The sequence below is a fragment of the Lygodium microphyllum genome, unplaced genomic scaffold (genome assembly GCF_053477565.2).
Source record: "Lygodium microphyllum isolate KBCC unplaced genomic scaffold, Lygodium_microphyllum_v1.1.10 scaffold_106, whole genome shotgun sequence".
In the NCBI taxonomy this organism is placed as follows: domain Eukaryota; kingdom Viridiplantae; phylum Streptophyta; class Polypodiopsida; order Schizaeales; family Lygodiaceae; genus Lygodium; species Lygodium microphyllum.
In genome coordinates, this window is record NW_028229589.1 from 1 (window position 1) to 127,750 (window position 127,750).

Here is a 127,750-nt window from a genome sequence, read left to right on the forward strand (position 1 = left end):
CAAGATCTGCAAAACCACACATGGACAACTAGTAGACACTACAAAGGTAGAAAAATACTTATTGGTGTCATATTAAAACACAAACAATACAAACATTTCAAGTAAATTGTATAAAAACTTATGCAAACTAACATTCCCCTTACTCACTCGCCCCAATAAAGTGCATAACAGAGCTTCATCCATTGCATAGAATATACCAACTAGGAAGCTGGCTAGAGCCGCTAAACAATAATAATCCCTCGAGGCAAGAAATTACCACACTACTATCCTACTAGAAATATTGCTTCAGAAATAGCCTCACTAATAAGATCGTTACTTAACAAGGAACCCAAACAAGGCAAGCTAATACTATAACACCAAATATGACTCCTAGGGTTTAGCTGCTAACCCTCCATGTTCTACTAGAACAACCAGCCAATGATCCCTTGCTTCCAAGTGTCTTTTTCTTTGAATTTTAAGTTTTAATGGCATTCTTTTCAGTGTCAAAAGAGTATATACATTTATTCTCCTTCCAAAAGGTCCCAGCCCAAAGAGATGCAAGGCATCGGACGTAGGGCACCCGTCAAGGAAATCCCGACATCCTACCAAGACCTCAGAGGCGATGGTTATCTTCTTTTGGCCTTTTTTTTCTTTTCAAACCCTGCAGTCTCAAGGCGTTTTTTTTTTTCTTTCTTTCTTTCTTTCTTTCTTTCTTTTTTTCTTATTTTGAAAGAATAAATATATAGACTCTTCTGAACTTATAATATTTGGATTGGATTTTAAGTTTTTTTTTTAATTTTTAAGGATCAACTAGAAGGCTAAGAATACATAACTTAATTGAACAGTCAAACATTTCAGCTCAACAACTTTGCTCGAGGAATCTAATCTAGCATACAATACTAGTCACTCTGCCTGGGCAAATGATAAGCACATAATACTCACCAGTTCAGCATCTCTCTTCCACGCTACTCCTAGTCAAAATTTTGTGGAGAGAACCTTGTTGCATAGCTACCCTACAGATCGCTAGAAAAGTGACTAAAAGATAGGGGAAAACTCTATAGGATTCCTAATCATATATCCATACAATGGAATTCACTATGTTATACACACACATCACCCATGGTGGAGTAAGGCAAATGCAACAATATGGAGAAGAGACTCTAGGATTTATTCCTCAAAGTCACTACACAAGAAATCATTGGGCTAGAGCTACCACTGAAACGGTAGTGAAAATAGGGGAGCGTGAAACTCCTTGTGTTGCTTTACTTGACCATGGGTCTGAGATAAATGTCATTGAGCCGGGATTGTATGAAAATGGTGCATGGCCTATGGACACCGATCATGGTTGGCATATGAGGGCTGCAAATAATTCTTCAGGGGAGATCTATGCTGCATGTCCTAATGTAAAAGTGACAATTGGTGATATACAGAAAGAGCACCACTTCTTTGTGCAATATAATTCCTCATATGCAATGATTTTGGGACAGTCCTATATTATAGGTGTGTGTATGGAAACAAAGGTGCTTGATGATGGTTCTACTTATGCAAGAGTCAGAAGCAAGGATGGGAGAAAAGCAGTCCAATTTCTTATTGTTTGTGTTAATCATCCTAGAAATCGTGATACGCTTCGAGAGTCTCCTTTGGTTCCAAATGCAAGGGAATTCAAAGACATGGATCTTCATTAAGCACTGTTATAATGCAGGGCTACAGTAGTGCTGTTCAAAGGGTGTACTCACCTCTTGATAAAATGAAGCGTGTATTTACTATTGGTAATTCTCAGTTTACAGCAAACAATTTCTGTTGGTTTAAGCCTATGGAAGCTGTGTAGGACTGAACGCATATCTATGAAACGGGCTATTAAGAAACTGAGATCATTGGGACTGTTAGCTAAAAATGATGGCATTTCAGGCATCTTTTATTGATGCCAGGAGGCATATTCCACGGTGGATTCCGTGAGGTTTTACGGTGGATTCCGTAAACTTAGATGACCGGGGCTCATACGCAAAGAGGATTCTTTGTGCGAGAAGTTGATGGGGACGCCTGTCCTTTTCGGGCGTTTCATTAATTTAGTGTGTACATGGGTGATTCCATAGCGGGTGATTCCGCAAAATGCATATTAAATTAATAAACGTTTATGAGTTTAGAGTGCGCACTCGTAATAAATTAAGGTTAGGATTTATTTCTAACCAGTTGATTTATTTATGTAGCTGAAGACTGCTAGGTATTCACTTTTGTCGGTTTAATTGTGTTATTTTACTAACGATTGTGAATGCTTCAGTTGATGTGTAGAGATAGCAGCAGTGGTGGAGGAAAGCATTGGAGTCTAGCGGGTTTTCGACTATATTTTGATAGGCGCCACGCCTATATTTTGATTATGTCTATAGAGACATCGACTATTTATTATTATTTTGTATGCGCTTATGCGCCTGGATATGTTATTTTTATTTGGACATTGAGATTGGGCGTGCCAGACTCTTTGGGCACCGTCCATTAGCTTTATTTTCCTATTTTTGGTAGAAAGCAAACTCAAAAGCTAAAAGCTTGTCATATTTTTGTAATTGGGCTATTTTTGAGCAAAAAGATTGAAAATATATATTAAATACATGCTTTGTGAAGCGCTCACACAAGGCATGGGGGAGATTCAACCCAATTTGTCTCTTGTCTCATGTCGTGCTTGTTTTTACATTGGTCTTTGTGCTAAAAAGTAGAGTGCTTTGTTCTTGGGGACCTTTGGGAATTCACTACGTGAGCTACCTGCGTCCGATCTGCGCACCATTTATGGCCTGAATATTACTTACACTATGGCTGAAATTTCAGCAACTATACATGCAAAAAATGAGGCTGAAAACAGAGTGTTGTCAGTATGTTCTTTGGATATGTATGATGTTATAGCATTGTTTGGTCAGCAGGAAGGATTACAATGGGCCGAAGCACTTGTGGAGACAAAGTATAAGACAGTTGTCAAAAAGGTGAAACCAATTGCTATGCCACTTCCACTAGAGAGTGAGGGTATGTATGAAAAAGTGTCAAGGCATTCAAGCTTACGGGATCCTAAAGATATAGGTCATCAGTTTACATCTGAAACATTACAGGAATTGAAAGTTGGTGCAGAAGGGTTTCTTTTGCTTACTGAGAGAAATTGTTTTATGCAGATGTTGGCTAGACATGGGAAGGCATTTGCATTTCAACCAAGTGAAATAGGTTGTGTGAATCCAAATGTTGTCTCTCCTATGGTCATATTTAATGTGCCACATGTACCATGGAACTTGAGGCCTATTCCAATGCCTAAAGATTACTTTCCAAAGCTGATTGATTTGCTAAATGAAAAGATTCGCATGAAGATCTTGGAGGCTTCTTCAGCCCCATACTCAAATCATTGGTTTACTGTGCCCAAAAAGAATGGGGCTTTGAGATTTATTCAAGACATGCAACCGGTCAATAAAGTGACCATAAGAAACGTGGGTGCGGGTCCTATGGTTGATGAATTTGCAGAGGCTTTTGCAAGCAGAGTGATCGCGGATCATAAAAGGAGTTAGAAAAGGATTACTTGTTTACCTGATCAAACTCAACAAGTTAGATCAAAAGCAAGAGTCTCATGAGGGACCCTCTTGGCTAAAGGAATACGCTGACGTATTCCCTGAGGAATTGACTGAACTTCCACCTCCAAGAGAAGTTGATCATGAAATAAGGCTAGTGCCTGGAGCTGCGCCAATTGCAAAGAGACCTTATAGAATGTCCATACCAGAAGCTATTGAGTTGAAGGAACAACTCAAGCAACTGTTAGATCAGGGTTACATCCGGCCTAGCAACTCACCATGGGGAGCTCCAGTATTATTCCAGAAAAAGAAAGATGGGACACTTCGACTATGTATTGATTACCGTGGTTTGAATCAATCAACAGTCAAGAACAAGTATCCTATTCCTAGAATAGATGAACTTCTAGATCGCCTTCAAGGTGCAAAGATCTTCTCCAAAATTGATCTCAGATCAGGTTACTATCAAATAAGGATCAAGGAAGAAGATATTCCAAAAACGGCCTTCAATACAAGATATGGGCACTTTGAGTTCTTGGTTATGTCATTCAGGCTTACAAATGCACCTGCCACTTTCAATAGATTAATGCAGGATATTTTTAGACCATATCTTGATGATTTCGTGCTTGTCTTCTTCGATGACACTTTAGTCTATTCTAAACAGGAAGAAGATCATGAACCTCAACTACGGATTGTTCTTGAGACAATGAGGTCTCATAAGCTGTATGCTAAAATGAAGAAGTGTGCATTCTTCAAGCGTCAGATTGAATATCTAGGATTTATAGTATCATCAGAAGGAATATCAGTAGACCCAGCCAAAGTTAGGGATGTGCTTGAATGGCCAATACCAATATCCATTAAAGAAATACGTAGCTTCCTTGGCTTGACAGGATGGTATAGGGTCTTTATCAAAAACTATGCTTTGATTGCAGCACCTCTTACAAACTTACTAAAGAAGCAGACTTCTATTACATGGTCAACTCCCGAACAAAATAGCTTTGACCAATTGAAGCAATGTTTGGTATCAGCACCTATTCTAAAACTTCCTGACCTCAATAAGGAGTTCGAGGTAGTAACTGATGCCAGCATTCTTGCTTTGGGGTGTGTACTTATGCAGGAAGGTCATCCAGTAGCATACTCTTCAAGGAAATTGAAGAGTCATGAAAAGAATTATGCCACCCATGATCTGGAATTATTAGCTGTCATCCATGCTTTAAAGCTTTGGAGACACTACCTGTTGGGTAACAAGTTTACTCTAGTAACCGATCATAAGAGTCTCAAATGGATTTTTACCCAGAACGAGCTCAACATGAGGCAACGGCGGTGGATTGAAGTATTGGAGGAGTATGATTTTGAAATCAAGTACCGACCAGGGAAAGAGAATGTAGTTGCCGATGCACTCAGTCGCAAGGCATTCCTAAATTCCCTAATCTTACAGAATCCATCAACGGCCAGATCTCTGGCTACAAAGGTATCTATGCCAAGCAACCCTATACTCGAACTAGCTAGAGAGGAAGTATGCCATGATTTGGCCTACCAAACAATGATAAAAGAAATATCTACCAAGGATCAGAATCTGAAGTTACAGGCCAAGTATAAGGAATTTTCCATTGATAATGGACTTGTCTACTACAGAACAAGGCTGTGTATACCAACAAGTCAGTTACTTAAGCAGAAGATATTATGGGAAGCTCATGATTCCCCTTTCGCAGGACATCCTGGCTATACAAAAACTCTTAATGCAATTAGGAAGAGCTACCATTGGGAGAGGCTCAAAGGTGACGTTCTCAAATATGTCACTGAATGTTTGTCTTGCCAACGTATCAAGGCTGAACATGTCATGATGCCAGGAAAATTGCAACCACTTGACATTCCCCAAATGAAATGGGAATTCATCAGTATGGATTTTGTGGTGGGCTTACCCCAAGTCCAAGGAGGATACAATTCCATTATGGTTATAGTTGACATGCTTACTAAGGTTGTACACCTGATTCCAGTAAAGACAAACTATAAAGCCTCCGACATTGCAAGATTGTTTATCAAGGAGATATTCAAGCTACATGGGTTACCTAGAAGAATCATTAGCGATCGAGATTCTCTCTTCACTTCACACTTCTGGAGAGCTATCTTTGAAGCTATTGGGACTCAACTCTGTTTTAGCACCGCCTACCATCCCCAAACGGATGGACAAACAGAGCGAGTGAATCAAATCATTGAGGATATGCTTAGGGCTTACTGCTGTCGAGAGCCGAAGAGGTGGATTCAATACTTGCCGTTAGTAGAATTTGCCTACAATGCTTCTTACCAGCAGAGCATTCAAATGACCCCTTTCCAGGCATTGTATGGTCATGATTGTCGAAGTCCCCTAAACTTTTCTGATCCAACCCTAAGAGTTGAAGCTTCAAGACAAATGTTGGAGGACATGGATGACCAAATAAGGTCAATAAGACAAGACATACAAGCAGCCAAGGATAGACAAAAGGCATATGCAGATTTGAAACGTCAAGAGAGGGTCTTCGAAGAAGGAGACATGGTCTTCATTCGTGTACGCCCTAAAACGAGTTCTCTATCTCTAGGAGAATGCAAGAAGCTAAGTCCAAGGTATTGTGGGCCGTATAAAATCCTCAAATGCCTGGGACCCAATGCTTATAAATTGCAACTTCCTGATAACCTAAAAGTTCACAATGTATTCCATATTAGTCTCTTAAAAAAATATGTACCCAACCCTAATCATGTACTTGATGACCAACAAATTGTAATGCCTAGTCAAGGAGTCATTGAACTAAGACCGGATAAGATTTTAGATGTTAGGGAGAGACAGTTAAGATCTAGAACCTTGAAAGAATGCCTCGTCCAGTGGAAAGATTATCCCGAAGAGGATGCTACCTGGATAGATGAAAGCTCTCTCAACCATCAATATCCGCAGTTTATCTCGAGATGAGGACATCTCGATTTTTCTAAGGGGGAGAGAATGTAATATTCCCACTCGTGAATATTGATTTCCCCCACACTGCGTAAACCTCGTGCAAAGGTTATCTTTCATATTGGAATTACCGGCAGTGTAATCTGTAACCTGCACGCGAGAAATCGAGACCTCCGCATTGGCAAAGCAAGCCCGAGGGTTCAAATTCGCAATTCACACGTAAACACCCTCTTGGGAGGGGCAAAATGGATATTATTAAAGCAAATTTTTTTTTATATTTATCCCTTTCCCCTAGCCGATGCACGGCTGGAGGAGAGGGAGTGTGGGGGGGATGGGCTTGGTGGAGTTGTGGGCTGCATGAGGAGGGGGGGAAGCCATGCAGTGGCCACGTGGTGGAGCTCTCCTCTCCCCCCCCTTGTCCTATAAATACACCCTCTAAGGTGTTGGGAAGAAAGGAGGGACAATCGGCTGCTGCCATTGCCGTGCTGGGAGGGAAAAAAAGAAGATTGCGTGGAGAGTGAGAAGGGAGCTGCTGTCATCGACATCGTGGAGAGAGCACGCTGCCATCGCCCCCATCCTGCTCGGCGTGCTCAGAAGAGGAAGCACGTCCTCCATGACATGCTCCCCGGCCTCCAAGAACTCCCCCATCGCTAGTAGCATCGCACTGACATCGCCTCTATCCTGCTCGGTTGAAGGCGCCATCGCATTTCTGCTGTCGGCCGTGGCTCCACATGCCCAACAAGTCAATTTTCCCCCCATTCGACATCATCCTTCCTTTCCTAATTCCCCTCAATCATTTCCTTTGACCCCACGTGGTTTCGTGGGAAGCAAAAGCTTCCTAGAAGCTTTTGGAAGCTTCTAAAGTACAAGGCTTAAGACCTTGTGCACACAGGTTCCACCTCGGGGGTTAAAAACCTTCCCTTAAAGCCCATTTCCACAGCTTCTAAGGGATAAGGCTTTGGCCTTGTTCCTGCGGCCTTCTCGGGTTTAAGACCGAGCTCATTAAGCTCTATTCCCGTAGCTTCCTCGAAAAACTCCAATTCTCGTAAGTCCTTGTAAAGCCTCCATTTTCGCAGCTCCATCCATAAGAGCCCATTTCCGCAAACAAAGCTCAAATCCCATAAGCCCAATCCCACAAGCTCCCGGGTCTTCAAAGATCCGATCCTCGGTGAAGTAATCTCCTGCGTACAAGGGAGAAGGCACATCTCAAGGCTGTTCGGAGAAAAGCGTAGAAGCGAGGGTAATCCGCAGAGTCTGTGATCACGCCTACGATGGCCCCCAAGAAGTCGCAAGGCGTGCCTGCGGGAGGTTCTTCTCCTAGCATTCACGTGGACATCTCCCCGAGCCCACAAACCCAGGTTTTTTTTGTGATTCCATACAAAAGTAATGCATTAAGCATGACAACTTCATGGATTAGGAAGCACCCGTGCATGTTCAAATTCACCTAGCCTAGTTAAATGAAATTGGGAAAATTGGTATTTTCAATGCTATAAACGCAAATTGTCTATCCATCTTACAACCTTAATAGTATGTTGCCTTGTCGTGCTTTTCAAAGTGACGAGCCTAGAACACCTGTTGCCTATCATTATAAGGTTGGAATTGTTAAAGTGCACCGTTGACTAGACATGGAAAGATTAAGCGTATGTTGCATTTTTAGGCAACGTCTACCTTGTAATGAGTCATGAGGAAAAGTTAACACCCATAAGATGTTATCCGAAAAGAAATAGAAGAGTACGAAATTAATCTTATGGACTTGCAAGTAGCATGTAAAATGGAAAAAGTTAACACTAGCTTTAGTTTTGTATGAACTTCATTAACTTCATTGTAGCTAGGAGAAAGTTGCGTGTTGTATAGTCGTCATGCAAAAATCTCATTCATCAGGAGCCGTATTTAGGAAAGGTTGCATGGTTTAACAAAGCATGAGATTCTAAAGTGTAGATAACAAGGTAGTAGGCATGATTATTTGATGTAAGTCCTAGTAGGTCCTAGGAAAGTTAGTATCCAGATTATCATGTATTTTTACTTTACCAAGGAAAGATAGAGTTATTGTGAGCTATGTGATGCGTAGAAGCAATGAATCGCATGTTTACATGTATTGTGGTAGTTGCTATTTTTTCCCTTTAGATCTAGTTTATTATCTCTAGGAAAGGTTCATCCTTGTCGCAAGACAAGTATATTGAATTGTCTAAATCACCTAACCCACAAGGGATTCATATCGGCATGATTCAGTCGATATGATAAATATCCCAAGTGCTAACTAGGGTTTAGCGCGTTAAGGATTCGACCTAGTTTTGCACTTGTTGCCAAGTCAAAACCCTCAAACCCAAAGATCATACCCACATTCACGAAATGTTGAGTCAATTGGACGGGCTTGCAAGAAATGATCTAGGGTTTCTACCCTAAGGATCACTCGTTCAAAAGATGAAACTCGAATTGAGTTGGAACCCTTAGGACCAAACGTTGTCAATCTAGTGTAATTAGGAATGGGTTGGGTAAAAAGACACCCTAAACCCTGCTTCTCGTCTGCAGATAATTCCGATACCAGAAAACGCCGTTCAATGGGTGAAATGATCCCATGGAATAGATGCGACACTTGTGCAATAAGTTGCAACGTTGCATAGACTTTTTGTTTGTTCACAAGAGAGTTTTGCCATTTCTTGAAATAAGGTTGGTAAGTTCTTGCGCAAGTTTAACTTGCAAGAGAATGAGTAGTCATCCTGTTACATCACCTGTCTTGGGGAAAGACTGCCAAGTAAAGGGAAGTTAGGTATTTTCTTGGAAACAAATGATCAATCAATAAATTAAAGCGACATGGTCGCCAGGATTTACTGTTAATAAAACCTAAGGTATTGGTTAAGTTGGGTTAACAGGGTATGGCCCTAACCCAAGGACAAAAGGGTGAACAAATAAACCCTTGGGGAACTTGCCAAGTCGAAATTAAACCCGGATCAAACACTGGATGCATTCGGAAAGAAGGATTCACTCCTTGACAGTTGGCCAAATAAACGACCACTGGATTGATTGGCTTGTAACAGTTTAGGAAGCACTGTTTGCATTGTTTGCTCAAAGAACTAAAGGATGAAATGATATCTAATGCTTCAGGTTGAAGGCCTGAAGGGAGAGGCAGCTTCAGTTACCCCCAACTGCCTGCCTGACCCTAACCAAGGGGGTTGTTGACCGCACCAGGAACGTGGACCGAACCCGCCGCGAGAGGTCTTTCCGTTGAGTTCTACTTGGAGCAGGAGGACGCTTGGGTGCCAGGGGGGCTCTGGCTGTAAATCCCTCGCCTTCTGGGTCCTGCACAAGAGGCTAACGTGACTCGGGATTGGATCTCGAGGCCCGCATACTAGTTTACGGGCGGAAGCTTGGAATAGTGATCCTTGTGGATTACTGGATAGCCTTCGGGCGGATTATGGACAAGCCTACGGGCGGAACTCCTTGCATTTCAAAGATAAAATGATGAAATGATAATAAAGAAGTTGTTTGATATTGTTTTTCTATGTCACGTGATAAGATTACGTGAAGGAACCAGTGCTTAACAGGGTAAATTAAAGAAGCTGATTGTTATATATCAAATTAATGTGTTAGATAATTACATAACTAAAACAAACCGAGGAAAGTGCGGAGGATGGACCATGGGTCCGTCCTACGGATGGGTGGTCCCGGTTAGCCGGGAACTTTTTTCAAAAATCTCGAAGAACAGTGGGATGATCATCATTATCAAAGAAAATAACCTAGAGTTACCCGATTTACGCTGTTTTAGGGGAACAGAATGGGACTATGCCTTATGGCAGAGAGGTTGAACCTTGTATCCCTCTCGTTTCCCATTCTCCTTGAACCAAGTGCAGCGTGAATCCGCTTCGGACCTGGCGTTTCTGCGTAAAGTAGTTCGCTCGGGTCTGACGCTAGTTGCTGTTAGCTAATGACCAAACAGGAAAACCCTAGTTCCGGTCGATCCTAAGTGGGAAACGGCCAGGATACTTCCGCTACGTGGCAGACGCGGGAAGACCTAGATTGCAAAACCCGTAACATTCCATGGGAGTGCCGGGCGGAGTTTTCTAGACATCCTTTCCGATGGACTGCCAAGACGTGTCCTAGATGATTCTAGTGGACACGTTACAGTTGGTATCAGAGCCGACCAACAACGGAATTGTTTTTATGAGATCTCAATAAAAGGAAGTAAAGAAATTATTGCTATCCAAACATTTCCTCATCTTCATTACTGTCTTGCAGAACTATGAAGCGTGGAACAAGTTTTTGGTGTTCCGGGTCATGTTTATGACTGCAATGCATTCTCCGCATTATAGACAAAGAATTGGAATGATGAACATCCTGGAGCAGATTTATAATCCATCACCTTTATATATAGAACGAAGATGGACTGGGTCTTCAGGAATCTACTACATAGCTGCCCACCGGTTCGCTTATCTACAGACCAACCTGAAGAGGATCAAGTGGTTGGAAGACTTGAAAGTCGTGAAGCTGTTCATTTTTGTGGAAGCTCACGTAAATTCGACTTTGCATATTCAAGGTCGGAGGGTTGAATTGAACTCATATGTATATGAGGAAGTAACCCGTGTAATCCCAGCCGACAGGATTAAGGTGTTGGGCCGCCATGAGAAGCATGGATTCCAGCGAGAAGGATATCCTGAACTTCCAATGAATTATCGATTCCTAAAGATCCATGACCCAAAACCCTACTATTACACAGTTCTTGTAGACAAATGCAATACAACGTTGTTCTCCCCAAACTGAATGTAATGATTGGATCATCATCACACGAGATGTTATATAAGGCTACGCCCATGTAAATATAGATAAGGACTTCATTTATTAATATCCGACTGTGCATCAGAGTTATTAAAAAAAGTTGAGTAGCTGCATGATTTACGAGATAGCTGAACTAAAGATAAGCTAACGTCAATTATCATGTAATAATGTTAAGAAAACTTTTATCCAGGCACAAACCCAGGCACAACCCCAGGTACAGGTTCCAAACTCGCCCCCTACATCAAGTACTGCTGTGATCCAGGAGAAGAAGTTCCTCCTCAAGCAGATAAAGCCACCCGAGTTTAACGGGAGAGGCAGATTCGTCCAGTCTGATGCTGAAATTTGGATTGAGTCTATGGAGGATTACTTTGAAGCAGCTGGTACTGCGCCTACCAATCAGGCCATGCTCGCCAAATTAAAACTCACCGGCGAAGCTAGACTATGGTGGAAACAATGGTGCAGGGATCAAGGAACTTCAGAGGGGTCCGTCACCTGGGAGAAGTTAAAGAAAGCCGTGCAAGGGAGATATTTGCCACCTGCATATCGTACACAAAAAATGAATGAATTCTACGAGCTAAAACAGCTAGGACTCACCCTTGACGCATACTACTCTAAATTTGTCTCACTCTTAAAGTATGCGCCACAGATGGACATGGCGCAGCAGGTGTCCAAATTTTGCGCAGGCTTAAATCCACCCGTAAATACTCATCTCGAATCTATGCGTCCGTCAGATCTTCAGGATGCACTCATTCGAGCGGCACCTATAGTTCAGGAAGTGCAAGCTAGACCAAGGGGTAACAAAAATTGGTCCTATAGCGACCCGAACAGAGGAACATTCAGACCCCAAGTGAAGAGAGTCCAAGGTCACAATCAGGGACAAAGGAAGAAAGCAAGGACAAATAACATCAACAACTTTGTTCCTACTCAAAGTAATGGCCGAAACCTCCGATGTTTCCACTGCAACGAACTCGGTCACTTCAAAAGGCAATGTCCCAAGCTCAGCGAGGGACATCGTCAAGGTGTAGGCCGCGGTCAAGGAGCCGCCACCCGTGGAAGAGGAAGAACTGCCTGCATTACCAATAGGCAAAGATGCGAAGCAGAAGAAGAGGAAGATCCGACTATGGAGGCAGAATTTGAAAGAGCGACAGTCCATGCCGCTTTACACAAGAAGGGGCCGAATCGTCAGTTCTCGGTGATTCAAACACCGTCGGACTATCGAGGTAAAGGGTTCAAAACCTTGATTGATTGTGGCAGTACACATTCCTTTATCTCACCAGCATGTGCAAAAAGATTAGGAATAGCCACAGTAGAAGCACCTACCTTACTTGTGGAATTGGCAAACGGTCGTGAGGTAACTTGTACCAGGCAAACTGCTACGGAAGAATTCTTTCTGGGAGGAAAGAAAACCTCAGTCAAATTCAGAGTCATGAATTTAGGTATCCATGAGTGTCTACTCAGGATGGATTGGCTTAAGCCTAATGACGCCCACATCCACTGTGGAAAGGGTCAAGTTTCCTTTCGAAACTCTGAAAGGGAGTTGGTTACAACTCAAGGTGAGGCAGGAGTGCCAAAAATCCAGTTAGCCAAAGTATCGCGGATCATAAAAGGAGTTAGAAAAGGATTACCTGTTTACCTGATCAAACTCAACAAGTTAGATCAAAAGCAAGAGTCTCATGAGGGACCCTCTTGGCTAAAGGAATACGCTGACGTATTCCCTGAGGAATTGACTGAACTTCCGCCTCCAAGAGAAGTTGATCATGAAATAAGGCTAGTGCCTGGAGCTGCGCCAATTGCAAAGAGACCTTATAGAATGTCCATACCAGAAGCTATTGAGTTGAAGGAACAACTCAAGCAACTGTTAGATCAGGGTTACATCCGGCCTAGCAACTCACCATGGGGAGCTCCAGTATTATTCCAGAAAAAGAAAGATGGGACACTTCGACTATGCATTGATTATCGTGGTTTGAATCAATCAACAGTCAAGAACAAGTATCCTATTCCTAGAATAGATGAACTTCTGGATCGCCTTCAAGGTGCAAAGATCTTCTCCAAAATTGATCTCAGATCAGGTTACTATCAAATAAGGATCAAGGAAGAAGATATTCCAAAAACGGCCTTCAATACAAGATATGGGCACTTTGAGTTCTTGGTTATGTCATTCAGGCTTACAAATGCACCTGCCACTTTCAATAGATTAATGCAGGATATTTTTAGACCATATCTTGATGATTTCGTGCTTGTCTTCTTCGATGACACTTTAGTCTATTCTAAACAGGAAGAAGATCATGAACCTCAACTACGGATTGTTCTTGAGACAATGAGGTCTCATAAGCTGTATGCTAAAATGAAGAAGTGTGCATTCTTCAAGCGTCAGATTGAATATCTAGGATTTATAGTATCATCAGAAGGAATATCAGTAGACCCAGCCAAAGTTAGGGATGTGCTTGAATGGCCAATACCAATATCCATTAAAGAAATACGTAGCTTCCTTGGCTTGACAGGATGGTATAGGGTCTTTATCAAAAACTATGCTTTGATTGCAGCACCTCTTACAAACTTACTAAAGAAGCAGACTTCTATTACATGGTCAACTCCCGAACAAAATAGCTTCGACCAATTGAAGCAATGTTTGGTATCAGCACCTATTCTAAAACTTCCTGACCTCAATAAGGAGTTCGAGGTAGTAACTGATGCCAGCATTCTTGCTTTGGGGTGTGTACTTATGCAGGAAGGTCATCCAGTAGCATACTCTTCAAGGAAATTGAAGAGTCATGAAAAGAATTATGCCACCCATGATCTGGAATTATTAGCTGTCATCCATGCTTTAAAGCTTTGGAGACACTACCTGTTGGGTAACAAGTTTACTCTAGTAACCGATCATAAGAGTCTCAAATGGATTTTTACCCAGAACGAGCTCAACATGAGGCAACGGCGGTGGATTGAAGTATTGGAGGAGTATGATTTTGAAATCAAGTACCGACCAGGGAAAGAGAATGTAGTTGCCGATGCACTCAGTCGCAAGGCATTCCTAAATTCCCTAATCTTACAGAATCCATCAACGGCCAGATCTCTGGCTACAAAGGTATCTATGCCAAGCAACCCTATACTCGAACTAGCTAGAGAGGAAGTATGCCATGATTTGGCCTACCAAACAATGATAAAAGAAATATCTACCAAGGATCAGAATCTGAAGTTACAGGCCAAGTATCAGGAATTTTCCATTGATAATGGACTTGTCTACTACAGAACAAGGCTGTGTATACCAACAAGTCAGTTACTTAAGCAGAAGATATTATGGGAAGCTCATGATTCCCCTTTCGCAGGACATCCTGGCTATACAAAAACTCTTAATGCAATTAGGAAGAGCTACCATTGGGAGAGGCTCAAAGGTGACGTTCTCAAATATGTCACTGAATGTTTGTCTTGCCAACGTATCAAGGCTGAACATGTCATGATGCCAGGAAAATTGCAACCACTTGACATTCCCCAAATGAAATGGGAATTCATCAGTATGGATTTTGTGGTGGGCTTACCCCAAGTCCAAGGAGGATACAATTCCATTATGGTTATAGTTGACATGCTTACTAAGGTTGTACACCTGATTCCAGTAAAGACAAACTATAAAGCCTCCGACATTGCAAGATTGTTTATCAAGGAGATATTCAAGCTACATGGGTTACCTAGAAGAATCATTAGCGATCGAGATTCTCTCTTCACTTCACACTTCTGGAGAGCTATCTTTGAAGCTATTGGGACTCAACTCTGTTTTAGCACCGCCTACCATCCCCAAACGGATGGACAAACAGAGCGAGTGAATCAAATCATTGAGGATATGCTTAGGGCTTACTGCTGTCGAGAGCCGAAGAGGTGGATTCAATACTTGCCGTTAGTAGAATTTGCCTACAATGCTTCTTACCAGCAGAGCATTCAAATGACCCCTTTCCAGGCATTGTATGGTCATGATTGTCGAAGTCCCCTAAACTTTTCTGATCCAACCCTAAGAATTGAAGCTTCAAGACAAATGTTGGAGGACATGGATGACCAAATAAGGTCAATAAGACAAGACATACAAGCAGCCAAGGATAGACAAAAGGCATATGCAGATTTGAAACGTCAAGAGAGGGTCTTCGAAGAAGGAGACATGGTCTTCATTCGTGTACGCCCTAAAACGAGTTCTCTATCTCTAGGAGAATGCAAGAAGCTAAGTCCAAGGTATTGTGGGCCGTATAAAATCCTCAAATGCCTGGGACCCAATGCTTATAAATTGCAACTTCCTGATAACCTAAAAGTTCACAATGTATTCCATATTAGTCTCTTAAAAAAATATGTACCCAACCCTAATCATGTACTTGATGACCAACAAATTGTAATGCCTAGTCAAGGAGTCATTGAACTAAGACCGGATAAGATTTTAGATGTTAGGGAGAGACAGTTAAGATCTAGAACCTTGAAAGAATGCCTCGTCCAGTGGAAAGATTATCCCGAAGAGGATGCTACCTGGATAGATGAAAGCTCTCTCAACCATCAATATCCACAGTTTATCTCGAGATGAGGACATCTCGATTCTTCTAAGGGGGAGAGAATGTAATATTCCCACTCGTGAATATTGATTTCCCCCACACTGCGTAAACCTCGTGCAAAGGTTATCTTTCATATTGGAATTACCGGCAGTGTAATCTGTAACCTGCACGCGAGAAATCGAGACCTCCGCATTGGCAAAGCAAGCCCGAGGGTTCAAATTCGCAATTCACACGTAAACACCCTCTTGGGAGGGGCAAAATGGATATTATTAAAGCAAATTTTTTTTTATATTTATCCCTTTCCCCCAGCCGATGCACGGCTGGAGGAGAGGGAGTGTGGGGGGGATGGGCTTGGTGGAGTTGTGGGCTGCATGAGGAGGGGGGGAAGCCATGCAGTGGCCACGTGGTGGAGCTCTCCTCTCCCCCCCCTTGTCCTATAAATACACCCTCTAAGGTGTTGGGAAGAAAGGAGGGACAATCGGCTGCTGCCATCGCCGTGCTGGGAGGGAAAAAAAGAAGATTGCGTGGAGAGTGAGAAGGGAGCTGCTGTCATCGACATCGTGGAGAGAGCACGCTGCCATCGCCCCCATCCTGCTCGGCGTGCTCAGAAGAGGAAGCACGTCCTCCATGACATGCTCCCCGGCCTCCAAGAACTCCCCCATCGCTAGTAGCATCGCACTGACATCGCCTCTATCCTGCTCGGTTGAAGGCGCCATCGCATTTCTGCTGTCGGCCGTGGCTCCACATGCCCAACAAGTCAATTTTCCCCCCATTCGACATCATCCTTCCTTTCCTAATTCCCCTCAATCATTTCCTTTGACCCCACGTGGTTTCGTGGGAAGCAAAAGCTTCCTAGAAGCTTTTGGAAGCTTCTAAAGTACAAGGCTTAAGACCTTGTGCACACAGGTTCCACCTCGGGGGTTAAAAACCTTCCCTTAAAGCCCATTTCCACAGCTTCTAAGGGATAAGGCTTTGGCCTTGTTCCTGCGGCCTTCTCGGGTTTAAGACCGAGCTCATTAAGCTCTATTCCCGTAGCTTCCTCGAAAAACTCCAATTCTCGTAAGTCCTTGTAAAGCCTCCATTTTCGCAGCTCCATCCATAAGAGCCCATTTCCGCAAACAAAGCTCAAATCCCATAAGCCCAATCCCACAAGCTCCCGGGTCTTCAAAGATCCGATCCTCGGTGAAGTAATCTCCTGCGTACAAGGGAGAAGGCACATCTCAAGGCTGTTCGGAGAAAAGCGTAGAAGCGAGGGTAATCCGCAGAGTCTGTGATCACGCCTACGATGGCCCCCAAGAAGTCGCAAGGCGTGCCTGCGGGAGGTTCTTCTCCTAGCATTCACGTGGACATCTCCCCGAGCCCACAAACCCAGGTTTTTTTTGTGATTCCATACAAAAGTAATGCATTAAGCATGACAACTTCATGGATTAGGAAGCACCCGTGCATGTTCAAATTCACCTAGCCTAGTTAAATGAAATTGGGAAAATTGGTATTTTCAATGCTATAAACGCAAATTGTCTATCCATCTTACAACCTTAATAGTATGTTGCCTTGTCGTGCTTTTCAAAGTGACGAGCCTAGAACACCTGTTGCCTATCATTATAAGGTTGGAATTGTTAAAGTGCACCGTTGACTAGACATGGAAAGATTAAGCGTATGTTGCATTTTTAGGCAACGTCTACCTTGTAATGAGTCATGAGGAAAAGTTAACACCCATAAGATGTTATCCGAAAAGAAATAGAAGAGTACGAAATTAATCTTATGGACTTGCAAGTAGCATGTAAAATGGAAAAAGTTAACACTAGCTTTAGTTTTGTATGAACTTCATTAACTTCATTGTAGCTAGGAGAAAGTTGCGTGTTGTATAGTCGTCATGCAAAAATCTCATTCATCAGGAGCCGTATTTAGGAAAGGTTGCATGGTTTAACAAAGCATGAGATTCTAAAGTGTAGATAACAAGGTAGTAGGCATGATTATTTGATGTAAGTCCTAGTAGGTCCTAGGAAAGTTAGTATCCAGATTATCATGTATTTTTACTTTACCAAGGAAAGATAGAGTTATTGTGAGCTATGTGATGCGTAGAAGCAATGAATCGCATGTTTACATGTATTGTGGTAGTTGCAACTATTTTTTCCCTTTAGATCTAGTTTATTATCTCTAGGAAAGGTTCATCCTTGTCGCAAGACAAGTATATTGAATTGTCTAAATCACCTAACCCACAAGGGATTCATATCGGCATGATTCAGTCGATATGATAAATATCCCAAGTGCTAACTAGGGTTTAGCGCGTTAAGGATTCGACCTAGTTTTGCACTTGTTGCCAAGTCAAAACCCTCAAACCCAAAGATCATACCCACATTCACGAAATGTTGAGTCAATTGGACGGGCTTGCAAGAAATGATCTAGGGTTTCTACCCTAAGGATCACTCGTTCAAAAGATGAAACTCGAATTGAGTTGGAACCCTTAGGACCAAACGTTGTCAATCTAGTGTAATTAGGAATGGGTTGGGTAAAAAGACACCCTAAACCCTGCTTCTCGTCTGCAGATAATTCCGATACCAGAAAACGCCGTTCAATGGGTGAAATGATCCCATGGAATAGATGCGACACTTGTGCAATAAGTTGCAACGTTGCATAGACTTTTTGTTTGTTCACAAGAGAGTTTTGCCATTTCTTGAAATAAGGTTGGTAAGTTCTTGCGCAAGTTTAACTTGCAAGAGAATGAGTAGTCATCCTGTTACATCACCTGTCTTGGGGAAAGACTGCCAAGTAAAGGGAAGTTAGGTATTTTCTTGGAAACAAATGATCAATCAATAAATTAAAGCGACATGGTCGCCAGGATTTACTGTTAATAAAACCTAAGGTATTGGTTAAGTTGGGTTAACAGGGTATGGCCCTAACCCAAGGACAAAAGGGTGAACAAATAAACCCTTGGGGAACTTGCCAAGTCGAAATTAAACCCGGATCAAACACTGGATGCATTCGGAAAGAAGGATTCACTCCTTGACAGTTGGCCAAATAAACGACCACTGGATTGATTGGCTTGTAACAGTTTAGGAAGCACTGTTTGCATTGTTTGCTCAAAGAACTAAAGGATGAAATGATATCTAATGCTTCAGGTTGAAGGCCTGAAGGGAGAGGCAGCTTCAGTTACCCCCAACTGCCTGCCTGACCCTAACCAAGGGGGTTGTTGACCGCACCAGGAACGTGGACCGAACCCGCCGCGAGAGGTCTTTCCGTTGAGTTCTACTTGGAGCAGGAGGACGCTTGGGTGCCAGGGGGGCTCTGGCTGTAAATCCCTCGCCTTCTGGGTCCTGCACAAGAGGCTAACGTGACTCGGGATTGGATCTCGAGGCCCGCATACTAGTTTACGGGCGGAAGCTTGGAATAGTGATCCTTGTGGATTACTGGATAGCCTTCGGGCGGATTATGGACAAGCCTACGGGCGGAACTCCTTGCATTTCAAAGATAAAATGATGAAATGATAATAAAGAAGTTGTTTGATATTGTTTTTCTATGTCACGTGATAAGATTACGTGAAGGAACCAGTGCTTAACAGGGTAAATTAAAGAAGCTGATTGTTATATATCAAATTAATGTGTTAGATAATTACATAACTAAAACAAACCGAGGAAAGTGCGGAGGATGGACCATGGGTCCGTCCTACGGATGGGTGGTCCCGGTTAGCCGGGAACTTTTTTCAAAAATCTCGAAGAACAGTGGGATGATCATCATTATCAAAGAAAATAACCTAGAGTTACCCGATTTACGCTGTTTTAGGGGAACAGAATGGGACTATGCCTTATGGCAGAGAGGTTGAACCTTGTATCCCTCTCGTTTCCCATTCTCCTTGAACCAAGTGCAGCGTGAATCCGCTTCGGACCTGGCGTTTCTGCGTAAAGTAGTTCGCTCGGGTCTGACGCTAGTTGCTGTTAGCTAATGACCAAACAGGAAAACCCTAGTTCCGGTCGATCCTAAGTGGGAAACGGCCAGGATACTTCCGCTACGTGGCAGACGCGGGAAGACCTAGATTGCAAAACCCGTAACATTCCATGGGAGTGCCGGGCGGAGTTTTCTAGACATCCTTTCCGATGGACTGCCAAGACGTGTCCTAGATGATTCTAGTGGACACGTTACAGTTGGTATCAGAGCCGACCAACAACGGAATTGTTTTTATGAGATCTCAATAAAAGGAAGTAAAGAAATTATTGCTATCCAAACATTTCCTCATCTTCATTACTGTCTTGCAGAACTATGAAGCGTGGAACAAGTTTTTGGTGTTCCGGGTCATGTTTATGACTGCAATGCATTCTCCGCATTATAGACAAAGAATTGGAATGATGAACATCCTGGAGCAGATTTATAATCCATCACCTTTATATATAGAACGAAGATGGACTGGGTCTTCAGGAATCTACTACATAGCTGCCCACCGGTTCGCTTATCTACAGACCAACCTGAAGAGGATCAAGTGGTTGGAAGACTTGAAAGTCGTGAAGCTGTTCATTTTTGTGGAAGCTCACGTAAATTCGACTTTGCATATTCAAGGTCGGAGGGTTGAATTGAACTCATATGTATATGAGGAAGTAACCCGTGTAATCCCAGCCGACAGGATTAAGGTGTTGGGCCGCCATGAGAAGCATGGATTCCAGCGAGAAGGATATCCTGAACTTCCAATGAATTATCGATTCCTAAAGATCCATGACCCAAAACCCTACTATTACACAGTTCTTGTAGACAAATGCAATACAACGTTGTTCTCCCCAAACTGAATGTAATGATTGGATCATCATCACACGAGATGTTATATAAGGCTACGCCCATGTAAATATAGATAAGGACTTCATTTATTAATATCCGACTGTGCATCAGAGTTATTAAAAAAAGTTGAGTAGCTGCATGATTTACGAGATAGCTGAACTAAAGATAAGCTAACGTCAATTATCATGTAATAATGTTAAGAAAACTTTTATCCAGGCACAAACCCAGGCACAACCCCAGGTACAGGTTCCAAACTCGCCCCCTACATCAAGTACTGCTGTGATCCAGGAGAAGAAGTTCCTCCTCAAGCAGATAAAGCCACCCGAGTTTGACGGGAGAGGCAGATTCGTCCAGTCTGATGCTGAAATTTGGATTGAGTCTATGGAGGATTACTTTGAAGCAGCTGGTACTGCGCCTACCAATCAGGCCATGCTCGCCAAATTAAAACTCACCGGCGAAGCTAGACTATGGTGGAAACAATGGTGCAGGGATCAAGGAACTTCAGAGGGGTCCGTCACCTGGGAGAAGTTAAAGAAAGCCGTGCAAGGGAGATATTTGCCACCTGCATATCGTACACAAAAAATGAATGAATTCTACGAGCTAAAACAGCTAGGACTCACCCTTGACGCATACTACTCTAAATTTGTCTCACTCTTAAAGTATGCGCCACAGATGGACATGGCGCAGCAGGTGTCCAAATTTTGCGCAGGCTTAAATCCACCCGTAAATACTCATCTCGAATCTATGCGTCCGTCAGATCTTCAGGATGCACTCATTCGAGCGGCACCTATAGTTCAAGAAGTGCAAGCTAGACCAAGGGGTAACAAAAATTGGTCCTATAGCGACCCGAACAGAGGAACATTCAGACCCCAAGTGAAGAGAGTCCAAGGTCACAATCAGGGACAAAGGAAGAAAGCAAGGACAAATAACATCAACAACTTTGTTCCTACTCAAAGTAATGGCCGAAACCTCCGATGTTTCCACTGCAACGAACTCGGTCACTTCAAAAGGCAATGTCCCAAGCTCAGCGAGGGACATCGTCAAGGTGTAGGCCGCGGTCAAGGAGCCGCCACCCGTGGAAGAGGAAGAACTGCCTGCATTACCAATAGGCAAAGATGCGAAGCAGAAGAAGAGGAAGATCCGACTATGGAGGCAGAATTTGAAAGAGCGACAGTCCATGCCGCTTTACACAAGAAGGGGCCGAATCGTCAGTTCTCGGTGATTCAAACACCGTCGGACTATCGAGGTAAAGGGTTCAAAACCTTGATTGATTGTGGCAGTACACATTCCTTTATCTCACCAGCATGTGCAAAAAGATTAGGAATAGCCACAGTAGAAGCACCTACCTTACTTGTGGAATTGGCAAACGGTCGTGAGGTAACTTGTACCAGGCAAACTGCTACGGAAGAATTCTTTCTGGGAGGAAAGAAAACCTCAGTCAAATTCAGAGTCATGAATTTAGGTATCCATGAGTGTCTACTCAGGATGGATTGGCTTAAGCCTAATGACGCCCACATCCACTGTGGAAAGGGTCAAGTTTCCTTTCGAAACTCTGAAAGGGAGTTGGTTACAACTCAAGGTGAGGCAGGAGTGCCAAAAATCCAGTTAGCCAAAGTATCGCGGATCATAAAAGGAGTTAGAAAAGGATTACCTGTTTACCTGATCAAACTCAACAAGTTAGATCAAAAGCAAGAGTCTCATGAGGGACCCTCTTGGCTAAAGGAATACGCTGACGTATTCCCTGAGGAATTGACTGAACTTCCGCCTCCAAGAGAAGTTGATCATGAAATAAGGCTAGTGCCTGGAGCTGCGCCAATTGCAAAGAGACCTTATAGAATGTCCATACCAGAAGCTATTGAGTTGAAGGAACAACTCAAGCAACTGTTAGATCAGGGTTACATCCGGCCTAGCAACTCACCATGGGGAGCTCCAGTATTATTCCAGAAAAAGAAAGATGGGACACTTCGACTATGCATTGATTATCGTGGTTTGAATCAATCAACAGTCAAGAACAAGTATCCTATTCCTAGAATAGATGAACTTCTGGATCGCCTTCAAGGTGCAAAGATCTTCTCCAAAATTGATCTCAGATCAGGTTACTATCAAATAAGGATCAAGGAAGAAGATATTCCAAAAACGGCCTTCAATACAAGATATGGGCACTTTGAGTTCTTGGTTATGTCATTCAGGCTTACAAATGCACCTGCCACTTTCAATAGATTAATGCAGGATATTTTTAGACCATATCTTGATGATTTCGTGCTTGTCTTCTTCGATGACACTTTAGTCTATTCTAAACAGGAAGAAGATCATGAACCTCAACTACGGATTGTTCTTGAGACAATGAGGTCTCATAAGCTGTATGCTAAAATGAAGAAGTGTGCATTCTTCAAGCGTCAGATTGAATATCTAGGATTTATAGTATCATCAGAAGGAATATCAGTAGACCCAGCCAAAGTTAGGGATGTGCTTGAATGGCCAATACCAATATCCATTAAAGAAATACGTAGCTTCCTTGGCTTGACAGGATGGTATAGGGTCTTTATCAAAAACTATGCTTTGATTGCAGCACCTCTTACAAACTTACTAAAGAAGCAGACTTCTATTACATGGTCAACTCCCGAACAAAATAGCTTCGACCAATTGAAGCAATGTTTGGTATCAGCACCTATTCTAAAACTTCCTGACCTCAATAAGGAGTTCGAGGTAGTAACTGATGCCAGCATTCTTGCTTTGGGGTGTGTACTTATGCAGGAAGGTCATCCAGTAGCATACTCTTCAAGGAAATTGAAGAGTCATGAAAAGAATTATGCCACACATGATCTGGAATTATTAGCTGTCATCCATGCTTTAAAGCTTTGGAGACACTACCTGTTGGGTAACAAGTTTACTCTAGTAACCGATCATAAGAGTCTCAAATGGATTTTTACCCAGAACGAGCTCAACATGAGGCAACGGCGGTGGATTGAAGTATTGGAGGAGTATGATTTTGAAATCAAGTACCGACCAGGGAAAGAGAATGTAGTTGCCGATGCACTCAGTCGCAAGGCATTCCTAAATTCCCTAATCTTACAGAATCCATCAACGGCCAGATCTCTGGCTACAAAGGTATCTATGCCAAGCAACCCTATACTCGAACTAGCTAGAGAGGAAGTATGCCATGATTTGGCCTACCAAACAATGATAAAAGAAATATCTACCAAGGATCAGAATCTGAAGTTACAGGCCAAGTATCAGGAATTTTCCATTGATAATGGACTTGTCTACTACAGAACAAGGCTGTGTATACCAACAAGTCAGTTACTTAAGCAGAAGATATTATGGGAAGCTCATGATTCCCCTTTCGCAGGACATCCTGGCTATACAAAAACTCTTAATGCAATTAGGAAGAGCTACCATTGGGAGAGGCTCAAAGGTGACGTTCTCAAATATGTCACTGAATGTTTGTCTTGCCAACATATCAAGGCTGAACATGTCATGATGCCAGGAAAATTGCAACCACTTGACATTCCCCAAATGAAATGGGAATTCATCAGTATGGATTTTGTGGTGGGCTTACCCCAAGTCCAAGGAGGATACAATTCCATTATGGTTATAGTTGACATGCTTACTAAGGTTGTACACCTGATTCCAGTAAAGACAAACTATAAAGCCTCCGACATTGCAAGATTGTTTATCAAGGAGATATTCAAGCTACATGGGTTACCTAGAAGAATCATTAGCGATCGAGATTCTCTCTTCACTTCACACTTCTGGAGAGCTATCTTTGAAGCTATTGGGACTCAACTCTGTTTTAGCACCGCCTACCATCCCCAAACGGATGGACAAACAGAGCGAGTGAATCAAATCATTGAGGATATGCTTAGGGCTTACTGCTGTCGAGAGCCGAAGAGGTGGATTCAATACTTGCCGTTAGTAGAATTTGCCTACAATGCTTCTTACCAGCAGAGCATTCAAATGACCCCTTTCCAGGCATTGTATGGTCATGATTGTCGAAGTCCCCTAAACTTTTCTGATCCAACCCTAAGAGTTGAAGCTTCAAGACAAATGTTGGAGGACATGGATGACCAAATAAGGTCAATAAGACAAGACATACAAGCAGCCAAGGATAGACAAAAGGCATATGCAGATTTGAAACGTCAAGAGAGGGTCTTCGAAGAAGGAGACATGGTCTTCATTCGTGTACGCCCTAAAACGAGTTCTCTATCTCTAGGAGAATGCAAGAAGCTAAGTCCAAGGTATTGTGGGCCGTATAAAATCCTCAAATGCCTGGGACCCAATGCTTATAAATTGCAACTTCCTGATAACCTAAAAGTTCACAATGTATTCCATATTAGTCTCTTAAAAAAATATGTACCCAACCCTAATCATGTACTTGATGACCAACAAATTGTAATGCCTAGTCAAGGAGTCCTTGAACTAAGACCGGATAAGATTTTAGATGTTAGGGAGAGACAGTTAAGATCTAGAACCTTGAAAGAATGCCTCGTCCAGTGGAAAGATTATCCCGAAGAGGATGCTACCTGGATAGATGAAAGCTCTCTCAACCATCAATATCCCCAGTTTATCTCGAGATGAGGACATCTCGATTCTTCTAAGGGGGAGAGAATGTAATATTCCCACTCGTGAATATTGATTTCCCCCACACTGCGTAAACCTCGTGCAAAGGTTATCTTTCATATTGGAATTACCGGCAGTGTAATCTGTAACCTGCACGCGAGAAATCGAGACCTCCGCATTGGCAAAGCAAGCCCGAGGGTTCAAATTCGCAATTCACACGTAAACACCCTCTTGGGAGGGGCAAAATGGATATTATTAAAGCAATTTTTTTTTTATATTTATCCCTTTCCCCCAGCCGATGCACGGCTGGAGGAGAGGGAGTGTGGGGGGGATGGGCTTGGTGGAGTTGTGGGCTGCATGAGGAGGGGGGGAAGCCATGCAGTGGCCACGTGGTGGAGCTCTCCTCTCCCCCCCCTTGTCCTATAAATACACCCTCTTAGGTGTTGGGAAGAAAGGAGGGACAATCGGCTGCTGCCATCGCCGTGCTGGGAGGGAAAAAAAGAAGATTGCGTGGAGAGTGAGAAGGGAGCTGCTGTCATCGACATCGTGGAGAGAGCACGCTGCCATCGCCCCCATCCTGCTCGGCGTGCTCAGAAGAGGAAGCACGTCCTCCACGACATGCTCGCCGGCCTCCAAGAACTCCCCCATCGCTGGTAGCATCGCACTGACATCGCCTCTATCCTGCTCGGTTGAAGGCGCCATCGCATTTCTGCTGTCGGCCGTGGCTCCACATGCCCAATAAGTCAATTTTCCCCCCATTCGACATCATCCTTCCTTTCCTAATTCCCCTCAATCATTTTCTTTGACCCCACGTGGTTTCGTGGGAAGCAAAAGCTTCCTAGAAGCTTTTGGAAGCTTCTAAAGTACAAGGCTTAAGGCCTTGTGCACACAGGTTCCACCTCGGGGGTTAAAAACCTTCCCTTAAAGCCCATTTCCACAGCTTCTAAGGGATAAGGCTTTGGCTTGTTCCTGCGGCCTTCTCGGGTTTAAGACCGAGCTCATTAAGCTCTATTCCCGTAGCTTCCTCCAAAAACTCCAATTCTCGTAAGTCCTTGTAAAGCCTCCATTTTCGCAGCTCCATCCATAAGAGCCCATTTCCGCAAACAAAGCTCAAATCCCATAAGCCCAATCCCACAAGCTCCCGGGTCTTCAAAGATCCGATCCTCGGTGAAGTTATCTCCTGCATACAAGGGAGAAGGCACATCTCAAGGCTGTTCGGAGAAAAGCGTCGCAAGGCGTGCCTGCGGGAGGTTCTTCTCCTAGAATTCATGTGGACATCTCCCCGAGCCCACAAACCCAGGTTTTTTTTGTGATTCCATACAAAAGTAATGCATTAAGCATGATAACTTCATGGATTAGGAAGCACCCGTGCATGTTCAAATTCACCTAGCCTAGTTAAATGAAATTGGGAAAATTTGTATTTTCAATGCTATAAACGCAAATTGTCTATCCATCTTACAACCTTAATAGTATGTTGCCTTGTCGTGCTTTTCAAAGTGACGAGCCTAGAACACCTGTTGCCTATCATTATAAGGTTGGAATTGTTAAAGTGCACCGTTGACTAGACATGGAAAGATTAAGCGTATGTTGCATTTTTAGGCAACATCTTCCTTGTAATGAGTCATGAGGAAAAGTTAACACCCATAAGATGTTATCCGAAAAGAAATAGAAGAGTACGAAATTAATCTTATGGACTTGCAAGTAGCATGTAAAATGGAAAAAGTTAACACTAGCTTTAGTTTTGTATGAACTTCATTAACTTCATTGTAGCTAGGAGAAAGTTGCGTGTTGTATAGTCGTCATGCAAAAATCTCATTCATCAGGAGCCGTATTTAGGAAAGGTTGCATGGTTTAACAAAGCATGAGATTCTAAAGTGTAGATAACAAGGTAGTAGGCATGATTATTTGATGTAAGTCCTAGTAGGTCCTAGGAAAGTTAGTATCCAGATTATCATGTATTTTTACTTTACCAAGGAAAGATAGAGTTATTGTGAGCTATGTGATGCGTAGAAGCAATGAATCGCATGTTTACATGTATTGTGGTAGTTGCAACTATTTTTTCCCTTTAGATCTAGTTTATTATCTCTAGGAAAGGTTCATCCTTGTCGCAAGACAAGTATATTGAATTGTCTAAATCACCTAACCCACAAGGGATTCATATCGGCATGATTCAGTCGATATGATAAATATCCCAAGTGCTAACTAGGGTTTAGCGCGTTAAGGATTCGACCTAGTTTTGCACTTGTTGCCAAGTCAAAACCCTCAAACCCAAAGATCATACCCACATTCACGAAATGTTGAGTCAATTGGACGGGCTTGCAAGAAACGATCTAGGGTTTCTACCCTAAGGATCACTCGTTCAAAAGATGAAACTCGAATTGAGTTGGAACCCTTAGGACAAACGTTGTCAATCTAGTGTAATTAGGAATGGGTTGGGTAAAAAGACACCCTAAACCCTGCTTCTCGTCTGCAGATAATTCCGATACCAGAAAACGCCGTTCAATGGGTGAAATGATCCCATGGAATAGATGCGACACTTGTGCAATAAGTTGCAACGTTGCATAGACTTTTTGTTTGTTCACAAGAGAGTTTTGCCATTTCTTGAAATAAGGTTGGTAAGTTCTTGCGCAAGTTTAACTTGCAAGAGAATGAGTAGTCATCCTGTTACATCACGTGTCTTGGGGAAAGACTGCCAAGTAAAGGGAAGTTAGGTATTTGCTTGGAAACAAATGATCAATCAATAAATTAAAGCGACATGGTCGCCAGGATTTACTGTTAATAAAACCTAAGGTATTGGTTAAGTTGGGTTAACAGGGTATGGCCCTAACCCAAGGACAAAAGGGTGAACAAATAAACCCTTGGGGATCTTGCCAAGTCGAAATTAAACCCGGATCGAACACTGGATGCATTCGGAAAGAAGGATTCACTCCTTGACAGTTGGCCAAATAAACGACCACTGGATTGATTGGCTTGTAACAGTTTAGGAAGCATTGTTTGCATTGTTTGCTCAAAGAACTAAAGGATGAAATGATATCTAATGCTTCAGGTTGAAGGCCTGAAGGGAGAGGCAGCTTCAGTTACCCCCGACTGCCTGCCTGACCCTAACCAAGGGGGTTGTTGACCGCACCGGGAACGTGGACCGAACCCGCCGCGAGAGGTCTTTCCGTTGAGTTCTACTTGGAGCAGGAGGACGCTTGGGTGCCAGGGGGGCTCTGGCTGTAAATCCCTCGCCTTCTGGGTCCTGCACAAGAGGCTAACGTGACTCGGGTTTGGATCTCGAGGCCCGCATACTAGTTTACGGGCGGAAGCTTGGAATAGTGATCCCTGTGGATTACTGGATAGCCTTCGGGCGGATTATGGACAAGCCTACGGGCGGAACTCCTTGCATTTCAAAGATAAAATGATGAAATGATAATAAAGAAGTTGTTTGATATTGTTTTTCTATGTCACGTGATAAGATTACGTGAAGGAACCAGTGCTTAACAGGGTAAATTAAAGAAGCTGATTGTTATATGTCAAATTAATGTGTTAGATAATTACATAACTAAAACAAACCGAGGAAAGTGCGGAGGATGGACCATGGGTCCGTCCTACGGATGGGTGGTCCCGGTTAGCCGGGAACTTTTCTCAAAAATCTCGAAGAACAGCGGGATGATCATCATTATCAAAGCAAATAACCTAGAGTTACCCGATTTACGCTATTTTAGGGGAACGGAATGGGACTATGCCTTATGGTAGAGAGGTTGAACCTTGCATCCCTCTCGTTTCCCATTCTCCTTGAACCAAGTGCAGCGTGAATCCGCTTCGGACCTGGCGTTTCTGCGTAAAGTAGTTCACTCGGGTCTGACGCTAGTTGCTGTTAGCTAATGACCAAACAGGAAAACCCTAGTTTCGGTCGATCCTAAGTGGGAAACGGCCAGGATACTTCCGCTACGTGGCAGACGCGGGAAGACCTAGATTGCAAAACCCGTAACATTCCATGGGAGTGCCGGGCGGAGTTTTCTAGACATCCTTTCCGATGGACTGCCAAGACGTGTCCTAGATGATTCTAGTGGACACGTTACAGCCTACAGGTATTTGGCAAATGAGGTATCTTGTGCTTGCTCATGAATACTGGACTAATCAAGTGGAAGGAAGAGCTCTACATACTAAGATGACAAATGCCGTATGTACTTTTCTCTTAGAAGAGATCTTTTGTTGATATGGATGTGTGGGAAAAATTACAGCAGATAGGGGTGAGTTGGATGCAGATGAAGCTCATGATTTCTTTGCACGATTGGGGATAAAGCTTGCTTTAACTTCAGCCTATAACCCTAAAGGAAATGGCAAAAGTGGAAGAGGTCATCCACCTATTGTGGAGGCATTGGCAAAAGCATATGGAGAGAAGATAAAAGAGTGGCCATGATTTCTCCCTTATGCTTTGTGGGCTGACAGAACAACTCATAGTTCTGTTACAGGATATATGCATGCAGAATTGATGTATGGTCAAAAACCTATCATGCCGATAGAAGAGATGGCACTCACATGGAGTGTGTTACCTTGGGAGGAGGAGTTGAATCGAGAGGAGTTGTTGGCCTTACGCATTAGATAGTTGGAAAGAAAGTCAGAAGACATAGAGGCAACAACTACAAAGTTAAGGACAACAAGGATATAGAACAAGAAATGGTTTGACAAAAGACATAGACTGAGATCAAGAACCATACAAGATGGGGATTGGGTATTGGTTTATGATAGCAGTTTAGATAACCAGCATACTGCCATGCGTAAAGTTTCCAAAAGATGGTTTGGACCCTATGTGGTAAGACAAGTGTTTGATAATGCTACTTATGCATTAAATGAGCTGGATGGGATAGCCATAAAAATTCTGGTAGTAGGGAAAATAATCAAATTATTCAAAAGGCGGGAATCTACTGCCTATGGGTTGCCAAAATTGGAAGAAAATAGTGGCCATGATACAGGGGCTAGCCAGGAAGATATGGAAGAAGAAGAAGTGAAGGATATGGTTGCAGAGGATGAGGAGGACTCAGAATCCGGTGACAACTAGGATTTTGGCACATACCGGAGAATGTGCAAGTTCAGAGGGGGTGGATGTTGTGATGTTATGAGGACACAGTGTGAAAAAGTATAGAATGCATCATCATCCGACTTCTCTATTAATCTAGAGAGTCAATGTGATCTGAGTCATTAGTACTAGTGTGAGTTGCATGGATTATCCGAAAATACTAGATTTTTGGATAATTTGAGTCTATTTTTGATATTATTTATTGTAAAAATACAAAAAAGTTAGGAAAAGCCTCTAGATTAGGATGGCATGCAAAAAGCTAGTTGCTTTTTCAGCCAATTAGGAGATTTTTCATAAAAAGGACAGATTGACGAAATTGTGCGCGTCGCGATCGCAGTAAACAGGCTGAAAACTACAGATTGAACTGAAAGAAGAAGGAGTGATCTGGGAGATTCATGATTAGGCATCCTGGGGTTTTACCCCCCTTTCGGAGCCAACGGAGCCATCAGATTTGGGTTCCGGGCAGTAGAGAAAGAGTTTATTTTTCTAATCCACGTTTTTGGTCTACGAAGGAGATCCAGGAGAACTAATGCCTGGACGTTGCTTCTGAGTAGTGCAAAGATTCCAGGTTCTTTCAATACATATTATTTCAATTCATTGTGATTTGTTTTTGTAGTGTTTGCCACTTGGATATTCTCTATCTTCTCTTCCATCTCCTATCTCTACTTCCTTCTACATCTGATCCCCGGTGGATTTGACCTTTCGACAAAAACCCCTCAGACAGTGGCCACAAAGGTGAAGATGATGGCATGCTAACAAGGAGACGACACAAGGGAAAAGTGGGAAAAAGAGCCAAACAAAGTAAGTTCATTGGAGGCTCATACATTGGAGAGGAGAGAGAAGTGTATGGGGATTGTTTTTAAATTTTAAAAAAACAAGGGAAGACAATACAAAAAGCTTTCCTTGAAGATATTCATCTGTTACAAGGTCTTTGAGGTGATTTTCCACTTGATTCTTAGTCCTGAACATCAAGGGAGCCTTCCTTAATCATTAAAGAGGAGTTTTGATAGATTTATGCTCTTCATGTGGACCATTTTGGGCTATGAATAATAGTCAAGTATAGGATAGCAAGCTAAAAATGGAGATTTGATGCTCAAACAAGTTTTCTCTTGAGTTCTGTCGTTTTATTTTTTCTCTACCTTTGGTACTAGATATAGTATAGACTACAATGATAGAATTTCTATTAGATTTGGAATATCATCTTTTGGGCAATATCTATATCATGTTTTGATATTGTAATAAAATTGTAATTAGAGGATTGAAGTGCTTCTACAAGGTCTGAAGAGGGTATTTACAAGGATTTATGCATTCCTATTCGTATGTCTTGTCTACAAAGATTCCACCTATCATCTTCCATAAGTAGATTGATCAATGATTGAGATTTTGAGATATTACGTATAGCTTTAGGATTATGTTCAGTAGAGATTATTCATGTATTAGTATGCATACTGAGCCATAGTCTTAGTTTGTGTTGGGCTATCCTCCCAAGTGTGTGCATGCACCTTTGGCTTGGACATATCTATAAGATCTATTAGATGTATTGTAGATTGATTGCTATGCTAAGTTGTATGAAATGAAGTCACTTGGTTTCACCTATATATCACAAGGAACTTTAAACACTTTTCCATATAGTAAAAAAAGAGAGATTTTCTAGATACTTATCAAAGTATCTAGAAAAAGTCTCGACTAGTAAAAGTGGAACACTTTACAAGTTAGTGATCTAGTAAAATATTTCTATATAGAAAATTTTTAAAATTCTTAGTTGATGATCTAGTAAAATATTCCTAGATAAGAAAACTAGTTGAAACCATAGATATAGTAAAATTTTCCTATACAAGAAAACTAGTCGAAACCATTAATACAAGCCATTATCACACTAATGTATCATGTTAAGAAAACTAATCACAATTTTTTCACAATGTTGTATTGTTAGCAATAGAATTGTGATTGAATCCACTAAAAAAGTTATCTTGAACACTACATTCTCTCTGCTTCACCATGTTCTAGAGCACCTAAGGTAGGTCTAGAGTTGTCATCCTCTTCCGATCTGCTCAACCGTTAATAAAATTAAGTCTTGTTAGCTCTTCCTAAGCCTCCCTTCCTTTTTTTTGAAATGTAGATCCTTGCTGCTTCACCCACAATGTTGTCCCTAGATGCATTTTGTGTTTACAATTACCAAGGATATCAAAAGGCTCAAACATTTACATAGTGAAAAAAGCTCAAAGAAACAAGAGAAGACCTACCATTTTTAGTAAACTTCCTTTCCTTGATCCGAAAAGCACTGCAATCTCCCATAGCTCCACAACATAGATCTACACTACTGGTTGTATGCTTCAAACCCTGTAGTCCTATCCACAACAAGACAAATAATGAAATGATATTTAAATTATTTGCTCATGGAACCATATTGTATCATATTACTAATGGGGATAAATGTAATGCCTATCCAAATCAATGCATACTCTCGTGGGAATATGCATTGTGGGAATATGCATTGTGGGAATATGCAAAGCTATCTAAACTCTCAAACAATAAGATTGACCAAACACATATGCTAGTGTTGAGTTTTCCCACAAGATAGGAATCCAATATATTGAAGTATCATATGAAGTCAAATTTATTTAGCTTACCACTACATGCAAATAGGATATCAAATCCCTCAAGTTACATTCTTCATTTTCAATGTTTCAGCAAGTTGTTTAGATAGGTGGATGAAACATACAGATCCATCAAGCTCAAATTCAACCAATCTAACCTTTTATTGGGCTTGCTACAACCAAAGTAGCAAGAGGTGCATCTAATATAAGAGCACCAAAGTAGCAATAGATGTATCTTCTATGGATTTCCTTCATAAGGATACATACCTTGTGGTGGTAGTCCAGGGTTTGATATGCTTCCCTCCTCCAAGCACCTTGTTGGCATTGCCCGTGTGTCTAGAAGATATTCTACCATGACCACTCTAACTCCATAGGCAAAAACTGCTAGATAGAACAAGCCTCTCAGTAGTGAGGTTTCAAGTGCGCATAGGCTTCATCTAAAATATTAGACAAATATTCACAAGAAATAAGCCTTGATTTGCTCAAATGCTAGCTAAGCATTGATACTCTTATTAGAAATGATGATGCCGATGAAAAATATCCTACAAGCAAGCCATATTCCACAAGAAGCTAGATTGGTCTTAGAAATTGAATATCCAAGGTGAACTAAAGTACCAATCCATAGATGGTCTCAAGAGAACTCAAGTACCAATCCATAGGGGGTGCTTCAAAGGAGAAAGGCATGCACTGTGTTGTTAATTACTGTCCTAAACAAAGTTTTGATAGTGATTGTGCATCAAATTTAAGATTTTTGTTGGTGAAAATTGGTACCTGAGCAATGTAGGGATCAATAATTTCAAATGATGTGTTGCTGCTCCCTCAGCCATAACCTGTTTGAAGAGTTAAAATTAGCACCATGTAAAGTTGTAGCTTGCGATCCTTCACATGATGACTGCAAATTTTGGAGTTAGTATACTAATAGCATTATAAAGAAACCAAATTCATTGTTTATACACTCATACATACAAAGCTTTTAGTTGATTACACCTTAACACCACCTAATACTACAAAATCATAGAAAAACCTATCAATATTGTTTTACAAAATCATAAGGTAGCCCCTCTCAGCTTGACGTGCCCATCCTTACTTATCCTCGGCCTGACCCACCCCTCTCCTTTCTAGTGTATAGCTTTCTGTACATGATATATCAGCTCCCTGCCCTGTTATTCCTTCCCGAGCTTTGTCTTAGACTTTCCTGCCCATCACTTCAGCCTTTTCTAGAAAAATAAAGTGTGGCTAATTGTATTATTAACAACCATTAAAGAACTACCAAGGGCTCAACAACATAGTTGGAGCTGAAAGCTAACATCACACATCATGAATACAAGGCCTCCTAAGGCCATTTGGGGGGATTGGGAAAGAGAAGCCAAGGAGCTAGGCAAACCAGGTATGAAGGAACAACTGTCTAAGCTCTGTTGATGCAAAGTGTTTCCTTGAAGCTGCTCGCAACCCACAAGCTCCAAAATAGTGGGAAAAGACCCTACCAACATGTAGCCAACAAATCATACTCTACACAACATAAAAGATTTCTCAAACCACTTCATAAACTATTTGAAGTTTACCACCTAGTATTGAGAGAGGAAAGATATGCTCTAAATTTTCAAACACAATTCAATGCATGATTGGAGCAAACATACTCACTAAAAAAATTCATTAGACCACCCCTAAGCAGGAAAGTTCCTGGCAATCCCAACCTAGTTACAAATTGTCTTCATTTGCAATTGCAAGCTAAATGTCTTCTCTCTTCTTTCAAGTAGTTGTGATTTGCCTTCATAAATGGAGCCAATGACCTCTTTCTTTACCTCTTTCAAGTAGACCAACAAAACCACCACTTTTGATGCATGTAGACATTTGACTATAAAACTTGTCCTTGTAAGAATCAACTCAATTTTGCATCTCTTTAAATTTGATCCACTTATACTAAAAAAGCCATGTTGAAGAAAAGGACAATAAAATTTCTTAAAACTCTCACCTGAGCATTTGTGGTTACTTCCTTTGTGTCATGATCCTTTGGCATTTCATATTTGATCATCTTAAGGTAGCATCTCATAGACATCTTGCAAGCTAGAAACCAAAATTGACCAATAATTAGTACATGTGCTTAAACATTACTGATGATGCCTCTAATGAAAGCCATGCCATGGTGCTTGATGTTGCTTGATGTAGCATTGTACCTTGAACTCATACTATCAAAAGCCTACCTAGATACGTTTAATGCATGTGCTGAAGTCATTATAGATCATCTCTGGTTTTAACCCTTCATGCTGATAGTCAATAGAAGAGTATGATCTAGTCTCCACCAAACGGTCTTGTTCTTGGGCATGATAGCACCATTGTTTTGTGCATCAATGATGCTATCACATAATTTGAGGTTGTGTTTATCTCATCTGATGAAGACCAAGAATATTTTGACAACTACTTCAATGACATGCCATGGCTTGCTATGCCATACAGTGATTCGAAAATGAAAAAAGTACTTAGTCAGTGGTTTGAAGGAAGGTATACCTTATTCTAATCAATTTTCTTTCATTCGATGGTCAAATACTCCACCTCAAATCTAACGTGCTTCTGACGGGAAGGGAAAGAACTTTTAGAATTGACAATTAGAGAAGCAGCTCTATCTAAAATCTATTCTATATCAACATAGTTCAACTAATCCTGCACATCAAATGATGCAAAGAGGTGCTTGGATTTTAGTAGCTGTATATCCAACATGCATTTGCTCTTATTGATTATTCTTCCCATCCATGAGAGAAGTTCAAGTTCTAGACCTTGCAATCCAATAAAAAGATGCGTCAAAAGTAGGATAAGCTTCCTCCTTTCCCTATCATATCTTTTTTTAATGTTTTGTATAACAACCCTCAACCCATAACCCAGAAAGATTTTTACTAAAAGAACAAGAAACCTCCATTCCACTTACCTCGGAGCCTTCAAATTTGCTGAGTTATCAACTTGAACATGTCTAGCAACAGAAGATACCAAATTGAAGTTATCCTACAAATTATGCAGATCATCATCACCAATCATGCCTCTTGATCCACCCATGTTGTTGATCTGCAGCACATGATCTTGACCAGTGCTGCCTAGGCTTGATCTGCTAAGTAGCATGAATGTCCATGGCCAATTTAAGGATATGCTAATCATACCACTTGACCTTGAAATATCAGCTTGATTCACTTGATTCATGATATGGCCAGGTTGATCAGATGGATCAGAATCCTTCGCGACATGTTGGCCTTAATCTCGAGGAGGTTGCTGTTGTTCAAGATATCTTGGCCAAATTCGCCATGATTATCGCATGAAGTGACCAAATTCTTCATGATCTCTCTATTTCTACAGCCCACAAATCAAATGTCAAGATGGAATATAGTCAATCATCACAAGAAGTTTTTTTGAAATAATTTTCCCATGTGGAAAAGGGGACTGTTTTCCCTTGGTTTCCCCTAATAGTGTTCAATAACATGAGCTTCTGCTTGGGAGCCACCGCATATCTAACTAGTTGCCACTAGTTGCCATCAAGGGTAAGGAGCTCCTGGCCCCCACCTTGGGCTGGTAGCCAAATATGCTCCTCTCTCAGCCAACCATCACAACCTGCTTCAGGGGCTGCGGCATCCTATTCATTGCCCTCCACCTGCTGATAATAGTCTAGATGTGGTTCTATCTACTAGTTTTTCTCCTAATTCATCATCCTCACCTCAGCTATTACTGTTTGAGATCTTTCAAGTCAACTACAACCAACATGACCTGTTGAGGTGCTGCATTTCCACTCCAGGCCTGCTGACCACTTATTGCAGACTGCCATGTAGCATCTCAATTGCTGCATTTTAGATCTGCCCTGCTTCATCTGCAAATTACATCACTTCATGATTTGTGTTTTGCTGTTTCAATACTTCATCATCACTCTCGTAGCATAGCTTTACAATGTGCAGATGCTGTTGTATCAGTATTATTTCTAGCTTGAGCAAAATCAAGTTTCATTTGCCAACTATAGAATTCCTTACTTGAGGCACTCCATCACACCATTCAATAATCCCACGAGCAATCACATTTCCCTACATGCAGAAAAATCAGCCGATTAGCAACATCCTAATAGTGATAAGACATTTACAATTTATTGATCTGACCTATGCTTAAAAGCCACAGACCCAGATGGAAATAACATGAAGTATAGCAAGGGTAGCATTGTATGATTCTGCTAACCTATATGGGAGAGGCAAACTATATTGTACCCATCCTTAAGCTCTGGAAGGGCCTTGACCTACACAGCAACAACGATTGTCAGATGTGTTTCAATCTTTCACCCAACCTTCATGATGAGCATTAGGCATCCCGCTTTAACTTCAGCATCTCTTAATTTTGAACTGAAGGCGTTCCAACTACCCTATTTACCTCCCATTCTATTAATAAAGCTAGAGCATGTTCTATTGATTTCATACACTCCCAATTACATCTCACATATTAGATAGTGGCTCTGATAAGGAGGGATGACATCTGTCAAGTGCTCTCACTAAACATGTTACCAAATCCACATTGTAATATAGTGGCGGTTAGAATTTTAATATTTCATGAGATCCAGACACAACCAATAGACCCAATTGGAGCAACTTGGACAATCAATAGTTTTGACATCCATTGACTTGGCTTCTAGCAATCAACAAATACTTTTAAAGCTCAGTAATGCTCACAAGACATCTACACACCTTAACGGCTGCATAAATTTTTAGTGATGCTATTTAAATTTTTCAATCCTTCAAACACTTTCCACTAGCAACACAATTTTTCATCATTTAATACAAAAAAACTCTTACTCGTTTGGCTTGATGGTATATTGATTCGCTCCAAGACTTGGAATGAGCATCTTCAAGCACTTCATGATGTTCTTCATCCTCTTCTAGAAAAAAAACCTATGAATCCAGTTCAAAAAATATTAACAAAACATCATTAAAGATCCTATGTTGCATGTAGAAATTCAAATATGCCCAAAAACATCATCAGCAATCCAAGAGAATATCGTGCTATGGGAGAGACATCTCTTCAAATGATGCATCAAAGCTCTCTTCCATGAGCAAGCACTCTTGAAGCATTATTTATGTTGTAATGGTCAAACAATAGCAGAAACCCATAGCAACTTTGACTTAGTTCTACCACAATATGTCAAATACAAGTAAGATGCTTCTCTACAACTTCACGGATTTGACTGAGTCCTACAACAACATGACAAGTGCAAGTAAGATGCTTCTCTACAACTTAGGGCCATTATGTTCCTTGTTCTATTGATTGATTCTATGAAGATGTTGAAGATTGTGGTTGATTCTATCAAATCCGTGGGAGATATCTACTATGATGCTGTGTGAAGATTTGTTGTTTCCCTTGTTTTGGTCATCAAAAGAATGAAATAAAATATTGTTGATGTTACAATATACATTTTCTTGCAGTAGAATCCCATTTTCCTTGGTGTCTCTCTTGGGGCTCCATGTTTTTGGTGTGCAGCCAGGGAAACTTACCATCAACAAGCATTAGAAGAGGCTAAAAAGGAAAGAAATGGCATTGCCAAGAAAAAAAGAATTCAATGGATTCTTGCAAAGTTCCTTCTTCCACTGAAGAGTTGGAGATTCTCATCATCAAAGCCACTTTCCACAATAAGTTCATCCCACAATGGCAAAAACATATTACCATCATGATGCAAGCTCTATGTGGTGGACTATTTCCTCTTCCTGTTGAAGCAACAGAAACTTGCATCTTGGTGGCAAATTGTTTGGGAATAAATTGAAGGATAGAAAAAGAGAGAATGACTATCCATGGAAGATTTGGCATTCATTGAGAAGTTTCCAGACATCATTAAGTGGGAGATCGTGAAGAAGCTTCAGGAGTTGTGGTCTATGGAGGTTCACAAAAACAAGAGGGAAAAGAGTTGGAATTTATTCATGGATGCTCAATAGCAAGATACATGGGATGCTTGGTGCACTGACAATCTTCTATTTGTCCAATTAGAAACCCATTGGAAGTTGGTAGATAGAGTGTTTTTCACAACATACACTGTTGAAACCCTCAGAATCTGGCATTATAATGATGGCACAACAACGATCCTAAGAAGAATGAGTTTTGATACTTTAAAAACAGAATATCTCCCCCTCTGTAGTGGTTTGAAAGCTGAATTCAGAGATGTTGTATTGGCAAGGAAATTAACGTTCAAAATTTTGACATCATGGCTCATCAAGGGTCCTATTATGTCGATGTGTTTGGCGAGGAGCTATTGTGGATAAGAAGGATAAGAAAAGAGAAAACGTCATGGAAGGCGAACAATGAGCGAACAATCGTTAGCACCTTTGTGCAAAGTTTCCCCACCTCTAACTCCAGATTATTGTTCTCTCACTTGCTCACTAGAGTTGACTCGTGTTGTTGTGTGTTTAAAATGAGAAGAGACACTCTCTTTTTATGAGTTTTTGGAATGAGGAAACTAATTTTATTTTATTATAAAAGGATTTATTTTTGTTTTGTATGAAAAAGGGAACCTTAATTAGTTCATGTCAATTTTGTTTTGTTCTTTATGGCTCTAGGATAAGGGGTTTTACATTTTTCTTAGGAAAGTCTAAGAAGGTAGGGGGAGAGGGGGGAGGGGAGGGAGGGGACACAGAGTACACAATGCACCATGCTTTGGCATCGGCCTTATTCCTCTCTCCTTAAGCCCCCTCTTCTTAAAATATATACATATATTTTAGGGATTTTCAAGTAGAAAAATAACCAAAAAGTGTCTATGAATCAATTAAATTCCTAAACATTCATTAAAAGTTGAAAATAATTATAAAAATTAAATAAAATTATAAAAAGTTATAATAAATCCTTGAAATTTTTGAATTATTTTTTAATTTTAAAAGTGAAAAATATCTTGATTAATTTGTTAAAATTTTGTTTTGGTCTCGAAAAATATTAATTGACTTAATTTAGTCCTTTTAAAATAGTGATTAAGTATTTTCCTCATAAATAAATTTTGAGTATGTTATACAGCTCGAGAAGGACCAAGGGGTTTTTCATCATTACTTACCATACCATTAGTGTCATCTACAAATAGGTTAAGAATCATTCACTTACTACCATTCAATAATGTGATTCCTTCGAGGTTACCCAAATCTTTTTTTTAAAAAACTAGTAACCTAGGGCATTTGTGGCAAGAAGCTAAGGGGCATCCATGTTGGATGGACTTATGAAGGGGAAAAGGATATGTAAGAGATCCATTAACTGCAACTCTTAACGGATGCATTCCCGAAAAGGGTCATTAGATATCTGATAAAAGATTTACCAAATCTCATGTTGTGAAGAGATTGGAAAATAAATTCCCATTCCAACCTATGATATGGTTTGCTAAAGTCTTTTGAAGAAAATGAAATCATCTTTGGTTTCTTGAGCATAATCCATGCCTTTTCAATGTGCAATAATTAAGTCAAGGATGTAGGTGCTCTTGATGAATCCTTTTTGCTTGTATGGATCCATTGTTCAAGGTGCCCATATATATTTTTTGCTAGTAAAAAATTTATATGCTGAGGTTAGATTTAGGGGGGGGTTCACTTTATATATATTCTCTATATAATGTACGTTCATGACTTATTTATAAATATTTTAATTTGTGCTTTTTTTAAAATAAAACACAATCCTTTTTTATTCAATCTATAAATAACCCTTTTATATTATATCTTTCTATATATAAAAAATATATAAAAATAATATTTTTAAAACCCTTATTTTGAACTCACTTTATATCAATTGGAATTTGGACGTTGGGAGAGAAGTTTCTCTCGAGGACTCTCAGAAATTAAAATCTGAATCCTGATGTGGCCTTTTTTCGTTTTCTGGAGCAACATGACAGAGCGCGTTTGTCGTATTCACTGCGTACTTGTGCACAATTGGGCGGTTCTACTTCTGGAAAGGACACACGAGCGCAAATGGGAGAAAAAAGGTCCACTATATCACACGATTCAAAGCAAAGTAAAAGATAACGATCGGCTCGTGACTCTAGTCTCTCGTATTATGGATCAGTCGTCAGGGGGTTCAGGCACCAGACAGAATACGCGCCACTGGATTTGTGCGTTGTGATCTAAAGCCTTAGGGCCCAGGAGCAGCTGCATGCGGGGAGTGGGACTCGGCACAGAGAGAGAGAGAGAGAGAGAGAGAGAGAGCGAGAGAGAGCGCATTTACGAAAAAAAAGAGAGAGAGAGCGCAGGTATATGCAGTCATATTAGGGTTAATGGGGCGCGGGAAGGTGGAGCTTCGGAGGATCGAGAATAAGACGACCCGGAACGTGACCTTCAACAAGCGCAGGGCCGGTCTCTTCAAGAAGGCCCAGGAACTGGCTGTGCTTTGCGACGTCGACATAGCCCTGATCGTCCTCTCCGACACCGCCAAGATCTCCACCTTCTTCAACAACCGCCCGGGCAGCACTAGGTACCATACATTAGTACCACAAACACAGCAAACTAATTCTACTCTGAACGCTTTTATCAATATATTAAACCAACCCCAGGACAGTCTATTCCAGCTCCTGTTATCATTATCAATTGTCATAGAATCTGAACAAGTATACGGGCATTTAGGTGCATTCGCTCTATGCTGGACGCCTACTTGAGCCAGTACAGCATCAGCAACGGCAGCTTCAGATTGACGGACACTCATCACAGTAGAAATGTAGCTGCGGTCGATCATGAGAGCTTGAGTACTCCTTATACTAGCTGTGGAGCAGACGGCTCCGCCTCTGCCGACGGTCTTCTACGTGCCACTGTGCGTACCCCTTACCTTCGTCTTTTTCATTATTCCTTGGCAGTCACTATTAGCGAGTCTGATCTGTTGTAAGAGCTCTCTCTCTCTCTCTCTCTCTCTCTCTCTATCAGATGGGAGACATTTTAGTGCACCTTCTGAAAGAGTTTTCCTGTTAATCTCATTTCAGAGAAGAAAAATGTGTGCATATTTCACGCAAGAGGTCGTCATATCCTACGTTAGCTTTCAACAGTGTCAAAGATCACGCAGTTTCTGCAAACGGAGCGCAAATCATTATTTTAAGCTGAGCTTGCATCACATTTTGACCACGGTGGGAGAAATACCCGACCACCAGCTCTCCGGGCGTACTCGTGAGCTTGTAGAATGTCACCAATCCCTATTGTGTTGGACGAACCTTGTTTCAAATGGCATCATCAACTTTAGTCCCATTAAAGAGATGGGTGACCAGTGGGAAACTAATTCACACGCAAATTGAATCTTGATGAGCCTAGTCTACACGAGTTAGGCATACTTCCCGCTTCGCAATAAATGTTGCATATGCACGATTGTGAAGATAACAACATCGTGTGAATATTGCAGCATAGCGTCTTTCGAAAGACCATCCATACTAAGGGATTTCCCCATGTCTCATAACTTTCGAAAGACCATCCATATTGCAGCATAGCGTATTTCGAAAGAGCATCCATACTAAGGGATTTCCCCCTGTCTTATCATCTTTCGAAAGACCAACCATACTAAAGGATTTACCCATTTCTTCTATCTTCAAAAGCATGATCCATTTCCTACAATGACAAGGGGATCTCTAGACCAACCATACTAAAGGATTTACCCATTTCTTCTATCTTCAAAAGCATGATCCATTTCCTACAATGACAAGGGGATCTCTAGACCAACCATACTAAAGGATTTATCCATTTCTTCTATCTTCAAAAGCATAATCCATTTCCTACAATGACAAGGGGATCTCTAGAACAACTCTTTGGTTGTTTGAGTTAGCAAGATCCATACATGCTAACAACTCAATATTCGTAGCAACAACCTCGAAATATCTCAAGCCATTATATGATGTTGTGCCTCAAAACATGCACTATAAAGCTACTTATCTGAAATTGGTTTGTAGGATGATATCCCTCTACATTCTTGATTCTTACAACATTGCATCCTCTATGTAAATGGGCCTAATGTCTTCCAAATTAGCTCAATAAGAACATCTACTAAAATCAAGCAAATGGATAGATTATCAAAAAATGACAAGCTTTCATGTGGCATATAATTGCTAACCATTCTCCATTCAAAGAGGTATGGGCAAAGTTGTTGATTGTAGCCAAACAGGATTTGTCATTCAGCTTGTCAGAAGTGTATATCCTACCATTGAAACCCACCAAGACAGGCACAATGTTTGCAAGTTGATACAAGTCCATTAAGTATTTTCACATTCTTGGATGTTTCTTTCAATTTAGGGGAAGAATATTATCATATGATTTGTTAGACTAGCAAAGAATTACATTATAGGGGACTACAATTTGGTAACAAATATATCCCCACTATCCTAGACTCATAAACTTATAAATTTTTCAATAGTTCAATTGTTTGTTAAAGGCATTAATGTTGAGATATCGAGCTCCACTCGTGATATGCCAGGGTGACCGTTGTGCATTTATGTCATCGACTTGTTAGCTACAGATGCGTTCGGTACACCGCCCATGAATAATAGCTAGATGACAGCTATCCTTATCTACTCTAGTTCATGGCTCAGTTAGTATGCCACCTTAGTTAGTTGAGTTTGGTTTGAGACCCATATATAGGGTTCTTCTATTTCTCTGTACTAGAGTTCTTTTGGTTTACACAACTAAGAAGAGAAAAACTGTTTTCAGCTTCCACCTTTGTGTGTATTCCCCCATTGTGTAAGTGAGAAAGCTACAAGTGAGACTCCTTTCTTCTCTCCCACAATCTTGACATGGTATCAGAGCCTGGTTCGTGGTAAGGAGCTCAAGAAAGCAAACCAAGTTTGCGGCGTTCTAGTAAGAGGACCAGTGTTGCTTTCATTTTTCGAGTTTGGGAGCAAGTCTCTGCAAGTAGCACAACCGAAAAGTGAAAGAGTGCATTGTCTCAGATTGAGATGCCCTTCACGGTGTAGCAAGAGCAGAAGTTTTCCGCACGCACTCAGAAAAAGGCCCTGTTTTTTGCTGTGCGACCACTGTTCTACAAGTCGGTGAAAAGTTACCGTAGAAATTGCATTGTATGCCTGTGCGCAGAGACATTGAGAGTTACAGAATCATCCTTGTTGCCTGTGATGCAAAATCGTCACTAGGAAGTGACTGTGTGGTCAAATACCACTTTCGTCAGTTTTGCAGATTTACCCTTGTGAGGCTGAAGCTCTGTTTTTTGTAGTGACACAATTTTTTGCAGTGTTTTGTAATGGCGTCTGATTCTCTTTCACAGATTGTCATTGAAAAGCTTGACAAGAACAACTTCCAAGCATGGAAGTTTAGAATGACGAATTTCCTTATGGAAAAAGGATATTGGAAATTCGTTGCTGGAGACGAAGAAGAACCAGTTCTTCTTGATGTTTCCAATCAACAACAAATGCAGGCATTTAAAGGATGGCATAAGAGAGCCAGAAAAGTTATATACTAGCTGTCTATCAGTATTTCAGACTCTATGATTGTGCATATTCAGGATGCAAGTATGCCAAAGGAGGCATGGGATACTTTGTCAAAAATGTATAGCATAAATATGCAAGCTAGGAAAATGCAGCTCAAGTAAGAGTTGCACAATGTGCAAAGAGAAAGTATGAGCATCAATGACTACCACATGAAGGTGAAGAAGATTGTAGATGCATTTGCTTCCATTGGGTCGCCAGTGGAAGATGATGATTTAATTTCTGTGACCTTGAATGGTCTAGGAAAGGATTATGCACAGTTCCGAACATCGATTTTCGTCCTGAAAGATTTCATGATTTTGAGGAGTTGATTGCTCTTCTAATTTTTGAGGAGTAGAGAAATGGTGGTGCATCTTCTTCAGGAGGAATTTCAAAAGAAGCTGTCTTCTACTCAAATGCTGGAAGAGGTAGAGGCAGAGGCAGAGGAGGCCGATCTGGAGGCCGTGGTAGAAATCAGAATATGCAGCACACTCAAGAAAACCAGTCCTATGGAGGAGGACATGGTAACTCTAGAGGCAGGGGGAGCCAAAGAGGTCGTGGTGGATGGCAAAGAGACCAAAATGCAAACAGCAATGTTGAATGCTACTACTGTGGTAAAATGGGTCATATGGCTAAAGACTGCTATAAAAAGCAGAATGACATCATGAATGAAAAATTGCAACAAGGAAAATATGCATCTTCTAGTAGACATGGTGATGATAGAAAATGAGCATTTGTTTATGGTGCAGCACATGACCAATTTTGTGACAAGTGCAGAAGAAAGCAACGATGTGTGGTATATTGACTCAGGTGCATAAAACCACACGACAGGTCATGCAGAATGGATGCAGGATGCAAGGAAAATGGAAAAACCAGGATTTGTGGAGACTGGTGATGATACTGCACATCCTATTGTGCAGATTGAAAATATTCATTTGTCTATGCAGGATGGGAAAAAAGAAACACCTGTCGGATGTATTTCATGTCCTGAATATCACCAAGAACCTGGTTTCTGTTGGTCAAATGGTTGAGCAGGGCTTGCAGGTCAAATTTAATTCTCATGGATGCTTTGTTGAGGATATGAAAAATAAAGGTCGTTTGATAGCAAAAGGAAAGAAGAAGGGCAGAATGTTTACGTTGGATGCAAACATGCCTGAATTGAGTGCAGCAATGTTTGCACATGGGACTGGTGTAGTTGCAGATATTGATATCTAGCATAAACGCATTGGTCATGTTAATGTACAATGACTTAAATCAATGCAAGCCCAAAATATTGTTGTAGGATTACCTAAATTCAAGGTTGTAGAAATGCATAAGGTATGTGAAGCCTGTCAATTAGGAAAACAAGCAAGAAAATCATTTCCTAAATATGTTCAAGAGAGTAAGAAGCCATTGGAATTAATCCACTCTGATGTGTGGACTATTAAAGCTGCATCTATTGGAGGCTGTCATTATTTTGTCACTTTTATTGATGACTATAATAGAAAAGTTTGGGTGTATTTTATGAAAAAGAAAAGTGAAGTGTTTGGGCATTTCAAAACTCTTAAAGCTATGATTGAAAAAGAAACATGCCTGCAAATAAAATGCCTAAGGTCAGATGGAGAGGGAGAGTACCTCTCAAATCAGTTTGCAAGGTCCCTGCAAGAGCATGGCATAAAGCAGCAATATTCATGCAGTCATACCCCACAACAAAATGGAATTGCAGAAAGGAAAAACAGGCATATTGGAGAGGTATCTCGTACCATGCTCAACGAAAAAGACTTGCCAGATTTTTACTGGGCTGAAGCAGTTGCTACAGCAGTCTACATAATGAACAGGACTCCCACTGCAACAATACATGGGATGACTCCAGAGGAGAGGTATACTAGTAGGAAACTAGATATTTCTCATTTGAAGATTTTTTGTTGCATTGCCTATGTTCATGTGCTAGATGAGTTGAGATCCAAGTTGGATCCAAAAGCTGAGAAGTGCATCTTTATTGATTACTCTCTACAGTAGAAAGGGTATAGATACTATAACCCTTCTACTTGTAAGTTTACAGTGAGCAGAGATGTTGTTTCTGATGAGATGAGTAGCTGGTATAAACCAGTAAATGTGATTGATGATGTAGATGCACAAAATGGTAATGCTGCACAGAATTCACAGCAGCAGTCACAAAATATTAGTGGACCTGGAGTGTCCTCTAGCAGTGGTTCACATTCTTCGCCATGGACAGGCAGATTGAGATCATGAGAATCTTCTCAAAACAATGTAGATAGTGGTATGCAGGTTTCACGAAGAGGAAAAGAGAAGGTAGATCAGCCCATGTTTGATGTGAATGCAGGTCACTCTTATGTGGATGGTGAATCCAGTGGCTTAGAACAGAGCATTGATGATGAGTTGGGTATTCCTTCTATTGTTACACCTAGAGTAAGGAAGACCAGGGATGTTTTGAGAGCACCTAGGAGTGAACCTACTTTGTGTAGGTCTACCAGAGCTAGGTATCTTGTGGATAGGCTGAAATATGATGGATTTACAGCCATTCACTATACCTATATGGTCAAAATGATACAGAAACTAGAACCCACTTCTTTTGAGCAAGCAATGGGAAAAGAAAAATGGGAGAAAGCCATGGATGAAGACATGGATGCCTTGGAAGCAAATGCTACATGGGAATTGGTACCTTTGCCTAAAGATAAGAATGCAATTGGTTGTAAGTGTTAGCAATCATGTTTGTCATGCCTTGTCATCTCCTGTCTATGAGCCTCAGTCTGAGTCAAACGAGGACTTTGGGAGCTCTGACTTGTCTATCACTTGTTTTGACGGAGGAGGTAGCTCATTCTAGAGCACTCAGTTTATTGCATTTCAGTGCATTTTCTCCTCTAGTCAGGATTTTATGTGCATTTCTCGGGGCAGTTTTTGCATTCTTCAGCTTGCCTCACCTGCCGGACATTGTCCACTCTTTCCGGGATTTTTTGAGCATTCCTGGCATTTTTACCAGCATTAAATGCTGGTCGAACATATTTATGGCCTCAAATTTCAGGTCGGCCAGTTTTTGGGTTTTTTGGCTATTTATAGCCATTTTCCACTTGGCAGTCAGTTGTATTATCATCTTCCCTCCTTCTTTGGCAGATGCACACTCCGACTCCGTCATCTTCCTCCATCTTCGGTGCTGCCGTCATCATCAGCCTGATCTGGTGCCCTCACTGACGCTTTGGGCTGCGTGCAGGGGCTGATCAGTCCAGAGTTTTGTATTCAGCATTCATTACAGTCAGTGCAAATTTTCTTCCTTCATTTTCTGTTGTCTCTCTCTCCTCCTCTGTGTTCGTGTTTTTCTTCCGTTGCGCACTCTCACATGGTATCATCGCCTGACTGAGAGCACGGAGGACCTAACCTTGTGGAGAGATACCTCACCCCTCTTCTGCTGCTGTCGCCTCATCTCCAACTGCCCAGGCGGCCCCTCCAGGTGGCCATTCTTCTTGCGTTTGCTGCAGACGACTCCTCCCAAGGCTGCCACATCATCCATCGACCCCTCCTGCTTGCGTTTTCCATCAGGCAGCCCCCTCCTTCAGCTAGGCGGCACATCATTAGGCTGCGTTTTGCAGATCTGATGGTCGTTTCCACTCCTGGCGGCTCATCTCCTGCTGGCGACCCACTTTCAGGCTGCGTTTTGGTGCTGGCCACTTCTTTTCTGGTGATCTTCAGCATTTATCTTTGCGTTTTGCAGATCCAGGTGTTTGTAGGCTATCACAGCCTGTGTCTTGGTGGTTGGTGACCATACTGCTAGTCATACTTCGGCTTCGGCACAGTTTTCTTTGGTGTTTGGTATTTTGCAGATTTGAAGATGTCTTCTCATCAGTTTACAGGCTTTGATGACTTAGATGACGAGCTTTTGTCTCGACACTCATCTGAACGGAGGCGTGATTTTTATCACGAGGACCATCGTCCGGAGTCTATTCCTCTTTCCCGTCCCCCTTCTATTCATGTATCTCGGCGATCCCCTTCCAGTGGGCCGAAGATGCAGCCTTTGATACCCCCTGTACAGGTACCCGTACTTCCTCAGCTGCCCAAAGAGGACCGGTTGGATGGCTCCAACTTTTCTCTATGGTCCTGCAAGGTGGAGTGTATCTTGGACTCCTTCGATCTTTGGGAGCTTGTTTCTGTTCCTCTTCCCCGGTCTAAGGTGGATCCCGCAGATGGGACATCTATGGATCGTGCAGCCTTATGGGATCGGCTTAATTCTAGAGCCAGATCTTTCCTCTTTCTGAGTTTGCAGGATTCTATCCTTGTTCATGTTCACAGGTTGAAGACTGCAACAGACGTGTGGAGAAAGCTTGTGTCTCTCTATCAACAGAAGACGCTTGCCCACCGGATATCTCTCGAAAAGAAGTTGCGGATGCTCCCTATTGATGATAGTCCTTCCATGAAGGACCACATCAACAGATTACAGGATATGAGGGATGAGCTTGCATCCCTCGATCAGACGATATCTTCTGAAGACATGGCTATGATTCTTTTGACTCAGCTGCCATTGCCTCGGTTTGATGTCTTCTACACCAGCCTTCTTACATCAAGGACCCGTGAGAAGTTTCTATGGGAGGAGCTATCCCCGCTTGTCTTGGAGCATGACGAGCGACTCAGAGAGGTCAGTGTTAGTGGATCCGACTCCACTAGAGCCTTTGTTGCAGGTTCGGGAGGACAGAAGAAGAAGAAGAAGTCAAAGACTAAGAAGAAGGACAGTTCTTCAGGCTCTGACTCAGATTCAGAGAGACTGAAGTGCCCACACTGTGGGAAAGGGACACATCTTGAGGAGAAATGCTAGAAGAAGTACCCTCACCTTCGTCCGAGAGCGAAGGGTGGATCTACATCGGAGCCTTCTTCTACCTCTACGCCAGCTGTTACCCATGAGTCAGTGTTCCTTCAGATCCATGCTTTGGAGGAGGATCCTTCTTCCGTGGCTGCAGTGTTTTCTGCGCAGCCTTGGTTAGTGGACAGTGGTGCTTCGAGTCATATGACTCCCCGAGGTGATTTGTTACAGGATCTCTGTCCATCAGAGGGTTCAGTCACTCTTGGTGACATTTTATCAGTGCCTATTAGTGGTGTTGGCACATTGCCTTTGTTTTCCGACCGACCTTCGAGCTCCTTTTCACAGGCCCTACATGTTCCAGATTTGGGCCTTCCCCTCCCCTCAGTTTATGGCCTTACGAGGCTTGGCACACGCGTGATCTTCATCGAGCATGCCGTTGTTATTGAGGATTCTTTTACAGGAGCTGTCTTATCTACAGGTTAGCAGGAGAGCGGTCTTTACAGGCTCCATTCCCCTTCTTTGATGCAGGGTCCTCCGCGGCAGTCTATTGCTACACCCGTTCCTGCTTATGCACCTTCTATTCCACAGGTTCCTTCCCATCCCCCACCCTCTCCTCCGGTGGTTCCCTCATATCTCCCATCCCTTTCAGAGGGGGACAATCTCGGTGATGCGGCTGTGGATTCCCTGGCCCTTAGTATTTTAGAGGGGGCTTCCCAAGATCTCGAGGAGTTTCTTCAGCAGCAATCTACATCGACGGACTTCATTGACCTTGGCATTCCTCTTGCTACCCCAGGATCCATTTCTCCCTTGGCCTTCCGCCACATCCAGGATCTGAGAGGGGGTGTTAGCACGAGGACTTTAGGAGCTCTGACTTGTATATCACTTGTTTTGACAGAGGAGGTAGCTCATTCTAGAGCACTCAGTTTATTGCATTTCAGTGCATTTTCTCCTCTAGTGGAGATTTTATGTGCATTTTCTGGGGTAATTTTTGCATTCTTCAGCTTGCCTCACCTACCGGACATTGTCCACCCTTTCCGGAATTTTTTTAGCATTCCTGGCATTTTTACCAACATTAAATGCTGGTCGGACATATTTATGGCCTCAAATTTCAAGCCGGCCAGTTTTTGGATTTTTTGGCTATTTATAGCCATTTCCCACTTGGCAGTCAGTTGTATTATCATCTTCCCTCCTTCTTTGGCAGGTGCACGCTCTGACTCCGTCATCTTCCTCCATCTTCGGTGATGCTGTCATATCAGCCTGATCTGGTGCCCTCACTGACGCTTTGGGCTGCGTGCAGGGGCTGATCAGTCCACAGTTTTGTATTCAGCATTCATTACAGTCAGTGCAGATTTTCTTCCTTCATTTTCTGCTGTCTCTCTCTCCTCCTCTGTGTTCGTGTTCTTCTTTTGTTGCGCACTCTCACAGTAAGTGGGTTTATAAGGTGAAACACAATGCAGATGGTTCTGTGAATAGATACAAGGCAAGATTAGTAGTCAAGGGATATGCACAAACATATGGCATTGATTATGAAGAAACATTCAGTTTGATTGCAAGGATGGCAACCGTAAGAGCAGTCATTGCTATGGCTGCATCAAAGGGATGGTCTTTACATCAGATGGATGTAAAGAATGCCTTCTTGCATGGTGATTTGCAAGAAGAGGTCTATATGGAGCAGCCACCAGGTTATGTGCATACTATTCATCCTGAGTTTGTTTGCAGGTTGAAGAAAGCCTTGTATGGCTTGAAGCAAGCACCTAGAGCATGGTTTGACAAGATAGGATAGTATCTTGTCACTATTGGCTTTCATATTTCCAAGGTAGATTTCTCACTTTATGTAAGAAAAACATAGAAATGTATTATGCTACTTGTCATTTATATTGATGGTTTGATTATGACAGGTGATAATGATGAAGATATCCTTCATGTGAAAATGCTATTGAAGCAAAAGTTTGAGATGAAGGATTTGGGAGAGCTGCGTTATTTCTTGGGCATTGAGGTGATTAGATCACTAAGTGGGATACGGCTCTTACAGAGGCAGTATGGATTGGACATGCTATCCAAATATGGGATGACAGGCTGTAAGCCTATTTCAATTCCTTTGGAGCAGAATGTGAAGCTGAGCGTAGATGCAGGTGAGCTTCAGGAAGACCCTACTATGTACAGACGCATAGTAGGAAGTTTGATTTATATGACTATTACGAGGCTAGATTTGAGCTATGCTGTTGGATTGGTAAGTCAGTTTATGTAGGCTCCAAGGAAACCGCATTTGGATGCGGCTAGACGCATACTCAGGTATGTGAAGTCCACATTGTAGTATGGACTATTTTATGAGACTAGGGTTCAGATACAGTTGCATGGATACACTGATGCTAATTGGGCTGGTAGTATTTATGATAGACGATCTACCAGTGGATATGTGTTCTCTTTTGGGAGTGCTGCAGTCACTTGGAGCAGCAAGAAACAGCCTACAGTTGCCTTGTCGAGCACAGAGGCTGAGTACAGGGGTGCAGCAATGGCTGCATGTGAGGTAGCTTGGTTGCATAAGCTACTTTATGATATGCATCAGCCTACAGATGGGCCAGTTGTCATTTATTGTGACAACATGAGCAGTATACACTTGGCAAATAACCCAGTCTATCATGCTAGAACAAAGCACATTGAGGTGCATTATCACTATGTGCGGGGGAGGGTTTTACTAGGTCTTATTGATCTAGTTTATGTTAGCACAGAGGATCAAGTAGCTAACATATTCACGAAGGCATTGGGCGTAGAGAAGTTGTGCAAGTTCAGAGACCTGCTTGGTGTACAGGAATTGGGATTGAGCTTGAGGGGGAGTGTTGAGATATCGAGCTCCACTCGTGATATGCTAGGGTGACCATTGTGCATTTATGTCACCGACTTGTTAGCTACAGATGCGGTTGATGCACCGCCCATGAATAATAGCTAGATGACAGCTATCCTTATCTACTCTAGTTCGTGCCTCAGTTTGTATGCCACCTTAGTTAGTTGAGTTTGGTTTGAGACCCATATATCTTCTATTTCTCTGTACTAGAGTTCTTTTGGCTTACACAACTAAGAAGAGGAAAACTGTTTTCAGCCTCCACCTTTGTGTGTATTCCCCCATTGTGTAAGTGAGAAAGCTACAAGTGAGATTCCTTCCTTCTCTCCCACAATCTTGACAATTAATCTAGTATAAACCTACTATGTCACCCCTTATGTGTATCTCATTTTCATCTTACAAGTCCATAGAGGCCATTTCCATCATCATTACTACCCCCACCTTGTTTCTCCTCTTCTTATTTTGAAGCAACTACATGACTCTCCTCAACATGCAAATTGATCTTGTTCATAGTCTTGGGCCTTTTGTTTCTCCAAGTTATCAATGTATTTTAGTTGTTAATAACTTCTTGCTCATTTGCTTTAATCCATGTTTGATGTATTATCTCTTCCTTCTTGTAAGTATATTCAACAGCTCACAATGAGTAATCCTTGTTGTTGATTAAGACTAGGGGACTAAGACTAGTCCATCACAAAACTAACTCTAAGTCACATGAGAGCTAGTTATGTTCCTTAAGCCATATTTTAACATTCATTGAATACATTGGCAAAATCACCAAGACTTTACCAATGTGTTACTTTAGAAATAATGTGGGAATTTTTAAAATTGAAAATTCACCATCTAGAAACCTTGATATTAAGTGCACTTATATAGATCTATAGTGCACTCATGACGACTACCTAAATCCAAAAATTTGATTGCTTTATTCCAATTACAAGCATTTTGATTGAAATGCATGGGTTACATTTAGGATATATTTCATTGATTTTCTATGCACTCCTAAGATATCTTGAGGTGTCTTTGGTCATGCATTAAAAATTTCTTGCTTGTTGCCAAAATGGTCTCTGTCATGCTCATGCGAATTTTCAACTTATTTTGGTCTATCTACTATATTTTTTTCAAATACTATATTGTATTGATCACATATTTGTGAATAGTTTCTTTATAATTTGGCATTGAACTAGAGAAATGGACTTTTTTGCAACACAATACATTTTCACGATATTGAACAACATATGGTTCTTTTGTAGATGGGTCTCTAAATTAACATACAATAGCTTTTTCTACCGCAATTTAACTACCAATTGATTGATTCATAGTTGCTAGAACTTTATGCAGTAAATTCTTTCATGCATCTCCCCTTGTTGATTAGTATGCAACTTTTGATACCTTCAAACCACCCATTCATATAGTATCGTGTGTGGAGAAATGTTTGATGGAGAGGGGTTGATATCATGGCTAAACTCTATTTTGGGTAATTATATATATGTTTTCTCTACTCTTGGAGTAGTAAGAGTGTTTAACATGATACAATATAAGAAGGTTAAATATGTAGCTATCCAAGTGATAGCATGGCCAAGGGTATTGCATAAGAATGTAAATGTTCCACATAGAGTTCAAGTATGCTTTTGCAAGACAACCAAAGTTATTTAGTCATTACTAAGAATGTAGTGTTCGAACATGGTCAAGGGTATTGCATATAAATGTTAGTTTTCCACATAGTGTTCAAGTATGCTTGCATGGGACAACTAGAGTTATTTAGTCATTGTTAAGAATGTAGTGCTCCATGTTGCAAGAATCATGCACAAACCTAATATCATTGGTTTACACATGAGCATGAGATTATCTATAAGAGCATTAGGATAATGTCAAGGAGATTGACTCATAGGAGCACGAGGTTATCTATTATAGAGTAAGGATGATATTGTGATAGATACATTCATAGAGTGATGAAATTTCTATACTTTTAGAATGCCATATTATAATATTCATTTAGATTTTTAAAAGATGGGCAGAATGATCAATCCTATCAAGATTTATGAAAGTATATATTTGTTCCTTTGGCCCTTAGTCATTGTTTATATACTTCATTCATTTATTTGTTCCTTTGGCCCCCAATTGCATAACTATAGTCTTTTGCCATGGCAATAGAAAATCTTCATTGTATTATATGTTGTAGCTCAACCACTTCATTATACACTATGTTGCAACACTACCTTGATTCCTTGTACTTGGAATAAGCCTCCTTAAGATTTGACCATAGATTAGCCTCACTTGCTCAACAAGTATGGCATTTTGACATGGAGACGTTTATGGATACATATAAATGCATGAGGGGGAATGTATAAGTATGCTACAAAGGGTGTCATTAATTCTCAGTTTATTCAAATAAGAGTAAAAGTTATAGAGACCCAATAATACCATGATCATCTCTTACATTGGGTCATGTGGATAGGATACTTATATATAGACGCTTCCATGCATATGATATAAGCATTTCCTTAGTAATATAAACAACCCTAAGGAGATGGGGAACTTTGACGTGGAACCTCAATATGCATCCTTGATCTAGTCCTTATTTCTCCTTCTTACGCAACACCTTCTCTAGGTCTCCCTTAGTCACAGTGGAAGCTCAAAATGCATCCATGATCTAGTCCTTCTTTCTCCTTCTTATGCAACACCTTCTCTAGGTCTCCCCTTTAGTCAAACATCTTGATGAATAGTGATGGCATTATGAGAGTGAGAATAATAGATAAAATTTGTACTATGGGTTAGATATTTTTTGGGAATGAAAGCTTAATTCAAGATAACAAGACTCTTCTTGAAGAAATTTTAAAGGAAACACCAAAGAGGGAGGTTCTTACATAGATTTATGCATAAGCAAGACATTTCAAAAATTATGCCTCAGTTTATGACATCATATCTAAGGTGCATCTGATGCTACAACACAAGCCCATATCCTTGCAATTACTCATCATTTCCAAATTGGAAGCAATTTTGCTAAAACCCAATCATGCAAGAAAGTCTTTAGGTGTGAAATGATTGCCAACACCCATTCCATTAATTTTTCTCATAAGAAAGTCATTGATGGTAAGTGAATAACACACCATGCTTTAAATGATATTAGGGCCAAAAGTGAATATGGAAAAGTGCATAATTTATTCATTAAACCTCGCCTAGCTAAAAAAGTAGGTAATTTCAAGCTATGTTATTAGATATTTAGAGGTGTAGAGGGCATTGAAGTTCATTGGATCTCATTTTTATATTTTCTCATAAACTTACCAATCATAACTATCTTCTCTCTTTGCTAGAAACTGGGAGGGTATTGATATCAATTTGAGGTCCCAAAATTTTAAACTTTTGAACATGCCGTCAAACTTCCTCACCTTCACTTTTGTTTCTTGCTCATACTATGCAAGACACTAAGTCATAGATACACAAGTCGCAGAAAATACACAAGGACCCAAAGGCCGGAAGAGATCCTTAATTCTGTAGAGGGGCTTCTCACGGGTCCTTTTTGAAAACGGCAAATGCAGAGAGCCATAGCTTCTCCGTGCAAGCAAGAGAAATAATCTTAAAGCTAAGAGAAGAGAAGACGTCCACACAGGCAACGTCCGTGCAAGCAAGACAAGGGATCTTAAAGGTCAGAAAAGAGAAAATGTCCACACAGTTAACCTGCTCACGAAGAGCTGTATAGCTCTCCGTGCAAGCAAAGGAATGGATCTTAAAGGTAAAGAGAAGAGAAGATTGTCCACGCAGGCAGCCTGCTCACGAAGAGAGAGATGTATGTGGTTACCTGCTATAGGCTGTGAAAGGCCTTATGGATCAGCGTAAGTTTTGTAACTCTTGCACTTTTGCAACAGTTACAGAACTCGCAAAACAGGGCCTGTGCGTTTTGGATATTTCCTTATGTTGGTCTCTACGTGTTTAGAAAAGGGCCTGTGAGAAGCCCCTCTTAGTAACAACAATTAAGAGAGATTTCTACAAGTATGGCTTCAGGAGCCCAAGCCATTTGATATCCAAAAAACTCTCACATTCTGTCTGCAGAGCACATCCCCAGCCAATCTAGGATAGTCGCAGTTAGCCACAACTAGTTTTCACCCGATCTCGTGCAACCGCAATCACTCTAGTCTGCCCTCCTGAATTATATTCTTACTCACTCTTGTCGTCGCGCACTCGCGAGCTCGCCGGAGACTCACCAAGAGAAGATCAAGAATAGCTCTACTTCATGACCTTGTTGAAGAGAATAGAAGACGATGCAGCCACCACGACCCATTCGCTCTCTCTAAACGACGATCAAGATCAAAACGACCATAATCCTTGATGATCCAAATCTCCACGACATGATCTTTGATGGCGAATTGCGATTCCACGTTGCCGTAAATAGGCACCCTAAAGTATAGGGTTTTCCGACTGCTCGCGTGCACCTGCAAGTCTTTCAATCAATCGGTCCAGTAGCCATGGTATCAATTGATGTCTCACATATCATCGCCACGTCATAGGTGCGCTACATCCTCCCCTCCTAGAACTACAGTTGTCCTCAGCTGGTGTTGCATGAACACGCAACCAACCTCTTTGAAGAGTGCCACCAGTCTCTGGCCCAGTAGCCATGGTATCAAGTGATGTCCCACCATAAATCGCACCAAGTCTCTGCCTCATAGAAACAAGTACCTAAACCTCTCACCCTTGCCTTGTTGCTTGCCGTGTCCTCATTTTTTAGTGCATGTGAGTGCCAGCACAAGTAACCACAATGACCAAAATACCAATCATAGTGCCCTATCACTCCTAGTTATCAACTCCCATGCTTGCATTCGTTCAAATAACATGAGAAGTCACCCATTAAGTGGGTCCTCATATCTCTCTAACCAAGAAGGAACATGCAGTGATGGCGAAGCAATTGATCATTCTGGAGTTCAACAGCAAACAAGATCGGAAGCATGTATATACATTGTGAAGGAGGAAGATAGCATTCTTCCATTTATGTAGCGAATAGAGGGATTTAAGATTCTACATGTTCAAAGGAGTATTTAATACATAACAACTAATATGAGAGAGTTGTACCTTAGGACCCATGGACTAACCACTTGGGTTGAGAATCAAATTATCAACACTTTATTAGATGGACTACAAGTTGCAATAGAAATAAAAAAGTGGGAATCCTTTCGATAAAAGTATGAGGAGGATGTGATTAGCTACTTCACATGCTTTACCAAATTCCTACTCATGCATCATTATTCTCTATCCAATGGCGAGGTTGCTTACAAATATATAGATTGCTTGTTTAACTCTTTTTCAAAATATGTAAAGGCACATTAGTGTTCAGTTTCCTTTGAGAAAGCCATGCTATTGGCTACTATCTTTGAGAGATGGGAGAAATATAAGAACACTAGATAGTCTAACAAGTCTAATGTTGCAAATTTCAAAGAAAATGGCAAGTCCAAGAGAAGTGAAAGAGACTTGTCCATAGAGACAAATACTTGTGATGTGACATAGTGGTTGCAAAAGGACAACAAACATCGTGTGTATTGTTGGTAGAGGTAATCACACATGGGTTTGACATATCAATTATTTCACAGTAATGATAGTGAGTCAGCATCAAATTCTTGTAGCGACCATGATGATGCAACACACAACATTTCAATATCCATGGGTTGGAGAATAACGATTGTGGTATCATTATGGTTTTGGTCAATATTGTGATTGCCACATTTCAAGAGAATAAACCAAGAGCTTTAGTCATGGATGTGTCTTCTTTGCATTAGTACCAACAAGATGCGGGTGAAGAATAGAGTGTGGATGACATGGGGCTGAAAGTATTGCAACATATCTCTTATTTGATAGGAATTGCCCTGGAGATGGATTTAATGTGTGGTAATTAGCTTGTTCAAATGGATTATAATATTTGCATGGATATACATAGAGAATTGGCATATCTTGCAAATAAACATGTGGTTGATGATATTGCTCCTCTGAAGGAAATTGTGGTTAGCCTTAGGGGCAAGACAACTAGGATTGGGTTGTACCAACCTTATAAGAGTGTCAATAGAAGGATTGCGTGTGTGCCTTGGAGGTAAGATTCTCTAGTCCATAGATGTGGGTATCTATTGAGAACATACCTCGATAGAATATAGAGGTGGTTTTGGCAATTAGATTCCATTTTGAGCTTCAAAAGTTTTCCATTAAGGGGATGATATGCAAGTCAAGTTGGCTGAATATGAACAGTTACTTGCCAAGTTTGCCACTACCACCTTCCCAAAGTCAATGATCAATTCACATTCTTCTTGAACAAGTTGTTCAATAGATACTTCCATTTTATCCAACACATTATCTCACTTCCTAGATTGCGAACCTTCTACAAGTTTGAATGCCAATTATTGCATTATGCAAGGCTGTATGATCAATTACAAAAGAAGTCTTCCACACACATCCATTTAGAGGGGGCAAGGGTTGGTTGCCTCTTCATTAGGAGGGAAAATGAGCAATGGCAAGAACTCATAAGATACAAAAGCAAGGCATCAAAGGGTGACACCCCCTCCCTGGAAACAAAGAAACAAGACCCCTTTGGTAGTAAATTCCTAAGAAAAATAGGGTTTACACACAACAGAGATTGATCCATGTGAACGAGGAGTGTCATATCAAGACCCAGAGTCTTCCACTTGGAAAACTACAGCAAACTGCTATGACCTAGCCAATCCAATGGGGCTATTCCTCCCACTCTTAGACCATATGCTCCATCTCAGTGGCTACTGGACATGTGCCACATAGAGAGTCTCAACAACCTATGTTCTTTGCTACTCTTGAAGGATTAGCTGATTGGTTTGCTAGTGGCTCACCTATTGTACTTTACACATCCATTCCTAAGGTATCCATTGGACCTTCTAGGACCACTTTCCCACCTCGCCATACATGATGGTTGCCATACACTTAGCTTCTTCCTTTTTAGTCTTTTGTTGCAAACTTACATACTCATTGCATTGCACTTAGCTTTGCTTTCCTTTTTTGAATCAGTTTTGTTTTTTGGAGCATCTCACTACTCGCCTCTATGCTTGCAAATTTTGGTCTACTTTGCATGGTTTTGTATTTCAGTGTAGGGCTAACATGCAAGTTTGCACTAGTCATTCTTTCTAAGGTGGGGACAAGAGCTGTGCACCATTCCTTTCAAGGTTTCATGTACTTGGATTTTTACTCTTCTACTAGCATGGAGGCTTTCCCTCCCATGCTGGATCATGTAGTATCTCTCTTGATGCTATCATGGTGGTGATTTCTATCCTTGCTATTCCAGTAGGGCTGCTTGATCATCTTCATCTACATGGTTCTTGCCACCACATGAAGACCAAAATTATCCGGCTCCTCTTTCTTCTTCAGCATCAACATCTAGGTTGAGATAGGGTTCCTACCCTTCTTGGTATTCTACAGGCTTTGACATTTCCCTTCAACGTTGGCCTTCCTCCCTATTGCACCTTCCCCTATGCATTGTATGATTTCATTATCTTTGTACTAGGGCGCTTGGGCAAGTGAATAACTTTTCCACAAGGGATACTATAAAAGTGGCACCTCCTGCATGAGCATTCCTTAGCAAGTAGCATACTATGCATCCTTGGATCCAAAGTTATTTCCACTAGTAGATTACACCACCATTCTTCTTTAGATGATCCTTCATCACATTCCCCTCGCCATCAACACCCTCAAGTGGATGGATAAGCTTGTACTATTTTGTGATGTATTGGATGTACAATCTCTAGTCACATCTTTTAGGTCATTGTTATTTAATCGGTCCACCCATAAAATTAACTTTTCTCCAAAAAGACTTAGCATGTTTTATTTAATTATTCAATGCTCATCATTTATCATCAATTAGCAATCATGTTTGTCATGGCTTGTCATCTTGTGCCTGTGAGCCTTAGTCTAAGTCAGATGAGGATCTTAGGAGCTCCAACATGTCTATCACTTGTTTGATGGAGGAGGTAGCTCATTTTAGAGCACTCACTTTATTGCATTTCAATGCATTTTCTCCTCCACTCAGGATTTTATGTGCATTCCCTAGGGCAGTTTGTACATTTAGTTAGGAATTTATGCGCATTTCCCAAGGCAGTTTGTTCATTCTTCAACCTATCTCGCCTACCAGATATTGTCCATCCTTTTCAAAAAAAATTGGGCATTTTTACCACTATTAAATGCTGGTCGGCCATATTTTTGGCCCCAAATTTCAATCGGATAGTTTTGGGATTTTTGGCTATTTATAGCCACTCCTTCTATATTGAGCATTTGTTCTTTGTCCAATATAGGTTTCTTTTCTTCTTCTCGTGTAGATTGTCTCTCTCTTTCTTCGTGTTCAAGTTTCTTCTTTCGTTGCACACTCACATGGTATCAAAGCATAGCATCTAAGAGCGACACAGATTTCATGAGGCCATCCACTTCTGCATTTACTAAAAATGCAAGCTCCTAGTAGTTGGCAACTACATCTGGCACTTAGGCATCATCATCTAAAGCCTATTGGGTAGAGGTGACTATTTATTGGCCAAGTGACTATCTTCTGCAATCAAATGCAACCTTTTAGGAGTAAGTGAAAACATTCACATCAGTGTTTTCGTGCTTCTACATCCTTCATGAGCTGTCGATAATATTTTCTCCCTGAAGGCTGACCTTCTACATTGAGATCTCTATGGAAATGTGCGGGATCTAGAGCATGGTAGATGCGGAAGCTATGGAGGTTGAAAGAGAAAAAAGAAACTCATGAAGACATTGAACTTGACAAGGATAAATTGTTAAACAAGTGAATTGGGTTCCAAGATTGAGACTTGGACTCATAAACAAAATCTTGTGTATTGATATTGACATGAAATTTTACTGGAAAGAAAAGAATACTATCATTGCCTTAGAAAAAGAGTGCAAGTACAATGCTTTATAGGATTTGAGTGGTAGTACTTTCTCCTACTACGTATATGGGATTCTAGTCCTGAGCCCTCACTGCTCCTCACAAAGGGACTGAATTAGGTGTGTGATTGCAAATATCTCAACACCCCTCCTTAATCACAACCAAAAGTACAAAGTGTGTAGAGGCTTTAGTGAAAGCAACACTTGCAAAGTGTGGGCACACCATAAATATGGCAAAACACTAGAGGCTGTCGCACAAAAAGCTAAGTGTGGGTACCACAAACATGATGGACATCTAGAGGCTGTAGCAGGGGCCTCACAAAGTGTACAGAGGCTGTAGTACAAGGATAACTGAGGAGTTTACAAGTTTATGCCTGAGGTATTGGGGCTAGGAAATACAACACTAAAAAAGTCTATCTGAATAGAAGGACTGATGAGGTTTTTCCTTCTGTTGGTGGCCTTCTTCTTCTTCTTCTTTGACTGCAACTAGATAAGCCTTTTGGGACCTCTTCCTGGCATGGCAGAACTTTTCGGTGTGTCCAATCCTTTTGCAGAAGTCACATAAGAGCTAATCCTTCTTGCCTTTGTACCTATTGCCAACATATAATGCATGTTCATCTCTAGAGGTGTTTGGTTCTTCCTTAGTTTTTAGCTTTTTTTCCTCCTCTAGCAGTGATGCCTGGATATCAACAAGTTTGGGATTTGGCATGTTGATTAAAGTTGTTGATACATTATTATGTTCAGGAGGAAAACTCTTAAGTAGAACAGCGATGCAAACATCTTCTTCCATTTTAATGTTGATTCTTGCAAGTTTGGTTAGAAGTCCTTCCATTTATCATGTGAGGTCTAATTGTTATCCACATGGTGGATATAGCTGTCATCTAGCTCTAGTTTGATAATGGCCTGAGCCTTATCATCGTTCTTTTTCCAAGTGATAGCAAGATCCACATCACGAGGCTTCTTCTCTGTTCCAATGGTAATGGCCCAGAGGCCCTTCTTCATCAGGATGAGTTTAATGCGGGTCTGCCAGGTATGAAACCCGACTCCTTTGAAATGAGCAGTTGGAAAATCTTTGCCCATGTTCAACTTGTGGGAACAACAGCAAATCAGCTTCAGAGTTATCAGATTTAAGTAGCAACAAACACAGATTTTATCAATGGAAGGGCATATTACAGTGTGTCAAGAGACACAAGTAATGACAGTGTGAAAAAACACACTATGTGACAACTCTGTTTGAAACTCCAATCTTCAAGGTCGTTGCTCTTCCATCTTGATCGAGGTATCCAAGTTCTTCTTCTCCTTGATTTGATGCTAGGACAGTAGATTGGAGTGGCAGTGGTTTGTTCCAAGTGATAGGAGAGAGAAAATGATGAAAATTTTGAGCTTCAATGAGGTTTGGATATGGCTTCTGAATTAGGGTTTTTGACCTAGGCCTAGTTTTTTTCAGATATCAGGAGCTATACTTGATCATTTTTTAAACTTTTTTAAAATAGAAATGAAGCTCTTTTCATGCTCTATAAAAGCCCTATGATAATCATCCAAATCAATGCACACTCGTCCATGCGCAGAGCGAACGAATGCAGGCAAGTGCAATCTCGGACAGTAATGACGAAATTTCAAAATGTCGAAGTAGAGAGTGACCAATGTTGTGGTTGTTGGTGCTGGGATGAAGCGCCTTGACCAGAGAAATGATCCTTTAGAAGAGAGCAAGAGGAGATATGCTTTGTATTGGGAGATCCAGGGACTCCAATCAAGGCATGCCTTGCAGGTCACAAATTTAGGCTATGGCAGTGATTGAGAGTTTGAGCGACGTTGGAGCTATTGGCTACCAATGTTAGGCACTAAGGTGCCATAGAGAAGCTTTATGAGTAGGAGAAGAAGTTCATAGAAGGAATCGCAGCGAGATATGACCTGTGGAGAGAGATCCAGGAGTTCAAAGTAGAGAGGGTGCAGACTGGCTATGGCTACCACAAGGTACACTAAACATGAATTTAAAGAACTGAAGTCATACATTGATCTTGAGTTGGATGTGAGTTGGGCAGAGACTAGGCTCTGATACCATGTGGAAATGTGCGGGATCTAGAGCATGGTAGATGTGGAAGCTATGGAGGTTGAAAGAGAAAAAAGAAACTCATGAACACATTGAACTTGACAAGGATAAATTGTTACACAAGTGAATTAGGTTCCAAGATTGAGACTTGGACTCATAAACACAATCTTGTGTATTGACAGTGACATGACACATTACTGGAAAGAAAAGAGTACTATCATTGCCTTAGAAAAAGAGTGCAAGTACAATGGATTATAGGATTTGAGTGGTGGTACTTTCTCCTACTGTGCATATGGGATTCTAGTCTTGAGCCCTCAGTGCTCCTCAGAAAGGGATTGAAGTAGGTGTGATTGCAAATATCTCAACAATCTCTATATCCTATAGCCGATTCCTCTTGTCTTGAAGCTATCCATAGCCAAATGCAACTTTTTTTTGTGTTTTGTAGATATATATGAAGATCTCTTATCATGATTTCTTTGCTAACTCAGAGGATGAGGTCTCTATACCTTCCTCTGAGAGATAGAGAGATTTTCATGCTAGTTCATGCGATGATCAAAGGTCATCTAGCCCATTTGTTTGAGATCCCTCTTCTCCCCATTCTATCCATGTTTCACAAAATGCTTGTTCTATTGGCCTTCATATGTTGTCCATAGAACCCTCTATATAGGTGCTCGTACTCCCTTCTTTGCCCAAAGAAGACCCGCTTAATGGTTCCAACTACTCGCTTTGGTCATATAAGGTGAAATATATCCTTGATACCTTTGATCTTTGGGACGTTGTTACCCACCCTATTTCCTATCCAATTGGATCATCGATGGATCATGCAACCTTATGAGATCGGCTCAGTTCATGAGCTCGATCTTTCCCCTTTATGAGCTTATAGGATCCTACCCTAGTGCATGTGTGCAGGCTGCAAAAAGTATCGGTAGTGTGGACAAAGCTTGCTTCTTTGTATCATCAGAAGACAATTTCCCATTAGATTACTCTCGAGAAGAAATCAGAGATGCTAGCAATTGATGATTCTTCTTCCATGAAGGATCATATCAATAGATTGGAGGACCTGAGGGATACGCTTGCGTCCCTTGGTAGGATGATCTTTTTAGAGGATATGGCTATGATTCTTTTGACTCAGTTGCCATCTCCTTGGTTTGATGTCTCTACACCAGCCTTTTTACATCGAGGACTCATGAGAAGACTCTATGACAGGAGCTTGTCTCACTTGTTTTCGAGCATGAAGAGCATGCCAAAGAGGTATTTAGTGGATCTTGTCAAAGTGCAGTGAGATGTGAAAGAGTGGGACCAAGACTGAGAGAGTAGGGTGAACACAGAGAGGGGAGAGAGAGAGAGAGAGAGAGAGAAAGTGACAAAAGAATAAGAAGATATATTGTATGAAGTATGCTAAATACAAAAGGAATGTAGATATGTACATGGGTGTAGTCCGTATGTATGTGTATCTCAACCTTGACAATGTCTCCCTATTGGACACCTCGAAGTCTCCTGGAATCTCCCCGATCTTTGCCCTTAAATCTGCAACTGCAAGTTTTTCAGAGTGTGCTTGTGTCATGCTATTTATAGCCTAAAGGAAAAGCCAAAAAACTATCAAGTCGGGTGCATTAAATGTAGCCGTTTGTACTGCAAAACCGATTGATTGTACTGTAGTTCGACTGGATTGCTATCTGATAGTCTGAGAGCAATCTGCGTGTCTACCTACTGATGTGGCACTATTGACATGGCACTAACATATGAAAAAATTTTCTTTCCACAATGAAACACTCTCAAATGATTGTGTGGGTGGAAAATGTACATAGCCTAATTGAGAAAAATGCTTGTCAAAGGGTATGGCAATCTCTAATACCCCCTCTTAGATCATGGACGAGGCATAAGATTGAGGGATCTACAATGTCATCGAAGTAGAGACTAGGGAAGTACCTTCGTAAATAGATCAGCAAGATTGGTGTAAAATGTACACATCCTAATCGAGAAAAATGCTTGTCAAGGGGATGACAATATCTAACACCCCCTCTCAGATCCTAGATGAGGCATAAGGCTGAGGGATCTAGAATTTCCTCAAAGTAGATCCTAGGGAAGTGCCTTCGTAAACAGATCAACAAGATTTTCCTTTGTCTTGCAGTACTCCATATCTATGGTCTCATCTAGAAGCTTCTCCGTGATGAAGTGGTACTAGATCCCTATGTGCTTCGTCCCGGCATGGAATATGGGATTCTAAGCCAAGGTAGTGCAACTCTCATTGTCACACCATAGAATAGTAGGACGAGTCTAGGGGTAGCCAAGCTCCTCCAACAATCTCTGAAGCCACATAATCTCACATGTGGAAGAAGACATGGGCTAATATAGCACATCCTCAATCGAAGATAGGGCTATCGTGGGTTGTTTCTTGCTACTCCAAGAGATAACAAAACAATAGCATGTAGTAGATGGTCGGTGGTCCACATCGCCAGCCCAATCTTAATCACTCCAATCGGCAAGGACAAGTTTGGAAGAACCTGTACCTGTGGGATAATAAATTCCTAGATTGAAGGTCCCCCTCAGAAATCATAGTATCCTCTGAGTAGCCTACCAATGCACCTGCTTAGGTTCACTCATGAACCTAGGTAAGAGACCTATAGGAAAACATACACAGGTAGAGGAGCCAAATCAACAATCTAATCAGTTGACAGTATTGAGAATCATGGACCTTACAACTAGATGAGCTATGGTGGACACAAATCAAACACACGATACATGATGAGAATGAGAAATTGTAACTCAAGTGAATTAGGTTCCAAGATAGATTACTTGGACTGATAAACACAATCTTGAGTGACTCAAATTGATTGTACCATTTTTCTTGAAATGAGTGTCAGGTACAACCTATATAGCTTTTTGAATAGCACCACTTTTCCTCTCTATGCTTGTGGGATTTTGGACATCTCTTCCTAGAGCTTCTAGAGCTTACATCTTTGTCATATCTCTCCATCAAAGCCACTTATGGGAAAACCTCTTTTGGGCACACATCTAGCCTCTATGGACATACATATCAAGCATCATTTGCTATTCTCAACACCCCCCCTCAAATGATGAGTTCCTACACTTGCTGGCTTTTGCTCCCCCTACATGATGACATGGCTCGGGAGACTAGCTCATAGGAAACCTAGTCAAGTTAAAGCTTGAAACTTTACATCTTTGGTAAGGGTTTTTATAATATCCATTAGGGGAAAAAAATTTCAAGACTTTTGTTTGTTTGTAGTAGTAGAACATTTCTTTTTTATTTTCTTCATGCTTCTTTGGCATTCTTGGTAACATCCTTGTTCTTCTTGGTGTCTTTGATCTTCTTGGCTCCTTCTTGGTCGTCATGCTCTTTTTCTTTGTTTTGATCCTTGTCCCCTTTGTCGATGTGTGGTACTTCTCTTTTTTCTTTAGTCTTCTTGACATGATCTTTATGCTTGCATGGCTTTGGCTTGACAAGCTATTTTTGGCATTCATGACATAATTCATGGGATACAAAGCTTTGGGATACATGATTTTTGGGAATTTATTTGGCTCAATAGACAGACAAGCATTTATAGGATTTGATCTAACATAGGATTTGACATCGAGCTCTTGTGCATAGTGCAAGCAAATCATTTCTGATGTAGAAATGTCTTACCGATTGGCATTTTCCGCTCAATGAGTTTTTGCAAGTGTTTTTTAAAAGCACTTTTTATGTATGTGCAAACAAGATTTAAAGCGATGTCAATGAGCCATTGAATGATTAAATCAAGAAGTGTACACACAAGAGAAAATCAATTTGAGTGTGTATGAAAGCAAAGCTTAGTGTGAGAAATGATTGGTGTGAAGAGGCTTTAGTGAGAAAGGATTTTCAAACCTTAGATTAAATTAAAGAAAAGGATAAGGAGAGTAAACATGATGAACAAAGATGGCCACCAATAAAAATGGCACAAATTCAAACAAGTCGAGATTCTGGCAGCGACTATGGAGAGGGCCCCTCTAGCACCAAGCGATGATCTTTAGAGCTTCAGATTCTCTCTTCTTTGTCTCCTCTTTGACTCTTCTTCTCTTCTTTGTCTTTGTTGCAGACAGAAGCATACCCCCTGCTTCTTGGACAAGCAACCCCCTTGCTTATAGAGTGCTGCAATAGCGACATGAAGTGCTCCTCCAAGCTGGACAAGCATGTTATCTTAATAGGCCCCCTTGGATGTGGTAAAGGAACCCAATTTTCTATCCTAAAAGAGGATTACTGTTTGCATGTGTCATCTAGCAACATGTGACATGCTTTGGTCCACTATTACAGCAAAGACTCCTTTGGGGTTAAAAGCTAAGGAGGCTATGGACAAGGATGAGCTTGTTTCTGACGAGTTGGTGGTGGGTATAATAGATGAGGCTATGAAAAAGCCATCTTGTGAGAAAGGATTTATTCTAGATGGTTTCCCAAGGACCGTTGTTCAAGCTGAAAAGCTCGATGTTACTAGAGAGCCATTGATTCAATGTAAGGATGACAATGCTGAAGTCCTAAAAAACCGGTTAGAGCTTGGAGCTTCAAGCTCTTCTTCTACCACTCCACCACCCAAGGTAGCAACAAACCTATTTCTTCCCTTCAAGGTTAAGACCAAACCAAGTTTCTTGATTGCCTTGAGCAGCACCTTCTTCCTTGAGCTCTTCTAGCAGCAGTACCTCCTTCCTTGGGCTTCTTCACCCTCGTACACACAATGGATATTGGATGGCTTGAAAGATTGGGAGTGGCTCGGATGCCTGTTGGCTAATTTGGATGTTTGATAGACATCTGCCACCACCATCTTCAATGAAAGTCAAAGTACATTGGCAATTGCACAAAGTCCAGTATTCCATGCACAACTGAGCAAGAGATACTAGCTTGGCCTATGTGCCAACACAAGTCAACCTTGTAGATAATTTCACAAAGGCTTTGCTTGGTGTGTATTGTGCAAACATACATATCATTTGATGGTCACTTGTTAGCAATCATTGCATTTTCTTAGCATAGACTCAAATATTCTCATGAGGTTCTTGATGTGTTACATTGAGAACATGTAGCCAATACTAGCCTCCTTTTCTAGGGGCAAACTCTCTTTGGAAGGTCACAGAAAGTAGATCAATCGTAGTTATTCTTCCAGCTTCTAGGCCATGATACCATATTACAGCTCATCCTTTCAGGGTCATACTAAAGAACATCATCAAATGTCCTTCATCTGGGATTCGATAGCTCGATATTAACTTTTGGAACTCATTAATATAAAGCTCTACATCTTCCTCTGCTAACCCATTAAAAATGGCTAGAGGAAATATTAAGGAGCCAGCAAGTCTGGCATCCCTGCTAGCATTAAAAGAATGAAATGAGGCTAGAATGAGGGGTGGTGCAATAACAATGAGAGTTTTGATATCAAAAGACAACACTTTGGGAAATTTGAAGTTTTGGTGAAAATGTAGCTTTTGAATTATGATAGTGATAAAGTGTACTGTGTGCATCTTGGGGTTCCAAAACACCTTTATTTAGTATAAGCTTAGTGGTTCCTATACTAGACTAAGCAGGTTATTTCTTTTACAAAAGTATATGAAAACAAGACAAACTAATAGAGAGTCAAATATCACATTTTAACACATATGGCATATTTTCATTCTTCCATCATTAATCCACAAGCCTAATCAAGATGTATATATGTACTATAGGCACTTGAATTTGATTAAAAGTAGTTGTTGTAAGTTTTTTCTACATTTTGGATGTCAATCTCCTAATAAATATGTATTATAAGCACAAATTTGATTAAAATGAGTTAACTTAAGATTTTTCTACATTTTGGGTAGAGAACCTCCTAGTATCAATTGATTTTTTATTAATTTATTAAAATATGTGCTTTCAAAACAACATCATAAGCTAATCGATTTTGAGGGAAAGGAGTGTTTTTATGATTTTCCTTTCTTTATGACCACAATGCCTCCCAATCCCATTTCTTAGCTAGAAGATATTTAACCAAACCAATATGGGGATGTTTTTGTGGCATGATAGGCTAAAATCTAAATACATATAGAGACATCACAATGAAATATGCTTTTCTCCACTAGGCACAAAAATGTTTATAGTAATATTTATCCTCTATTTAACAAATCATGGCTTCAACAACCAACTATGTATAAGGATATCCACCCATCTCATAGGGTCAAGTATCCAATAGATTTTATACTAATCCATCTCATAGGGTTAGGTGTTCAATAGGCCAACCCATAGCTCATCCATCAATTACAATGTAAATACATATTATAGGAGAAAAATAGACAAAGGATTAAGTTATGTCATATAAAGGTACTAATGATGAGCACATATACAACCGATGTCCTATCTATATATTGGCTTGAGTTAGGTATGCAATAGACCAACAATTGATAGCTCATCCATCAATTACAATGGAGATACATATATAGGAGCAACGTAGACAATGCCTCAAGTTATGTCATGTCTGAGGAGTGCATATACAACTAATGCACTATCTATATTGGTATTAGATGAAGATTTCATAGCTTATTTGCTAATGTGATACTCCCAATACATGTATTTCTAATATTAGAGTTGGTTTGAGATAGACATAAGAGACATTATAAATAGATAATACATCAATAGTGCATACTAGAGGAGGGCTAGAGAAACCAAGTAAGAGTCCTTCTTGAGCATTAGTATACTACTGCGTACAAAATGACCCACATAGAGGTCTCTATAATTTCTTCCAAATTAGCACCAAAGAAGATTATTCACTTACATCTTCTAGTTCTCAAGCTCATATCTAACCTTGGGCAATAAGTAGTTAGCCTAGATAGGGCTATTGAGCTATGTAGATCTCAACATCCTAAAAATTGAGGATATTTGTACTACTCAATCCATATCAAGGTAACGTAGAACCACTTAATTGATCCATGTATATATACTTCTTTATGGTATGATATATAATCACTTGTATCGAATAGTAAATGACATTCCTACTTATCAATAGCTCACAATATGAATGTTGCATGGGTTAACTCATTCGAAAGCATGCATATGTCAAAATTGATCATAGAAGAAGGATCTCATGTACACCTTAGATCTAGTATAGTGACTTCCATATTGGATTCTACTATGAGAAATCCTTTTGGAGAATTTAGCATTGAATTTTAGTTTTCTTTTTTCACCTTCTAAGATTTGTGATCATTATGTTGAAACTAGACAATGGGACTAAAATTTCAAAGTATTATTGTCTTTGATAAGTATTGGAATTGTCTATGTGTTTTTCCCATGCCTTTGTGGCATTACAATGATGAATTATTGAAGGTCTATGAAGGGTATACATTTCTAGTTTAAACAAATATGCATATTGACAGTTGGATGCTATGTTTGGAAGATACTTCATTAGGGTACAAAATAAGAGCCCCCCATTTTTGTTGATGAAAGGTGAAAAGTTTAGAAAACTATTACTTAAATCCATAAAGTTGGTAGTTTTGGGGTTAAACTTTTGCCAAAATATCTAGATTTTTATATAAAAGGGCCATAAAAACCCTTCCTAATAAAACCATTGGGTCAAAATGCACCTTCGACTTTTCCTTAGCTATCATGTACCATTGGTCATCACAATGGTGGCTGCGACAAAAAGGCCACATGTTTGACAACATGTAGCACCCCTAAAATTTCATGTCTTTTTTGTATGTGGTATTGTAAATGATGCTATCATTTTTCATATATATGAGTGCCAAGTATGACAACATCACCATATTCACCACTTGCTAGCATGTTGTCCCAATTTCCATGAGTCCAACTAACAACATATGTGTTTCCTTGTTCATGAGTGAAGTATACTATTCTTCACCCTATCTCATGGGAATTAGATGCGCAATTAGTCAATTGCACACTTCACGCTAACTAGAGATTGAGACTTGGACCATATACATCCACACCCCTTGAGGAGTGCATATGCTAGGTTTGTGACCAAGAGTCATAGACAAAGGAGTAATACAACTTGGTCTACTAGGAGATTCATAGGTGCTTCCATTGGTTGTAATTCAAAGATGATTTTGGGCCATTATCTTGAGTCGTGGACTATATTAATCAATGTCTTGGTCCCTTTCTCCTTGAGATAGTATAACTTAGTGAAAAATTTTCAAGGGTAGATCACCAATACAGTAGGGGCCTATCCAAAGGAAACTTGCATATTTCTTTATGAAGAGTACCCAAGAAGATTTCTTTGTACCCAAGGAGCCTCAAAGAGATCTCAATTAACATCTAAAAGGAGTACTTAGGAGTCCCCTAGATGGCCTAAACTTGTATCTACCCAAGGAATATTGATTGATTGAGCACTTTAGCTTTGTCGAGCCATATGTCCTCAATCTAGATCCATTGATGAACATGCTTAGTAGGATACATGAGATTATTGCTCCAAGTGGAGCTAGGCCTCCCAAGTTATTTTCTACATGGGATGAGATTAAGTCTATGTAATAGCAACCAATGAGGGATTTCCTTGAGATAGTATATATCCTTGTGGCATCTCTTTGGATTCCTTAGGTCCACTTCATATACTTTTGATTTTGGCTTTAGTCTTTGGATAGCTAAGTACATGTATCACTAGTGATAGTACTAGTTTTAGGATTTGCTATCAACTTTTAGGTGTAATTTTCTTTTTCTTTCCCAAATAGTTGTATCATTTTATTGACAACTATAACTTACAGTCGTGTAGGTCATGTTTCTCTTTCACACTTTGTTTTATTCCATCTCCCTATTAGGTTATGGCTATGGTGGAATGCTAAAGGAGAAGAAGATAAGAGTATGGAATCTCAAGTTTGTATACCCAAACGTGAGATATATATTTTTTACACATTGTTTCTACATCCTCAACCTATGTCACTTACAATATCCAATATTTAGACTACAGACCTCTATTTTCTACACATTATTTGGGCCTCAACCCTTGTCCATTTAAAATACCTAATCTTTAGACTATAGACCTTCATGGGCTTTCCTATAAGATTATAGAATGCATAGACATAATCCTTATTTTAGCATCTGGGATATTCTAACATGAATATGCTTTGGAACATCCTTACTTTACTCATGGGATTATACCATTTCCATAAGAGTTAGCTTGATGCTCAAATTTTGCATTAAGCATATTTTGTATATTGAAAGTTTTCAAAAATAACTCGACAATTTTGTGGATAGTCATGGGACTAAAAATATAAATTGAGATGAGATTTAAAGAGATACCAAAGCCTTAAATGTCTTCAAAAATAATTCTATTAGTTTTTTAGCTCCTATCTTAGTCTCTTTTTGTCATTACCAACTATTCATCATCATTGGCTACTCTTAGTTGTTACCATTTTTTATAGCTTCTAAAAATGGTATATACTTGCCTCCAAATAAATAGTTTTCTCAACAAAGCCATTGTAAGTTTGGTTTTAAGTTGAATATTGTATGTGAATATATTATTTTTGCTAAAGCACCAAGTAAACAATGGATTATTAGTGTTACATGCAGACATTATGTATGCAGATCAAATTGTAAGCTTTTCTAGTGAAGGTAGGATTTTTGTATAGATGTAGTTTCCTCAAGAGAAGGTATATATGGACGTATTAAGGATTTACCATTGCCAAGCCTTGTATCCTTGAATTGGGAGAATCCTGATCAAGTAATGATAAAAAGCTTCAAACACAAAATAGCCGAAGACATTCAAAATACCATGACTCTCTTGAAAGGATCTTGGGAAGAATATGCTTGTTATGATTTGTACCCTTACACATTTTTGTAGCTTGTTTTAAAAAAACAAATTTAAAGAGGATAAAGGTTTTATGGCTAAGTGGAAAGTTTACAGAGGAGGATTTGGATAATGTTCTAGGACTATCTAGGAAATTTGGGGAATGTGACCACAAGGGTGTATAAAGGGTGATTTTATACAATGTAATGCATATCTTGAGTCTTTGGCTATATCTTATAGAATTTCTCAATAGTCTTATTATGGATTTTGATTATAGGATGTACAAACTTAGATATGGTACTTGGGTTCCCTAAGATCCTAATGTTCATTGTATTCCATTTAAATTGGAAGTATGAGTAATTAGAGAAGAAGCAAAGGAGGTTAATATAACTTCTAACTGGGATGTAAATAATATAAGAGATACCTTGGAGTTTCTATACAATAAAACTCTTGGGTATAAGTTCAAGATCAATGGCATTACAATTGAAAGAAGACCTTAATGCTCTTTCTCTTGTATGAGGTGTTTGCCTCCTAACATTTTGAAATTTGAACTATGAATATGTAAACAAATTTGAATTTGTTATTGCTCACAAACATTCTTGCCAAAGATATTCTTCAATAGACACTCATAAGCATTGCAAAGAATTTCTATGAGCAAGAGCCAAAAAATTTATTATATGTGGGTTAAAAAAGTGAAGTACAAATATACAAAGGCAAACCGTAATGCAAATGTACAAGGGGATAAATGCAATGCTAGTAGTCCTTGGCTTTCTAATATTTAGTTTTCCCTTCCTTTAAACTTTTCTTATTCTTTGGCACACATTCACCTTCATCACTTTCATTTGTCATCACTAGTTTTCTTACTGTAGACTATTCCTTTTGTTTCTAAAATAATTTGACTTTCATGAGCACTCTCTTCTATTGAGGCTTCAAAGGAGATGAGTCAAACTTATACCTTTATTTATAGAGGCAGTAGAAGTCTTCTTCATGGTTGACTTCTTACCCATATCTTTCTTTGTAGAGGCAACAAAAGTATTTTTGGTGGCTTACTTGGCAATGCCCTTATCCTTCTTATAGCTTTCACTTGTCTCTTGGCTTTGCCCTTGCAAGATTTAGGAGGAATAGGGGAGTCATGATCCATCAATGTTATTGCCCACTCCAAAATTTTCTCAATATACCTCTCTCTTAGCCACCACATATACAACTTAGGGTAATCTTTGCAAACAAAGCATACAACAACTCAGCTTCTCAGAATACAAGAGAATATTAACTTTTAAAAAAAAGATAAAAGACTTACATTCACCCCATCCACATTCAACAAATTTGAATCTATAGCCATGCAAACATTCAAGATAGCTCTCCATCTACAATTATGTGCATCACTTTGCAATGGAAACTCTTGAAGGAAAAACTTGAAAGGTCACTAAGAGCCAGCAATGTCTTCAAAACTAGCATCCAAGTGGGTAGTAAAAAGTCTAGCAGCACTGCAAATGAAGACTTGTTAGGCAATAGTAAAGACAATACCTACAACAAATCTGGAAAATAAGAGAAAACCATTGATGATACATTCTTGAAACAGAATTCATAAGGATGATATATCAAGCAAGAATATCCAAGTAGATCTAACTCCAATATCCTCTATAGTAAAAGCTTTTGTCAATAAAAAAAATGAAAATAAATTACCAAAAGTAACTACCTATAAGGGGTTTACCTTTCAACATACGAAAAAACGATACGACAATGTGTGGCACTATCAAAAAATTTAGAAAATCTTGTAATATTTGAAGCAAAAGATATGGGAGTGTGCGGAACTTTGAAAAAGTCAATGAAACTAAAGATAGGCCTCACCTAAAAACAATAATAAACAACATAATCTAATAGAGCTGATTATAGTTCTTCTCTAACATACACTTGTCTTTCGAATATATACTAAGATAATCCTCTTTATTTGCATCCAAAGAAACATTTACAACCATTTGGTCAAGTACTTCACCCATCCTCTCATAATTAACTGGACTAAGAAAATCAATCCTTCTCTTACAAATCACATCCTCACTTTCAACCTCCTCTTTGATTTTCTCCTCCATGATGGCAGTCTCTCTCTAAGCTACAGTTCTTATGGAACATAAGTGAGTAACATCTCTAATGTCGAGCTCTTTTACTTTTTCTCAATTTTGAGGGAATATTAAGGATATCAAAGGATTTATGATCAGTAGAGGATAAGGACTTCAATATTTTGTCAAACATATACCTAAGCCAGCTCACTATACTAAAGTCCTTGTTCATCAGTGTGACCTTGTGTGCACAAATAGTAGCAATTTAAGCATCATTCATGAAATAAATGATGAAGTTCTCTATAGCCTATTGTAACCAAAGTATAGCTAAAAGTTGACATTCATTGTAGCAACCCTGGATAATCTATTTGAGATATCCTTGACCACTCTAATAAATGTGGCCTTTGGGATAAGATGGTTTGTTTTCTTCCAAGTTTTCATGATTTCTCTAAAGCACCTCTGCATGTATGTAACGTGTCCGCTCATCCACTTGTGGGACACATCCTAGCAGCCCATCGGGAAGATAGTCTAGAAAGCGCTACCTGGAACTCGCAAGGAATGCCACAGGGTTTGCGATCTAGGTCTTCCTGAGTCTGCCCCGAGCGGAAATATCTGGCCGTTCCCACTTAGGACCGACCTGAAGTCAGGGTTTCTTTCCTATCAACAAAGTCTCTAGGAAGTAGCTAGCGTCAAGCTCGAGATGAACCACTTTGCGTAGGAACAACAGAGTCGAAGCGAATTTACATTGCACTTGGTTCATGGAGAATGGTAAATGAGAGGGATGCGAAGCTCAACCTCTTTGTCCATAAGGCATAGTCCCATTTCGTAATTAGGATTTTAACTCTACTAACACTAGGTCTTCATAGTCTTGTTATCACGTCTTTTGAGAAAAGTTCCCAGCTAACCGGGACCACCCTTCCGTAGGACGGACCCAAGTCTCGTCCACCGCACTTTCCTCGGTTTGCTTAGTTATCTAATTACCTACCACATTATAGCTCCATCCTCTCTCTCTCCCATGATCTCTACTGTCAAAATGGATCTTATACCTTAAGCCTCCGTGCTTTAAGCTTCCCATTGAGTATTCAAATGTCTTATTAGCCACCTCTTGATCAAATTCCTAGAGTAGCTATCTAATATCACAGGTCACCAAGTCTCTCTCTCTCCCATGATCTCTACTGTCAAAATGGACCTTATACCTTAAGCCTCCATGCTCTAAGCTTCCCATTGAGTACTCAAATGTCTTATTAGCCACCTCTTGATCAATTCCTAGAGTAGCTATCTAATTCCTAGAGTAGCTATCTAATATCACAGGTTACCAAGTGCTAACCCATATTGCTAGTACATCACCAAGAGTACATTAACGAGATTCCAACCTGATTAGCCATAGGTTATCCAATCTTCATCTATCGGCTAGAGTTCGGACAAGGATCTCTAAACGGAATTTCTTTTAGAACTACTGTTCTAACAATGTTTATTGTGCAATCTCATTGTGTGTGTGAGTTAACATATATCGACATGTGTATGATCTAACTGTTACTTTAATGTACCCTATCATCCTTGCGCATGAAAAACTGGTTTGCAATCTTAGGATGCTATTGCATTTTTTTGATAAGGGAGTATTTTTATCTCTTTTGATGCGAGGCTCCAATCGTTTCCATGAAAATAAAGCAAATTAAGGTAATCCATTCAGTGTATAATACAAAAATATCTTCTATTATTAATCAGTAGAATGTTCTTCATGCAAGTGTTTGTGTTAGGCATTCCGGCATCTTATAATGTGTTTTCCTTAATCAATTTTACCTATCATTTCATTCACCATAAACATGAAGTATCTTATGATTATTACAACTATCGTAACTAGATTCATGCCTAGGTTCTTTACCTATCAAACCATGCAATATGAATTTTATTACGATCCCCTATCCTCATGAGATAAGCAAGACATTGAAGCAGTACCTGATTGTGGGGAGAAACTTTAGTGTTTACCGTTGGCAGTGTGTTTGCATGGGTGGTGGCATCTTGACCCGAATCTCCATCCATGGTGTGGGATTCCCATTCACTTGGGAAGATCTCCGCTTCGGGGCCATCCTCAATTATGAGACTCTCTGAATCGTGGGGAGAAAGTCCGTAAGAACCTTGGCCAAGAGACAATGTACAAATAGGGAGCACCTATTGGGAGCCCTGTATCTCATACACGAACTTCGGTAGAGAGCTTTAATGGGATGCGTCTTCTTGTGCAGGGATTGCAGAACTCTAGCACTCCAATGCCACCTAAGCATATCCTGATGATGAAGATATACTCCCAAAGGCACAAAAAGGGAGCCCAGGTGTGAATTGGGCTTGCGGGGGAAGGTTGGAAAAGTTTTGGAACCTTCTCTTCTTCCCACTCTCTCTCTCTCCTTCCCTTTCCCTCCTTCTTCTTTTCCTCTTCTTCTCCTTCCCTCTCTCCATATCCTTCTCTTCTTCTTCTTCTTCTTTTTCTCTTCTCTCTCTCTCTCTCTCTCTCCACTTCCTCTTCTACTTCCTTCTCTCTTGTCTCACTTCTCCTCTTCTTCTTCTCCTTCTCTCTTCTCTCACTTCTTCTCCTCTCTTCTTTTCCTTCTTCTCTTCTCTCAGTTCTTCTCTTCTCTTCTTCTACTTCTTTTCTTCTTCTTCCCCCTCTCTCTTCTCTCTCTCCTTCTCTTCTTCTCTCCCTCTCCTCTTCTTTTTCTACTTATCTTCTTCTCTCCCTCTCCTCTTCCTCTTCTACCTCTTCTTCTTCTTCTTCTCTCTTCTCACCTTCTCCTTCTCTCTTCTCTCTCTCCTTCTCTTCTTCTATCCCTCCTTCTCTTCCTCTTATCTCTCTCCTCTTCTTCTCTCCTTCTCCTCTCTTCTACCTCTTTTTCTCCTCTTCTCCTTCTCTTCTTCTTCTCCTTCTCCCTTCTCCCTCTTCTTCTCCTTCTTCTTCTCCTTCTCTTCTCTCCCTCCTTCTTCCCCTTCTTCTTCTCTTACTGCTCACGAGGGCGTAGCTGCCTAGCGATGGGGGGGGGAGTTTGTGTTGGACAGCCTAGGGCCGCTGCTGTCACACGGGGGGAGGGGGGAGGCACTGTCAAGCTGGAGGGGAGGGCTGTAATCGCCAGTAAGGGGGGCACACTATCTGTAGACGAGGGAGGGGCAAGAGCCTTTTATGGCGGAGGGGGAGATGGCTTATGGAGAGAAAGGAGATGGCGCTCCCTACCATCTGGGGGGCAGCATGCCCCCCATCACATAGCTCACTCCCTCTCTCTCTCTCCCCGTCATGCTCACGGTAGGGGGAGAGAGAGGGGGTAAAAAAAAATTTAAAAAAATTTAAAAATTTGTTTTGGGAGGGGGGGTTCTTATGGGAACATTACATCCTCTCCCCCTTAGAGGAATCGAGATGTCCTCATCTCGAGAAGAAACTGGGGGAGACAAGCACTAATTGGCTTATGACCTGTGGGTTAAGACCCACCATGCATCCGCTACACTACTCTTAATGTTTAGGTAGTGCACTCATGTTATTCGAATTAACCATAGGTACAAGACTAGGATTTATTCTTAATTGTGTTACATGAAACCTAACCTTCTAGGAATTTTAGTCCTCCTAATAAGGTTTAGTGGGCTCTAGATCTTCGTCTTCATCTGATCCGTCTATATATCCATAGACTGCACCTGTATAGCTTCGTTTTCTTGGAGGCTCAAAGTCTTCTGGACTTAGATCAGGGCAGTCTGCTTGGATGTGTCCTAGCTCCTTACAATGGAAGCATTGACAATAGGGATATCTTCTACGGATGTGCCCTATCTCTCCGCACGTATGGCATCTCTTGTCCTGATCTCCATAGTTATCTTTGCTACAATTGCCCGATTTAAGTTCTTGGATGATTGGATTCACTCGGAGTAATGTGTCTTCCAAGTCCGTTGGGTGCATCGATTCCAATCGAGTGTTTATGGGTGGATTCAACCCAACACAGAATTTTGACACATGTTGTGTTATATCCATTGGGGATGCATACTTTAGGAGTGAAACGAACTTCGAATAATATGCTTCAAGGGATAATCCTAGCTGCTTCAAGTCGTAGAATTCATTCATCTTTTGTGTGCGGTAGGCAAGTGGTAGATACGTCTCTCGCACAGCTTCCTTAACCTCATCCCAAGTGACTATCCCCTCCGAGATCGCTTGATCTCTGCACCACTATTTCCACCAAAGTCTCGCTTTGCCTATAAGCTTAAGTTTGGCAAGCATGGCTTGGTTAGCAGGTGCAATTCCTGCTGCCTCAAAATAGTCCTCCATGGACTCAATCCAGATCTCGGCGTCAGCTTGAACATTCCTTCCCTTGCCATCAAACTCTGGTGGCTTAATTTGTTTGAGAAGGAACTTCTTCTCTTGCATGTCAGCATTCGTGGGTGCAAAAGGTACCTCACAATCAAGCCATACCACTTAGGTTATTTCTATTTAGGATATGTCCATGAACCAAACATTAATCAATCATGTATCATTAAGAAGTTTTGCTCTGATACCAACTGTAACGTGCCCGCTCCTCAAATCACGGGACATGTCTTAGCAGTCCATTGAGAGATATATCTAGAAGACCCTGCATGGCACTCCCAAGGAATGACACGGGGTTTGCCAAGTAGGGTCTCTCGAGTCTGCCCCACAATGGAACTTATCCGACCATTCCCACTAGGATCGACCTGAAGTTCGGGTTCTTTGTAACAGGATCTTCCTGTTAGCTATATATAGTCTGTCTATATATAGTGCCCCAGGTCCCCTCTATATATTCCTATCATGTGTGCTCAATTTACACACTTTTGGGGTTCCACTTTCGGTGTCTCATGTCTCTCTCTTCTCCTCTCTTTTCCTCCGTTCCTCGTCTCCCTTGTGCACTGTTCAACATGGTATCAGAGCAGGCATAGGTCGGTAAGCGGAGAGTATCTTGCCTTGTTGTACCTGCTGTCGGCCATGGTAACCTAGTCCCCCTCCATCTCTCCCATTATGTTCGTCACCAGGAGGCTCATCTGCCTCTACCATCACCAGCATAAGGCTTTAAGGCCGCCATGCCTTGCCTCCCAGAGATGGCCGTCGGAGAATCGAAGACAGCAGACCAGGGCCGAGTTGTTGTTCTCATCAGCAAAAAGCCAAGCCTCCCAGAGATGGCCGTCCGAGAATCGAAGACAACAAACCAGGGCCGAGCTACTGTTCTCATCAGCAAAAAGCCAGGCCTCTCCACTAGAGAGACATCGGCTCAACATCCCCTGCCACGCCTGCCGCCGTTAATGAGCACGGAGGCTCCCCTGCCTTGACGTGGAAGAGCTACATAGGTAAAAATGGTAGCAGTAATGATAGCAGTAGTAGTAATAACCAAATAGAGCCCGTGAAGAGCAGCAGGTCTGCTCCTGACCACAAGGGTAAGCTCGTCATCAACCTCTGTGGTGTCCCGCACTCCCTGGCAACATCAGAGGCTGCTCCTAAGGGCTCCTGCTTGAATCAATCATTCAATACGGACACAGCGCCCTCTCTCATCCAATCATGGCTTCACTAGCGATGGATCTGACGTATTCGCTGCTGGAGCTGCTGTGCCGACGGTCGCCAGTCGGTACGCCGTCTTGGGGGTGGAGAAGGACGTGAGCATGTCCAGCATCAAGAGTACCTACCGCCGGCTAGCCCTGCGTTACCATCCAGACATGGCCAGGCGGCCTCTCTGGCAGGGGCCTTCGTTTGCGGAGGAGAAATTAGGGGCTCTCTTGTCGAGTCCAGGCAATGCTGCTATATCCAGCCCACGTGCTCTGACCCTACGTTACCATCAGGACATGGCCGGGCGCCCTCTCTGGCAGGGGCCTTCATTTGCAGAGGAGAAATTAGGGGCTCTCTTGTCGAGTCTAGGCAATGCTGCTATATCCAGCCCACATCCTTTCTGGCAGGGGCCTTCGTTTGCAAAGCCTGGCCCCCAGGCCCATCCACACATCAGTGTAAGAATAACAGAGATTATCTCACTTTGCCACACGGTGTGATGCGTGTAGAGCACCTCCTGCACGGCTTTGGCAGTATGCGGTGTCAAAATTTAGAGTTTCTTGGAAGTCAGTGGGGCTGAGCAGTTAGGCTTTTCTCCTTCATGGAATGATGCCAACACGTATAAGGTTTTGGGACCTCTATTGAAAGGAAAAGACCACTTTAGTGGCACAAAGTCATCTCATAGTGGAACCACGTCCTACTATGGAATGATTGTTAGGGCTTTGAGTTTTTCGTGTACTCGCTCATATGCTTGTCTTGGAGTAATGGCATTGATATTTGGTATCATCAATAGGCTCATATGTGAAGCTCAAGGCACTACCTCATCTTACAGCCAATCAGCAGGCCTTGCAACACTAGAGATGATGGGACTGTTTGCAAGGACAATATTTCTGCTGATAATATTTACACCTGCAGTGTTAAGTGCTCCTTTTGCGAATGCTTTTGGAGATAGATTCTAGCATTCTTAGATGCAGCTTGTGCATCATACTCTAGAGTTTGCAGGTGCGGCATTCATCAAATGGGGGCAGTGGGCCGCAACTAGACTAGATCTCTTTCCATGGGATTTATGCATTGAGTTGTTCCAGCTGTTGAGTTGTTCCAGCTGATGTTTCATTCCTTATTCATTGTTTCCAGTTGTTGTTCGTCTATTCCAGCTGATGTTTCGATGTTCCCAATGAAAGATGTCCTATCAAGGAAATGGAGAATTCCTGTGATAGGAGAATTTCTATGATAAGATAGATTCTACATTGTTTCGTTTATATTCTTTCCAGCTGATGATCGTCTATATTCCAGATGATGATAAATTGTTTTATTTATATTCTGTTCATGGGGCCCCACATGTGTTATGTTGTCTATAGAGCGGCATCGCGAACCGTCTCTATAGACCTCGTGTTGTTCTAATGTCACTATAACGTTTTTCTTTGAGTTTTGATGTGACAGATATACTGCTTACATCCCAAGTTCAGTTGAAGAAATTCTTGGAGATTTTATCTTTTGCAGTGATATCGCTTATCCTTATTTTACATGTTGTATATTAAGGAATGATAAAGCTCTTTTGATGCCTCTGAATAGGCTGTTGTAATTCAGGAGTGATGTAGCTCCTTCTCCGTTGATGTTGTAATTCACGAGTGATGTAGCTCCTTTGATGCCTATGAATAGGCTCTTGTAAGTTCAACTTTGTAATTTTATATTTTGAATATTAATATAACAGTAGGCCTATATAAAGCTATGGGTTTTTCCCTTGAGCCCCCAAGGGTTTTTTCATCCATAGTAAGGGACCTTTATTTGAGCGGGGGTGTTAGCTATATATAGTCTATCTATATATAGTGCCCCAGGTCCCCTCTATATATTCCTATCATGTGTGCTCAATTTACACACTTTTGGGGTTCCACTTTCGGTGTCTCATGTCTCTCTCTTCTCCTCTCTTTTCCTCTGTTCCTCATCTCCCTTGCGCACTGTTCAACACTTCCTAACAGCCTTCTAGCATCGATCTACAACTACTCCACTTTGTGCAGATACAACTGGACCAAAGCAGACTCATACCGCACTTGGTTCAAAGAGAATGGGAAATGAGAGGGATGCTTCGCTCGACCTTTGTGCCCATAGAGCAAAGTCCCATTCCGGTCCCCTAAAAAGGTATGAATCAGGATTCTAACCAACATTGTCTAAGGTCATTGTCCGACTTTTCCTAACATTTCTCGTTAATATTTTCTTCGAAAAAACCTCTCGGCTAACCGAGACCACCCTTCCATAGATAGACCTATTGGTCACATCCACCACGCTTCCCTCGGGGGTTGTTTTAGTTATCTAATTACCTACCACATTATGTTTGATATATAAAGGCAACTTCCTTAATTAACCCGTTAATCACAGGTTCCTTTACGTAATTTAGGGCATAGACATGAAGACAAGATAAAACAAGATCAAACACTTCCTTAACTTATCTTTAGATTAATGTTTGTCTCGTGCCCATACAGGAGAATTAAGTGTCCCTTTCTGCCTCCACAGAAAAATCCTTCCGTCTTCCCGCAATAAAACCCGAAGGTTTATCCTACCAAGATTCCACATTCTAACTAGTATCAATGCCTCGAGATCCCATCTCGAGTCACGTGGAGGTCTTGTCTAGGGTCCGAAGGCATTGGGATTTACAGCCAGAGCCCCCACTGGCACCCAAGCGTCCTCCTACGCCAAGTAGTTTCCACAAAGAGACCTCTTGCGACATTTGCGGCATGGATTCATAACCCCCTTGGTTAGGGTTTGGTGGTTCGCCGGGGGTAGCGCCATCCTTCCTTAATTATCCCTTAAGGAAAACAACCACAGCTGAAGCAACAAGCTTAATAACATCTACAAGTGAAAACATCCCTTTTGTTTCCATGGCAATCAGTCATCTCAGACCCAGCCATGAAATCATCAACCACACCCCACTTGGGTTAACATCCAAAACCACATTAGCAAACAGTTGAATGCACAACATCTTGCTTCAAGGCATCACAATCCCATTGCATGCACAACCAGAACCTAACTTGGATGTATCAAAACACTTTTACAACTTTTTCAAACAACCAAGCATAACTTGGGTCAACAATCCATTTTTAACAAGATCAACCTTCGTTAAAACCATTTCAAGAGTTCCAAGCAACCTGCTTAGCATGAATCAACTACCCTAAAGTTCGCTCTCCCCCTTGGGTTAGGGCTTCGCAAGGTCGATTTAACAAGTTCCTTCTAGATTCTTTAAATGAACTAAGTGATTTCATCTTGACCTTTATTAATCCTGGCTACCTATTTAGGATAGAAGATCAACCCAATTCCTAGTGACCAAGTGCTAACCCATATTGCTAGTACATCACAAAGAGTACATTAACCAGATTCCAGCCTGATTAGCCATAGGTTATTCAATCTTCATCTATCAGCTAGAATTTTGACAAGGATCTCTAAAAGAAATTTCTTTTAGAACTTCCATTCTAACAATGTTTATTGTGCAATCCCATTGTGTGTGCCAGTTAACATTACATCGATACCACCTGTAACGTGCTCGCTCCTCAAATCGCGGGACACATCTTAGCAGTCCATCGAGAGATATATCTAGAAGACGCCGGCCAACACTCCCAAGGAATGACACGGGGCTTGCCAACTAGGGTCTCTCGAGTCTGCCCCGCAACGGAACTTATCTCGCTGTTCCCACTAGGATTGACCTAAAGTCCGGGTTCCTTGTAATCGGGTCTTCCTAACAGCCTTCTAGCATCGGTCTACAAGTGCTCCACTTTGCACAGATACAACTGGACCAAAGCAGACTCATACCGCACTTGGTTCAAAGAGAATGGGAAACGAGAGTGATGCTTCGCTCGACCTCTCTACCCGTATGTAGGGTAAAGTCCCATTCAGGTCCCCTAAAACAGTATGACTCAGGGTTCTAACCAACATTGTCTAAGGTCATCGTCCGAATTTTCCTAACGTTTCTCGTTAATATTTCCTTTGATAAAAGCTCTCCACTAACCGACACCACCCTTCCGTAGAATAGACATATTGGTCACATCCACCACGCGTCCCTCGGGGGTTGTTTTAGTTATCGAATTACCTACCACATTATGTTTGACATATAAAGGCAGCTTTCTTAATTAACCTGTTAATCATAGGTTCCTTTACGTAATTTAGGGCACAGACATGAAGTCAAGATAAAACAAGATCAAACACTTCCTTAACTTATCTTCAAATTAATGTTTGTCTCCTACCCAATTAAGTGTTCATTTTTGCCTCCACAGAAAAATCATTTTGTCTTTCGGCAATAAAACCCGAAGGTTTATTCTACCAAGATTTTGCCTTGTAACTAGTATCAAGGCCTCGAGATCCCATCTCGAGTCACGTGGAGCTCTTGTCCAGGGTCCGGAGGCATTGTGATTTACGGCCAGAGCCCCCACTAGCACCCAAGCGTCCTCCTACGCCAAGTAGTTTTCACGGAGAGACCTCTCGTGGCGGGTTCGGTCCACATTCCCGGCACGGATTCATAACCCCCTTGGCTAGGGTTTGGGGATTCACGGGGGGTAGCTAGCGCCATGCTTCCTTAATTATCCCTTAATTATCGCGGGGGGTAGCCAACTTAATAACATTTACAAGGGAAAACATCTCTTTTGTTTCCATGGCAATCAGTAATCTCAGACCCGGCCATGAAATCATCAACTACACCCCACTTGGGTTAACATCCAAAACCACATTAGCAAACAGTTGAATGCACAACATCTTGCTTCAAGGCATCACAATCCCATTGCATGCACAACCAGAACCTAACTTGGATGTATCAAAAACACTTTTACAACTTTTTCAAACAACCAAGCATAACTTGGGTCAACAATCCATTTTTAACAAGATCAACCTTCGTTAAAACCATTTCAAGAGTTCCAAGCAACATGCTTAGCATGAATCAACTACCCTAAAGTTCGCTCTCCCCCTTGGGTTAGGGCTTCGCAAGGTCGATTTAACAAGTTCCTTCTAGATTCTTTAAATGAACTAAGTGATTTCATCTTGACCTTTATTAATCCTGGCTACCTATTTAGGATAGAAGATCAACCCAATTCCTAGAGTAGCTATCTAATATCACAGGTCACCAAGTGCTAACCCATATTGCTAGTACATCACAAAGAGTACATTAACCAGATTCCAGCCTGATTAGCCATAGGTTATTCAATCTTCATCTATCAGCTAGAATTTTGACAAGGATCTCTAAAAGAAATTTCTTTTAGAACTTCCATTCTAACAATGTTTATTGTGCAATCCCATTGTGTGTGCCAGTTAACATTACATCGATACCACCTGTAACGTGCTCGCTTCTCAAATCGCGGGACACGTCTTAGCACTCCATCAAGAGATATATCTAGAAGACTCCGCCTGGCACTCCCAAGGAATGACATGGGGTTTGCCAACTAGGGTCTCACCAGTCTGCCCCGCAACGGAACTTATCCGGTCGTTCCCATGAGGATCGACTTGAAGTTTGGGTTCCTTGTAATCGGGTCTTCCTAACATCCTTATAGCATCGGTCTACAACTGCTCCACTTTGTGCAGATACAACTGGACCAAAGCAGACTCATAATGCACTTGATTCAAAGAGAATGGAAAACGAGAGGGATGTGTCGCTCGACCTCTTTGCCTGTAGGGAAAAGTCCCATTCTGGTCCCCTAAAACGGTATGAATCAGGGTTCTGACCAACATTGTCTAAGGTCATCGTCTGACTTTTCCTAACGTTTCTTGTTAACATTTCCTTGGAGGAAAGCTCTCGGCTAACTGAGACCACCCTTCTATAGGATAGACCTATTGGTCACATCCACCACGCTTCCCTCCGGGGTTGTTTTAGTTATCTAATTACCTACCACATTATGTTTGACATATAAAGGCGGCTTCCTTAATTAACCCGTTAATCACAGGTTCCTTTACGTAATTTAGGGGACAGACATGAAGACAAGATAAAACAAGCTCAAACACTTCCTTAATGTATCTTCAGATTAATGTTTGTCTCTTGCCCATACTGGAGAATTAAGTGTTCCTATCTGCCTCCCTAGAAAAATCCTTCCGTCTTCCGGCAATAAAGCCTGAAGGTTTATCCTATCAAGATTTCGCCTTGTAACTCCTCGAGATCCCATCTCGAGTTACATGGAGCTCTTGTATAGGGTCCGAAGGCATTGGGATTTACGGCCAGAGCCCCCACTAGCACCCAAGTGTTCTCCTACTCCAAGTAGTTTCCACGGAGAGACCTCTCGCGACGGGTTCGGTCCACAATCCCAGCACGGATTCATAACCCCCTTGGTTAGGGTTTGGCGGTTCGCGGGGGGTAGCTAGCGCCTCCTTCCTTAATTAGTCCTTAAGAAAAACAACCACAGTTGAAGCAACTAGCTTAATAACATTTACAAGGGAAAACATCCCTTTTGTTTCCATGGCAATCAGTCATCTCAGACCGGGCCATGAAATCATCAATCACACCCCACTTGGGTTAACATCCAAAACCACATTAACAAACAGTTGAATGCACAACGTCTTACTTCAAGGCATCGCAATCCCATTGCATTCACAACCAAAATTTAACTTGGATGTATCAAAACACTTTTACAACCTTTTCAAACAACCAAGCATAACTTGGGTCAACAATCCATCTTTAACAAGATCAACCTTCGTTAAAACCATTTCAACAGTTCCAAGCAACATGCTTAGCATGAATCAACTACCCTAAAGTTCGCTCTCCCCCTTGGGTTAGGGCTTCGCAAGGTCGATTTAATAAGTTCCTTCTAGATCCTTTAAATGAACTAAGTGATTTCATCTTGACCTTTATAAATCATGGCTACGTATTTAGGATAGAAGATCAACCCAATTCCTAGAGTAGCTATCTAATATCAAAGGTCACCAAGTGCTAACCCAGATTGCTAGTACATCACAAAGAGTATATTAAGGAGATTCCAACCTGATTATCCATAGGTTATCCAATCTTCATCTATCGGCTAGAATTCCGACAAGGATCTCTAAAAGGAATTTCTTTTAGAACTACCATTCTAACATTGTTTATCGTGCAATCCCATCGTGTATGCGAGTTAACATTACATCGATACCACCTATAACGTGATCGCTTCTCAAATCGCGGGACACATCTTAGCAGTCCATCGAGAGATATATCTAGAAGATGCCGCCTAGCACTCCCAAGGAATGACACGGGGTTTGCCAACTAGGGTCTCTCGAGTTTGCCCCGCAACAGAACTTATCCGGCGTTCCCACTAGGATTGACCTGAAGTTCGGGTTCCTTGTAATCGGGTCTTCCTAACAACCTTCTAGCATCGGTCTACAACTCCTCCACTTTACGCAGATACAACTAGACCAAAGCAAACTCATACTGCACTTGGTTCAAAGAGAATGGGAAACGAGAGGGATGCTTCGCTCGACCTCTCTGCCCGTAGGGCAAAGTCCCATTCCAATCCCCTAAAACGGTATGAATCAGGGTTCTAAACAACATTGTCTAAGGTTATCGTCCGACTTTTCCTAACGTTTCTCGTTAACATTTCCTTTGAGGAAAGCTCTCGGCTAACTGAGACCACCCTTCCGTAGGATAGACCTATTGGTCACATCCACCACGCTTCCCTCAGGGGTTGTTTTAGTTATCCAATTACCTACCACATTATGTTTGACATATAAAGGCAGCTTCCTTAATTAACCCCTTAATCACAGGTCCCTTTATGTAATTTAGGGGACAGACATGAAGACAAGATAAAACAAGATCAAACACTTCCTTAACTTATCTTCAGATTAATGTTTGTCTCCTGCCCATATAGGAGAATTAAGTGTTCCTTTCTACCTCCGTAGAAAAATCCTTATGTCTTCCGGCAATAAAGCCCAAAGGTTTATCCTACCAAGATTTTGCCTTGTAACTAGTATCAAGCCTCGAGATCCCATCTCGAGTCATGTGGAGCTCTTGTGTAGGGCGAGTTTGGTCAACATTCCCGGCGCGGATTCATAACCCCTTGGTTAGGGTTTGGCGATTGGCACGAGGTAGCTAGCGCCATCCTTCCTTAATTATCCCTTAAGGAAAACAACCACAGCTAAAGCAACAAGCTTAATAATATTTACTAGGGAAAACATCCCTTTTGTTTCCATGGCAACCACTCATCTCAGACCCGGCCATGAAATCATCAACCACACCCCACTTGGGTTAACATCCCAAACCACATTAACAAATAGTTGAATGCACAACCTCTTGCTTCAAGGCATTGTAATCCCATTACATGCATAACTAGAATTTAACTTGGATGTATCAAAACACTTTTACAACCTGTTCAAACAACCAAGCATAACTTGGGTCAACAATCCATCTCTAACAAGATCAACCTTCGTTAAAACCATTTCAACAGTTCCAAGCAACATGCTTAGCATGAATCAACTACCCTAAAGTTCGCTCTCCCCCTTGGGTTAGAGCTTCGCAAGGTCGATTTAACAAGTTTCTTCTAGATCCTTTAAATGAACTAAGTGATTTCATCTTGACCTTTATTAATCTTGGCTACCTATTTAGGATAGAAGATCAACCCAATTCCTAGAGTAGCTATCTAATATCGCAGGTCACCAAGTGCTAACCCATATTGCTAGTACATCACCAAGAGTACATTAACGAGATTCCAACCTGATTAGCCATAGGTTATCCAATCTTCATCTATTGGCTAGAGTTCCGACAAGGATCTCTAAACGGAATTTCTTTTAGAACTACTGTTCTAACAATGTTTATCGTGCAATCCCATTATGTGTGCGAATTAACATACATCGACATGTGCATGATTTAACTGTTACTTTAATGTACCCTATCATCCTTGCACATGAAAAACTGGTTTGCAATCTTAGGATGCTATTGCATTTTTTTGATAAGGGAGTATTTTTATCTCTTTCAATGCGAGGCTCCAATCCTTTTCATGAAAATAATGCAAACGAAGGTAATCCATTCAGTGTATAATACAAAAATATCTTCTATTATTAATTAGTAGAATGTTCTTCATGCAAGTGTTTGTGTCAGGCATTCCGGCATCTTATAATGCATTTTCCTTAATCAATTTGACCTATCATTTCATTCACCATAAACATGAAGTATCTTATGATTATTACAACTATCGTAACTAGATTCATGCCTTGGTTCTTTACCTATCAAACCATACAATATGAATTTTATTATGATCCCCTATCCTCATGAGATAAGCAAGACATCGAAGCAGTACCTGATTGTGGGGAGAAACTTTAGTGTTTACCCTTGGCAATGTGTTTGCATGGGTGGTGGCATCTTGACCCGAATCTCCATCCATGATTGTGGGATTGGCATTCACTTGGGAAGAACTCCGCTTCGGGGCCATCCTCAATTATGAGACTCTCTGAGTCGTGGGGAGAAAGTCCGTAAGAACCTTGGCCAAGAGACAATGTACGAATAGGGAGCGCCTATTGGGAGCCATGTATCTCATACATGAACTTCAGTAGAGAGCTTTAATGGGATGCATCTTCTTGTGCAGGGATTGCAGAACTCTAGCACTCCAATGCCACCTGAGCATATCCTGATGATGAAGATATACTCCCAAAGGCACAAAAAGGGAGCCCGAGCGTGAGTTGGGCTTAGGGGGGGGAAGGTTGGAAAAGTTCTGGAACCTTCTCTTCTTCCCTCTCTCTCTCTCTCCTTCCCCTTCCCTCCTTCTTCTTTTCCTCTTCTTCTTCTTCCCTCTCTCCCTCTCCTTCTCTTCTTCTTCTTCTTCTTTTTCTCTTCTTCTCTCTCTCTCTCCACTTCTTCTTCTACTTCTTTTTCTCTTCTCTCACTTCTTCTCCTCTTCTTCTTATCCTTTTCTCTTCTCTCACTTCTTCTCCTCTCTTTTTTTCCTTCTTCTCTTCTCTCACTTCTTCTCTTCTCTTCTTCTCCTTCTTCTCTTCTTCTTCTCCCTCTCTCTTCTCTCTCTCCTTCTCTTCTTCTCTCCCTCTCCTCTTCTTCTTCTACTTCTTCTCTTCCTCTCCTCTTCCTCTTCTACCTCTTCTTCTTCTTCTTCTCCTTCTCTCTTCTCACCTTCTCCTTCTCTCTTCTCTCTCTCCTTCTCTTCTTCTCTCCCTCCTTCTCTTTCTCTTCTCTCTCTCCTTCTCTTCTTCTCTCTCTCTCCTCTCTTCTACCTCTTTTTCTCCTCTTCTCGTTCTTCTCTTCTTCTTCTCCTTCTCCCTTCTCCCTCTTCTTCTCCTTCTTCTTCTCCTTCTTCTTCTCCTTCTCTTCTCTCCCTCCTTCTTCCCCTTCTTCTTTTCTTATTGCTCAAGGGGGCGCAGCTGCCTAGCGATGGAGGGGGGGGCTATCGAGCTGGAGGGGAGCGCTGTAATCGCCAGTAGGGGGGTGCACTATCCGTAGACGAGGGAGGGGGAGGAGCCCTGTATGGCGGAGGGGGAGATGGCTTATGGAGAGGGAGGAGATGGCGCTCCCTGCCATCTGTGGGGCCGCATGCCCCCCATCACACAGCTCACTCCCTCTCTCTCTCTCCCCGCCATGCTCATGGCAGGGGGAGAGAGAGAAGGGGTAAAAAAAAATTTAAAAATTAAAAATTTCTTGGGGGAGGGGGATTTCTTATGGGAACATTACATCCTCTAGGCAAAGTCCCATTCCGATTCCCTAAAACGGTATGAATCAGGGTTCTAACCAACATTGTCTAAGGTCATCGCCCAGCTTTTCCTAACGTTTCTCGTTAGTATATGCGCAAAGTGGAGCAGTTGTAGATTGATACTAGAAGGCTGTTAGGAAGACCCGACTACAAGGAACCCAGACTTCAGGTCGATCCTAGTGGGAACGGCCGGATAAGTTCCGTTGCGGGGGAAACCTAATTGGCAAACCCCGTGTCATTCCTTGGGAGTGCCGGGTGGTGTCTTCTAGATATATCTCTTGATGGACTGCTAAGACATGTCCCGCGATTTGAGGAGCGGGCACGATCATCAAATTGCAGGATACGTCTTAGTTTGTATCAGAGCAAAGTGGAGCAGTTGTAGACCGACGCTAGAAGGCTGTTAGGAAGACCCGATTACAAGGAACACAGACTTCAGGTCAATCCTAGTGGTAACGGCTGGATAAGTTCTATTGCGGGGTAGACTCGAGAGACCCTAGTTGGCATACCTCATGTCATTCCTTGGGAGTGTCAGGTGGCGTCTTCTAGATATATCTCTCGATGGACTGCTAAGACGTGTCCCGCGATTTGAGGAGCGGGCACGTTACAATTGTACATGTTTAGATTGCCTCTAGTAAGACAAGCTTTATTAGATGGTATTAGAATTATGACACACATCTATACAAGGGCTTTATTGTTGGCTTGAATGCATGTGATATGAGAAGTTTCTTTATAGTGATTATCCTGAGGCCTTTTCTCCAAGACAAAATATGTCTAGTATTCTTAGATATCAACCTCCATGTGCCAAACATATGCCACAAGAAATGGAGACTAATGTCAAGCCTACTTCTAGTAGCGCTTTAAATGGCACATAGCAATTCTAGAAACATGTCACAAAGTTGAGTTGGACATGGGATATCCCTAAACAATCATCTCCTCTCGCACAACCTTTCTCCACAAATTTTGGAGGTTTGTTACGACTCATGAAAGTAGTCTAGGTTAGAACATTGATGGAAGAAGCAGGGAATTGGCAAGGCAGAGCTTATGAAAGTAGTCTCGCGTTGGAGCTTGGCTCGGCATTGGCAAGGCAGAGCTGATGATCTACCTAAGAGGTTGGAAGGACAGGTTTAACGCAGGTGTCGTCGTTTTCGATCAGGTTACATTAGGACGAGCATAGCACGACAAAAAGCATTTTGTAAAAAGACATGAGGGCAGTCGCGTCCTTGCCGGGTGATTCGGTGTTTCTACTTATGGAAACCATATGCATCGGCATACAAGCAATGAATCACAAAAATGTCGATGACAACGATAATGACAAGAAAGATAACGTCAGCGATAGTAATTGCGGCTCGATGATACGGCGGGCGGCGGCGGACGTGTTCCGACTCTGTGAGAGAGAGAGAGAGACAGGATATCACACGTACATACAAATACACTGATACGGATAGCAACAAGACAAAGAGACTAATTAAAATGGGGCGCGGGAAGGTGGAGCTGCGGAGGATCGAGAATGGGACGACGCGGAACGTGAGCTTCTGCAAGCGCAAGGTTGGGCTCTTCAAGAAGGCCCAGGAGCTGACCGTGCTTTGCGACGTTGACGTGGCCCTCATCGTCCTCTCGGCCGCCGGCAAGCTCTTCACCTTCAACAGTCCGCGCAGGTACGTCACAAATTCAGTCTTGCAAAATTCATCATATGTAGTAGCACAAATTTAGTAAAGGATATACATGGACTCAGGTCCATGCGCTCTATTCTGGAAGCCTACTTGAGCCAGAGCAGCAGCAGCCTGACGGATATTCATCATCATAAGGAGATTCAGAGCTTCCATAATATCACTACTACTACTAGCTGTGGGGCAGCTGTAGCCAGCTCCGTATCCGCCTCTGGCACGGACTACCTTCAACGTGTAGCTGCTCATGTATGTTCCATGATCCATGGCTTTTTGTTCATAAGACATTTAGTCAGTATACTGTCTTTTCTTGCAGCAATGACCAGAACTCCATGTGTAAATGCAACTTTAATGGCTCATGCTTTCATGCGCATACAAAATTATGTGCAATGTTTCTTTCGTATGGTTGCTCTCATAAACCAATGCAAGCAGGGAGTCTCGCAGTGTGCATCATTGTAGGAGTGTGGCCCATTCTTATGGAAAGTGGTAGAAGATAAATCTTTGATGACAAGTATGCGGACGAGATGGGATATTCCTTTATCTACTAAGTCAGAGTTGTCCGAGTGCTTAATATGCAACCCACCACTATGTTTTCCATTGTATCGCTTCAACCGTGGGTCCGTGACCCTCATGTCACCGGCATAGAAGTATCAGTCTCGTTTCTTGTTTTGGCAGCATGATTGAGAAAGAAATAGAGATTTTGACACAAACATGCCAAGGCATGAGATCTTGACCATGATGTATGTTATCATCACCATCACCATCATTATCATTGTCCCTTTTTTCATTTCATCATCAACAACAACATCATCATTATGAATGACACCTTGGGGAAAATCTCGTAAGGTAAAAAATGAAGTACAAAGAAGGCCCTGTAAGGAGTAAATACAATGGTTGTGCACTAGATAACCAATTTAATGGGTTATCTTGCCACATCATATATGAGGGGCTAGGTGAAAGAAGATGCCAGAATCCCATGTCCACAAGAAAGTCTCTCTCCTCTCCCTCCCTTTAGAACCATCTCCATCTCTCGCGAAGAGTATGAGCACTCTCTATCCAAATCCTAGAGAGAGTTTCTATAGAGAAAGCATCTTGGAGGTTGACAACATGACTACACCTCACAATTCAAAGGTGCCCAGCAATGATACTAGCAATCAACTCACATCTAGTGTCCGTGAGTTCATCATGCATAAAAGCACTAAGACAAAGATGGAGTTACCTTCTCCGACTCGACATTGGAGGAGCCAAATAAAGTTAGAGGGATACATTTGAAAGTACAAAGGTGAGTTTGAGTGGTCTAGTTATCCAAAAGTTCTTGGAATTGAAGTAGCAATCCTCCACAATGTGTCAATTGCTGACCTTGACTCTACATGGAACTTGCAAAACAATACTTACGAAACATACATGTAATGTGATTCATCTCGTTCATTATCATGACCAATTATAGTTATTAGTGAAAGATAATTATGTACCAAGAAACTTCTCGAGGGCCTCATTGCCACTAGCATAGGCTTTACCACCAACCTAATCACAAAGTAAAGTACCACCCTAGAGTGACCAATGATAGAGCCGCATTGTTGCTCAATGTTGGCTACTTGAATCAACAGAGTAAAGTCCCCTCCTTCATATGAAGGTCCATGAGTTGCTTCAACCAATACATCTAAGAGCCACGGCTCTGCTTGTCATTGACATTGTGAATCTTACCCCACAACTCCCATATGGTCTATCCACCATCAAAGGCAATATTATAGCAGACTTCCTAGAGAGTGACAATATGATTGTAGATTTACATAACTCATCCAATTCAGCCTAATCCTTTGCATTAAAGCATTTGGTCTTTACATCCTCATGTCTCAATGCCTTAATCTGTAATTCCTACACTAGAACCTACCCAATTTGTGCCATTCAACTTCTCAATATTAGAGATACCACCCCAGGGAATCGACTATATGTATACTCTTTATATCAAGTGTATTCAAGGTCTATGTATAAATATCCTTAACTGTAAATTTTTCCTTAATAAATTATAACCCATTTCTATTCAATCTGTAAGTAACCCCTTTATATGGAACCCTTTTCAATGTAAAAGTTGTGTAAATTTTATATTTTAAAAATTCATTATGTTGAACCTCCATGATACATATATATATTTATGGCTAACCTCCTCGGGGATAGCATTGTCATTCGATCCATTGGCCATAATGCAAGAGACAAAATAACAATCCAAGACAAACTGGTTACTATAAATGATGGCAAAATAATCCCAAAATCACAGCCAAGCGGTTTCTTTCAACTTGCTCTACACTTGTTGAGGAGCTTCACAAGGCTTAGCTGAGCCTTTTTGAATACTTATTGATCTTACAAGTAGCCATTTTATCCATTTTGAGTGGATACAAAGCATGGAAAGACTCAATGTATATCTTGAGAGAAAGGCACAATGCCTAGTACGAAACCTTGAGTTGAAGCTTTGAATTAGGGCTGAAGAAAAGGATGAAGAAGCTCCTCAAATGGTTGGCTATGATACTAGCTGAAAGTAGATCTCAAGTGGAATCACACAAGTAGAAGCAAGAGCAAAGCAAAAGCTATGGCAAATGGAGCAAGAGAGAGAGAGAGAGAGAGAGAGAGAGAGAGGGAGACCATGTGTGGAAACTTCAATAGTCACAATGTGTGACTAATCTTCTCTTATTCAAATGTCACTGAAAGAATTAAGAATGAAGTGATAGAGATTAGTGATCGTTGATCACAATGTACAGGGGTGCAAGTACTGTCACTGTAATAAATACACATGCAATTAGGTATAGGCACCTTACCTCCCACAATGAACATCTTATAGATGGATTTTACTTTTCTTAGCCCACTACCATGTCTTGTATTTCTAAAGTTATTTTTTTTTCTTAATAGTGAGATTTCTCCATGCCCTATTGCTTTTTACAAAGTAGTTAATAACTATCAACAAAATAAATTTCATACCTTAAGAAAGTATGTTGCATAGAAAAAAAGACTTATCAATGCTATAAGAATAAAAAATTTATAATCCCAACTTGAAAGATAAAATAGTTATTAGATAAGATGTAACGTATATTTTTACCCAAGCTTTTACCATTATAACTACTAGACTTTTGGGTATGTCCTTAATGTTTGAAGAATAACTCATGGTTTGTGTCTTACCTTAAGAGTTAGATGAAGTTATTAAGTTCTATCTAGACCTTCACACATTAATTTGCTATCACAAGATTACTAGCCACTAATTATGCATCCATATAATTCTTTTCAACATTTTCAAATTGCATTATGTCATACATTATCAAAGTTCGAGAGAAATATTCTAGCTTGTTTTCCCCCACTAATATAGTACTTAACACATATTATCTAATTTTTCAAATGATTGTATATCCTTCTATAATTGCACATGATCCCAATGAAATCCTATTATTGAAAGGATTTTTTAATATTTCCTAATACAAGTATCTCAAAGTGAGACAAAATTGATAGAATAGGCATCAACTAAATGTAAACATATGAATTTTACAAAATTTTATATTTTGTACATGCAATGTAGAAATATGTATATTTTCTAATGGATTTTAAAATATGTCCTCCAAGTCTGAATCTTATAATGCTTAATGTACAAGTCACAACCAAATCAAGGGTTGAGCAAGAGAAACTACTAGAAGGATGAGTTATCCACTTATTGTAATCAAGTTACTGTCAAATCCAAGTAATTGCCCTTAGATAGAACACATCAAACTTAAATAACATGCTACTTAAATAAACTTAGGCATAGACACCATGCACCTACGAGATCTTAGGGTAAAGAGAGGAGAGCTGTCAAATGCATAGCCCACTTAGAAAAGCTCATTACATAACCCAAAAGCATATAAATATCATTGACAACACACTAGCAAACATAATTGCTAGGTCCAAAGTAAGTGATCAAATCAACCCATTGTAGGGTGATTGCATCCAATACATATCAAGAAAGCATATACATTAGGTAAGTATTCCATGGTCTCAATGAAAGTAAGCCCAAGCTTAAATTTAATAAATCCAAAGCTCTATATAACCTCCAAAGTAGAGCAGGTAACTCCCACTAGAACAAAATTGAATTCCAAACTAGCAATGCAAGTTCACAACATCAAGTACATGATATTCAAGTATCCAAGATACATGAAGCATAAGCTAGGAGGATAAAAACCAGTACATTCTTCAAGCCTTTAATTACATAAGTTCCTTGAAGTAACTAAGGAATGTAACCATAGCCAAGATCAATGTGATGGAGTCTAAATCTCAACTCAAAAGCACACCATAGAATATCAAGAAGTATACATAACAACCAAAGTAGCAGTACATCTACTAAGTATCCTGTAAAGCATCAATGAGCATTAGGCATAAGCTTTTCACTAATAAATGCTTGTTTCCATGTTATTGTAGTACTAAAATAACAATTAAATCTGAACTATTTCAAGCTCAAATCAATCTCAAAAGTATAACCATATCATCTAGACACCAAAATAGCATCCCTCTGAAGCATCAAACATGCATTATAGAATTTATTGTTTGCTGCCCAAATCAAAATTATTATGTTTTATGTGAAATAGAGAACAAAAAATTGCACAAAATCAACTCTATGAGTGTCCAGATCTATAGCTCCTGTCATGCTCTCCGTTTTTAGCTATAGAATGACTCAAACTAATACCATATGCAAAAGTTATGGCCAAAATACAATAATGTTGTCAAGCTACCATACTAAGGTAATTCACTATATGTATACACTGTATATCACGTGCATTCAAGACCTATTTATAAATATCCTTATTTGTGAATTTTTTCTCAATAAAGGATAACCACTTTCTATTCAACCTATAAGTAATCCCCTTATACAGGACCCTTCTGTATATGTAAAAAATGTGTAAAAATTGTATTTTAGAAATCTCTTTTGTTGAATCCACATGATATATACATATTGAGTGACCTCATCGAGCTACCATAACTACCCACTACTTCTACATCATACTATGTATCCACTTAAAATGGATAGAATGGTCGCTTCTCAACTCAATGAGCACTCTACAAGACTCAACCAAGCCTTTGCAAGCTTCTTGATAAGCCGGGAGTAAGTAAAACAAACCAAAAGAAGGAAAGACTAAATGTATACCTCAAGAGGAAGAAACAATGGTTGCCATGAAACCTTGAGCTAAAGCTTTCAATCTAGGTTGAATCAAAGGATGAAGAATCTCCTTGAATGGTTGACTCTAATACTAGTTGAAAGATAGAGCCCAAGTGGAAGCACACAAGTGAAAGCAAGAGCTAGGGTAGATGGAGCAAGAGGGCAAGAGAGACATACTACATGTGGAACTCCAATAGTCACAATGTGTGATAGGCATTCCCTTATTCAAATGTCACTAAAAGAATAAAGAATGAAGTGATAGTGATTGGTGCCCGCCACTTGCTGTAGTGTACAGGTGTGCATATACTATCAGTCTAATGAATGCATGGGTGATTAGGCACATGCATCTTTACCTCCAACACTAAGACATTATTTTGTATCTATGTTTTCTTGGGTAGGAATGGTAGGTGCTAGATCGATTGTGAGAAGAACGTGTAGGAGTTATGTGAGAGGTAGCATATTTGATGTCAAGAGAGTATGTCCTCAAGTCCTGCATATTGGGTGCATTGTTAGGGTTTTTATTGTGTATGGCAAAAAGTCACAAGGACTCAAGTAAGAAGAGTTCACAACACTAAGAAAAGAAAATCTACAAAACAAGATGACAAGAGGCAATACAAATCCAAGAAACAAATAAAATCCAACAATATAATGTATTTTTCATTCATGCAATAGCTTGAGCTCAATCCCTATATAGCATATGCATCCACATAAAGAATATAAACTTAAGACAGAGTATAAAATTGAGGCTATGATTGAGTGAAAACCCAATTTAATATGGCCCATATGATTCAATGTTTGTGGTACAAGAGATCTTGTAAAATAATATGTTTAAGGCTCAAAAATAGACCCAACTTGCATTAGAATAGGTAGTACCTATATAGCCTGTACAGACCAATAAAACCCCAATTTGAAGCTTCAAAAGACCCTTATTTTAGCCCAAAAGTTGTTGGTTTCAATCTACTATAGTAGTAAAACAAGAATACCCACTATTTGGGATAGCAAAAAGTAAAAAACGATCAAAGATTCAAGGTAGATCCAAGTATTTTCCTCATGAACATTAGTAGAAAGCATGTTTTCCTTGTTAAGAATAGTCCACTATAGTCTAAGAGATCCCAAATTAGTCCTCTATCATGCATCAAAAGCTTTAACATCTTCTCATCTACACTTTCCTATTACTTTCCCTTAAATCGAGCATGCATAAAGTTATTTTCCTCATGAGAGATTGTAGAAAGCATGTTCTCCTTGTTTCAAATAGTGTACTACAGTCAAAGAGATCCTAGATCTGTCTTCTATCATGTATTAAGAGCTCCATCCTTTTCTCATCTAGCTTTCCCCTTGCTTTCTCTTGAATCCAACATGCACAAAGTGTACATTTTCCAAATCTTATTTCCGTACTATAAGCATCATCTTTCTACCCAAAAATTGCATAAAAGTCATGGATGAGTGGTAGATTAGCTCATTGTATTTATGCATGTGAATAGACTAGGTGAGAGATACTTCTGAACTTTGTGCATCAAGCCCCATAAGTGCTTGTAAACAAAACCATCTAAGTTTCGAGATCAACCAAATCATCCAATAGGCCCGAGGAGTCCACATTATAGAATATGTAAGTGAGTTCAAAAGAAAAGACATTATATTTAGTAAAATTTACAGGATTATATCTACAAAATGGGTTTTTTTAATTACAATTTGAAAAAAAATTATAAGTTTAATCAAGTAAAAGGGATCATGTTAAGTCCTTACAATATGTAAAGAAATGGTATTTCTTAATATTCCTTGAATGCACATTCTATAGATGATTTCTTCTAGGTGGATAGGCCAACATGCCTCTAGAATAGAGTGATCCTTAGATATATTAACCCAAGAAGACAAAAATCAAATACAAAGTATTCAAGGCCTAGAACCACAACCAATTACTATCACATAAATTGAGGAGAAAAAGCCTCACCCCAAGTTGACATGCCGAAAGTCTGGGATTGCACATGCCTAACCAACCTTATTGAGGGTGACAAGGCAACATGTTATAGCATTTTGAGTATAAAGACTTCAATATCACAACCAAACTCAAAGATAAGTGCCTTCGGTGAGAGAAAGAATTACAACCCCCATCGCCCTATCTAACTTAAGATTCAAATTGTGGCCTTGGTAGCAAAATAAGAGCCAAACACAATTCTTGAGACAAGCTCAAACATTTAAAAAACTAGGGTTTGAGCCCAAATATTTTCTACTAGATATCCAATGGATTCTCAAGCAATATGGTCAATAAACAAGAATAGTGCATTGAAGGATACCATTGGAAGATATATTAGTAGACATGGCCATGAAAAGAGGATTAGATAAGGATCTCTCACAACAACTAGCTACGTCTATAGGAGTGAAGAGATTTAATGAGCTTGGAAAGGAGAATAGGGATTGACATGATGTGATTATATTTTTTTGATCTTGTAGTAATAACATATTATTAACTCTATGATTTTGCATTAATAACATTATAAATGATGTTAATTAGGTGAAACTTGTTATGTCGATCAACCTACAAGGGTTTTTACATTTTCCTTTGGGCATGGTGGGCTAATTGTGTAGCTTAGTTAGCCCGTTAGATTATGTAGGTAACTTAGAGGGCCTAAAACCCTACAAAATCTACTTTATATAAAGGACCTTAACCTCATTTCTCATGTTTTTCATCTTCTAGTTGAGTCTCTTGGGAAGTGCATCCTTCTTGGGTGAAGAACTCTCTTATACGATAACCCTAAGATTATCTATTGCATTGAGTGGATGGTTTTGAGAATCTTTTAATGAGTCAAAATCCATTCTTTGCATAGGTATACTTCAAAACCAAAATGAAAGTGTGTATAGATAAGATTAATTTACTTGTTCCAACAAGAGCCAAATATAATCCTTGATTATTTACTAGACTTCAATGTTTATTCTTGTTTTTGAATAAGCATTGGAACAATCACAAAGTGCTTTATATCTTGGGTATTTGGTCCTCTCATGGACTGCATGTACCCCACACATGAAGCATTGGGTTAGGAAAAAGAAATTAGATACATGTGAACTTTTTTAATAGGTTGACGTCCTATCTTGGGCAATATTAGTTCATGGTACGGTTATTGTTTGATGCTATTAGGACTATATTGTCCCTAACTAGGCAAAGTTAGCTTTGTTTATAATTAGTTTAAACATGTACTTGAAATTTTAATATTATGCTTATTATTGATAAGTTGCGTACATATAAACAATATAAGCATGCGAATAGTATTGTCCATCTGGTATAAAAAGTTATGAATGTTTAGAATTTTTTTACATGTTTACTTGTGTACATGCATATTTCTTATGTGTAAACAATAAAAGCATTCAATATTCACAAATTTATTGAGTTTTTTATTATCTTTTTCATAGTTATTTCATGTCATGACTCACATGCATAATGTTTTTATAATTAATATGCAAAAATATTATCATAATTTTTCACTTTATCATCAAAATGTATATTATTTGTGTCTTGTATATAGTTATCAAAACAATATAGAAATAATAATCACATAATTATTTTAATTTTAATTTTAATTTTAATTTTTTTTCATTTGTCTATTTATTTGATTATTTTTTCCATGGATAGTTTCATGTATTATTAGTTTGTCGTAATATTAACATTAGAGCTGTGATTGTTGGATAGTAGATATTAGCAATGAGCTTAATGAAAAGAATAATTGCTCAAGATTTTAATTCCTTGCTCTCTTAGATAGTTTTAGGGACTGATATAATTTTTTTAAACTCAAAAGAAAGGAATAAACTCGAGTTTCAATCATGGACTTTATGCAATGCCACAACCATATTAAGTCCAACACCATTAGGTGAATATATGGACTTAGAAATGACCCTCTAGCTTATGAATTACTAACTTTCCTAATGAAAATAGATCTTTAAAGGACTTGACTCCAATTAATATTACATCATGTAGCCACATGGCCCTCGCCCCATAATGGCAAATCATAGCTTTCTCACAAAACAATATGCATGGCTCACTTGGGGCCTTATCATTATGGGCCATAGTAGTTACCACTAGGGTAGTTGCTAATTGTTGTAAGTCATGATCTCAAACCATGGCTCCTCTTCTTAAAGGAATCAAAAGTTATCTCTATTAAAGGAAAACCACCCTTTTTCTTAGGTTTTGAGCCATGGCATCCATCGATAAAGTAGGCTCTAAGCTCCTTTAAGCCACACATATACTTATGGAGCTTCACATTGTCACTTATATTTTTCACATGCATAGTGAGGTTAAGGAATTGATTGGTATACTCATGCACAATGAGACGCTTTTTCTCCAATCCATATACCTATCTAGTGAGCTTCTCTTTCTCTCTGGGAGAGACAAAGACCTGCGCCATTACCATCTTAAATGCTTTCCATGAATCCACTAGTTAATTATCTCTTTTAATGTAATGCCACCTGCTGTGCTAAGAAATGCACATAGCCACTTAAATAGCCCCAAAACATGCTTATTTTAGGTTTATTTTAGCCAAAACCCTAAAACAGGGAACGGATCAAGAAAGTTAAGTGGGAGAGGATCTAGAACCCTAATTTTCTATAAATTGGCAACTAGCCCTCTACTCTTTTACAATCTTGTTTTTGCAGGTTTCAAGTGTTACTAGCTTGTTGCCCACACCCTGATCACAGAGGACATCTCAACCCTTCCTATCCATCATTGTTCCCTACAGTCTGGCGTCTGTTTCAAGCCCTCCACATGTTGATTGCTGCTGTCCCGCCTGAGTTTTTAGTCTTTCTCTCTCCTACAGGCTCTATTTTTAGTCTTTCTCTCTCCTCACTGCTATCTGGCAGATCCAGCTTCTCACTGCTGCGTTTGCTAGTGTTCGACATCCGGAGGTTGCCTTACTGCGATTCGAGATCCGTTCAGAGTATGACATACTCTCTAGCTCATCACCTCCTACCCTGATCCTAAAGATACAGGAGTTCAAGGTTCAGTATTCATTCACTGCATAGTGTGTTTGTTGCATGAGCATCGTATTATTAGTAGTCATATCATTTCATTTATTGACTATGTTCATTATCTCTGAGTTACTCTAACCCTAACCCTAACCCTAACTGTGTTCTTTTTATCAGTCTGTGCTTTCTCGTACGGTTTCTGTTTATGTTTCTGTGTTAGGATATTTTTATTTAGCACTCTTGAGCTAAAATATGCATTACTTGCTAATTAGCCTCTTAAACAGCCCCAAAACACACTAAAAATGCTCTTTTAGAGTAAAACCCTAAAACGTGGAGCGGTTCGAGAGAGTTCAGTGGAAACCCTAAAAAGGGGAGCAATTTGAGAAAGTTTAGTGAAAACCCTAATTTTTGGGGCGCCCTTCCACATCTATAAATAGAGAGGCTGCCCCCATTCAGCAATCATTCTTGTTTTGCGGGTTATACCAGCCCACACATCCTCTACTGCTGTTGGCGCGCCCAGTTTCCAGCCTACAGCCCACCTCCATCTGCTGTGCATCCATCATCAACTGCAGCCACATCATCTTCAGCCTATCCATTGCTGGCAACAGCTCTCAGCTGTGCTGGCAACTGCTCCAAACTGTCTGAGACTGCTGTTCAGCCTGTTGTCCATCATCTCCATGGTCGGCCAGTCTGCGTTTTCAGTATTGCAAGCCCTGACACTCTTAGACACTGTTTCAGCCTGTTGTTTACAGCAGACTGTGCATAGTTTCCAACCCCTAATCGATGGTACACTACTGCGTTTACCAGTTTCCAGCCTCCAAACTACTGCGTTTTGGTGACCAGCCTATTGCCATTCACTATTCAACACTCCTACACTCCGACTAGTCACAGACTTGGGATCCGTCTTCGGTGAACGTCACACTCCGACATTGCTTTGCCCTTGAGTACACTGTACACTCTTACATTCATTTGCATCATTCATACACTTCAGAGTTGTGTTCTCTCTCTCCCTTCCTCTATTCGTGTTTGAGTTTTTGTGTTTGAGTTTTGAGTTTTGCGTTTAGGGTTTGAGTTTTGAGTTTTTCATTTAGGGTTTGAGTTTTGCCCTCTGTGTCTGTGTGTCTGTCTTTGTGTTTCTGTTGTGGTCGTACACTCTGTGTGTCCTGAATGCAAACCCTAGCACTCTTCTTAACATGGTATCAGAGCCGATGCTCTTGTAAAGAGTATCCTGCGGATATTGTTCAGAGCTAGTCTTTGTGCGAGGCACACAATACAACTCATAGCCGAATCACAATGTCCCAGACACCTTCTTCTCTAGTTCCTATGATGTCTTATCAGGCTTCTTCATCATTGGAGGCCCTGAGATGGCATTATGGACTCGATGAGGAGGACGACACTCCACCCTCACCAGATTTCACTAACATGACAAAGGAGGACTTTGAGGAGTACTATCGCAACAAGTACGGTGATGTTTACACCCCTCCTACCAGTTTTGCTACCACATCCGGACCGGTTGGTGAAGCTGGCCACCTCTCCGATCATGGAGGACATACGTCATTCGGAACGTCTGGCGATCCATCTTCATCATCTCAGCCAAGTCCAATGTCACGTTTGTACAATTCTTTTGTGTTGTATGAATCAAAACCCTCGCCTGTTTCTTCTTTTAAGGTACAAGATTCGGATGGCTTTGCATATGTGAATTTCAATAGAGGGGGCTCACAAAGCAGACGAAATTCAAGTACATCTACAGCTTCTGTTTCATTTGAGCATATTACGCACACTTCTCACTTCCCTCCCATCCCACCCTCTTCTATATCACACCTTGATCATCTCTCATCATCTTTCCAAAATCTTGGATTATACGCCACATTTGCATCACATCTTCCAAAATCTCCGCTCCTAGCACCTTTTCCTTCTCCACCCCATTCTCTACCTCTTTGCACCATGGTACTTCCTTAGGGGGAATGCTACCCTTTAACACAATGCCTCTCACCTTTCAGCACATGAGCACACCCATAACTCCTGGGACGATTGTGATGGGCATCCCCCTCACTATCCCCAGCTTCACATCTCCCATGACCACTCATACGCAGGGGTTTCCATCCTCATCTTATGGTGCATCTTCACACTTTCCTTGGGTTTCACCTACGCAGGGATTCCCATCTTCTGTTCCCCGTGTTCCCATCCCACCTCCTTGGGTTCCTCATGTGGCTACCATGCCCATGCCTAGTCAGCCAATCTCTACCTATGGATCCATCTTGCACACTACCCGCATGCCTGATGGGCCCTCTAGGGCCCATTCTCAAGTGTACTCCATTCCCCCATCCTTCCCCCACTACACTTTTTCACACTATCTGTCTCCGAGCACTACCACTCCTGTTGCAATGGCCAAGAATGCATTCACGAATAAGACACATTTTAACAGGTCAAATTTCACTACTTGGTCGAATTTCAAGCAACAAGTGCTTGAGTCTCAAGGTCTTTGGGACCTCGTCATTGGTCTAGAGCCTATGCCCGACCCTCGACTAGCTCACCCTGACTACATCTGTTGGAGAGTCCGCAATGCTACAGCCAATGTTGAGCTGATGTAAGGATTGCTTCCTCAGTTTCACTCTCAGTTGCAACACTTCCCGCTTGCGTCAGTGCATTGGAGTCACCTTCTCCACCGCTATGCGGCTCCTGATCATACTTGGCACATCAATATCGACTTTGAGCTTCAAGAGTTCTCTCTTAAGGAAGGGGATGATCTGAAAGTCAAGCTGGCTGACTATAGGTGGTTACTTGCCGATCTCGCCACTATTGGCTCTCCAAAGTCAGATGACGATCAGGTTACATTCTTCTTGAATAAGTTGCCTGCAAAATACTTCAATTTCATTCAACACATCATCTCCCAACCCCGATTGCCAACCTTCTACGATTTTGAGTGTCAGTTATTGCATTACCCAAGGCTGCATGATCAAGTTCACAAGAAATCCTCATCACAGCCTTATTCAGAGCAGGGGGGTTGGTTGCTTCTTCTTCGGGAGGGACAACCACCAGTGGCAAGAACTCGCTAGATACGAAGGCAAGCCAATCAAAGGGTGACTCCTCTTCCTCCGATGGAACCAAAGAATCAAGGCCTATCTGGCAGCAACTCCCTAAGAAAAATCGATTTCGCACACACTGCCAAAAGAGAGCGGGCCATGTGGACGAGGAGTGTCGCTCCAAGGCCCAAGGTCTTCCACCTAAAAAGCCTCAGCAGACCACTACGACTTCATAGTCTAGTGGGGCTACGCCTTCCATTGCTGCCCCATCTGCTCCTCCAACCCCCATAGCGATTGCTGGACATGTGGCACCCGCACAGCGTCAACGGCCATTCTTCTCTACTCCTGAAGGATTGGTTGATTGGTCTGTAGGTTCCGATCCCGTTGCACTTCATGCATCTATCTCACCTTCCTCCCCACCTCGTCAGGCGTTCCCTTGGCAGAGCCCTGCTACTAGACGTACGCGATGGTGGCCACCTTCTTAGACTAGCATGTCTCTAGGTCCTTTCAGATACCCTAGGTCAATCTAGCATTCATTTTTCACACTCTTAGAATTGGCCCAATAGGATTTTTGTCTCTACATTTTAAGTCTTCCGCTGCCTTTACTCACACACACATACACATTTGCATCTTTGCACTTGTTCCTTTAGTTAGCTTTTCATTTTTGTTTTGTTTTGTTTTTTGAGCATCTCACTACTGACCTCTGTGATTGTAGACTTTGATATCCTTTGCAGGTTTTGTTTTCAGTGTAGGGCTAATGTGCAAGTTTGCCCAGTTCTACCTGGGTTGGAGACTTGGGATGCGTGCCATTCCTTTATGGTTTCATCATCTTTGGAGTTTCGCTCTTCTACCAGCATGGAGGCTTCCCCTCCCGAGGCAAATCGTGAAGCATCTCTCTTGATGCTATCATGGTGGTGACTTCTGCCTAGCTCTTCCAGCTGGGGTGCTTCCTCCTCCTCTTCATTCCTTATGGTTCTCGGCACCACACGAAGACCAACATCAGGCTCCTCTTCCTTCTTCGAGATCTATATCCAGGTTGAGAGGGGGTTCCTACCCTTCTTGGTATTCTGGAGGCTTCAACACTTTGTCTTCGACATCAGCTTCTCCCCCATGTTGTACCTTACCCTTTGCATTGCATGATTTCATCATCTTTGTACTAGGGCGCTTGGACAAGTGAACAATTTTCCCATGAGGGACACTGTCCAAGTGACACTTGTTAAGAAGAGTGCTAGGGTTTACACTGAGGACACGCAGAGCGTACGACCACGACAAAAACACAAAGACACAGAAACAGACACAGAGGGCAAAACTCAACCCTAAATGCAAAACTCAAAACTCAAACCCTAAACGCAAAACTCAAAACTCAAACACAAACAGACGAAGAGAGAGAGAGAACATAACTCTGAAGCGAATGAATGATGTAAATGAATGTAAGAGTGCACAGTGTGCTCAAGGGTAGAGCAATGTCGGAGTGTGACGTCCACCGAAGACAGATCCCAAGTCTGTGACCACCAATCGGAGTGTAGGAGTGCTGAATAGTGAATGGCAACAGGCTTGTCACCAAAACGCAATAGTCTGGAGGCTGGAAACTGGTAAACATAGGAGTGTACCACCAATCAGGGGCTAAAAACTGTGCACAGTCTGTTGTAAACAGCAAGCTAAAACAATGTCTGAGAGTGTCAGGGCCTGCAATGCTGGAAAAGCAGGCTGGCTGACCATGGAGATGATCGACAATAAGCTGAACAGTAGTCTGGGACAGTTTGGAGCAGTCGCCAACAGCTAAGAGCTGTCGCCTACAACAATGAACAGGCTGAAGATGATGTGGCTGCAGTTGATGATGGCTGGACAATAGATGGAGGCGGGCTATAGGCTAGAAACTGGACGCCAACAGCAGCAGAGGATGTGTGGGCTGGTGCAACCTACAAAACAGGGATAATTGTTGAATGGGGGCAGCATGTCTATTTATAGATGTGGAAGGGCATCCCAAAAATTAGGATTTCCACTAAACTTTCTCAAACCGCTCCACGTTTTAGGGTTTCCACTGAACTCTCTCAAACCGCTCCCTGTTTTAGAGTTTTACTCTTAAAGAGCATTTTTAGTGTGTTTTGGGGCTGTTTAAGAGGTTAATCAGCAAGTAATGCATATTTTAGCTCAACACCCCCTCTCAAGCCCAAAACTGAGCTGAAAGGTTAGGCTAGCCATTGTGATGTTGATATACCCCAAGGCATCCCACCCCAAAGCAGCCAAGGCATCAAAGGGTGCACGTCGGGCTGCCCAGTGGCCTACCAAGTCTACAGAGGCGATGGTTATCTTACCAAGGGAATCCAAGTAAGCACCCTAGAGAGGACAGGGCATCGGACAAAGGGTGCACGTCGGCTGCCCACCAATGGCCTACCAAGCCCTACAAAGGCAGATGGAGCTACATGGAACTTTTGTGTGTTGTTTTTTTTTTTGAATAAGTGTGGTAAATTTTATGGGATGCGGCCGTTGAGGAATAGTGACCCAAAAGATAGGAGTAGGGAGGGTACACCCAACACATCACAAAACAGTACAAGCTAACCCATCCACTCAAGGTGTCAATGATGAGGGAAAGTAGGTGATGAGGAATCCATGTGATAAAGAAGGATGGTGGTGTGGTAACTTTTCTCGCCCTATTTTGGGCTTGAGAGGAGGTGTTGTCCTACGAAATGCACTTAGCCACTTAAACAACCCTAAAACATGCTTATTTTAGGCTTATTTTAGCCAAAACCCTAAAAGGGGGAGCGGATCGAGAAAGTTAAGTGGGAGAGGATCTAGAACCCTAATTTTCTATAAATTGGCAGCCAGCTCTCTACTCTTTTACAATCTCATTTTTGCAGGTTTCAGGTGTTACCAGCTTGTTGCCCACACCCCGGTCACGGAGCACATCTCAGTCCTTGCTCTCCATCGATGTTCCCTACAGTCTGGCATCTGTTTCCCGCCCTCCACATACTAATTGCTGTTGTTTCTGCCTGGCGACTGATTGTTGTTCATCTGCACTGCAGTCGTACAGCCTGGCACACATCGGCAAATAACAAAGAAAGAACCGAGTTTTTCCTTCACTAGTACGAAAGTTCTTTCCATAATCTTATCCCACGATTGAATCCATGGAAGCATTGGTCCATACATTTCTGTTGGTCTCCACTTTGGGTATAATATTCTTCGATGCTATTAATAATAATAGTAACTCATTATTTTTAAGTATTGGACCCGGAGATTTTTTGGTTCACCACGCTATTGCTTTGGGTTTACACACAACCACGTTGATTCTAGTGAAAGGTGCTTTAGATGCGCGTGGTTCCAAACTCATGCCAGATAAGAAAGAGTTTGGTTATAGTTTTCCCTGTGACGGGCCAGGAACTGCAGTTGCCGGCGACGCCTGGGGAGTAAAAAATCTTCGATATTGCAAAAAGAAGGATCCTTTTGACTTTTTACCTCGAGGAAACCCACAACAGTTGAAGGAACCCTTCCATAAGATAGCTAAGAGCTTTGTTGAAATTTGCATGTAGGTAGGGGATCCCTTGGTGTTTAGAAAGGTGTTTAGAACATGAGACCCTAATTGATTTGTGTTACTAACATAATCTTCATTCCTTTGGGAGGTTTCTCCAACTTTAAATTAGATATTTGGGATACCTCATTGTCCAATGATACCTTGAGAGTCTAAGTTGATGGGAAACTATCATATCATTGCTTGGGTAAGTTCTCTTTGTTCTCCTTTTTTACCCATTTAGAGTGACATCCATTGAGAAAATTGAGACTTAATTTGAGTACTGGAATTAATGAATTTGTCAATATAATATTTGATTTAGGCATTTCTTTTTTTCGAGTCAATAGCTAAGAAAATATCATTGCATATATCCAATGTCTATCGTACATAAGCTCTATGCATTCACATAGGCTTCAAATTTCATGTTTTATTTATGTATATCTATGGCATGAGATAGCTCCTACCATTTGGGCACTATACCAATAAGTAGTAGAAAGCGTTGAATCCTATCAAACCCCTCAATGGGAACCAAAATACCACTTCAACCTTGAATTTATTTTTTATTATAGTAGAAAATAATGACTCATATGCTACACCAAATTCTTTTAAAACTTAATCTTAGACACAGACAAAGCATTCCTCAATGATAGAGAGTGATATGCACCTAAGAGACAACCATGGAATCACTATTAGAGCTAAAAAGCTCTATGGACATTAAGTTAGTTTGTTCTTTTCACTGTTGTACTCTATTATTTACATTTTGAAGAAGCTTCAAATCCCTCCTATGATAGCCAAAAATCATCCCTAAAGGATAGGGAACATTCAACCTTGTTTTGAGTGATAAAACAAGGAATTCCCTGTGAAGATTGAAGAAGAATAGTTATAGCACTCATGCCCTATTCTTGGCTACCTGGAAACCCCTTATAGAAATCCTAAAACTTCTTTCTTCAGTCCACATACTATGCATGAACATGTGAAGGACATTCAGTCCTAAGATGGCATCAAGAAGCTTGAGTATTCAATAGCCATAAGTTGCCCCCCCCCCCCCCCCAAAACCCTTGTTCTCTTGGTCGTGCACACCCTATCCTTACATTTTCTTATAGTAGATTTTCCACATAAATAGCCTCCCCCAATATATGATTCCCTTCATCCCCTCCAAAGGCTCCCCAAAGATAGTCATTAAAGTCCATCTTTCACACCTCTAACTCAGGCCATATACAAACCTCCACTTTTACCCAAGTTTCAAATTTACTTGTCAATTTCTCCTCTTCTAGTCATCTTCAACACTTCTCATTGCAACCACAATTAAGTTACAATAGTGAATAAACCATCTTGGGATTCCCATGTATGCATTCTATTGAACTCATTAGGATAGTGCTTTTTTTCTACTTTCATACCATGGACTTAAAATCCAATGATGTATCCTTGGAAAATCCTCAAAGATTTATCTAATTCAACATGGTAAAAAGAGGATACTTTTAATTAGTCGTTACTTCAAACCCTCCCTTCAAACAAAGAAGACACATGTGCTCATCTATTATATAAGTAACTTCATCAAGCTTATCACCCTCCAATGGACCTTTGATCACTTTATCATCAAGCTTCTTTTCCATTGGAACTTATACTACAAACATGTTAAGATCAAGAAATAGAATTTCATATGGATTTTCAACAACATCAATGTCCTATCTTGTTATTATCATCATTCCTTGCATGTGTGGGCTTAATCCTCAAGAACATTAGTAGAAAGACTAGCTTCCATAGTCAAGGTGAGCCATCCTATTTTCCTAAGGGGGGTGTATCACTAGATAAATAGTTTACTTATCTTGAAATTTCTATATATTAATCTCACCCCTCTTCAACTTAAGGGGGGATCTTGGATGGTAATTTTCCTACCATAAAGGTTATCCTTGATAGACTCAACTACTTCCTTGACTAGCAATTAAAAGTGGTCACCTACCACATATAATAACTCCCACCTACCATCCATTGATTGTATGAGTGAAAAAATGATCATCATATACAAATGAAGTCCACATATCATGGGATTTTAAGTCCATGGTATGTGTGGTTGGAAAACTTTGTAGTGAGATTGGATTGAGTGTGGTTGGCTATTATGAGGTATTTTGAGAGGGTCCGAAGATAGATATATGTAGTATATGAAAATGTGAGAAGCATATGTGTGTCACCAAAGAAGTAATAGGATAGTGAATGTGAATGAGGACAAGATTGGAGATAAGGCTTGTGGATAGATGCAGATAAGGCTAAAAAAGGATGTGAGGATAAATGAGGTTGATGAGGAAGCCTAGAGTTAGGTGAGAAAGGATAGAAAATGTGTGGCAAGGAGAAATGAACACCTTGAGGATAAGGTATGGTGAGGGATTGTGGTGATAAATGGCTTTAGTGTGGGTAGTGCATGGGTGCACCACAAAAGGGCAGGTAGTATTGAGGTTCCAAACCTTAATACTATGGAGGTCAAAGAGGAGATAGGTAAGGTGACATGTGCTTACCTCATGTAGAGATTTCTTGTGGACCTTTCTAGGGCACAAATATTGGATAGGTGCTAGTGGGTTTGTGTAGCAAGGTTCCAAACAAGTTTCCACAAAGGTGATACAAATGCTATCACAAGGGGTGCAAGTAGAATGGATCTAGTTGGACAACCAATGCTAGTACCAAGTGTAGGATCATCATTTTAACTATAGGAGAAAATACTTCATCGATGTCAACCTCATATTCCTTCTTGAAATCCTTAGCTAGCAATCTAACCTTATAAGTATGCTTGGGGAATCTTAGGAAGACTCTTCAACTTGCATATCCACTTGCATATCAATACCTTCTTCCCACTAGGCAAAGGAACCGAATCCCACGTATGATCAATCTATAAGGAGTCAAACTCTAACTCCATAGACTTGTTCCATGAGTGACTATCATCTTTGTGCATAGCCTCATCATAAGAGAGAGGATTACCTACATTTATCACCATAACATAATCCGTAGAGGGCATAAAGTGTGCAAGTTGATATCAAGCCCTAGTAGAGCATTTAGAAACAGGCTAATCCTACACAATAGGTGGGGCCTGGGCCACTGGAGCATCAACTGCTACATGCTGTCTAGCTGGCTACATGGTAGTAGGAGACTCCTCCTGAAAGATCACCTTGTGTACCTCAACTACATACTCAGGCTGCTTATGCATCTTTTTCTGGAAAACTTCATCGTGGTTACGAATAAACTTATGAGCCTATAAATCCCATATGAGATATCCCATCTCACCTGCATCCCCATAACCAAGAAATATTCATTTCACGAACTTAGGATCTAGCTTATTGCTCTTGTCCTTAGAAACATGGTAGAATTCCTCACAACCAAAGACGTGCAAATGAGCATATGATGGAGATTTTCCAGTCCATACCTCTAGAACTTAGTAATCAATAGAAGTGCAAGGGGATCAATTAATCAATTATACGATAGTAGTGACTACCTCAATCCAAAAGTGCTATGGTAAGCCTACCTAGCTAAGCATACTATGGACTCTCTCTCCTAAATCATCCTATTCATGAGTTTGGTATAATACCATTCTAGAGAGGAATATAAGAGATGGTCAAATGATGCTTAAAATATCCCTCTCACTGTTCAAAAGCTTTCGAGACACAATCACCCCCATTATCTAAACTTAGGCATTTCAACCTATACCCAGACTGGTTCTCAACAAGAGTAAGCTATTGCTAAAAGGTGGACAAGACATCTGATTTTTGCTTAATTGGATAAACCCAGACATTATATGAGTAATCCTCAATGAATGTGACAAAGTGCTTCATACCACCTAGCAATTGATAGGGCATGCATCCATATACATCCAAATAAATAAAAGCCAAAGGCTCACCCATGTGCTTCATGCTAGACTTCTTATGCATACTACGTTTGTGCTTGTCATGTGAATAATAATCACAAGACTCAAAATACTTATAGTCAAGGGGCAAAAGATATTGCAGCTAGTAAGCATTTTCATTCCTTTCAAAGGTGTGTATCCAAGGTGATGATGCCAAAGAGATGCATGTGGAATTGGAGCCACAACTAAAACATGGTCAACTAACCCAGATACAAGCAAAGGATAGAGGGTACTAGACTCAACACCCCATGCAATAACAAGATTTCCACGAGTAATCTTCAATGGGAAATCACGAAAAGAGACAACATAACCTATATCATCCAAGATGCTAGTTGAGATAAGACTCTTTATGAGAGTTGATACATGATGTACATCATGAAGAGTGAATGGACTACCTAAACCAAACTAGATATCACCAATACTAACCATCTCCAATGCCAGATCATTACCCAAATGAACATATCTTGTCATATTGTAATAGAAGTGAAACCACTCTCTATGAGGGATCACATGAAAGGAAACCCCTAAATCTATCAACCAACATTGAGTATATCCTGACAAAGTATTAGTCAATTGTGAATCATCCAAAGAAGAGGCTGCCAATATAAGATTATCAAATATATCAGGTTGCACCACATTAATCTCCTCAATCTTGACACTAGACTTGCTAGATACAGTGCTCCAATCATCATTCTTGTCCTACACACTTTACCCTCTCCGTTTTCCTTGCAGTTTTCTTTGCATATTTTATGGCACTATGGTTGAATATGACCTACTTTTCCACAATAATGACAAGTAAGATTAGACTTATGGACATGGGACTTACTACAAGACTGTCCTAGACTAAGGCGTATTAGAGTCTCTACCATGACCATTTCCATCATGCCAATCTCTCATAGTCAATGCATGTGATGTATGAAAGCATCCATAATCTTTCTATTCACCTCTTCTATCGGAGGGGACACTCTCAACATCTTGCAAGTTCAGCCAATCCTCCTTAGCACAAAGAGCCATACAGAAAGTATCAACAACTCAGGTAGAGTACCAAGTAGAAATAAAAGATGCAAAGTATCCTTGAACTCAATCTCATGTGAAGCTAAATGATTGATGATGCAGTGAAACTCATTCAAGTGTGCAGATAGATAAGTCTCTTCCTTCTTGCAAAGTTCCATCAACTATTTCAACCACTACATTTGAGATGCAGGTCTCTACTTGTCAAAGATTCTTAATCTATGTCCAAATCCCATATGTAGTTTGATGTTCAATCATGACATTGTAATAAACCTACTTAGAGAGTGATAAAATGATTCTGGACTTGCATAGCATATCTAATTCATGCAAGTCCTTAGCCACAATGTTTTTGGGTTTAGCATCTCCATTTTTGAGTGCTCTAACCTAGAATTTATGCACTAAAACATACCATATTTGGATCCTTCAATAGTTATAGTTGGTCACATCTAGTTTCTGAATATTGAAGATAGCACTGTCATGAGAACTACTGGCCACAATGAGACCAAGGAAGGGAAAAACATGTTGTTGTAATACCCTATGAAAAAAAACCATTACTAAATCAAGAAGGAGACAATAGATACTGCCAAAGGAATGAGTTTTCCACAAAATTGTAGCAAGTAATTGTTACGTCCAAGTGACTGCCTTCAAATAGATTGCATAAAACTAAAAGGATAAGCTACTGTAATAAACTATAGCAATATGCTGATAACCAACTAAAAGCAACCAACAAGAAGGTAGAAACAACTAGCACTAAATACTATCACAACTATGGTATGTCATTAACCTTACGTGCAATAGGCATGGATGCCATGCACAAGGTAAATGTCAAGCATAAATGAAGATAACTGCTAGATACATAACCCATTGAGCAAAGCTCAATACATAGCCCAAAAGCATATAAATGGCATTGATAACACCTTGATAGACATAAGTACTAGGTCTAAGTTAAGAGATCAAATCAGCCCACGATAGGGTAACTGCATCCAATACAAATCAAGAAAGCATGTACATGTCACAACTAAAGTGTCAATACATCCAATGTGGGAAACCTTAGTAGCTTCAAAGTGCATAATGAGCATAATCTTTTTTAAACAATTGCTTACTGTCCACTATGAATAGTGGTGATATGATTGTAAAAAATGAGCCAATGAGAGTTCAATCAAATCCCAAAAGCATTCCAAGACATGTATCAAGTATCCCCAAGTGTCAATCTAACATTTGGGTACCAATACCAAGCGCTAGAATGATCAAATGACAAGTGACATATGCTTTTTCCAAATTAATGACATTCAACCCTGTTATCATAACAATGAAATTTTTGAGAAAATTGAGCCAACTATGTGCTCAAATCAACTAAGTAGCATCTCACATCAATGCCATATCATCCCCCAAGTTTCTAGCATTCATACATGTGCATACAAGCATCCCAAGAAGCATGTACAAGCTCCAATGATTGGGAAAACTCTATCCACACCTATATAATAGCAAGTCTATTGTATATTTTAGTAACAAGGAATGGAAATTGGGAGTTTTAATATGCAAGTGATCAATGCCAAGAAGAGAATAGATTTTCTAATTGTTGGGGATTTTCAATGACCATATGCAAGCTAATTTTGGATGATCGAGCTAATCAATGATGGATGATCAAGATGAGCAGCAATGGAGGCCTAGCAAATAGGTGCAAATCACACAGATAATTTGTTGATGTGGCATGCTACTAATGCTAAGCCCAATGTGGCACAAGGGAAGCTTCCATAAGAGTCTCCATTGATGTAATCTTGTTAATCTTTCTTGAATATCTTCAATTTTTTCAAGAATGCTTGTTGTTGTACATGAATCCTTGGACTGAAATAAAGTGTTTCCTCCAAGAAATTATTGAAGATTCAAGGCTTGCAACTAGGCTTCCATGACTACCATGTCTAGGGTTTGCAAGAGCTTGAAAGAGAAGAAGAGTCTTGAATCTCACTTATGAATCTTGAAGTTTCTACTTGTAAAAGGCTAGAGTAGACACCATAACGATCATTTGGAGAAAAGAATGATATAAGAGAAGTAGGAATAAGACTAAGATGTTGGGAGTAAAGGCGTCTATGCTTAACCACTTGTGTATTCATTATACTGACAATATCCACATACATGTATACTGCAGGTAGTGGTGGGCACCCATCACTGCTACTTTATTCTTTATTCTTTCAGTGACATTTGAGTAAGGGAAAGCTAGTCACACATTGTGACTATTGGAGTTTCCACATATAGTGTCTCTCTCTCTTGCTCTCTGGCTCCATTCATCATAGCTTTTGCTTCTGCTTATGTGCTTCCACTCAGGCTCTATCTTTCAACTAGTATTAAAGAAAATCATTCAAGTAGATTTTTCATACTTTGCTTTAGACCCACTTTAAAGCTTCAACTCAAGGTTTCAAGGCAGCCATTGTTTCTTTCTCTCAAGGTATACATTGAGTCTTTTCTTCTTATTGCTTATTCCAGCTTGCTTGATACTTGTTGAGGAACTTCCCAAGGCTTAGCTAAGCCTTGTTGAGTGCTTATTGAGTTGAGGAGATTCCCAAGGCTTAGCTAAGACTTGTTGAGTGCTTATTGAGATGAGGAGATTCCCAAGGCTTAGTTAAGCCTTATTGAGTGCTTATTGAGATGAGGAGTAGCCATTTTATCCATTTTGAGTGGATACAAAGTATGATGTAGAAGTCATAGATAGTTATAACAACTTGATAGGAGTATTGTATTTTGGCCATAACTTCACATACGGTATCGAACATAGGTGCTCTATCGCTACAAACAAAGAGTGCAATGAGAGCTATAGAACTACGTACTTAGAGAGTTAATTTTGTGTGGTCTTTCATTCTCTATTTTACAAAGAACAAAATGGTTACAATTTGGATAACAAACAATAAATTCCATAATGCATGTTTGATACTTCGACGATGCTATTTTAATACTTCAATGGTATGTTTATGCTTTTGGGACTGATTTGAGTTTGACATGCTTAGATTTCACTATCACTTCAACACTATAATAATAGGACAAAATAAGAACATATCAGTGAAAATCTCTTGCCTAATCCTCTTTGATGCCTTATGGGATACTCAATGGATTTATTGGATTTTATGCTCCCACCTTATGCTTCATGTATCTTGGATACTTGGATGCCATGTGTTAGCTATATATAGTCTGTCTATATATAGCGCCCCAGGTCCCCTCTATATATTCCTATCATGTGTGCTCAGTTGACACACTTTTGGGGTTCCACTTCTGGTGTCTCATATCTCTCTTCTCTCCTCTCTTCCTTTTGTCTCTCGTCTTCCTCGCAGTTTCCAACAACTCTCTAACATTTAGAGAGGCACATTCATGTGAAAGCAAGAGAAAGTGGGAGCTTACTATGCAAGAAGAGATGAAGTCTCTATATGCGAATAACACATGGGGGCTTGTACCTTTGCCCAAGCATAGGAAAGCTATCCCTAACAAATGGGTTTACAAGGTAAAATGTATTGATGGAAAGCCCAAGTATAAGTTACATTTGGTTGCTAAGGGCTATATACAAAAGAAAGGCATAGACTTCTAGGAGGTTTTCTCACGTGTGGTGAAGATTATTATGCTTTGTGTCTTTTTTTCTCTCATTGCATCCTTGGAAAATTTAAGCATGAACATCAAGTCATTCAGGAACCATTAGCTGAATATTATGTTCTTTTTAATGCTGAAAATGAGCAGCAACCTATTGTGCTACAACCAGAAGATAATGGATAGCAAATAGATACACATAATGGAATAGGATAGCAAGAAGAACATGTTGAAAACATGTTACAACAGCAAGAAGATGTTGAAAATCAGCCACCAAGTGATGGTGTACACATACATGAGGATGTAGGCCCATTGCCTAACAATACAGATCGTTGTGTAAGAAAGTCTACATGTGTCAAAAGGCATTAATAGAGCTTTCAACCATCTTTGGACTGCATTTTATTAACTGATGAAGGTGAGCCTTTGACATTTAGAGAGGCACAATCATGTGAAAACAAGAGAAAGTAGGAGCTTGCTATGCAGGAAGAGATGACATCTCTGTATGCAGATAACACGTGGGAGCTTGTGCATTTTCCCAAGGATAGAAAAACTATCCTTAAAAAATGGGTTTACAAGGTGATTGTATTGATTGGAAGCCCAAGTACAAGGCACATTTGGTTACTAAGGGCTATACACAAAAGACATGCATTGTCTTTCAGGAGGTTTTTTCACCAATGGTGAAGATGACTATGTTTCATGTTTTGTTTGCTCTCCCTACATCCTTGGATTTAGAGTTGGATCATATGGATGTAAAGAGTGATTTTCTTCATGGTGACCTAGATGAAGAGCTATACATGAAAGATCCTAAAGGTTTGGCTATTCCACGGAAAGAGCATTTAGTTTGTAAGCTGAAATGGATCTTATATGGGTTGAAACAAGCCCCTAGACAATGGTATAAAAATTTTGATACTTTTATGCTTAGCCATGGATGTTAACGCAATCCTGCAAATCACTACTTATACGCTAAAAAGATTGATGATGGAAGCCTTATTGTGCTCGTCTTATATGTGGATGACATGCTAATTGCAAGAAAGAATAAGAGTACTTTAAATGCTCTTAAAAGGCAGATCAGTTCAGCCATACCTTTAAGCTAGCCAACTCCCACTAATCTAATGCAATGCTCATGTTGAGCTTTTGCAAGGTTCTTAGTGAGAACATCTCCAAGGTTATCTTGGGTTTTGACCTTAGTTAATGTGATGAGACCATCATCCAAGACTTGTCGAATAAAGTGGTACCGAACATCTATGTGTTTGGTATGTGTATGAAACATGACATTCTTCGCTAGAAATACGGCACTTTGATTGTCACAATCAAACATTGGAGTACGTGAAGAGAGACCAAAATCCTTGACAAAATGACCAAGCCAAATAGCTTCCTTAGAAGCTTCTATAGGCTGAAATATATTCAACCCCTTTGTAGTACTCAATGTCACAATTTTTTGCAACCTTGAACACCAAGAAATAGCTTCCTCAGAAGTTTCTTTGGTAGCTAAAATATATATTCAGCCTCTGTAGTACTCAGTGCCACAAATTTCTACAACCATGAACACCAAGAAATAGCCCCACTGGGGAAAGTAAAGACACACCCACTTGTAGTTTCTCTAGTGTCAAGATCTCGTGCAATGTTTGAATCACAGAATCCCTACAACTCTAATGTACCCTTTCCATAGCATATACCTTTTTCCTGTGTACCTTTTAAGTATATAATGATACATGTCACTACTTCCAAATGTGGCTTCCCAGGGTTAGACATGAAAAACTCCCACTGCATGAGCAATGTCACAATGAATTGCAATCATGGCATACATCAAAGAGCCACAAGCTGATGCATAAGGTATGCCCTTCATAGCAGTAGCAACTGCATCATCTTTTGGGCAATCAGCTTTGCTAAGCTTTGTATGTGTTGGTAAAGCACACCAAGAGGCTTACTATCAGCCATATTAAAATTTTCAAGTACTTTACTGATGAACTTGTATTGTGTGAGAAACAAGTCATGCCCTTTATCTCTTTTAATACACATGTCCAGAATGTGTTCAACTATAGATGTCTTGGCCTCTTCTTACTAGCGCTACGCCATCATAAAGAGCACCTCTAATAGACCTAGGAGCAAAGACAAGGAGATGCACACCAATATACACTCATAGAGTTCTACAGAGCATTGACTACTCCCTCCACTATAGAGCCCTCATTGGATTGACTAGAAGCCCATGGGGAGAGTAGCCCACTGCTTTAGCTTCTCTATGTTAAATAGACCCATGAAAGATATCTTGGGATGAGAGTACCTCTTGAGCAGTTCCACATTTTGGCCTAGACATCACTTTGTACTCATCAACTATGTATTGTTTGGTGTTTATTTTCCATTAGTTAGTCATAGCATTAGATGATGACTATTTTGAGACATGGAAAAATTCTTGGATTTTCAAATGTAACATTTTATTATCTCATAGGCCTCTCTCCCCCTCCTCCTCTCTTCATATTCATGATCTATTTCCATGCTAACTCTCACACGGTATCATTGCCAAAGGAGAGGCATTGTAGTTGTTTATTGAATTGCTCTAATTAACAAAAGATTGTTCCCCCCCTTCTATCCTTAGTGGCATTGAGGACCCTAGTATCATGGAACCATCTATACAAGTGTCAGTTTTTCCACATTTCTTAAGAAGGAGAAATTGGATGCCTACAACTTTGACTTATCCACTAGATGTAGGTGATGAGGTTACAAAAGGAAGGTATTATTATGAGCACAAGTGGACTTATAATAGTAGCAAGAAGAAAGAGCATGGCACATGCACTAGATGTAAGTGGTTGTAGTAGAGATTGTGCAGGACAAGGAAAAGACCCAAAATGAGGAAGGTTATTAGGGACATAAAACTCAACTACAAAATCAATAGAGAGACAAATATACTAGAGACAAGGGGAGTAATAGAGGCCCAATTGGAGGTCAATCGCAAAGAGTCTTGTAATTTTTGTGGCATAGTAGCCCATTATCCATATGAATGGAGGAAAGAGCAAGCAGACATTCATGCAATAAATATTTCCCAAGGTATTCATTCTTCATGTGATCATGGAGATGGACAAGAGCTGTTGGCTATGTAACATGTTCTAGGTAGTATGCATGAGGCAAATGCAAAATGGTATGTAGATTCATGCACATCTAATCACATGACATCACATGTAGAATGGTTTAAAACCATGAAGCTAGTGATACATGCACCTATCATGTATATGAGGGATGATACAAAGCATGAGGTTAACCATGCAAGGAACATACCATTGAGAATAGTACCAATGCGCCATCAACACTTGTCAATGTAATGTATGAGTGAAGCATCATTGAGAATTCATGTAATTTTAAGTTCTTTTGAGTTTTTGAATGAATTAAACACTTCTACTCATATTGAAATTCCTCCCAATCTTCCTAAGGGTGTGTTCAATATAATCTATTATCCTCCAAACCCAACCTAACATCCCTTATATCCTTGCATCTGCCAACTCAGTTCATGACTTTATATCTAATCTTCTGTCATTTCCCAAGGGTTTTGATCATCATCATGTAAGCTTGTCCATGCGTGAGTGGATACTCATTTAGGAATTTTGTCCTTATGTGGAAAGTGCAAGAATCATGGAGGAGTTTCTATATATAGTATATGGATTGTCTGTGGTCCTTGATGAAGAGTTTACTCTCTGAGTGCCTTATGTACAAGGTTGTCTTGATGTAAAAAGAATGCCCTCTCTAGTGCCCATGTATGTATCAATTATGAAATAAGGAGGTTGTGAAGTGTGACTCAATTCCCTTATATTAAAAATTCAAGTTTTTAGCATATTATGATCTTGGGTTTTTTTGTTCTTTTGGTTCTCTTGTATGGGTGTGTGGCTACAAAGGCTTGAGTTATCTATCTCTACCTAACTCCTGCTGAATGATGATGAATGTATTAGTATAGGAGAAAAGAGTGTGAAGCATTTTAAGATGCAGTTGAGGCTCTATAATGGTTAGATACTATGGATAAGGGAGGTGGATACCTTGGAACAACAAGGAAAATGGGCACATGTGGACTTGCTTGTAGACAAGAATATCATTCGGATACCTTGGAACAACAAGGTAGATGGACACTTGTGGACTTGCTTACAAGAAAGAATATCATTGGATTGCTAGTGGGTATATACGAGTAATCATAATGTAGATGGAAGTGTGAGTATATATAAAGCTCATTTGGCTAAAAAAGACTATGCATGAGAATATAGAATTGCCTATGTGATGAGACCTTCAATTGAGTAGCTAAGATGGCTATTGTCAGCATAGTGGTAGTGTTGGCTATAAAGAATAGTTGGAAAATGCAATATCTTGTCAATCACGTGTGGCACACCTCATACAAAGGTTAACATATGATGGATTTGCAACAACTAAATATCATGCATACATGATAGATGTTGTAATGTACTCGCCTTGATTATGTGACGAGTAACGTTTTAGTAGTCGCCCAAAGTTTACCTTTCAGCCGTCGCCATCTGTACTCTAACCAGAATGATCGGATTTTGTTCACGGCTAGTTAACCTTGGTCTATCCCGCAGGGGAAGAGTCCTGCCCTTACTCACGGAGGACCAACTTGAAGGTTCCTAATTGACCTAACAGTCACCTATCATCAACTAGCTCACATCCGGAGGTGCCTTACGAGAAGTTTCTTGTCCGGAAGTAGCGACTGCCATTACCCTTGGTTCATGGAGTACAACACTTTTTTCCAGTAGCAAACTAAGGATTTATGAAATCCCTAGCAGTGCTCTAGCACAACCGTTGTACCTTTCCCCTAAGATAATTTACAATTCTATTTTAAGACCAAACCCTAGGTAATTTAGTGAATTGACCCTTCCTAGAGTTTCTTCCTAGTGTTTGTTTTTGGGGAAACCTCTCGACTAACTGACACCACCCTACCATACGACTGGATTCGTAAAAAATCCATCCACCCACTTCCCTCTATGGAAGTTCTTAGTCATCTAATTACCTACCACATTACGTGAAACATATAAAAACAGCTTGATTAATTATTATTTTTTAATCCATGTATGCAAAGTTGGTGGTTTGTGTAATTTACTCATGGACATACAATCATAATTTTAAAAAATTCATTGATTATATCCCTACAGGAGAGAAATTCCAATTTCACGTGCTACCCCATCCAACACATCAGCTCGTCACCAAGATCAAATCCATCTATAACTAGCATTTTTAGGTGTCCAAGTAGAACTTGGGCTATATAGGAGACCAATTAGTTCCTAGGTGCGTATAGGGATTTACTAGCTAGAGCCCCTGTGGCACCCTAACCACCTCCTACTTTAACACGACTCCTAATGGGAGACCTCTCGCCATTGGAGCCAATCCATGCTTCCATGGTGGTAAAAAAACATCCTCTCTTGATGTGGGGATTCAACACCTATCCTTGAGGGAGGTATAGGGCTCCTCAATTATAATATATTCCAATACTTAATTCAATCAGGATCTAATCTAGAAAATCACAAACAAGATTGATGTCTTCAAGTAGTTATAACTTGAATCAATCATGCAACTTTCAAGTGATGATTAATCTAGTAGCAATCGACCCTTTAAATTTCACATAGTGAACTCTTCCCCTTGGAATTTAACTAAATGTATCTAGATTTTGGGGTCTCTAACTTCCTAGTTAAGGTTTATTGTTGTAACCAAGTTTCTTGGCCTTAATTCAGTTTCCTTAACTTAGAGTTATTTCTGCTCTTTAAAATCTTCTATCATAGCTTCTAGATTAAAACTCTTATCATTGGCTAGTTTCTTCAGGGTTTCGTTCTTAGTAAATTTGTCTTGAATTCACTAGTCTTTTTGTCTATAAGATGTTCTAATAATTTACTAAGTGAATGCTCTAAGATTTCAATATTTCTTAAGAAAATTATATTATTCCTATCGAATTTGAATAGATTATTTTTTGAATAACTTGTGGTATCACGATTGGTAAAGGGTTGTTATCCGCACTCGTGACTCCCGTGCTCGCAACTCCAACTTGCTTCCACATTAGCAGGGCTACTCGCGATTCTCGCTTTTGAATTCCTTCTCTTCATGGCCATGATAGAAAGATGATTTGTAGAAGTAGAGAACACGACAATAATACCAGCTAGCAAAGGTATAAGACTCTCGATGATGATGATGGTTATTGTGGGATTTGATAATGTAGGCCTCATAGATGGTTCTTCTTGCTTTAGGGAGAGTAATACTTCTCTCTCTCTCACCTTGGCAAGCAATGTCAAGAATCGCATGGTGGGGGGACTTGCTTGAGCTGCTGCGCCAAACACACATTGTATACACAAGAGGAAGCTCACTCAAGAACACAAGAAGAGAGATGGAGGCCAAAACATTTTCTTGCTAGTGTCTTCTTCTTCTTCCACCCACTATACAATATACACAAAGTATAGATAAGATACAACATTAAAGGAAAGTGGCCTACTAAGTCAAATAGTGCATAACTGACTACACTAATCGGCTAGCGCTATGTCTTTGCCAGCTGTAGGTAGGTGTAACAAACTAAATATAATAAGTGATAAGTCAATGGCCATGTGAGTATCATAATGACCACCAACATGCTAAGTGTAGACGTGCGGACCCATCTAGCCAGGCAGTCCATCATCAATGTCCGCAGTGTTGAGCTTGCCATCTCAACACTCCCCCTCAAGCTCAACTCTATCTCTGCAACTCCAAGTAAGCTTCAGAACTTTCAAAGCTTCTCTACACCCAATGCCTTTGTGAAAATGTCAGCTATCTGATCCTGTGTGTTGACATATACCAAGTCAATCTCTCCTACAAGTACCTTCTCTCTCACAAAGTGGTAGTGTACCTCAATGTGTTTTGTCCTAGCATGGAACACTGGATTCCTAGCTAGCTATATGCTACTCATGTTGTCACAATGAATGACAATTGGACCATCTCCCTGCACATCCAAATCACCTAATAACTTTTGCAGCCATACCACCTCACATGCTGCCATAGCAGCACCTCTATACTTAGCCTCTGTACTCGATAAAGCAACTATAGGTTGCTTTTTGCTGCTCCATGTAACTGCTGTACTACCAAGGGAAAACATGAATCCACTCATAGATCTTCTGTCTGACATGCTACCAGCCCAATCTGCATCTGTGTATCCAAAGACTTGTACGCCCTTACTTGCCTCATAAAAAAGTCCATAATGTAAAGTGGACTTCACATACCTCAATATACGTCTAATTGCATCCAAATGAGGCTTTCTAGGCATCTGCATAAACTGACTGACAAGGCCAACAACATAGCTCAAGTCTGGCCTTGTGATAGTCATGTAAATCAAACTCCCTACTATCCTCTTGAACATAGTAGGGTCTTCTATCTCATCACCAACATCAGCACTTGTTGTAGTCGAGATGGCGATTCAATGAAGAAACTAATATGATGAGGAGAACGGAAGACCACACAGTCTGATTCTTAACAAGGGCACGAGATACGTTTCTACTCCCAGCCTTGCCTAGTTAATTGCTAACAACTCCCATCGTGATCCGATTGCCAGGCCGTCACTTCTTGGTGAGTCCTACTATTCTTGGACTCTCTTTAATTCTAGGCTCCCCTAAACCCCGTTCCGGCGCCCAAGGCCCCCGGACGGGTCATCCCTTGTGCCTGTTTCCCATAATTTACCTTATTAATATAACATTTCCTTCCCCTTAAGAATCGGTTTCGTCCTCGAAAATGATACTTGGAAGGTCTAACTGTAAATTGGGAAACCTTTTCCTCAAGGTACTTACTCTCTCCCATGTTGAGCTTTCTTCTGAACAATCTTTCCACTTGACCAAACATTCTTGATAAATAGTATTCCTTGTTCGTCTATTACAAACATTTAATATTCTTTCTGGTTCATGTGGATTAGATTGGTCATCTAATAGCTCCTCAATGTTATCATTTAAGATTAAATTATCCAAATCACCCAGCTTCTTCCTTAACTTACTCACGTGAAAAACTGGATGTATTTTACTACCAGTAGGTAGTTGGAGCTTGTAAGCCCGTTCTCCCACCTTTTTAAGTATTGTGAAAGGACCACAATACCTGGGTGAAAGCTTTGGACATTGTCCCATTTTCATGGTTTTAGTTTGTTCAGGCCTTTAAGATAGACCAATTCTCCTTCTTCAAAGGAGACGTCTCTTCGATGAGGATCTGCATAAGCTCTAGCTCAATTTTGAGCTTTCTTAATATTTTCTTGAGCAAATTTTAACATACTATTCATATCCTCCAAAAAGTCCTTGGCTGCCTGAACCTTTTCCTTATGCAGTCCTATTGCATTAGGAGCTCTAGGCTGAAACCCATACATTAACATAAATGGACTATACCCAGTGGAAGAGTGCTTGGCACTATTATATGCAAACTCTGCTATCGGTAGATACTCTTTCCAATTAGTTTGCCTTTTACTTACATATGCACTGAGCATATCTTCAAGGATTTGGTTAACCCTTTCAGTTTGCCCATCTGTTTGCGAGTGGTCCGCCGTATCCATGCTAAGTTTAGTATCCAACTTCCTAAATACCGCACGCCAAAATTGACTATCAAATTTTCTATCCCAATCAGAAACTATATTTGCCAGAATGCCATACAATCGGTATATGTTCTCTATGAACAATCTAGCCAATTCTTGTGTTTTAACATCAGTTGAAGTTGGAATGAACCTAGCCATTTTGGTTAACCTATCCACAATCACCCACACAGATTCATGCCCCCTCTATGTTCTGGGTATTGCAACAATAAAATCCATGGAGATACTCTCCCATTTTCCTGAAGGAATCTCTAATGGATGGAGAATTCCTCCCATTTTCAATCTTTCAGCTTTATTAACCTGGCATTTATTACATTTGACCACATAGTCAAGGACGTCCTTATTCATTCCAGGCCAATAGAACTGCATTTTAATAAGACTATAAGTCTTATTAACTCCTGGATGTCCCGCGCTAGGGGTATCATGACACTCAAAGAGTATCTGCCACCTTATTTATTTATCTTTCGAGATACATACCCTACCCTTGTAGAGTAAATAACCATTATCAATGGTAAAATTCTTCCACTTGAATCTGGTTTGAGCAACCCCTGATGCTCCATTTCCTTGTTGAACATCCTCAGATATTCCTTCCTCAGTGGAGGCTCTTTCATTTGGATCCCCATTTCTTATTGCTTCCCATATGTTGGAATATGCCGGATCAACCTGGCATTTCTCTTTTAAAGATTCAAGCAAGTCGGAAGTGAACTGAATAAAACTCAATTCATTTATGATGGGCATTCTGTTGAGTGCATCAGCTACTATATTATACTTTCCTTTTCTATATCTTATCTCATAGTCGAACTCTTGTAGATCTGGTTGGTCATTAAGCCACTTAATGCTTTCATGATCCGACAAGATCAAAAGTTTGGCACCGTACAGATAGTGCCTCCATTTCTTCATTGCATGTACTATTGCATACAGCTCCCTCTCATAAACAGAATAATTCTGTTTTGCACGCTCTAATTTTTTGCTTTCAAAAGCAATTGGTCGACCTTCTTGTAATAAGACCTCACCTATCGTCTTATCACTGGCATCGGCTTCAACCTCAAATGGTTTATTGGGATCCACAATTAATAGTACTGGGGCTGTAGCAATAGCTACCTTAAGTTTTTGAAAACTTTCATTTTGGTCTGTTTCCCAATTAAAGCTCTTTCCTTTCCCTTTAAGTTGGTCTATCATTGGAACAGCTATTTTGGCATAATCTCAAATGAATCTACGATAAAATCCAGATAAACCTAGGAAGATCTGCAGCTCTTCCAGGTTCCTTGGAGATGGCCATTGAATAATTTCCCTTACTTTTTTTGGATCCATCTTGATTCCCTCTTTCGAGATAATATGCCCCAAATATTTGACCTCTTGTGCAAAGCATTGACATTTAGTTTTCTTTGCATAAAGGGAATGTGTTCTTAACAGTTGGAATACCAATTGTAAGTGTTCCAAATGTTCTTCTCTTGATTTACTAAAGATCAAGATATCATCCAAGAAGACTACTACAAAATGTCCTAGATAGGACCGTAGCACACTATTCATCAGCTTCATAAAGGTAGCTGGTGCATTAGTGAGGCCAAAAGGCATCATCAAAACATCATAATGCCCATATCTAGTACGAAATGTTGTCTTAGGAACATCTTGTGCCTTAATTTTTACTTGGTGATAGCCTGATCTTAAATCTATCTTTGTGAAGAATTTTGCCCCTTGTAATTGATCAAAAAGATCTTGCATTCTGAGCATAGGAAATTTATTCTTCACCGTTATTTTATTAAGTGCTGTATAATCAACACAAAGTTGCATAGAACCATCTTTTTTCTTTACTAATAAAATTGGCAAAGCCTAAGGTGAATTACTAGGTTGTATA

At 40.6% G+C, this 127,750-nt stretch overlaps 1 protein-coding gene across 1 annotated transcript; it reads left to right on the forward strand.

The window, feature by feature from the left end:
• Positions 1-40,883: 40,883 nt before the first annotated feature.
• LOC148008631 (truncated transcription factor CAULIFLOWER D-like) lies at positions 40,884-92,471 on the forward strand. Its single transcript, XM_087674144.1, has 4 exons — positions 40,884-41,141; positions 41,291-41,474; positions 91,719-92,220; positions 92,298-92,471. Exons 1-3 carry the CDS (start codon positions 40,945-40,947, stop codon positions 91,737-91,739), a joined length of 402 nt encoding a protein of 133 aa, XP_087530270.1. The 5' UTR covers positions 40,884-40,944; the 3' UTR covers positions 91,740-92,220; positions 92,298-92,471.
• The last annotated feature ends 35,279 nt before the right edge of the window (positions 92,472-127,750 follow it).

Bases quoted from the DNA above. Each gene is read 5' to 3' on its own strand.
- LOC148008631 (XM_087674144.1), top strand. From the start codon at position 40,945: ATGGGGCGCGGGAAGGTGGAGCTTCGGAGGATCGAGAATAAGACGACC. The intron at 41,142-41,290 runs GTACCATACATT...ACGGGCATTTAG, and splicing joins AACCGCCCGGGCAGCACTAG to GTGCATTCGCTCTATGCTGG. The intron at 41,475-91,718 runs GTGCGTACCCCT...GTTTTCGATCAG, and splicing joins ACGGTCTTCTACGTGCCACT to GTTACATTAGGACGAGCATA.